Source organism: Blennius ocellaris (assembly GCF_963422515.1).
Source record: "Blennius ocellaris genome assembly, chromosome: 16".
Taxonomy (NCBI): domain Eukaryota; kingdom Metazoa; phylum Chordata; class Actinopteri; order Blenniiformes; family Blenniidae; genus Blennius; species Blennius ocellaris.
Genome location: NC_137665.1, coordinates 5,232,689 through 5,356,795, shown reverse-complemented (window position 1 = coordinate 5,356,795; position 124,107 = coordinate 5,232,689). Strand labels below are relative to the sequence as shown.

Sequence of the window (124,107 nt, the reverse complement as noted above, 5' to 3'; positions counted from 1 at the left end):
TGACAGGGCAAATATGTCTCAACACAGTTTATTGCTTGACTTTCAAGTTACCATCCAACAATAGCTGTAGGCTCTGAATGAAAGACTCTCCGGTATAAACAGGCTAAAAAGTCATAGTGGGGCGCAGAGTGAAACATTGGTCACACAAGTTTGAGTCGCGGAATAAAGGGTGTGTGAGTTTTTGAGTGGGACATAAAAGCACATACCAGGAGGAATGGGGCGACTTAGAAAATAATGACTCTATATGTGTGTGCCTGTGTGGGTACGTGCGTGCGTGCGTGTGCGTGTGTGTGCGTGTGTGTGTTTGAGTGGGCTATTATTCATGCGGGTTACTCATTGATCCAGACGACTTGAGGGAGTGGTGTGCAAGGCAGGGATCAGCTCCGACGGCGGGGTTCAGCGGTGAGGGGTTGCGTGAGTGAACACAGGCACAAACACACACATCAGCACATCAGAAGGCATAAACAACTAACCGTCCATCCCAATGTGCTACGTACACATTTCTGTACACGAAGCTTAGACTTCAAGAGAGTCAAATGCAATGCCTGCTTGTTTGTGTGTGTGTGTGTGTGTGTGTGTGTGTGTGTGTGTGTGTGTGTGTGTGTGTGTGTGTGTGTGTGTGTGTGTGTGTGTGTGTGTGTGTGTGTGTGTGTGTGTGTGTGTGTGTGTGTGTGTGTGTGCCTGCAATGACATTCGCATACTATATTCATGGCCACACACACACACACACACACACGCATACACACACACATGCTGATACAAGTGTCGACCTTCCTCTGTGAGAGTCACCCCTCCACATCTCTGATGCTTGTCCAAACACCCCTACGCCTTTGAGAGGAAGGCCTTTCACAACGCACACATACATCAGACGACATACACACTTTGTTATTAGACTATTCCAAAAGTGGAAGCGCTGACAAAGAATGTGACAGCTCGCACATACACACACATACACACACACACACGCAGGAAGAGAGCGGCGGCATGACCTGACATGTGCTTGGCTCTAATGGAAAACCAGCGGACGCTCCATCGCACAAAAGACTCTGGGAAGAGGAGCCGGGAAAGCCGGCATTCCGGTGGGATAGGGTTGTGTACACTGGGGTGAGCCCAGAGCTTAGAGAGAGGGAGAGACGGAGGGGAAGGAGGTTTTCCAGGAGGATGCAGATGATAGTGAGCAGAGATGGAAAAACCAATATGGTGGACATGAAAGAGGGCAAAATGACAAGGGAAAGAATAAAAATGACAGCAGGAAGAGGAGATACGGTGATGTCACATGGACACGTCCACAGTAGAGTGGGGATTGCGTACTTCAGACAAACAACCTTGGTTGTAACCTGAATTGCTGAGGAGTTGTTTTTAGTGAAGGAAACAACAATTGTCATCATAATGCAGACATGCCAATTCAATTTTGCCAAATTTAATTGTACAATTTCAATGGAACAACAATCGTTCAACAGGATAAAATGGTATAAAAGATGAATGACTTCGCTGATTTTTTTAAGCACAACAAGCAGTCCCATTACTCGATCGCCTCTACACCAGCATACACTCATCTGGCATCCCGAATCAAATCCAGCTCCTTTCTGTGGTGATGTAAATCAGGTCATTATTTAAGTATGTGTCGGACAAACTGGAGCAACTGCAAATCTGTCAATCTCCACTGATTTAGAAGCTTACTGTCTTCTACTGTGACACAAATATTTGCAGATACTTTTTCAATTTGAAAACAGAAATGAGAAGACCTGATGGCAATATTTTGGCTTTATTCTCACAATAAAAGAAAGAAGCTCAGTTTTTAGTGGCCACTTTCTGTCATGATGTCAGAGTCAATGAGTAATGCTTTGGTCAGGGAGTCCAAACCTGAGACCAAAAAAAATAAAAAAAAGTTTCTCAACCACACCCACTGATCCATGAGTTGTCTGCATATCTGAATAAGGGGATTTTAATAAAATGCCAATTTAAAAATGTTGTTGTTAAATAAAAACGTAATTGATCATGGTATAAAATCCTTTAATTTTTCAGATTAGAACAACAATATTACACTTTCCAAGATTGCGCAAGCTCAGTCATATCCATATTCTCTCAGAGTAACTGCGACTTACCTGTATATGAAGACTTCTTCATGGCTTTTGCTGTCGTTTCCTCCTTGCAGTGAAGTGGGACTTGACTTTGGAAGTGTAAACTCTGGATGATACGCTCTTATTTTTTTTTTCTCAAGTGCGCGCGCGTGATTGTGTGTCAAACTGACGTTTGTATCCGTGACTTTTCCAGCGTATATTTCTCTTGACGCGCCTTTCCTCTTTTTTGCACTTCTGGGCTATTCACGTTCAAAACGTACCTGGCAAAGGTCAACACACTGTCTTATTTGATCTTCCTGAGTAGAATCTCCTCTTTTATCCCGAGTTGGAACTACTTGAGGAGACTCTCCGCTGGAAATGGAAACAATCACACCTGCGCTCCTTACGCACGCCCAATCCAGGAGGAGCGGGAGTGGTTTACAGTAACAGTGGTGGGGGTTCACCTATTAAAGCTCAGGAATGGATTTAAGTCTTTGAGTGATATTTAATGTGCACTTAGTGGATAATCTTTTTTTTTTTTTTTTAAGAAAAATTGATCTATTCTGAAGCTGGGTGATCTTAGAGTTCAGTTTCTGCGCTTTGCTCTGTTGCACAACGTTTAAAGGAGGTTTTTGCACGCATGTGTCCTATTCACTGTCAGTGCCTTGGTGGAACCACGTACAGAGTGAGGCCACATCTATCCAGCTATTCTATCATAACGTTGCCCACAGCCTTTAATGTTTCAAAGGTCTCCAATGTCAACTGTGGCGAGCGGCTTCATGTTTACACGAACCAAATCCCACATATTGCCACAGAGGTGCAGTTCAGTGACTCCTGTGGCTGCTGCCTGAGCTCCTTCTGTCTCCTCCTCCTCCTCCTCCTCCTCGTCCTCATCCTCACTCCACACTGCTCTGATGCAACATCAGCTTTGACAAACAGATAGGAGATGTTTGAGAACTCAGAGCAAAGTGCTTTCTGCCAAAACAACAGGCGCAGCAGATCACGCGAAGTTCTCTGAGCAGGTTCTGTTTTACATAATAAGAGTATAATGCATTATTCAAAGTAACAATCAGTGACTTATTATCCCAGATCTACGTTTCCTGTCTAACTAATGTTACGGTTTGAGATTTATTTCCTGAATATTGCTGGGAACTTTTCGTAATGATTGACCTCACTTAACTGTTGACAACTGGGTCAGCACAGAGAGTGGCCAATCATATTGTATGGGGGGTGGGGGGCACCATTCTAGGACAGAGCATGTAAGCAGTACAAAATTGTAACTGGGAAGAGTCTTGTCTTTGCCATTTTCTGTTTTCCTTCATGACACAACCAGGAGTCGAAGCCATGTCCTCTGACCTCAAGGTGACCAGCCAATGGTTATAGACGCACAACAATGGGTTTAATTAAATTCATGTCTGTACAACCTTGGATTGATTGAATTACAAGTGCTTATGTTTCAAAAAATATTTCTGGCCCAAGAAACATAATCCCCTCGTGCCATAAAGCATTCTGTATATCCAGGCTACATGTACAGTATATTTAAAAGGATTCTCGACAAAAGAAACTAAAGGATATGGTACATCTTCAATAAATGTATACATATTTGCAACATGAAATGATAAATAACAAAATACCAAATTAAAAAAATGTTGATGTTTGTTTGTTTTTGTTATTTTGTTTTTGCAAATCAAGCAAAATTCGCTTGTCTACAAGCTGCATCATTTCCTGAGGTTTAGCAGCAGCAGCAGCAGCAGCAGCCTGCTGACACCTCACATTATGTTGACTCTAAAAGTTGACTGAAGCACATCGGGGACGTCATCTGTGGGTAGAACTGCAAGCTGCATGACCCAGAAAAACATAAGGGAGAAGCTGAATCAGATATATTATCAACTGAATGTATGAGCTGTGTTGACACAATTTCAGAGACAAATACAGATCATTCTCAGAAGTTCTAAATCTACCCAGACACAGATGCGGGTTAATGCCACACCAAGTCAGGCTATGATGATTAAAGATAAATGATCCATTGATAGATTATAAATATGTGCTGATGTTTAATACATGCATGTGTGTGGAGCATGGATCACATACAGTACATTGAGCATTTTAAAGTTTCTAAAATGAGGCCAAAGCATTGTAAAGCATTTGTTTTTCATGTATTATATCACGGTGACCCCCTAATCGCATCCTTTTTAATCTAATTGCCGCAACCATTGTGAGACATGATGCGAGAGTGGGTCGATAACTGAACCTGGACTCCTTTTCACAGCTCAGCTGTTTCTATTTTCTGTGCATCACTCCTTCCAGCCAGCAGAGGTCCTCAAGTCTTTCAGTCTGCATCCAGCATATCTGCATAATCAACTTTTGTCCTGCTGTTTCCTTTGCCAGCCTCAAAAGTTACAATGCTTCTGTATTTATACATATTTTAACCAGGGCAGCTGGCAACATGATGGTAAATTTACACAGTTATTCCCATTTGTGACAAATTCATAATGGAAAGTTGCAGCAAGGCACAAGTTAAGATAGATGGTTAGGATCACTGCAATTTGTAATATCATGATCATGCATGGCTATTTTACTGGGGAATACATATCAAATTACACACATAATTATATTCATCATGCAGCTTCTTGATTTTCCAAAAACAAAATCAATTTAAAGTGACCGACCCATCATTGTAAACATTGCCATACATGTTAGGATAGTGGCGTCTGGTATAGGATACCCTGGATATAGTTACAGTACAATAACTACACAACATCTCCACCACATTACCCATGCTAATATACTAATATGGTTTGGTGGTTTCTCTGCAGCGGAACAGAAGTCACAAACATCAGGAGTTTAAACACCCACAAGTTATCGGTCCTGATTTTTGAATATATTCCCTTTTTTTTCTTAGATATAATACAAGTTTACACTGCTGTGGAAAAATCTTCTGTTTACAAGCATTAAAATGATAATCAAGATTAGAAACTCCCCAAAACTTACAATATTTACCTTTGTATTTGTGCATTGCAACGAGCTTCAACCACATCCTGAAACGTCAGCCTTATGAATGCTAATCAGAACAGAGGAAAAAACAATGTGCACAAGACAGCGACAGCTGCTGAAAGTCATTTATAACATGATTCAGATAGTAGCTGTGAAAGCAGAAAGCAAACCTCTCACCTGACAACTGCCCGCACTTCTGAAAAACAAGTGTGTGTCACTTTTTTTTTTCTTCCCACTAACAGTGTTAAACAAACATCCCCCCAAAAAACTTTTTGATCTTTCATCAACTATTAGTATGAATTGTCAAGGCTGATTGTCAGAGGTCGTGTTACACAGACATAGAAGGGCCTCATCAGAATTACTAGCTGTGTAAAACTACAGCAGATTATTACCTCTTACTGTTACACACTACATTTGTTGCTCAGGTTCTTAACCACATATGATTTGATGTTTCCTGCAACACGTTTCAACATGTTTAGAAACTGCTGCAGTCAAGTGTTTTTCTCTGCGTTTATCCGCTCCTTGCAAAGGTGCAGTTTGTTTTCTTGAAGGAAGGAGGGCGAGGGTCTTTGTTTTCCGTTCCATGCGACCACTCGCCTCGATACCTGGTTTCGACTCGATGCTGGACTTTTAAGACGCGCAGACAACCACACGAAAAACAATTCACACCACACCACAGCTTTTACCAGCAGGATTCTCACACTTGCTGCACCTCATCGGGTCTGAGATGCTTAGTGAAGGAAAGACGTCTTCGCAGTTTATGACCACATGCGTCTTGGTTGTACACTCACCTCACATGCATGCAAGAAGCAGATGTGGCCTTGTTTTGTTTTTTTTTCTTCAAAATCCTGATGTTGACTCAAGCTATGTTTCTCTCTGCTGTGCTTAACCGCAACTTGTCTTGGCTTATAGAGTTTGAACTGATGCTCAATCAACAGTGTTTATATGTGAGTGTTTGCATTAGTCAGTACATGTACTGGCTTGACTCTGCATGGGTGATAAATTATTGCGCTGGGAGTTTTTTGTATGCTTGCACATGTGTGGTTCAACTAGTGAAAGTGTGTCATGGGTCCTATTGTTGTAAAAAAAAAAAAGCAACAGACGCACAGACAAATGGCTTATTATGATAAAAGACATTAAATGTTCATATAATAAGAGAAATCCCCAAAACTGCTTTATTGCTAAACGTTTACTTTTGTTGTTGTTGTGGATCACAGATTATGAATTGTGGTTAATCACATCCGTCATTCCTATGGACACAACTAATAGTTGCATTCTGTAGTCCAATAAAAATGACACACTGTCACATAATGAGTGAAAGTCACTCTGTGAAGTAACACATATAATGTCATTCTATGTAGCAACGTTTAGTTTATGTCAGATCTAATATAGAAAATCACATGAAAATATCTAGTTGGTGGGATTCACAGGTAATAAATTAGACCCCTGTTGCACCTGATACACTTTATAATATTTATTTGGCTTAGAATTACATTAAATAAAATTCAACAACTGTATTTTCTTTGTTCTGTAATGTGTGTGTGTGCGTGTGTGTGTGAAATCTCAAATGCTGTGGACGTTATAGCATAAAAAATTGAAAATTTGAATTATATTCTTGTTGTATTTACCTGAAAGTTTGAGACACTTCTTAGAATTTTCCCTTCATTATTATAATCTACAATGAGTGAAAATATTCTGTCCAATAAATCTGACTTCTATTTTTACAATATGGCAATGCATTTGTTGGGAAATAAACATTGCACCATTATTTGCTGTGAACAAAATAAAAAAAAAAGTAGCTGCCACTTTACACAAGTAAACACCTATCTTCTTGTTTATTGTTTATTTTTCTCATTATGATGTAAGAAACAGGATGAGATACAGAAGTTACCATACATGGTCACTTGCCTGATAAAGTGAATGAATCATTTGGAACTACATTTATTCCTTTTTTTTGTCATGATGTCATGTAGAAAATAATAATATCAGTGTAAGTGTAGATTTTAACAATGTAAATACAACAGTAGAGTACAACATAACAGTTAGATTTTTTTTAAGTAATACTTTCTATTTCCCATTTCATATATGTTCTTAAGTTCAATCTTCTAAAACTGGAGTTTCAAGTGTGGTTTTCTGAAAATAAATGTAATATGGGTAAAAATGTCAACTGCAATAGAAAAAAAAGAGGTAAATATCTTAAAAATGGATCCGAGTTTACAAATGTATTGGCTCGATTTTGTGAAAAGGCAGATTACAGCGACATAGAACACAGAACGTAGTATGATATCTTACATAGCATCAAAATGAAATTTGAGTCCATATTTACAATCGCATAAATGTAAGAAAATACATTTCCACATTGGATGGCCATTATGATGCAATCCAGCAGAAACGTTTGTGCTTAAATGAAGACTTCTGCCGAAGCTTTTCCCTCATGGTCCTCGAGTCGGTGTCATCATGAACCTCACGGCTTTGCGCCGACGTGCCAACCAGGCCTGGAGAGATTGTGTTTGGCTGAGTTCGTGGAAGAACATGCTGAGTTCGCACGTCGCTTCACATGCAACACTCTGGCGCTTCGTCGTTGCCGAGCCTCGTGCCGGCTGCTCGCTGCCCTTCAGTGTCTGTGGTTTCCTCGCATGTCCTCATAAACTTCATTGGTGGCGACGCGTCTGGGTTTCTTTGGTGTGCGCCTTGACCTGTTCTGCTCCCCCGCAGAGTGGAATGTCAACACGTTAGACGTTGGTTTCGGCTTTAGTTTTTGTAATGACAACTTGGATACAACACGTTTCAAACTGACATTTACACGTCCTTTGTGTCAGATCAGATTTACATGAAGATGCTGAATGCAGATTGAGGAAAACACTCCTATATAGGTCTACAGCCCAAGTAAAGGTGCACGCTAACAGAGTTTTATTTTGGAAGTTACCCTTACTGTATACGATTTGCTATACCAATAATACCCCCCCTTTTTTAAAGCAGCTTAAACAAAATTAAACAATCCAGAGATGATCATTTAAATTTTCAGCTCATCAGATTTGTCAAATCTAAAACCTTTAAATAAACAGTTGAGTTGAGAAGAATGATTGAGAATGATTGTGATGATAAAACTCTTCTTTTTTTTTTTTTTAAGAAATGCAATAAACTGTATGCATCTTAGTTCATATGGAGTTTTTCTACACTTCTGTAAACTTTGTCATGTTTGTTTGGTTACCATGTATTAAATCAGCTTAACAATAAGTGCACATATTGCATATTTATGTGTTTTCTTGTATATTCTGTGGTTCAGTTTGTAGAACAAGTATTTTTCCAAAACCAGAGTCATTGGTTCCGTTGACAGGGATCAAAAACTCAAAATTAATCAGTTTGAGCTATTGTTGTTGTTGTTGTTGTTGTTGTTGTTGTTGTTGTTGTTGGATCAATTACCACTTTTTATTTGAAATATCCTATCTTAATACCACATATCCAAAAGTAAATCCCTGGTTTGTCTGCAGTTTGCTGTGCAGGTGAACTGTATTGAATTACATCAACGTAATGAAACATTCTATCAATTCAATATCAATAAAACACAACTAGTATTGTCACACGACAAGCCAAAACTATCTCAACTGTTTTCACTGTGTTTCATGAAAACGGTCAAAGTGGTAATGGCAGTAATTTGCCATAAGTATGTTTGTCAGATGACTTCTGCTGAACATAACAGGAAAATGCACCTTCGAGAATAACAGGAACATGGAAACGGCCCCCAAGAATTCCAGCAGGTCTTTGTGAGTCAAGGCAATATACATTCAAAACATGCACTCGGTCACCGACAAACACCCACACGCTCACACCCAGAGAGACTGCAGCTACCTTGTGAACGATCCACACGAGGAAGCCCGTGATGATGAGGAGGAGCATGGCACCAATGACAACAACACACACCAAGATCACGTCCTGGCTCGAAGCGCCGCACTCCTTTTGCACATCTTTTCCGGCGGGTTTGTCTTGATGGTGCACATCAACAGATTACGTCCTCAGCAAATGATCATTGTCTGCAGCCTGACAGGTCCTTGATTTTTCTTAATTTGACTTGCACGTTTTGAGATTCTCACAAGTGCTGCATCTCACAACATCAGCTATCACAAAGCAGAAACATCCACTTACTGCAGCGGCTTCAAGTCTAAGGTGTTTAGTCGTATAATATGTCCAATTAATAAAGCGATTATATCTTTGATTTAATTTAAATGAAGCATAAATGAACATTCCATAAGCACTTGGATTATTTTATCAACTTCCATTCAGTGACAAGAGTAACTTCTTGCTCGGTGTTTCAAATGGATTATGCTGAATTAAAATAAAGCAATGAAAAATGTTCAGAAGAATGTGTTGTGAAAATTCTGTGAGGGTAGAAAAAATGTCTCACCTTTTACCACCAGAAGCACAGAGCCGTTACCATTTGAAGTTACATCTTGATAAGACGAAGTGTCATACTTTTTGTATCGACACCAGTAAGGCCCTGTGTCATTTGGAGACAAGTTATTGATGATAATATCAATGTTGGGAAATGTTCCTTTTGACTGAAGTCGTCCGGTGAATTTGCTGGCAATGACCTCTTTGCCTGATAGTCTGTCTCTGTGAAAGATCTGAAAATCATCATTGAGACCCAATCTCAAGTCAAGAGAGTCTTGGCCGGCAGAATATCTGCACTGGAGAGTGATGGTGCCTCCAGACTCCCTCCATTGCACTCCTCTAATTTCTAAAAAAAAAAAAGAGAGAGAGAGAGAGATAAAAGGCTTACATCAACACTTTAATTTAAGTTTTACAGATGGAGCTGTCAAGGATTCCTGACACAAGCCTTTAACGTGTGTTGACCTTACCTGCATTAGCCAGGGCTGGCCACACAAGACAGAGGATGATGGGAATCTTCAGGCAGACAGCAGACATGATGGCAGTGGGTGTCTCACAAGGTTCACATGAAATCTATGTCTTCGGGAGGAAATATGCAGTTGTTTTCACTCACACAACCCGACAGAACTGCAGACAGCAACATGTGACCACATCTATCTGACGAAGGTGGAAAGATAACAGCGTCATCCGTTTCCATTTGTTCTCATCCGTCTTCGACTGAGCATTAAAATCAACTTTATTTCAACTTTGGAACTTTTTTAGTGGAAATAACCTTGCATATATAACTGATTTATGAGGTTTCAATCAGGAAATCATCAGAGTTTGATATATTCTTAGGAGTTTGCATGAGAGAAGGAGGAGTGATACATTTTTTGTATATTTTCGATCCCACTATAAACCTGCCCCTGTGTTATCTTTAGAAAATGTTGACAGATAACTGTGTATCTGGGCAATAATAGCTTAATACACATTTTTTTTAAATAAACAAACAAACAAACAAACAAACAAACAAATAAATAAACATATACACATATATCCATATATATAATTTTAAAGAAAAGAAAATAGGTTTCTAACAGAGTTAACAAGAGAGAAATATATGTGTGCCTGAAGTTACACTGTCAAATCTATGAAAAAAAGACAACAATGTGGAACAGGTAAGGAAATTATACACAATGAATATAAAATGACCCTATGCCTCCATGATAGTTTATGGTGAAATCTCAATAGAAAAGTATGCATCAGGTTTCATCCAGTTTGATATTAAATGAAACACAAGGAGTTAATCTGTGTAGTATTAATATCACAAACTATTAGCAGATGTCGTGAAGTATTTGTACTTTGTTTCCCTGGTTGCAGCAAAAGTGCCCTGTTGTGGCAGGGAATTCAACTATTTTTCTCGATTGACATGATTTCAGAAAGTTTTTGATAATCAAGCCAGCTGAAACCATATTGGATCACATTCAGGGGGTGAAAGAAACTTGTGACATGAATGATGTCAGGGAAATAAATACCACGGTGAGACCATCTCAACCTTTAAGAGTCAACAAAGCAGAAGAAAAGCTTGTGAGCAGATAATACAAAGACAGCGTTCAACTCTGAACGGTTGCAGACACAAACACTGACTGCAATCCAAAGCTTTCAATGCCATTACAAACCATAAACGACTTGTGGGGGGGAAAAAAGTAGGCTGATCATAGGCCACAGATAGTGTGTGCATAACTCCAGTGGAAAGTAGGTCAAAAGTTTAGTGGTAGCAAGGCCTGTTTTACTCCATCTGCACTGCCCTCTAGCGGCGAGAGAGAGCAAAGGTGTGGCTGTTTCAGAGTGAAAGACTTGACTGTAAATTCAAAATGTCACCCTGGAGTAGGAACTAGCTTGCATATATAATTAAATAAAATTATTTTACAGTATGTACTCACTGGGCAGCACAACGGTGTTTAGCACCATAACTTTACAGCAGGTATCTTCCTGGGGTGATGTTCCTTTGGAGTTTGTATGTTGTGCCTGGATTTTATCTGGGTGCTTCGTTTTCTTTCATAATCTAAAATGTACCGCTTTCGCAGTTAATTGGTGATTCTATAATCACACAGAGGTGCAAATGTGTGTGGTTGTTTCTCTGTCGCCCAGTGCACAGGAGGGGAAATGAGCTATCGAAGATGGATGGATGCATGTCTGATTACTGCAGATAATGCAATTGATTTGATTTGATTTTCAAGGTATCTTTATTTTTCCATCTTACAAAATGTGTCCTATTACTGTGTTAGCCAGTTAATGATCAACCGCCCAACAAGACAGTGATCAATGCAGAATAGACAGATGAATAAAACAAACGTATTTATTCACTGAGGTCAAAGTTAGTAAATAACTCATTCTATTAAAATAATACCAATTGAATTGCCATTATTAAATTAAAACAATAATCTTAGTGATTCAATGAATAAACAACAACATATTGATTTTTAATGAGAGATATTTTCATATCGGCATCAGTAAAAATGTGTATTGAGGCCTCGTGAGTCAATATAGGACACACTCCTGGATTATACAGTAAATTGTGATCCTATTTAAATGCTGGGTCAAGAAAGTGTGACTGAGCTGGGATCAGTTAGACTACATGGATAAAACCAAGTCAAACAGTGATCACCATAAAGAAAATGACAGATGAGGCAACATTTAAAGGGAGATTAATAGAACCGAATGAGGTGCTTGTTTCTCACAGAAAAGACACTATGTGAAAGTATCCCATTTCTGGACTTTTCTTTTTAATCACTTTTGATCTGTCTATGTAGTAAAAAGTCACTTCAATTCAACAATAGCTTAAATTGTTTCATAATTAGCAAAGATCACAAAAAAAATGTCTGAAAATGATGGGATGTGAGTTGAATTAACAGTGCGCAGTAGAGGTGTGAGATACATGGCAAGAAACGTGTTGGTATTTGAGGTCACGCGAGAAACACGACAGAATAAAACTCCTGGGATGCCCAGAGACAGAGCAAAGACCCAGCAGGATAATCCCGATACACTGGTCAAAGGATGTGGTGGAAAATTTGACTTAACCAGTCCTTCACTTGCACTTTTAGAAATGTTCTTCGCGTATCAATCGTATTGCTTCAAAGCACACGGTGAATGACTTTGCCGAGCACGCGGAGGGAACGTTGATCTCATTATATCCAACACAGTTCAATGAAGTGAAAACTGTAACAATGTTGAGCTGAAACGAAACCCATCTCTCTTTCGAGTGCGGCGCTGACGAGGCTTTTCAAATCTTTAATGACCTCGACGAACCACGTTAAGTCGTCACTGCCCTCAGAGACTTGTAAACTCAAGCCAATCAACCAGCCGCTGCACGATGCACTGGGTGAAAGTCTTCGGAGACGATTTCATGCAGCGTCCTCTCCCTCTGGGGCAGGATAAGAGAACGTCCCCACTGCACTCTCCTCTATCAGTTCACTTCCTGCAGTCTCATCCAGTTAAGGAGGTGCAGTGTGAGTCGGAGCAGGATGGCTTTTATGCTCCCTTTGTCGCTACGGAAACAGCCCCCCCCCCCCCCCCCCCCCCCCTGTACATTTGCCAACCAGTGCTTCCTGTTTTGGGCTCCTAATGGGTGGGCCGTGTTTCGTTTTAGAGTCTGCAAGATAATCAGGACGATTTGTCCAGGGAGGGAGCAAAGGCCACAGAAATGCTGGACATAAACAAAAAAAAAAAACAACTCAGCTTTTTTTTTTGGACAAAATAATACATTTAAGCTGCTGAGAAAAGTTGCTGAGTCATAGAAGGCAGGTATTGACTAACTGATTGCTGCCATGTCACTCAGACTCATGACTCATGATGCATCCTTTCCCTCTCCTCTGGGACACGGACGGCCTCATCTGGAGCGCACATGGTCCGCTGGCCTCATCAATACGCCGCCGCAAATGAGCTGGGGTGCTTCAACATTCATCACAGGCATCGGTTAAATAACTCAGCATATGGCTGCGGGGGAGGAAAATGGTAATCTCCCGTCTCTTCTAGAAAGATTAGTAGGATGATCAAGGGGGATATAGACAAGAGAGTCTGTTTCCAAAGCAGTTTTGCTGATTAGCTCCCGACCAGGACAACAGAGCAACCTGCAGTGCCCCTCGTTGTCTGCCAAAATCAGACAATGCAATAGTGTGTGAAGCATATTTAACTCAAACCTGGTGCGCAGTACCGCTGCTCAGCTCTTTTTTTTTTCTCCCATTCTAATATTTGAGCATTTTTACAAGTCAAAGGCAATGGAGAAAGGAATGCTCGTTCAATTTACTTCAATAAAAGATTCTTGACCTGCAATTGGAATTTAATTGAAAACAGCCTTTACTACACCTAGGGAGACTGTGCAAATAAAAAAAAATAAAATTATATATATATATATATATATATTTTATTTTTTTTTATTTGCACAGTCTCCCTCCCTATATATATATATATATATATATATATATATATATATATATATATATATATAAAACAACAAACAAGTATAATATTAATGGATAAACAAGTTTGAAGTATAAAATATTATTTATGGGATTATTATGATTGGTGCTAGTATAAGCACTGATGATGGAACATGCATGGTAGCAAGCTGCAATCTCCTTTTTCAGAATGATAATATGATTACCGCCAAAAGTAATTAAATGACTGAAATATATTTGTTTTCTTCAAACCAAAGCTTGAACATGTAACAAAAACGAACTAATAGAACCTCGGTCATATGTGCATGTAGAGCAGACTGAGGGAAGGACAAGAACACTAAACCCAGTCTGTGTCTTAGTGGTATAATAAAACACAGGATTTTCCCAGTTGATGCAGCATTTACAGAAAACAAGGCTTCATTGAGTACACTCCAACATCCTGGCATTTTTCCAGGGCAGGAAGTTCTTTTCCTGGTGCTGGTTGACCTGCGCATGCCTTTTTTTGACGACAAGTGAGGGCTGAGGCATACCGATGTGCCGCAGGACTCCCTCCTCACTGCTCACGGTTCACCTCTCAAGGTGTAGAACTCACAAGACGGCTGAAAATACTCCTCCTTTTGTCTGATGCTTGCTGCGTGAAGCTCTTACGTGCCCCAACATGAGCAAAAAACATACAACGGTAGTCATTTAACCTGCAAGGGGGAAAAAAAAGTCACCTTGGGTGTTTTGGATTTGTTCGTAAAACCGGAAAAGCATGTATTAATGCAAATAAAGCACTATAACAGCTCTGCTAAAAAACTGAGACAGTGAAGATAAGATTTATGGTGGCTGATCCGTACAATATCTGCTTCTTAGACTCGTCCAGATTCACATTAAGAGGCTTACAAAGGCTCATCGAGTCAACAACGCACCGCCATTCAAATCAAAGACAAACTCAACTGAAGCAAAGAATTCAAGCAGCGGCTGTGGGTGTAGATGTGGTCATTGGGACTGGACATGCACGTATTCTGAAGTGCTTCTCGAGTCAGAGAAGAGCGGGAGATACCCGAGTGAATATGCCAGATGCTCCAGAGAAAATATGACTTTTCCCTATGTTCTGTGATTTAAAGAATACACTGGAGTTACAGCTCAGCAGCCCACAAAATGGGCCCTTAAATCACCTTCGACCTCCTCGGTCATATTAACCATCACAAATCATAGGGAAATAAATCAATATATGCTACTTACACAGGGCTTGACCCCCTGTAAGTGTTGAACATGTGCAGCACCATAGATAATGAATGTACCACCCTTATTTGAACAAGCAAATATTTTCTGTCAGCGCTGCTGTTTTCCAGAATCCAACCACACATTTCATATCTAAAAAGAATTATAACCCACGACCGATTAACAACCCAAGTATGTGAAATGTTCACTTCAGGGAGTAGAACTGAACACAGAGCAGACAGTCACATAATAAAATGTCTTCTCACATACTTATCACGGAATCCGTTCTTCTGAGCATTTACACTTTCTCATCCTGCTTCATCGCAACTGAATTTGATGAATCATTAAGCCATAATGTTGAATCTTACAATCTGTGTTGGACCAGTGAGAGGACGAAAAACCCTTAAGGTTAAGGATTTGAAGAGACTTTAAATAAAAAAAAAACAGCATGTTTTAAGATAGAAGGACTCATTGTGCTTTAACATTTAAAACAAGCACATGCCTTCCATTAAAAGCCATCCAGCTGGTACACGGTTACCCTGCAGCGTAGGAAATTGCCCTCAAAGGTGCATTAGATTGTATTTTTAAAAGGACACAAATGGATTCCTACTTAATCCCACAGCGCCTGACACGTCCAACAAAATTCAAATACAACAGGTGTTTGTGGAGAATTACTGCAGCCTCTGTGTGTTCTTAAAAAGGTGAAGTGCTCAGACTCAGGCCAAATAAAGACTTCTTTGTGCACGGCCATTTAAGGTAACAAATCATACCGTTACATCTTGAATTGATTTGTTTGCACCTTTTGAATCTGACTTGTTTCGGCCCCGAACAAAACACAGCCAGTATCTAAAAACAAAGCTTTGAGAGCAACATTTCTGGCTCGTGATGTCATGAAAAGCTAGCGCAGTTTCTCTTTTGACAGAGTTGGCTGCGTCTATTGCGATTAGTTTTTCTGGGCAGAGCTCCAGTGATGGGAGACTTTCTGCTCTCTGCCGTCTTCGGGCTCCATTTTACTGTACGCAGACATCCAGCTCTTCACTTTCAATATGTTTACGCCCAACAAAATTACATTTAACAAAACCTTTCACTGCTACTATTGGGAAAACAAAAAAAAACAGCCAGAATAATTTCATATGAATCTTTATTGTATTTAGAAATCCACGCATCAAATCTTTTTTTTTTTTTCCTTTTACCATTTACAACAGGGAAGAATGAGGGACAGGCTGAACGTCATGCCTTTCCCAGCAGGCGCAATGCTCTACAGGATGGGCTGAAATGGAAGAGGGCGGGGGGGTGGGGGGGGTACATAAAGTGCTTTTGTCAACAGTTTTATTTATTTTTTTAATAGAAAAAAAGGATCAAAACAAAAGGTTTACAGGTGGAGGGACACGACATGGGGAGGGGGGGGGTCCGCAGACGGGACGGCATGAGTGCATGTGCGGGGGGGGGGGGGGGGGGGGGGGGTGAGATGTCAATGAAGAGGAAGGGAGTGGTATGGGGGTATTTATTTTCAAAAAATAAAAAAGCGGTTCGAAATGAAAAAAAAAAAAAAAAGTGGTCTCAACCCAGGATAAGGCTGGACTTGCCGCCAGGAGGGTTTCTTCGGCCACCTGAGCCGTTGTTGGCCACCGCCGACGGGGCAGAGGGCTGCGACGAGTCCTCCTTCTGGTCCTGCTCCTCGTGCTCCGCCTCCACTCCATCAGGACAGTCTACACACACACACACACACACACACACACACACACACACCACATTGAGACAAGTGGTTACTACAAAAGAAATCTAAAACCGAGCTTTGAAAATGCAAAAACAGAATTAAAAGTAGCACATCGCTGCTAACTTGCAACATCGCTTTTGAAGTTAATGAAGTCAATAGCTGTTTTAGACGAGTTTTAGTGTATTTTGGAGGTTTTTAAGAGTTTGATTCTCCTTCCACGGGGCAGCAGGGAGAAAAGGTGATGAGTTAAGTTTGTCTATGATGTGCTCTCCCTCTCACCACCGGCTGCAGGACCTTCCTGTTCTCGAATGCACTGCTGGCGAGGCTGGCGTCAAATAACCACGCGATGTTCATCTGACTCGGCAATGGAGAGACGTTTAAAGTCATGGAGACAAAAATGGGTCGTCCCCATCAGACAAACTGATCACAGCGGGTGCCGACAAGCAGGCCACGAGGCTGGAGCCAAATAACTAAGACTCAATAGTGAGTGCAAAATAAAGATTTTTACATTGTTAGGGACGCACAATAATAGAAATTAGCATAAATGATAAAATGCAACTCGTGCTGAAAAATAGCTCACCGTGGCTATATCACCACTCCTGAGTTTAGTATCCTTGTTTTTTTGTTTTTGTGGAGGGGAGGGGTGGTTTGTTTGTTGCAATATGTTTGGTCGTAACTGCAAATTAATACCCAACGCTCTGTGATAAAAAAAAAAAAAATGAAAATAAAATTCCTGGGTTTCGCCTTGAAGTCTTGGGCTATTTTTGGAACTTCCAGAGGAAACATACCACAAATAGCTTTACAACTGTAGGTCCACATTAAGAAGCTTGGGTTCTGTGGATACGGGGCATGCTGCCGTCAAATTGGAGGCAGCTGGACACATTTTAGCTGCAGCTACAGTCCAGCGAGGTTTAAACAACTGGTCTTAACGAAATTCTGACAATTTTAGCTCTGCAGCCCAGGCCAAAGTAGCTGAGGTTAGCCAGTCGGATCATAAAATCCACTTTGTCCATTAGCAGTATTTGTGCAGTGCTTTTAAACCTTCATATCGCAAATGATGGCAACACCTATGTTAACATTCTTTTTTTAAATAGAATTTTTGAAAGTGGAAAATGGACATTTATTCACACAAGAGCGAGTTGAGGTGCTGCTGTGATAACTCCCAAAAAATTGTTTGTATCAGATCGTGCGAGTGCAGTAATTCTATCATACATAGAGAGCACACTTCAAAGTGTTCAGGTACATTGTAATCACACACTCACAGGACATACAGAAAGTGAGCTTTCATTTTAATTTTTTCTTTCAATGAGCAGCGCAGTCAAACCCTCTATTATCCGAGGAGCCAGCCACTCGGTGGCGAACGCGCACCTGGAGGTTAATAAAAAGCTTTTCATACTAAGTGAAGCCTGCCATGAAAGAACAGCTGCTTGACTACACACCATCATGACAGGAAAAACCCCTGCATCAAAGAGATTGTGTGGTGTTGACATGTGTACTGCATAAGGAGGGGTGAAGAAAAAAAAAAAAAAAGTCATGGGATGTCGGGAAAAATAAGGGTCGAGAGGAATCGCATTGATGTGATTTTCCAGAGGTACGGACGGCGGTGACCCGTTTCAGCATGACATGAAGTGTCACTCTGACTAATGGAAGTCATGCACTCTTGTTTAGACGCAGTCGGAGTGTGACACAAGCTTGAAAGCCGTTCTTATAAACAGCTGAAGAATTCAAGATACTCACCGTCGTTTGCCTGTTCTTGGCCATTCTCCCCCTGCAATAAAAAGGAGAATGTCGGATCACACGGTGAACCAGACCCTCTGCTGAGCTTTCTCAGCCCGAGGAGTCCAAACACAAATGAAACGCGCTATATGGAGGATTACTGCTTTAAAACATGCTTCTGTGACACTTCCCAGTAAAAGGTTTTCAGACCTTTGTTGCGTCTCTGGGAGGTAAGCAACGCATTTGTTTTCCCCAAGTCAAACCGCATGTTCTCTTGGTTCAAATTGCCCAATTACAAAAGTCTACCTTTGTCAGACACATGAGAAACGGCTGAGTCACCGAATATAACCTTCCCACACTGATGTTTGTAATCCCTGCCACACCCAGGCACGGATTACAAACATCAGTGTGGGATAGTTAACAAACGACATCCTGGGCCAGTTTCAAAAAGACCCAGTCATCCTTCCAAGTGGTGGAGGATTTTTCACGGAACTCTTCACAATAATTCTTTCATCTACGACTCGAATAGGGCCGCGGCTCTATTTTGGAAACGCCGGGGGTGTCGGGTGGAGCGACGGGTACCTCTCGTCTCTGGTTCCACACCATGGCGGCTCCAGAGTTGTGGATGGTGGTCAGTTCTGGCTGGGGGTTCTTGGGAAAGAGGAGGGGCTGCTGGCAACGCCTCAGAGGGGCTGAGGGCTCACCGCACAGGGTTCCCGAGGGGGATCCGGCTGGGAGGCAGAAAGACACACAGGAAAAACATTTTAGTCAAGAAGTTGTATTTCTCTGCGACGAGCAGATTACAGTGGGGGGGGGCAGGAAATACAACTGATGAAACATGAGTAGAGCTTCAAAGCAGCAGAGTCATCCCATATGGACACTAATCCAATTAGTCACAAAAAACCACCCCGGGCCTCAATGTTTGTAACCCACAAGGCGGGTGACCCATCTTCGCCACAAAACTCATTGTCTTGCAAAGTTGTGTCAAATAAAAAAAAACAACACTGGGGACCGACAGGAAACGTCACCAAATCCGCCCGGGCATCTGCAACAGACCCAGAAACACGTGGAATAATCCAGGCAGACAACCTCGATGCCAAAACTCACAAAAACCCTGTCGTGCCCACGTTTCCCCTTTAGCAGAAAGAGCATTAAAAACCCGGCGCTGGCCACAGTGGGGTGGCAAGCTGTGCTGCCCAAAGCCACAGAAGGGAACAGTTCCAGGCCAGAGGGCTTGGGAGGAGACAGGCCGTCTTTGTCATGGGCGGAACAACAGTCTGTGAAGGAGTGGCCATTGTACGTTAATGGAGTGAATGGATTTCAGGACTGCAGAGCATCTCCATCAGTCAACAAGAGCTCCTTTATTACCACCTTCTCATTTCTAAGTCTGATCAATTCGCTGGAGGAGGAAACGACAAATGCGAAATGGAAGAGGATTAAACTGGATTGATGATTGACACAGAGATGCATTATGTGGTTATCGCTGGAATACACAGGCTTCTACTTAACCTTATAGATCTCCTGAGTCCGGGGCATAAAAGCTCCATTCATTTCAGGCCTCGCTGGTCGACACAGCTTTGAGACAGAAACGGCAATCATGTGGCTGCTGGTAGTCTTGGCTTGCACTGTTTCTTTTTTTTTTATAAAGTGCTTATCATGCGGCCTAGAGCTGAGGGTGCTTGAACAAACCAACAGCTCTGGTATCTGAAAACCCTTAAATCCCCACCAAACGACCTGCCAATGACTCAGGTTGAATAACAGCCAGCTTATATGCCAGCATACACATGATAGAGAATCAATCCAGCAGCAGAACTAATGTGTTCGAATGGAGTTGTAGGAGGACAGCAGCAAGAGACAGTAATTCTGTAAATGCGACATAACTCTGAAAATACAAATTATCCCACGACGAAATGTTGGACAGCAATTGTTTTGTTCTATCGTCAACGTGAAGCTACAAATATAGTAGAAATGCTGTGAAAATATCATACCAGATTCATCATGATGAAAAACTTTCAGTATTAAGGCTGTTAAAATGTGATTTATTAATGGAAAAAAATACAGAAACTAAAGCATTTTAGTTAAAAGAATTTGCATATGTTGGCCTTTTACACTAAGAACGTTAACTCCTACACAGTTGAATTTATTATAATCTTTTAGCACATCATAGTTGACTTCAAGCTGCACATCTTTCCACATAGTTCAGTATCGGGTTTGCAGTTTCTACCTGTGCATGCGTGGCGTCTCTCTCTCTGGCTCCTCCGGTTTCCTCCCTCAGCAAAGAGACATGACTTTCATATCGACCGCCAAATCCAAATCCAAATAAATTAAACCGCGAATGTTTTATCACCAATGTTTGATCACTTAATTCAGTAGCGCTGCACATGCTGGAGAGATTCTCCCTCCGTGACGACAAAGATACAGACTCTTGTACGGACATACTTGAAAAACAGAAACATGGTCATTCCAATGGTTCCGACACGTCTGAACCCCACAAAAGTGTATCTGACCATTTAGAGACGAGTCGACGCACAGCTGCTTGCCGACGCAAACAAACCTGTTCACTCGCAGCCGGAGTTCATAACGCCGGCCACACGCAGAGCACAATGCTTCCAATGTTTGCCATTGTAATAAACCTTGGTGGTTCCAGCTGAAATTAATAACCTCGTCCAGTTGTGTCCGATAAATTTGGACAACTATGACAACTTCCCTGCACCTGACCGAGACCCAAAGCGAAACAATGCAGGCAGGAAGCGGCTTTCGCTGTAAGCAGCTGCTGGCTGCAGAGGTCACGGACTGAAACGCAGATTCAGGCCAAATTCTTCATTGTTCACACATCCACTAAACTTGATGCACCGTGTCGTCCGGTATGACGTGGTCAAGAGTGCACGCATGTGGTCCGCGGCTTTTTCGCAACTCTGACAACCAAGTCTTCACATACTTTGAAAGATGCGTAAAAATGAGCGCAAGTGAAGGTTAAAAGTTTGTCTTAAACTTAACCTGCATGACGATTAAAGATTAGAAATTCCCTCCAGCCAATATGTTTGAAGTGACCTTGAACGGTCAGAACTGCTAACAGGCCTCGCGGCCCCTGCTGAATTTGCCCGTTTCTCTTTGTGCACTCAAAATAAAACCTCCTCGTGCCTGTTCGGGGCCATACGTTACGCTAATTGACCCATAATTTTATTGACCTATTTCTCTCTGTTGAGAACTGATCTGCCATTTAATAAAGCGGAGCTTCGAATTACCCTGATCCTCGGACTCCCGGTTTTGTGTGTGTTTTTTTTTTGCACTTGTGGGATATACTTTCTGTAAACCCACATGGAAAACTCTAAATAACACCCACTCGGCATCTTTCCAGGCTCAAGTCAAGTGGGAGGATTTAATTCCACAAAGCTATTTGCTTAGTTCAGGCTTCTACAAGATTGAAACTACCCTGTATTTGTGCTAATATGGCCTCCTTGATGCAAACCCCAACCATAGTTAATAATATGCTGTAAATCCAGCCAGACAGCTTTTGATTTATTAAAGTCTAATAATGCCACAAGGGAAAAAAAAAAAGAAATAAGTTCATGAATGAATCTCAGGTTGAGTTACCAGGTGGATTGTTCCTCCGATGAGCATGAGGGTCGTCGGGTTCTGCAAAGATGGCCGACACCATCTTGTTCTTGCGTTGGGGGGTTGTGTTCTCGTCCGAGCCGAGGACGAAGTTCGAATCCCCGCCTGGTGGTCGAAGCACCCTACAGAGCAACAAATGACAAATCACAACTGTCATCTGATTGACACCGAGACCACTGTGCTCCCCATCCCCTCTCTTCGCCCCACACTAATACACAAGGCCTTCAATAATTAACAGCACTGAGCTAAAACAGTGAAAAAAAAGAAAAGAAAAATCAATAGTGAGATACAACACGATAATTCCTCAGGCTACTTGCAGCCTTCTCACTTCTCCACCCTGGCGATTTCAAACACATACCACACACACATACGCACAAAAGACACCAGCAAGGTCTTCACTCTTTAAGCCCCGGCTGTCAGGCTGTCAGACAGACAGTCACAATCTCTGCCCTGCAGCTGACTCCAGTCGCATATAATCACAGAGTTAGCTGGCTCGCTGCTGCCTCTCCTCGGCAGCAGATTCCTTTGCGGTGACACACAAGGGGCTGGCGTCCGGTTGTAATCGAAACGCTATCCACAATCGGGTGAATAAACTGGACTCGATGGTCGTTCTGGGTGGATTTGTCTTATACGGCAGAGGGAAATGGTGAGAAGTTAACGGTTAAAATAGGTCATCTGATATTCAGACTGCTCGAGAAGACGATAGAAAGACTGCATGCAAAACAAAAGCCCACTTTCTACAGACATTCCTTCCACCACGAGCCGAACAAAGGAGACACACAGTAATGAGTGGGGAAACCCTTTTCCTTGCTGCGCTGAAGGACAGTTGGGGTGGACGGCTGACGATGCGTTTGCAGAGCCCCTGCCGGACCCCTCCCTCTTTTTTTTTTTTTTACAGCAAGCTCTCCTCTCGACAGAGTCCCCGAAGCCACCAGCTGACGCACTGAGCAGCTGCCAGGAGCCAGGCGGGCAGATGGGAGTCAAAAAAGCAACCATGGGAAGAAAAAGCCATGCTTGCATGGACTGCGTTGGCAATAATAAAAAAAAAAATTCTCAATCGATGCTGGTGCGCACAGCAGTGTCTGTCACACACTTGGCTGTGACAGTAATGCCTAAACCAGACTTCACCTCCCGGCCAGAGAGGATGATCTCATGCTTCCACATGGATTTTGAGGGAGAGAGCTTTTTCAGCTGGCTGGCAGCAGACCCCACCCTAGAATGAAACTACAAAAAAATATCAATAAAACTAGCACCACCGTTTTGGGATTGGAGGCATGTTTCATGGAAGGTGAGGAGGATTCAGACACAGCTGAGCTCCAAAAGCCAAAGATGGCATGTGCGATAAGGCAGGGCGAGAGGCCTCTGATGGCCTACTAAAGATTCTAGCCTGATTCTGTACAACTCCCCCCCCCCCCCCCCCCCCCCCCCCTCCTCTGGAAGGATCTCTCTGGTCAGCCAGCAGCAGAAAATGACAAGCAGCCCGTAAAAGGGGCTTTAAGGAGCAAAAGCTAAGAGCTAAGGGAAGATTTACACAGGCTTAGCTCACAGCCCCCACCCAAAGCCCCCACATCATCCCAAAACAGCATGGCACTTCAAGACGCCTGATGACTGACCGACATTTGACTTGCTCACTCAACAACGACCAACTCTACTAGTCTCTCTTGAAATCTGTTTAAAAGACTGAAGCAGCCATAAATTAGACTTTTTCTTTTTTCAGTGCAAAAAAAAAAAAAAAAAAAAAGGGGGGGGGGGGGGGGGGGGTTGCATCCAGACGATATGCATCATTACCAGGAAAAGGAGTGAATGCTTGGAGGATGACTCTTTAGGTGTTTGGTGACTTAAAAGTGGTGACTAACCACACAATGTGCTTCAACACACAGGGCAGATCTGCCATCTGAAACCACATTAAATTGAGCTTAAAGTCGACCAGGCCAAACAATGAACCAATTGCAGAGATAATGACATACACAGACCCAAGGCTGGTCTGGGATCTTTCCTGTGATCAGCCACATGCAGAAGCAAGTCAGATGGTCTTTTATTAATACAGAAACGTTGCCGTTAAAGCTCAACTTGTGACTTGAGCTTTAATAAAAACAAAACAAAAAAAAAAAAGTTAAAAAGTTAGGAAAAGAAAAAAAAAAAACATTTTAAAAAGATCCGGGTAGACACTTCTTCCTCTCTTTTCTACCCAACTTGTCCAAAGCCAGGCAGGCTAACCTCACCAACGTTAAGGATATGGATGCACCGGGCAGTCAATAAGATTAACTCAATTAGCAAGACTATATGTGACAGTTTAGCTAAATCCCGAAAAATCCCCCTCCAGCCAGCAGCGGGGTGACGTTAGTTAGCAGGCTGAAGCCGAGAAAGAGTCGTCTGTTAGCAGAGGGACTCGCCCGCATCCTTCTTCTTTTGTTCCCCCGAAGAAAAACGTCTGGGTTTTTTTTGTTTTTTGTTTTGTTTTTTTTACCTGGAACTGCTCTTAGCACCAGGGTCCATTCCTTGAAAGGTGGTTGTCGTCGTCATCTTCTCGGAGAACTTCGCTGTCTCGGTGAGCTGCAAACAGTCAGTGAAAAAGTAGCACGTTTAAAAAAAAAAAAAAAAGCAGAATTCCTCCTCCTTTGCCCACAGGGATGCGACGGGATGTCGACTCCACCCGACACTGAAAAACATATCGAGAGAGCAGAGCCGCTTGGTTCTGCGGTGCCAGCCCACCAGACCCAGCCCACCAGCACACGGTCCGCTCTGATTGGACGGAACCACGTAGAATCCTTCTCTGATTGGACGGGAGGTGACAGGACTCCTCTCTGATTGGACAGAACCTCAGCGGCGGAAGCTCTTGTTGGTGGCAGGTCTGAGATCAGAGTCCACATCCCCCAGGGCGTCTTTTCTGCCTTTTGATTTATCTGATTGTTTCTTCACAATGTTTTGAACTACAACGCATATTTACATTTATATAAAAAAAGACATAGCGTCATAATTTTAAAAGCAATTACTATAATTAGGCAATTATTTTTTATAATGCTTCAAAACAAAATAAAACTAATTTAATAGACAGTTTGGGTTAGTCATGTTGTGAAACGTAAAGAACAAGTTCTATGTTTAATAATGACATAAACAGTAACTCCTCTAACAATTTAAGCTGTGATTTAATCACCGTTAGTTTTAAGGAAATGTCAATAAAAGTAGATGTTTCTAAATATAGTCTTTTATACCATAAAGAGGTTTGGTATACTGTAAATTTATGCACAATATTTTACAGAAAAAAAATACTTTTTAGGCTCTATTGTTATTCCCGAGCTTGGAGCTGGTGTGGATATCTATTAGATTTGTTTGTTTTTGGTAGTAGAGGCTTTGTGGGAAAATCATCAAGGAGAAGAACCATTAGATTGAAACCTAAAGACAGCTTCAGGAATGCAGGAAAGGCACGTTATAACATCGCCAATGGAGTAACATTACAGTAAGCACGGTGACAGATTATGAAAAGTCAAGGGAATCATGGAAAATTTCAGGGAGCGTACCATTTCAGAAAACGTTGAGCTTTCCAAGTACCAACACTGTGAGATACATGAGCCTGCAGTAGTGGAGACTGAGCACTTCACAAATAAGACATGTCACTTCCTAATATGAGGATACATTTTATACTTTCCTTTTTCCTACGAGATTCCTTCAAGTACCACTCGAAGGAATTCATGAATCTGTGGCGATAGACACGCCAGTTTGAGAATCAATGTGTCAAAGGGTGTCGAGTATACATAACATAAACCAAGTTACAGGGTGATTTTGTATGGTGACAAAAACACCAAGACAAAAGTGAGTCACTGATACAACAATCAGTAATTGTAGTTGATGTAACAAAACACTGAAACCCAAAACTAAGCTGAAGATGGCACCAATGCCTGTGAAGCCGTGAAAGCTATCTTGTTTTCAAAAAGCTTTACATCGAGGGTGTAGTGGTGAAAATATGCAAAAGGCAGCAGAAATCATGCAGCCGAGGAGATGACAGGGGAACATTACTGTGGCGAACACTGTTAGATTGGATTTCAGAGTGTACAAAAAAAAAAAAAAATCACATTTACATCACCTTTGTGCAAAAACAATCCTTTCATTCACCTGGGTTTTTTTTTTTTGCACTAAAAATGAGTTGAAAATGTAGTTATTGGCAAGTTGTTTGTATTTATAGATTATTATGCCATTTTATTTTACCGCTACAAATTGGGTTGTATGTAGCACCAAAACTGAATTGGGTTTGAAACCTCAGCATTAGGCAAAAGACAGGTTGAAAGTCTGTGTATATCCCTGACAACAACATTGTTCACCTAAATGTGCAATTTTTTTTTTTAAAGCAATGAAAATTCATAAGTTTCTCTGTGGGTTCATTGTATGATTTCAATTTTTATTTTACATTTTTGCATTGTTTTAATGGCCATTTGAGTTATTTTGCAATATTAGAAATGTAGTGCACCATATGTGTTCATGGAATCGTGGTGTGGAAGCAGACAGAATAAGTGAATGTTTGGAAAAAGACAATAGTTTTATTTTAACAGGCATCTTAATAGACAATACAGATGTTTATTTAACGGAAACATCTTTTCAGGCCTCCGAAAATTTGAAGTGGCGTAGTAAAATGATTAATCAAAACTTTCTTCTACACATCCAATACCATATAAAAAAGAATGTATAAAGTCGAACATTTTTTTTTTTTTCTGAGCATAAAAGAATTCAGATGACAACCCAGCTCCCTTCCCTAAGTAGGTATACGGTTCACCAAGTGCTAGCCCGTCCCAAAATTGTACACTTTAAGAACAGTGTTGCTGGACACTGAACAAACCGAGCCGGAGGATATGTGACAAGTAAAGTCGGTTTAAATAAGTCTTACCAGTCCTAACCGTCTGCATCTTTATAACAAACTCTTCAAAGCGAGAGGGGAAGTCCTTAAACATAGACTATAATAATAACATGAAAAAAACAAAACCTGAAGTCAGAGTGATGTCCGTGTGGTTTATGTACAAAGACAGAAAAGTAACAGGGGCAAGAATGAAAATACTATACAGCAGTTTTTGTGTAACAGAGAAATGGAATCTTATTCTGACTGGAATTCTGCTGAGACAAATGGACGAGTTGTGAAGAAGCAGCCGCCGTGTGTCACAGGCCGGGAGTCGTTTGTGTTGAGGTGGAGAACGGTCATGTTGATCAAATCAGTCCTCCCGTCTGCTGTTGAAACACGTCAATTGTATCCTCGTCCTCCATTTCCAACTGTTAACAGAAAACACATTTAAGTCACTTTTTTTCTTTAATACATGCTGTGGGACAAAGTGGTAGAATTCACTCCAAAACTGATAGAAGCACAATCAGTTTGTATAATATTTGGACTTGGATTAAAAGAAAAAGAAAAAATACATATGGTATGTAGAAGCAAAAACTTACATAGTGCACACAATGTTCGTCCTGCAATTGTCACTCATTCCAAAGAGACAATGGCTGCATTTGGAGCCATGAGTACGTAATCATTCACTCTATTATTTAACATTTTTTTAAAAATACAATCCATTTACATTACAGATATGTAATGGAACAAATCAAAGACCTTATAATCAAAAATGCTGATAAATTATACCATATACACACTTGTATATATTTGGTCTAAATTAGTATTGTTGAGGGGCTTTAGGCTTACCTGTGCTGGTGTGTCAGTCTCATTTATTGGCTGTCCATCAAATCTGAACCTGATTTGCCTCATCGACAGTCCCTGGAAAGACACAAATTGTTGTCGTCAATTATTAACAATGCCAAAGACTGGGAATAGCTCACAGCATTTCATATACATAAATAAATAAGTATTTCTATTCTATACTCAACTACCAACTTTCAACTTCAGATTTTGTTAGAATTAACCGATACTGTTTAAAAAGGGTGGACACAACTACAAGTTGTAAGTGTACCATTAACTCCCACAAAGGCAGGGGTGGAGTGGACAGCTCACCAGTCCATCACAGGATAAACACACAGAGACTGTCACAATTGTGGCAATTTAGAGACATCAGTTAACCTCAAACACATGTTTTTAGACTTTTGGAAAACCCCCAAACCCAAGCAGACACATATTATTAGTTGTTATTAAATTACTGCAACTATATAGGCAAATGAGACCAAAAACAACCACATTTCGAGGAACACATAACAATCTAAATTATGTTGAAATAAATCAGATTTTTGTTTGGGACCCTTTGCATTAGCTTCCCTCACACACTGCAAATGCAGCCATTTTCATGGAAAGCAAAAGCCCTGCACACACACGCACGTCTTCTTTGAGATACGGCTGCTGAAATCTGAGAGCCGAAGAAAAATAATGTGTCTTTCAGTTGAATAATGAAGAACATCTGCTTTTGGCTATATGTTTTAAAATGAGCTGCATGACAAGGCGCCCGGTGCCTCGCTGGTGGGCCGAGGAACAGACAATATCAGGTTTCTTGTCTTCCACAGAGCTGAATCCATTGAATCCTTATTTGACTTTCAGATAAGAAGGAATGCCAAATACCAACTTTTGTCGGAACATTTTGTGTTTTAAACAAGAACGTCAAACCTTTTAGGACTCCTCTGTAACAATGCTATTTCTGCATGTTATCAAAGCAAACAGTCTGACAAAAACACATCTTTATAAGTGAATTAATTAAAAACTGCTCAAGAAAGGACAATAAAGTTTTGTGACTTAGGTAACATTACAGATCAGTATAGAAAAGAAAAGCTGGATGTAAATATGTGAGAAAGATGCGAGGCCTCAAGCTGTTCTGACTAATGAATGAGAGAAGATGTGCAATGACTACATTTCAGCAGGAAGAGAAAAGCTGGACCAGTGCCAGACAACAAAAACTCTCTCAGGGAAGAAACGACTGAAAACATGACCATGATGAATTACTGTGTAATAAGGGCCATCTGGTTTTGATTTCATGTTTGACCCTCCAGCCTCTTACTGTACCTTTCCATGCTCTGTGTTAGATGTGTCTGATAGAGATGTCTACAGTATTTAGACCTCCAGAAGACCTTTGATTCTACAACATGTGTCACTGCAGCCTACCACTAAATACTTTACAACATACAGGTTTTCACCACTGTAAGTATTCACTGGTATCAATAGTTGTTTATAAACTGTTAACTGAGAATGCACATTGAAAAGAGATGCAAAAAAATATATTTTTACCAGAGGATTTTATTTTTTCAATAAAACAAGTGCACACTCTATTTTTTTCCCCCCACAAGTAATTCCCCAAAATATTTTAAAGCCACATAATTGAGCAAATCATTTCTTAATCCAGCTATCTACACCAACTTAAAGTAAGGTGAATTTCTAAATAAAGATTAAGCTCCATGCCAAAAATATTTGCAGTTTTTATGTTCTTTTAATAAGATATGTTGTAAAGGCAGGAAGACTTAGGGGTAATTAACTTTAATGACAATGTGTCAGTTCTCAGGCTCAAGCTGGCTGAGTTTACCAGGACAATGAGCCTTTATGGTCAAAAACAGACACTTCAAAAAATGTAAAAAAAAAAAAAAAGGTTTCCATCTGCACAACATACTTCTGAGGGCACAAAAGGTCTAAATTAGACTCTCAACTTAACTGGCTGCCACACTTTCTAGCTGCAAATAGCTCCGAGTGTTACTCAATGCAGCAGATGAATCTGCACGCCAAAATTTAAAGGTTAAACTGTTACCATAGCTGCAACCTAAGTTGGTTAATATGCCAACTGTGTTTATAAGAGGCCATTACATACAAATTATTGTCGATTCTCTCATATCCTCAATAATGTAAACAGTCAACATATGTTAATAAGGTATTAACAGTTTCCTGAACATTCTGTGCCTGCATACATAAAAAAGAATGATGTCCCATTAAAACTTGTGTTAGAAAACATTTAGATAAAAAGCAGATGACAGGACAAAACTGAGAGAAAAATGCCAGTTTTGCACACAATATCGGTTTATTGATTAGACATTTCACTGACTGCATGTGAGCACTGGAGGACAAACATGTTAAATAGTCAATGGTGTTGATCAAGTCATACGTGGAGTCAAAGGGGTGCATGTGGTGCAAGCTGTAATAAACTAATTGTGTGACTTCTTAAACCAGACATTGAGGAGTTAAAAAGCCTATTATGACTCTTCCATTGCAGCTGATTCAATACAGATTGCAAACCACCACTGTTGTTCATGCTTGGAGGGTGTAGCAGTGACAAGAGAGTGCATACCTGTCTCTCACAGTAGGCCTTCATGAGTTTGATGAGCGGTGTGTGTCTTTTGATCTTGAACTGCACGACAGATCCATCCTGACCAGCAACCTTCAGGTTTATGTGTTCATTGCTTTCGGTCTTCACTCCTTCCTGAGTGAGAGAAAATCCCAAATCAAAACCAACATTGAATAATGTTGGATGGTTTATCGACCAAAAAAGTCTTCGGCATGTGTTTTGCACATGATAAATAACCTCGGTATGTGTTTTGCACATGATAAATAACCTTGTACACAGATGACAAAACTGCACATTAAAAACCACTTTCCAAAACTGTCAGATATGCCCAAACGGCATGTAACTGTTTAAAAGCTCGAAATGTCATTAACCTGAAAAATGAAAAGTGAATTAAAAGCAATCCCATGACTACATTTCTGATGCATACCTTTTCTGTAGTTTTTAGTGTTTACATTTCAGTGATTGCAAAATATTTGCATGCCATGGATCGATATCAACAGAGATTCTTGTTATAAATAAAAATCTGTGATAAATTTGTGTTTTCGGGGGTGAAAGCCTTTGGATTTTTATATAAACGAAGACAACAGGGATGCAAACGTCTCCATCCACGCTGCTGGATGGAGGCATGAACCGAGGAGGACACCAGCTGGTTGGAAAGCGATGTGCGCGCCTGTCTGTGCGCGTTCACAAACCTTCCGGTCTCTCAAACTAGGTAATAGCCAGTAGTTGAATTCAAGCTCGCAACTTTGAGAAGGCTTAATCACAACATGCACAAATGTCATTTTTTCTAGGTGCTACTATGTTATGAATTCAGTGAAAAAAATAGTCATTTTAATCCACTGTGGAGAGGCTCACCTTTGGTTTTTCATCAGCCATGGTCACTCTTTTGGCGCTTCTCTACACTGCCACACAAAGAATACGAGTGCGCGCACGTACGCGTTCGTGTTTAAATTATTCGAACCCGACGTGCGCGGTCACGTCTGCGTGCGCGTCCACCACACCGGGCGTTGAATGGCTGTGGCTGGTCACGTGGGTGAATGCGCAGTCTGGACATGGGCGGGAGATACCCAATGCGCGCGAAGGAGGCACTCCATCGACACATGCACGCGCACGGCGATGTTTTGCCTTTTGTTTTCAGAGTAAGGAGGGAGATTATTGTACAATAACACTCTTTATCACCCTGCAAAGAAAGCCCCGGAGTCAACGCCTTCTTTTAGCATCAGCATTACTCTGAACTACTCCTATAAAAGAGCGAACATGTGCACGTTTTGTTTTGCTTTCCAGCTTAACCCTTTGATTCCCAGCGGCCATCTTGTTTTTTTTCCTCCAAGCTGAAGAGGATATTCAAAAAATATATTTATATATTTCCACACATACAAACGTCAGAGCGACTAAAGTCACACAAGACGTGATAAGTGATCGATTACACTTAAACTATTCCTGTAATTGTTCTGTTGCGGAAAGGAGGAGAAATAAAACATTTCCACTGTGTGGTTATTAATTTCTTCCATCTCTTGTGTGAGTCACACTCAGATCCAAGTTTATAGTAATCAATTATTCGTGTTTCAGTGGAATATCGCGAATTGACACCAAATCAAGGAATTATTAAAGCACGGACTGATGGAAAAACAGGCAATAGAAAAGGGCACCACTTTCAGCGCGTCATGATGTGCGCTGCTGGGGCCTTCCACTGAAAGACTGAGGCGCGTAAAGCAGCCTCGCGCATGGGGCGGTAGTTTCATGTTTAAACTTCAAAACTCGCTGTTTTAATTGATTATTGTCCCGATATCAGTGTTCCCCGATGGAGGAGGTAGACGTTGAGCCAGCAATTACTGTAAGTGACCATTGTTTAGTTACAAGTCATTTATCCGCATTGCTCACAAGCTAACTGTAGCATGCTCCATATAAACTATGGGGCTTGTAGCTCCTACATGACCGGATAAAAAGATTAAAAACTACTCCAAAACACATTAGCCGTATCACAGTAGCTGTCATTATTTGTCAATTTAAGTAACAGTATGTATATTTCAGCATAACTTAACGTGTTAAGTATTACAGCCACTTAAGTATATAAAACTTTGTATTAATAGTTTAGATACCAAGGTTGACGTCATTGATTGACTGGGTTGTTAATTTATCACATTAAATGCTGCTGATTTAACTTTTTTTATACACTAACCTCCCAATGTCATTAGAAGATCATTCTTATTCACCTTCATGTTCATTTCTATATATAGATCCTGGTGTTTGACAATGCAGATGTGTAGTATTCTTTGAATTGAAAATGCAACAAAGCTTTAGCGACTGATTTTTTTTTTTTTTTTTTTAACACAATCATGTGTTTGGTTGTTTGGCTTTTTAGTTGGCTTGACTTCGTAAGAATTTTTAAATCCATCCCCAAAACGCGCAAACTAACTTTAACACATTGTATCATGTCTATGAACATGCAAAGAAGGAAAAAAAAAAAAAAGACAGTTTTACCTTGTTCCGTTTTTTTTATTTGTGGAGGCTTTTATTCTTTTTGTGTGAAATGAGGCAAAGAGTCTGTGAAAGGCCTGACAGTGTTTCTCTTGTGATTGGCATGTGTGAGATTTGGCGGATATACTGACATTTTAGATTTGTGATTTTGAGTCAAAATGTCCTCACTTGGGATACAGAGTAGAATCTTGGAATACAGAGTAGAATCTGTGTCATCGTGATGTTGTTTTTCAACAGAATATTCCTGCTACCGATGATAGGAAGCATATGGGATTTGCATGGGGTCCCGGTGATATTCTTGTCTATGAGACGTGGTACAAAACATCAGGTATGTGGATAATGTCTATATGTTTCCTTTGGTTTGTGTTTTTTTGTCACTTACTGAATGCACTTTTCTTACTGTCCTCTGTTGTGTGCCCCAGGTGCCTTAGGACCAGGTTCCTCTCTCATTCATGAGGTCAGGAAAGATGAGGACATATATTCCCCCATTTTACGTAAGCTCTTCAACGAGTCCCACCACATCTTTGTTGGTCTTCAGACGATTAGAGAGGACCTCCCCAGCAAGAGCAAAAAACCCCAGTAAGTCCCCCTTTACTGTGCATACACCTTAACAATACAGTTAATGCACCCACTTTATAAATTAGTATATTGCACACAAACTCACACATTTCTCTTTTTTGCTCCTTAGATTTGTCAGCATCAGTAAAAACTACAGGTCTGTGCTTCGAGCCTGTATGGAGGAGCTTCAACAAGCTGCAGGTAAGTATTTGAAGATTTCAGTGTGTGCTGTGTGTGATAACTTAGTTGTAATTGAACTATTATTTTTTTCTTCCTGCAGTTTCTACAAGAGATGAAGTGTCTAAGCAGTATGGAAATCAGGCATGTATGACCACTGCATTTCTGTTTGTGCCATAGCCTACAGACAATATATGTTCTAATTTAACATTCATATAAAAAATTAAATAGTGTACACATAGGAGATTCCAAATAGAGGCAGTGGTAGAGTATTTAGACTTGTGCACTTTTAGTTTAGATTAGATTTATGATCCATTATTTACAGTTTATGAAAAGCAAAACATCTTTATCTGACTTTTGGTATTGTACCTGTTTACAGGAATAACAATAAGACTTTCCACTATTTAAATGTATGGCACTATTGTAACCTCAATGACTCCTGTCTTGTCACAGGTGTCCATTCTCTTGGCCATTGAACTCATCTGGAATCTCTGTGAAGTGCTCTTCATTGACGCCGCTCCCGGTTAGAGTCTTGACTGTGTGGTTAAGTCATGCATATTTGATTAAAGTCTTAACAATCCAAACACTGAAACTGATCCCCTGCTCTGTGTTGCCAGCTGGCTCCCTGTTGCTCCACCTCTTGGACTGGGTAAGACTACACAAGGCAGAGGTGGACGAGAAAGCCAGAGAGGTGCTGCAAAGTGAAAGCCCAGCTGAGCACCGTGACTACTGGGATGTGGCAAGTGCAGCTTTATCACACAATTGTTTTATTTTTTTATGTCCTAAACTGATTTTTTTAAAAGGTGATTAGAAATATTCATTGTCCTAAAGGCTGGATTTCTCCGTTTATTTACCATTTTGTTGAATGAAGTGTGAAGAGTCAAGTGGTCACATGTTTTGTGTCTTTGCCGGGCAGGTGGTGAGCTATGTGCTGCAGGGCAGGTTGGAAGAAGCCAGACAGATGCTTATAAAGCAAGCCAGCCTGCAGCCTGCTGCCAGGAGCATGTACAAGCTGATGGATACACTGCTTGGCAAGATGCCCTTCTACAATGTAAGATAAAGTTACAATTGTCGAGAATTACTTTTCTTTTTTTTCTTTTTTTTTTTTTTTAGAACTTTTTATTTTTGTCATTAACACACAAACATTAACAAATCAAATAGCCACCTAATCCCACCCCATGGCCATGGGGAAAAAATACACAGAGAAAAATACATATCTTACATATCTACAGCTGCATGTTTAAGGTCACGAGCACTTGTAATCAGAAAACCACATCCAGCTGTGAGGTTATTGTGTTGCAGTCTCCTGTGTAACTTGTTACTATCATGCGCATTGACTAGTCTGCTTGGAAGCCTTGTATTTTACCGGCGGTGAAAAAACTCCAACATAACACCAATGTTCACCCAGCATGCAGATTTAAAGGTCATTTCAGCTCCAACAACCTTCTTATCCTAATATTTCTGTAATTGTCGCTCAGCCTGGTGGCACGCAGACACTGACGGAGTTCGATGTGAAGTGGAGATACTGGCATGAGGAAGTGGACCGCTGCCTGCAGGACAACTCGTTTGCCAGCAACCAACACCTGGAGCTCATCTGCAAGGTCAGCGACCCTCTGAAAAAAAGATTAATTGTATTTAAAATGCAGTAGGTTTGGTGGGTGTCCACACCTTTAGAGATTTTATTTTGAGACAGATCTTGACCGAATCGTGTATTCCATCATTATATTAATCAGTTTAGGATATTTTTGACTCTCGTTCATATAAGTCTCATAAACATGACTAAAGTAGTTTTGGAAATTAAACAAATACAGTCTGTTTCTCCATCTATCTATTGTAGACGTTTTTTCTACATGAGATCACAAACTGCACAACTATTGACTTGAGCCATAAAAAGGTGGAATGGCATCTGTGAGAATGACTGTACTTTTCTTTTTTTTTTTTAGCCTGTTACAATACAATTCAAACTATCAAATGATTCTAAAGATGTTTTATCAGAATCTGGTCCCAAAAATTCAGATCAAGGGGATTAGAGAGCCGTTACTGTACTGAGCTGCTATACAAGCATATACAATTTGTATCCTGCATTTGGTATACTTGGTATTTTTCAACAAATCAATGAGTCCATCATCTATTTTAATACATTTTAGATCCTACTGGGGGATGAAGACTCTCTGTTAGAGTGCAAGAATCTGCTGAGCACCTGGTACCACTTCCTCGTCACTCGACTGCTGTTTTGCCACCCGACAGTCAAACCCACTGAGTTGCACTACTACGCACAGGTAAAGGACATTTGACTCCATTTCGACTTGACATTCACTGCTGCAACATTCCTTTTGTTTACTTTGTTTGTGTGTGGGCTGCAGTCATGCATGACCATGTTTCTGGACTCGAGGAGCGTCCCGGAGCCACTGGACAGCATCTTACTCGCTGCTTTCGAGTTTGACATCCACCAGGTCATCAAGGACTGCAGGTACGGCCAAATCCGAAAGTAGCGGCACACGCAAACTACACGCATCGACACACTGCTTGGCACTGCGTATAAATGTGGTTTAAAACATGCTCTTTCTGATCTCTTATTTCAGCATTGCTCTCAACAACTGGTGGTTTGTGGCCCATTTGACCGATTTGCTGGATCACTGCAAACTCCTCCAGTCTCACAATCTACAGTAAGAATATCACATACGAGTTTTTATATAGAAAGTACATGCTTCATTAACTAACACATTTCCTATGGGTATTTAGTTTCGGCTCCAACTTGAGAGAGTTTCTGCTGTTGGAATACGCATCTGGGCTTTTCACCCACCACAGGTATACTTGTCTTGTAGTTCAGTACAAAAACTAAACAATACAGTCATATTGCAATGTTGTAATTGATATTCAATGTAAATAAGTTAATAGGTTGTCGTGTGTGTGTGTGTGTGTCTGTGAAGTCTTTGGCAGCTGGCTGTGGATTACTTCGACCACTGCCCAGAGTTTGGCCGCGTCTACTTGGAGCTGCAGATCGAACGAGTCCCATTGGAGACGGAGCGCAAAGCTCTCAAAGTGCTCAGGATCTGTGAGCAGAGGCAGATGTCAGAGCAAGGTATCCCCGTCTCTTTAACGTCCTTGGTTCGTCTCAAATTTGTGCGAACCTGTGTTGCACAAACGCTGTGAATTAAGGCTGTGGATTTCTCTGTTTCTTCCTTATGTTATTTTCTTGTCGTTCTAGTGCGAAGTATCTGCAAGATCATGGCTATGCGAGCTCTGAGGAACAACAGGCTGGGCTCTGCCCTCTCCTGGAGCATCCGGGCCAAAGATGCTGCCTTTGCGACACTCATTTCAGAAAAGTCAGTTCTATAAACACCTTACTGTCTATAACTTCTCATCTTCAAGCATTTTGTGTTGTATTTTCTGAGCTTTTAGTTAAATCACAGCATTCCCCTGCCGTCAGGTTCTTGGAGGATTACAGTGCCAGAGGGGCCTTCTCTGATCTGGATCTGATTGATAACTTGGGTCCATCGATGCTGCTCAGTGACAGGCTCACATTCCTCGGTATAAACAGAACACACGCACTCACGTTTATTTTCTTCTCTCTGCTTGTGACTCAGCTGCTGTTCAGTCTGCACATAAAGCAAGAAGACATTCAGACGGATCAGATTGTGTCTCATGCAGCTTCCTCCTCTCTCGACTTTTTTTGTGGCTGTCACATGAGCCTCAGACAGAGAAACATGTGGACAGAGTGGCATAAATAAAGCTGTGTGCTGCTGCTTAATGCAACAGCATGTGACAGTATGGGAGAAGAGATAAGTCTTTCAGAAAAGACTTTGACTTTGTAGAGAACATCCACTTCTCTGAAAAGTATCCTTATCTACTGTAGGTCAAAGTTCGCAAGTTTGAAGTATTCATCTATTTTAAGTACAGAAGTGAATGGATGTGTTGGATGTTATAAAGTCAGAACTTGGTAGTAAAGTAGCAGAGGATGCTTTTTGACTCCTGTCTTTCATGCTGCAGGGAAATATCGTGAGTTCCATAAGCTGTACGGAGAGAAACGCTTCACCGAAGCGGCCAGGCTCCTTCTCTCCCTCATGACGGCAAAGATCGCCCCCCGGAGTTTCTGGATGACTCTGCTGACCGACGCCCTGCCACTGCTGGAGCAGAAAGAGGTTACGTATAGAGAGGGACTGTTAAATCTCTTCTCTGAGCTCACTATTCAGGATATAAAACCAGTCAAAACACAACCCCCAAGGTTCTTCCATAGAAGATAAAGACAAGCTAAAGCAGAGGATCAGTTTAGGTGCCTTCAATATTTAGCTTCTGACTTGTAATCACTAACAGGTGAGTGTTTCTTCTTCTTCAGGTGATCTTCTCGGTGGCTCAAACATACGAGTTGATGTTCTGTTTAGAGGAGCTCACCTCCTCACTGGCTACCGCACCTCCTGGCTCAGATCAGCCCTTGCAGGTGAGCACGATTCCCACTTCACGTTACATGTTTCACTCCTGAAGATTGAAACCCCACAATGTATTTCTATAAATCACGTGTCATCATCATTTCAGGAGGAAGACATCGAGGTGACCAAAGTGGAGCTCCTGAGACTTGCTCTCGCCCGGAATCTGGCGATGGCTATAGTGAAGGAGGGAACAGTGAACACATGAAGAGCAATACTGAAATAGCTCTTCTTTTTTTTGCATTTTTGTACTGTATATAAAAATTAAGTAATTAAACTGTGTTCTTTGATAATAAAACATTCTTAATATTCATTGAAATTTGGTATTTCGGCATCCTTGCAAATGCAATCATGACTGATCAAACATACATGAACGGCTGTTTTTATTTATTTCATGCAGCAGACAAACAGTACAGCATACACTATGTACAGACCTAACACTCTCTCAAAATGTACACGTCACATGTTCACATAAACTTGTCATACAACTAATAGCAGGTACAGTACAGTACATTACATACTCTGTAAAGAACAAACATATGCGCCTCTGTACACCCAGTATGACCGGGAGTTAAGGAATATGGAGAAGGGGCCTATGACTGATTTACTTTCACTTATTTGATGATTTCATGACATTTTAGGTCCACGGTAATGGGTTTGGGGGGGGGGGGGTGGTAGACATGTTGTTGACCTTTAAATCACCAAATTTTCCTCCAGTTTTCTTGAAATGCTTGATCAATTATAGAATAAGAATAGAGACGAGCGCCAACGTGGTGTGCAAAAAGCGAACACTTCTGGTATCTTTGTGAGTCCATTGTGCGATCTGACTTATGACAAATTATCCAACACCGTCTTGCACCCTGGAAAGTCACCTGCCTGGTGACAGGTTTCTATTCAAGTTGATAAGTTCACATTTTGAAGGAGTGAGTGACGCACAGAAACGATATGAAACAAAACTATGACAAGAAACACTCCCAACACTGACACTTGTAGGATAATAAAGCATCCTAAAATACTGAACAAAACTGAATTCCTTCTCTGCAGAAACTGCTGACAATTTGGACAAATCAAAGTTCATTTACTCCGAAAGGAGAAAAAACAATAACACGTTAAATAAAAGCAGTGTTGGACTACAGTCATGTTAACTTCTGCAAACAGACACATCTGTGCTGTTGCCTAAAATGCATTTTATCACATTGAAGTATTGAGCCACTAATCAAACAAGGCTACTTTAGTTAAACATTATTTACTTAAGCATGTATAAAGTCCTCATGGATACAATTTTAAAGTACTCAAATCTTTGTTTATTCAGTAGTAAAGATTCAGGACTGAAATCTGCAGTGAAACTGCATTTGAAGACATGTTATAAAAGAAACGGACATATTCAAGTATATTTTTCATATGTTGTTCCAGTATTACGCCAGAGGAATTATTAAAAGCAGATGTGGTGCTTTCAAGTGTAAATTCTTCTAAAATATGTGCTGGTCACAGTTTGAGGTGGGGCTCATATCTATTAGATTTATTCACCTGTAAACACTTTGGCTATCTTTCTTACCAGTGTATTCTTTTGCTCTGTTCGGTATATGCAGTATAATACAGGCATGGTATAAATAAAAGCTTTAGTGTTTGCTGTTACCACCTTACTGATGGTAACAAAAGCCAAAATATGAACAATTACAAGGAATGTCAAGCTGAAAGAGAAATGCGCGAGTAGAGCTGAATATCCCCAAGTCGCCCTCCGTTCTCTCTGGGATGGATGTGAACACAGACACACGCACGCATACACACATTGCATACACACGTTGCATACACACATTCATCCCTTCATGGAGCCTGAGCCAGCCTGTCCCCGCTGAGTAGTGGCAGGTCCTGCACCCTGCTATAGGTGGCCCCATGCCTCTGGTGGGGGAAACTGGTCGACCTCTCCGACCTCGTTGCACAGGCGGTCTCCGAGCGTGAACGCCAGCTTGTACCGCAGACGTACTTTATCCTGCGGAGATCCACAAGCGACAGACTCACTCAACCTTTCTGAGCTGCTGAAGGACGTTGTTTTCAGCCGGAGATGTCTCCGAAGTGTTTTTACGTCACCCACCTTTGTCGGGTTGGCCAGGAGCATGATCTGCGTGATGGAGGCCGGAGGTTGGATGGGGTTGAAAGGGGCCAGTTCTATGCCTGATGGGGGCTGCAGCTTCACCTTCATCGACTGTTGGAAGATGACGAAAACGGTTAATGGTGTGTTTCCTTGTTTATTTCAATTACAGGCTCTGGACCATTTTGCGTGGAATTTTCATGTTTTCCCTGATACTGGATGGGGTTTGTCTGTGTTTGCTATGTTAAGCCCCAATGTCCCATCAACCGTTCTGTGAACAAGATGTGTTTCATTTATGACGACAAGAGAAAAGCTGTATTCCTCATTATTTCTTGGGACAGAGAAACATTTGGCATGTCATGTCCGACTTTTTGTCATTTGGATTCTTTTTCACCATGGCTTTATGAGTCACTGTGCTTTGTGAAGTTTCATTTGCTCCGCCAGTGTCTGCAGGACAGACAGCTGCAACACGTCTTAACAGCTTTTTTCTTTTTGATTTTAATGATCTAAATATGGATATTCCTTGGCACCTTCACAACTGATGAGGAAGCCAAAACATGCCCAAATACAGTAACTCATCCAGGGAAGGTTTACAAAAACTAGCAGGTGAGGAACTACATTCCAATTCTTCTCGGAAATCAACTTCAGAAACAGTTAAATGACATCACCTTGGGCACAGCAGCTTGCAGGACCACGTTGTGAACTGGGAGGGGTGCCGTGTTGAGCATGGACACAACCATCACCAGAACATCGGGTCTGGCAGGAGGACAGTCTGACGCAAAGTTGAGGAGGACGCGAACACCGTCCTTATCATAGGCAGTCACAGGTAAGACTTTACCTGGGGACAGACGGAGTGCAACCGATAAGTACCAAGGAGACAGAAAAATAAACGTATCCAATCAAGCCCATCAGGTTTTGCTTTTGTCGTTCTTACTCGGTCTGATGGCTTCCAGAGGGACAAACACGTTGCTCAGGGAGATGTCTGTGGCTCTGGCCGGGCTGCCATGGAGGGGAGGGTGGCAAGGGGATAAGGAGTGGAACAGGGGGCTACCCGGTGCTGAGCCCAGGCTCTGAGCCTTGGCGTGCGACAAAGCAGGCGAGCCAGGCATCGTGCCCTGGAGAAGAGAAGCCGAAGAAGGGGAGCCCTGCCCGGGGACAAGGGGAGGTGCTGCGGCCCCTGCAGACATCCCAAAACTACTTCCTCTGGCTGTCATCTGGCTGGACAGGCTGAAAAATCACATTGATGTCACATCATTTCCTCAATCAGTCATGCCAATAAGAGCAAAACAATGAAATATGAGCACTGTAGATAAATGTGTACTTCTTCTGGTCTGTAAAGCCCATCATGGCTAAGTCCTGCAGGTTCTGCAGACTGTGGGGAGCAGCTGGCTCTGCAGGAGGCCCCGCTGGGCCTGAAAAGACTCCACTTCCAAACAAATCCACAGCAGCTGCTGAGGGGGCCTGCAGAGATCCCCACAGGAGAATAGTTACCCTTCCCCATTACACACACACACACACACACACATACACACAAACAATCGGCGACTGAATATCAAAGCTGTACCTGCAATGAAGTCCATTGACTGGAGAATTCCTCTAACTTGGGTTTTGATTGGCTGCTGAGAGAGGTAGGCGGGTCATTCAGACCTGAAACAAGATTTGAATATTACCAGATATAATCGGTGTTTGACACTTCTGATTTAGAGTCTCAGTTCACTTTGTTCTTCTCACAAACACAACAAATTGTTTTGGTGCATTAAGGAAATCTCTGGGAATGTGAGAAACATATGCAGGAGCTATTAGTTGGCTGGTAATTGAGAAGTTTGACGGACTACCTGATTGAACCTTATATAATTTGACTTTGTCAGAAGACAACAAATGTGCCTCCCAAAACATTATTTAGGACTGTACATACAAGACATTTTCTGACAATGAATCTACGTATTATCTGTTTGAAAATGTGATGGAAAATCCAAAAACTCAGATAATGATGTTTTGTACAGTCCAAAATTAACAAATCTTTAATTTATTGTCATATAGGACTAAAAGGAGCACCAGTGGAAAGCAAACGTTATTGCCCCACATGTTGCATGAATGTGGGGAACCTTGAATGTATTGGTAAACCTGCTGTACCTGTTTTCTCCTGGGTTTAACTCTTTTTACTAAGCAGACCCTCTTTTTATGAAATCATCCATTCCAAAAGTCACAATGAAGATATCGTTTCTATTACCAAGAGACAGCAGCTCATCATCCAGGAGTGAGAGTGCAGTGGAGGCCTGACTGAGTGGGGGGTGACTGGGGCTGCTGTTCTGACTGCCATGGGAGCCGACCAGGTGTTTAGGAGGAGGAGGAAGCAGGACGGGGATGGGCAACGCTGTGGGATTGACCAGGACAGGGTGTGAGGCGAGGGAGGGGGGGATGACGGGCTGAGGAGGGCTCGGAGTATCGAGGCCAGCGAGGTCAATCAGCGTGTCTGTGGCCTCTGTTGAAGCAGAAAGTCGCATGAGATGTAACAATGACTAGCTAACACCAAACACAGAGCATCGACGTGGCTGCAGAAAGTCTCTCACCACTCTCACTGTGGTCTGCTGTGGATCGAGGCTCCTCACTGTCACCATTGAGAGGCTGCCCCTCAACGATCTTCTTGTAGGAGTTGATGACCCTGGAGAGGTCGTCGCTAGCCTGGAGTATGTCGCCTGAGGAGACCGGGACAGATTTGACATTGTTTCGTGATGAATACGTCTTTAAAATCAGCTGATTTAGGTAGAGGAAATGCGAAAGTCTTGCAAACCTAAAGTGGCGTCATTGTCTTCCGTCTCGGTGGCCATTTTGAAAGCAGCACGCCTCAGCTTGTCACAACGCTCAAAGAGCTCCTGGCGGGAGACACAAGCCATGGTGCAGAGCAGTGTGAAAACAGCAAAGATAAGACTTGTCCAAAGATGTGTAATTTTGTGGAGTATTGTTCGTGTTTCGGCTGTGAAAGGAAACTATTCCAGTTTTCTTCTTTGACATGAAGATGGTTTCCATGTTGTGTTTGCGTTGCGTGTGCAGTCACCTTGATGATCTCTTTGTCTGAGTCTGTGGAGCTGTCCTTGTTGTAGTGGGTCAACATCTCAGTCAGCAGCTTCACGTTGATGTTCACCTCCTCCAGTGTGTGCATGCGCTTTGTCACCTTGTGCACCCGGGCCTCGTCCTGACAGCACGCCGCGGCACGACAGAAACAAGTGCGAGAGCAGCACATCGGGAGAGCGGTGAATAATCGGCAGGGCAGGATCAGTCGGACAGGACGAGCTCGGACGCGTCTCACCTCCTTCACCATGTTTTTGATTAATCTGTTGGCTTCTTGAAGGTCCTCTGGATTTTTACTCCGGAGCAGTTCAGCAAGAAGCTGGAAGCACACATATAGAGACGCATTATTTACTAATAATCAACCTGCCCACATCAATTTAGACAGCAGCTACATGCTGTTGCAAACTAGTGTCTATCTGATCAAATTAGTCCAGTTTAGTTAAGATTTTTTTCCACAATTAAAAGTCACTAAAATTAAATAAAATAAATAGATGCACACAATGAATGAACAAAAATCTTAACATGGATAATCACAACAATAATAATAATAATAATAATACATGAGGAAAACCTACTGCAAAACACTGTAAAAAAAAATGTCAGGCATATTTTGTCATCATTTTTGCAGGTGGAAAAAGTATTGCTATAGTTATGTTCGAAACAATCACTGCAACTATAATATTTAGAAGGAGGATGAGATAATAATTTCCAGATTGAGTGTGAATGTAAATGTAAATTCTCTTCATTTAATTTTAACAGGCTAGAATGAAGTATGTGACTCTAAAAGGGTTGCATACTTCATAAATACTTTCTGCAAGACAAGAATTTTATGGAAAGAAGATAGAAAAGTCATAAAATGACTAATTACTTTTCCCATCAACACCTCACCTTGCCCATGTCTTCATTGTCAAATACTGGATGCTTCGGTCGTGTAGGAGGAGAAGGAATCAGAGTTCGGTCCAGTGGTAACTCTGGATCATGTGTCACGAGGCCTGGTGAAAAGAGATGGTGATTACTTTCTTAGGATTGGTAGCATTCGATGGTTTAATAATCTGATCCATCCAATCATCCACACACCCTGTCTCCTCAGTGTCTGGTAGGCTTCATTGATCTTTATTTCATTGGGAAAAGCAACCGTCCAGCTGTACAACATCTCCACAATCTTCTGCTTCACTTTCTGGGGTGCACTGTCGCCCATATACTGAAATTATACAACACTACTGTTAAGACACTGGCTCGTCTTTATGGACATGTTTTTTTTCTTTTTGTGTAAATTAAGTCTCCAACCCGGTGCGCTAGCATACCTTTGGGGAAACAACTTTAATCAGCTCATTCAAAAATCGATATTTCGCAACTTCATTGTGAAACCTTCTGCCACAGTTCTTCATACACGCCTCCAGCACCTGTGCAAAAGACATTCATGTGAACTGGTGGTTGAAGAACGAATGGTACTTGTGGACAATATTAAGCGGTATTTCTTACTGTCAAAGCCTGGAGTGCTTCCCATTCTTGAGGAGAATGGATTTTGTGCACAAGCAGAGGTACAGCTATCTGAGGACTGAGACAAAAAAAAAGGAAAATATAACTAAGAAAAACTAAACCTTCTCAGCTTATTAGTGTTTCATTTCCACGTACCCTTCCAATTCCTTGTTGATCTGATCACAGAAGCCAATGATGTACTCCCAGTCTTCTTGTCTATTTGTTGGATGGGTGGCTTTATCTATTAGAGAAACATTTTCATTCAGCTTGTATATTTGGAAAGAAAAAACATTATGAAGCAAACAATTTATTATCTATCATGAGTGAATAACCACTGCAACACGATGTTTATTCTTCCCATTTTAACTATGAGCTCTTTTTGCACATAAAACTTTCACAGACTCTTTCTCGCCTTCTCGTTCTAACTAGAAACCCTGATATTAAATTCCAAATGTGAAAATCATATGAGGAAAAATAAAAGTTAGGATCCTCCTAAGTCTTGTGGTCAACATGACAATGCAGTGTGTGTGTGTGTGTGTGTGTGTGTGTGTGTGTGTAACAACTGTATTGTCCATTGTTTACAGTGCTGCTCGACATCAATCTGTCTTATAAACGCTGCTGTGCTGTCAGAACAATCCGTCCATGCTCTGAGCTATCAGCTGTAAACTTGCCCCCCACAATGTATGTAGAAGCCCCCCTCCCCGGTCTCTCCTCCACCCATCCTGTGCTAATGATGCTCTCACACACCAACACACAGCCTTGCTTTGACAGTCTGGACCTCCACCAGCTGTCAAACTACCGGTCAGCGACGCTGACAGCGTCCCATCTCACGCACCACCGTCCGGAACAATGTGCCTGGCTGATTACTCGCTTCATTTCATTCATAAAAAGGGATTATTCACTCACTGAGCCAGGATTCAAGCGACTCCCCTTCCTGGTACGCCATAGCACTAAAAACATCGCGTGACGTCACCGCCGTGTGCCCGACAGAACACTATCATTGACCGGAAATATTTTCTTTAATATTACCCCATGTGTCGCTTCAAATTATTATTCATTGATTCACTGCTGATATGAAAATCTACGGGCCGAGTGTAACCCAACATTTTTTTTTCTTCTTTCTTACAAGGCATCTGTAGGACGTACTATAGCGGGGTCCTCGCTTTACACTCACGTTTCCAATATGGCGGCCTCCATCTCAGGATTATTAAAACCTTGGACTGCGAGGTAATCTTCGTTTTTTTAATCTTAATAACACCATAAACCTGAGTTTACACCGTCACGGCACCTTTTTGTCTACATATGTGCATGCTATACATCCCCAGGAAACCAATGTTCTTTTTACAGCTGTTGACCGGAAAATTGGTTTCAACGTTATACATGCATTACATACCGATGTCAATGCAATTGTATTTCAAATATATTGACATTCCTAAGAAGTTAGGACAACGTGTAAAATCTAAATGGAGTCACGAATTTATGATATAATTATCCGTATCTCATTGTGGATGGCATATAATTAACGTGCCATAAAATTGTGTTTCGGATTTTATTTTCTCCAAAAAACATCTTACACTTAGGCAAATCCCACCCTCGGGTTTTCTTTCTTTTGTTTTTAGTGTCAATTTATTATCTGAGACACCTCTTTGTTTGCAGAGTGTTTTTGGTGAGATGGAGCAGATACAATCCTTATTACCTGGAGCCAGAGATCAGTAAGGAGGCCTTCAGCCGGCCAGAGTCGGAGCTTACTGCTGAGGAGAAGGAGCTGCGTGATCTCAAAGCAATCAGACCCATTAAAGCGGCTACCAATGAATCAACTAGCTCTGTTTTCAGCGACCCAATCCTCAGGTACAACAAAAATCTAAACTGGTTTCAAACACACCTTTTTTGACCTTTGAGGCATAGTATGTAATAGATAATTGGTATTGTCCTTCCTCTTTTTTGTTCCATTAGTAAATTCATCAATATGATGATGAAACATGGAAACAAAGTTTTAGCCAAAGAGATCATGACACAGGTAAGAGTCGCAGAGTCTTTTGAGTTGAGTCTTTCTGTTTTCCTTGCATGTTCAATTAAACACCACATCTTTTTTTCTCAGACGCTGGAAAACATAAAGAGGAAGCAGGTGGAGAAGTACCACAAATCTCCAGATGGGAATAAGGAGGAAATTGAGTGCAACCCTTACACCATCTTCCACCAGGCCCTCGAGAACTGTAAGCCTGTTGTTGGGTTGGCCAGCATACAGAAAGGTGGAAAGTTCTATCAGGTCAGTAATGGGCCGTGTTGGCGCTTCTCTAAATTGATGACTGAAAGGCTGAGCAACTCCTTTATTACTACTCAATGAAATATTACCTTTCATTAAATTGGAGGTGTCTTTTGTCTTTGTTGTTCAGATACACAAATACCATTGGAACATAAATACAAGTTTCCTCTGCTCTCTCCATTTAAGGTGCCCATCCCACTCACAGACAACAGACGCCGCTTCCTCGCCATGAAATGGTTGATCACAGAGTGCCGAGACAACAAACACAGACGCACGCACATGTACGAAAAACTTTCCCAGGAGCTGCTGGCCGCGTTCCAACGAGAGGGCAACGTCATCAAGAAGAAGCACGAGTTGCACAAGATGGCCGAATCCAACAGAGCCTATGCCCACTACCGCTGGTGGTAGAGGGGAAACCTGTCCGGATGGAATAACTGCTCCTGCAGGTTTACACACTGGACAGACATGTTGGCGGCTTGAAGCGCTGCTGTAAATAGGACTACCCCGAAGAAAGTGCTGTGAGAAAGATTAAATATGTACAGATCATTAACCCTTGACCTCAGTGCTCCTTTTTGTATCATGTATAGTGTGTTGTGTACAATAAACAGCAATTTACTGTAATTATTACACAAAATGATAAGAAGAAACACTTTTATTTAAGCAAATGTACAACCTAACCAATAATAAAAAATGTAACAGTGATGGAAAAGAGTTGCAAAGAGTTAAAATATGCATATTACAGCAGTATTTAATCATTTACAATCATTTCCATAGCATTTGAACTTGGTTGTCTTAAGTTCCTCTTTAACTCAATTACAGTTTAATAAACTTATTTGGATTTATTAATGTACTGAGTGTGGCGACAAACCCTAAGACTGTAAATCAAATATTTTGAACATCAACAAATAAAACAAACTTAATGTCAAACTTGAATTTTCTTGACATCAAGAAACGTTTTGACGTCACTAAATGTTGACCTAGAATGATCAAAGAAGCCTTTTAAGCTATTCCTACTCAGTTACTCTGCCATATTTCTTAAAAATATATATACTTGTCATAAATGGTCTCACTTCTGCTGCAGTTGCCCAAATCGTTCACACCAAACTAAAACAGTTCAGGGACACAGTGTTGACAGAAGCACAACAACAGACTCATTGCTGAGCTGCACATGTATTAATGGGTATAAATACTAACTTCTCGAGCACCTTCACTTCAATCAAACAGTTCAGATGTGAAAATGTCTGAGCCGAGTGATGCTGCCAGTGTTATGTTGGAATACAAGGTTCAACTAGCAAAAAATGGAAATTCAATTTATTAAAAATGTGAATCCTTTGTAGAAAAATTGTATGAATATTTTCACCGATTCTTTTGGTCTTTTTTTTAAGTTGTAATGACAGATATAGCTTAAAAGAAGAAAAATAAAAACCTCCCTGAATTAAGACTGTGCGACAAATGGCATAAAACATTAACAGGAATACCACAGGACAAAAAACATCAGAATAGCGAATTAAACTTTAGTCAGGCATGAATTAAAAGCAGTAGTATGGACAATTTAGGGAGATTAGAATGGAGTAAAGGTATGACTTTAATCCATTTTAATCATCTCTTATTAACAATTGTATGTAGTAACCTGTGAATGAGCACATCTGATACACAAGGAGCTCACCTCGTCTCTCCAGGAGCCCGTAATGGACAAACCAAATAGAAAGAAAGGATTTGCCTCCATGATTGGAAGGGGTATTAGTTGCAAAGTAACTGCTCGACAGGACTAAATCTTACACACTGGTCCTTTGAAGCAAATCAGCATCTGACTGGAATGTCGCCTTTGGATTTGATAAATTTAAGCTCTTAAAAAATAACCCAGAATGATTTAAATGAAAAAAATACAAATACAAACTGTGTTAGAGCGCAAAGATAAACCCCTTTGAATCAAAGTGTACCTGAATGTGGCGAAACCTCGTGAACTCAACTTCTCGTAAAACTATTGCACATTCCACATCCACCGCATTACATCTCAGGGTTATTCTCAAAAGCAGGGAGTAATCCAGCACAAACCATAGTCTGTAGAGTTTACAGACTCCATTGGTTTACCTGGGACACTGCATCTGTTCGTCAAAAAAACAAAACTGCTGGTTTCAAAGTCAGAAATGACTAAAGGACAGGAGGTCCAAGATTCCTCAAAGTTCTTCATTACCCTCTGTCCTAGTCAGTGATTTCACTGTAGTAGTACTTGTGGGCAGTGCTGCTGAGCAGCCAGCCTCCGGCCCTGAATTCCAGGATCTCCAGCAGCAGCAGACGGGCCATGGAGGTGGGGCTCTCCTGGAGCAGGAAGCCGTCCCGCAGCAGGAAGAACAGCTCGTCCATCCGCTGGCTGTTCATTTTCTCCAGCTGCTCCCCGATGCGATGCAGCTGCAGCACCAGGCAGTCCACCTGCACAGGAGGAAGGACAAGAGGCGCTCCAGTCAGAGATACATCTATGATATACACACATGCATGAATTAACTCCTTTGCCAGGAAGATTCACTGCATCTTTTTGTTTTTGAGCAGAATCATGTTCACCAAAGATTCATTCATACCAGTGATAAATGTTTTTAATTCTGTTTTCCCGATTTTGCTGCTCTATATCGAAGGAGGCCACCACGCTGGCAGCGACAGATCAAAGGGACAAATAAAACAATAGATAATTGGTTAGTTTCCCGTTTTTACAGTATTTAAACTGACTGTTCTTCTTACCTCTTCCTCATTCATTAGAGCGTCTGGTTGGGCCAACCTCATTAAGCAGTCATATACAGGATGAACCAGGGCCACCATGGGCATGTTGTTCACCTAAAAAAAAAAAAAAAAAAAAAAAAAAAAAAAATTTATAGGGGGTGATTATAACTCTTGCCTTGCCCTAATTCCATTTTCACGCAAATGAACAATGAGTCACAAATACAACAGTTTCGCTGTGTAAAATGAGTCGTCATTATTCAGGATGAAACCAGAGCCAAGCAGCTGATGATGTGAAAAGCATGTGGGCCACACCTAACAGGCTCAGTGCATCGCAGATATATCGAATGGTGACAAAACAAAAGAGTATGCATTGACGAGTAAAGGTCCATGACACAAAGGGTTTGTGGTTCGGTGAAGTTTCAAGAGATTTAGAGCTTCTGATCCAACACTAAATGATATGGAACATATCACAAGATGACACCAACATAATGACTTAAAAAGGTCTTTAAATCATACTTTGACATTGTCAGGCGAGTTATTCTAGTCAAACGCACACTGCTGATTTTTTTTTACAACCAATAGTTGTACATTTAAATGCATGCAACCCTCTCTACTCCAAGTATTTAGTTGTGAGAATCGGCCATTGTCAACACTGAAGCAAAACCCTGAAGCCAATAAATTCAAGTTGATTTCGAGATTTGGAGAATTCAACAAAGCTGCAGAACAATCTAATAAAGTCGGCATACATATTCATGGTCATGAACTCTTACTTTAAGGTAGTCGAAAATGTTACAGATGAACGTGACGTAGCACACCCACTCCTGCATCGAGCGCGCCCGGGTCTCCTCGCGGCCCTTGAACTCCTGCTGCAGCCGGTTCAGTAAGTTCCTCCTGAAGATGTTTCCGTTGGTCTGCTTTGCCTCGGCCTGCACAAAGTGACACGGAGCCACGGCAGGTTAAATAAAAGTGGACCATGTACAAAGGGTCAGCATATGCAGTGGTGGAGATAAGCTGATTTAAGAGCTTCCTGTTGCTCGAGTGTAAACACCCAGTGGAGGAATTAATGGGCAAAGTGGATTAAGAATTTGTTTAAAGACAATCAGAGGTTTAAATCCTCCTTCAGTCTTCTCACTCGCTGTCTTTAGTCTCCCAAAAAACAAACAGTTCAGCTGAGCAGCAAGCACAAGTACTGACCTGCACAATGGTGTAGCAGATACGTCCAGCCTCTTTACTGAAAACCTGGTCCTTCAAGGACTGATCCATGATGATACTGGAGACCTTCTCCAAGTTTACAGAACTTGGATCTAGAAGAGAGAAAAGAGAAATGATCTTACATACGACGAGAGGTTTCATGTGATTTTAAATTCCTGAATGGCAGTAATCGAAAGTTCAAAACTGACCTTTCAGGGCTGTTTTCAGTAGGATCTGTGTGTCCAAATCAAAGGACTGGATCTTGTAGTCATCGGACGAGTGTTCCATTTTGGATGGGCGCATAAAGCTTACGCCTGATAGTCGTCCCGCCACAAAACCTTTTATTCTGTAATATTAAAGCAAAATCAAAACATTGATTGCCGTTTGGTTAAATCCAACAGGTGTTTTCAAACTGAATGCAAACATTCAGACAAGGGTTTTGCTTCAAGCTGTGACAATGAGTGCGTCAACCTTGTGGACCAGGACCTCAGGACAAATGGTGTGACAACAATGACCCCCCAAAAAATCCAGCAGTCATCAGATTGGCTGCTTTCCACAGCTCATTCACGGAGGGAGAGTGAGGATTACATGGACTAATTCAGGCTCACGAAAGGCTCATGCTTTTGCTATATGATCAACTGAAAATACAACTAAGTTAAAATGAATGTTCATTTTGGGCTGACTCTACAGCAACATGGATGAAGATGCTTGGGATTAATGCCACGTTATCCAAAGATAGTAGACACATTTGGATACAAATAATGCTTAATTCAATTGTTTGTAAATGATATATAAGTATATATGCATATATAGTTGGCCGATCATGTGTTTCTATAATTGAAATCTAACCATAAGCCAATACTCATACTACTGTAAATCCGAGTCGCATTAAGTTGAATGCCTTGCGGTCATTTATGCAACAACCTATTGCTAAAATAAAGATGCCTTAACAAAATTACGCAGATGGAAAAGTTAGATGAAATAGACTGCTCATATTAAGAAACTAATAGGCGGAAATGTACCTTTAAAACGGAAAAAATCTCCGTATCGACGCTGTTTACACCACCTGGGTGAACGATCCTCCTCGACACCCGTCAGAAGACGAAACATCCGGGTCAAGATGATTCCTGCCTCAATTGTTTTCACCCACAAATAACGTAAACGACCATATAACCTTTTTTTTCCCGTTAGTGCTTGTATCCGCCTTTATGGCAAGGGACAAATACTACTATCTAGGGCGGCCGTTTATTTTTTACTGTTATTAACGATTTGGCTAACCGTTTTGTAAATAAATCCCGAAAAGCTACGCAAAAATGTCCCATATAAAATGAATGCGAGGCACCTCGTTGAAGACATCAAATGAGAAGCAGGAACATACAATTGTCTCTGTTGTTTTCTAATGTACACATTTCATCTACAAACAGGACGTGGCGCGTTAAGTGGAGAGGTACGTTATGTTTTCCACGTTGCAGGGACTTATCTTGTCACGATACTTTACTCTTTGTTAGGTGGAGCCGCTCAACCCGGAAGTTAATGTGTTAGTTCAGGGCGAACAGTACAAACCTCTTCTTATCATAAACCGTTTTTAGAGGGAGTGCAGGAGGTGGAGTTTTATTTATGAAGAACATTTTAACAAAAGGTAAATTTTGAGAACTATGTATATATATATATTTTTTTCCCATCCTGGTAGATCTATTGATGTTTCGGTTAGCTTGTCCCAAGGTCCCTCCGCATGTCCTCTCATGTGGTTGTTATGTGTTGATTTATTTTGTACACAAACCGGCTCCTTCATTATTTTGTACATCGACACACCTAAAACAAAGTATACTTCAACTCGGTTTGTTAACATTTCCATCAAGGAAGTGGCGTTGTGCGAGTAGTAATGTCTTACATGATTTAAAAAGGCGTCAACAATTTTTTTCATCCATGTATGTAAAGTATTGGCCAAAGTATTAGAAACTTGTTTGCCTGTCACTAAAATCCACAATCCTACTTTAAATATACTTAGTTTGATCATGTTTATTAGTTTCTTGCTAAATTCAACACCATTACCTTTATTAAAGAAAGGGTTTACATTGGATTGTGCAAGTGTACTGAATGGGCTGGTGAGGCAATATGAAGTAATGTGTAATTATCCTATCTTTTCTCAGAAGGAATCTGAGGCTGTGGAGACATGGTAGGCTATGATGGGGGTGCTCAGTCTGCAGCCCTCTCCCCATATGAAGCAGCCCTTGCAGGTTCAGCGGCTGGGATGGTCACCAGAGCCCTCTGCAGCCCCTTCGATGTCCTCAAAATCAGATTTCAGGTAATAATGGGACAGTGTGGCATGCCACTGTGTCCAGGAGCACCACATCTCTCTGGCCGTGTTGTCATGGCAATTAGTGTTGCAGAAGTAGAGATAATGCAGTCTGCATCCAGTTTGTTTATCAGTATTTCGGTGTTTCCACAGCTCCAGATAGAGCGGGTCTCTTCAACAACGCCAGAGGGGAAGTACAGGGGATTATTTCAGGCAACTCGCTGCATTCATTCAGAGGAGGGACTCCGTGCTTTCTGGAAAGGCCACATCCCAGCGCAGCTCCTCTCCATCTGCTTCGGCGCTGTCCAGGTGAAGCCCATCCGCTGCATATCGACTGAACGTGCCTCTCAAAACGATCACATCCACCAATCATTTACGCATTTGTGTCTGTGCGATTTTGCAGTTTACCAGCTTTGAGTTTTTGACCGAGCTGGTCCACAAGTCGACGCCGTATGACAGTCAGACGCCAGGAGTTCACTTCATCTGTGGCGGCTTGGCAGCCTGCTCTGCTACCGTGGCCTGCCAGCCTCTGGACACGCTGCGGACACGCTTTGCAGCTCAGGGAGAGCCCAAGGTGAGACACTCCACTGCTGATGTACTGGAGCTGTCAGAGGGTGACAGATTTTCCCATGTCAGCTCGCAGCATCCACAGGTCTTTTGAATGATTCAGTGAGGTGAGGAATGTTGTAGAAGACGAGCTGAACTGTGCAAACACCAACTGCAGTGTCCACACTAGTGAGAGTACATTATGAGTTTTACAGGGCTCGTGGGGTTTTTCTTCATGTCAATGATAATATTTATGAATGTGTTTTGCAATGGTTAGACCAGAGCTGTCACTCTCAAAGGGGGCGCCAGAGAGCTTCAGAAGGTTGCTGCAGCAACGCAAACCTGGGGCATGGAGATACTTTTCTTTGCATAATTATTCCTATATAATCTTTAAAGGAAGTCGTGATCAAAATGGATAAATAAAGGTTGAATTATTCATTTTGTCATGAAAACACACTTATAAAAATAAGTGGTGAAATCCTGTATTAGACTTTAATTTATTATTTGTGTTTTCAGGTGTACGTGAACATGCGGCACGCTGTATCGACGATGGTGCATTCAGAGGGAGTCCTGACATTTTACCGTGGCTTGGCTCCAACACTAATTGCAGTGTTTCCTTATGCTGGACTTCAGTTTTTCTTCTACAATGTTTTTAAAAAGGTTTTGGCTCCACCACCCAAAGCTGGAAACTCAGGGGGTGAGTTGAGATGAAATGTAGGTCCTTTGCGTGTTTGCATAAATCTCTAACTGGACATGTTTCTATCCTCAAGAAAACATGAGAAACCTCATCAGTGGCAGTGGAGCCGGGATAATCAGTAAAACGGCTACATATCCATTTGACCTGTTTAAGAAGAGGCTGCAGGTGGGAGGCTTTGAGGCGGCCAGAGTTCACTTTGGACAGGTGAGATCCTCTTTATATTCAACATCAATGGACCAAATAACCAGGGGTTGATGTTAATTTCTTTCTCATGTGCAGGTGCGGAGTTACAGAGGCCTTATAGACTGTGCGGTTCAAATAGCCAAAGAGGAAGGGGTGCGGGGCTTCTTCAAAGGCCTTTTGCCCAGCCTGGTAAAAGCTGCACTGTCAACAGGCTTCACCTTCTTTTGGTATGAGTTTTTCCTAAATAGCATCCGAAACTTCAAGCATGGACAGAAAACGGATGGCTTTGGCAAAAAAATAGTCGGAAGATGATCAGGAACCATGTATCCCATTCTCATGCACATATGACACTGAGCAACTCTCTAAACTCTTGTCAGTGTCGGTTGTGGATTCTGTTTTGTTTACATAAAAGGATGGAAAACACAACCCCATTTATTCTATTTTTTTATGTCCTTGCATCTTGTGTTGTACAAACTTTGCCTTGTGTAAATGTTTGTAATGTGGGTTTCAATTGTTTCGTTAACGCTGTGCTGTAAATGATTAATGTAACACATTTGGTTTAATCGGAACTTTGCACATTTTATGCTGACATTTGTTTGCTTAAGTTAACATGTAATCGCCAAAACGAGAGGAAACGTCCAGCAAGTATTAGGATTGGAAATGTTTGAAGTGAAGAGAGGAATATGAGCGCTTCATATTTATTCAAATACTTGCAGTGCTGAACATGTGCTCTGTGAGTGCAGGAGTGAGAAAAAAGGAGTTTATCGTGTGAATTTAAACTTGAAAAGGAATCTTGATCATGAAAAGGAAGATAATGAATGAGCTTTGTGATACACTGACAGTTGTATGTGTGTTTTTCAGTGTGTTACAGTAAACATAGTGCATATTTGGCAATGCACTCATGAAAGGAATACATTTTTAGTGTCCATCCCAGATGTGGACATGACTTTTTGACCTCTTCCAGACACTCGCAAACCTGTTTAAAATGATTACACATTGTAAAAGGATCAAATCAAAACTTGTGATCTGACCAGAAAATTAAACCCCTCATGGAGTCCAGTTTTTGTTTCAGAGTGTGCAATGTTTTTATTGTTAAAGGCTAAGTTAAAAGCACAGGGTTTTTTTTTTTTTTTTTTTTTTTTTTTTTTAAATATGCTGTTGTTGTGTGAGAATGTGTGCAGTTTGAAACCAAAGGAGCTTTTTTTAATAAACTATAAAAATAATTACAACTTGTCTGGTTTTATTACTTAAGTCAAAGCTAGTTTTGAACCAATACAATAGTTCAGGATTATCATTGTGATGAGTCTACATTTAACAGCAGTTTAGTGAAATAGTAACATAGCTGCTGATGACCAGAGACAGCAGTTTTGATGATACTTCAGCTAACAGTAATCGTAACTGTAGTTAGTACTTAGTCATTTTATAATGGTAGAGGGTTATGAATGCCTTTAAAGTAGTGGTACAGTAACACGTGTACCACATAATACTCGTGATTTTTGCTAATATGCAGAAAACATGATTTATCTATTGATTTTACTTAATACCCATCACAAACAAGAAGTTAGTAAAACATCTAGAGCATCTAATATAAGATTAGGAATCATTACAGATACTCTCATCTGAACACATCCACATCTCCCAAGTGGTTGTATGTACTGCCCCTCAAAGAAATGTTAACTTCTCACACAGTTAGATGCACCAGTATTCAATTTTATTCACCAAACACAAAACTCAACAATAGTTTGACTGAAAATGAACACAAGTTGAAGTGAACGTAGCAGCGAAGTGACACCATGCAACAGTCTGTAAAAACTGGCAAAAAAAAACACAACATCAAGTATGAAGCTGAGATAACAAAGAAAACATTTTTTTTTTTGCACAAATATTTAAAAGTTGAACAGTCAAAGTCATGCTCTTACATGAAGACACCGATGCTGACAGAACCCGTTATAAACAAGCATAGACGATGCAGTCTTTTCCTCGCAGCTTCATCACTGGGTTATGTACCAGAAGTACTGGCATTTCATTTGTTAAATATAACAGTATATACAAGAATACACAATCACTTTACAACTGACTGTGAAAATCCAGAATACTCAACTCTTACATTGTTCAAGAAGAATCTTTCAAAAAGTCCCGACCACATAAATCAAACCACAAGCTCCAAGTAACAAAGCCAGAGACTCGGATGTTTCGAAAAGAAGAGAAACAAAGAAATTCTGTACATGTAAGCGTCATGTGCAGTGGCTGGATCTCTACATATCTTGTCAACACACCCTGAGCTTGAATGAGAACGAGGTGAGGCTAAAACACTGTCAGGAATGTTTGCTACACTCAGTCAGGCTGTTTGGACTCTGTGCTGATCGATGCATGGTGCAGACTTGTGGTTTTCTAAGGAGACGAGAAGAACGAGGAGCTTTGAAAAACGGCTTTACTTGGACTCTTTGCTTGGACTATCCTATACTTAAACGCGTCACTGGACCTTGAGCTGTAAAAATCGGGCTGACCGGTCTGTACCTGTGAGGGCGGTCTGAGAGCTGTTGGCGTTGCCGTGACACCGGTGAGTCTGCTGAGGGGCTGGGAATCACCAGGACAGTGAAATGTCGTCTTCACTTCAGCTGGCTTGACGGGGGCATTGTAGGATGCTCTGGGCAGGCAACCTTCACTGAACCACACATTGACGGGAGTTCACGGGTGGGTGCGGGCTCGCCCTCATTCCGGCTGCGGGCTGGAGTTCCAGGAGAAGAAGCTGGGCAGCTTGAAGAGCGAGTCTCGGCGGCCCGGATCTGGCAGGGTCAGCGTCTCCGGGGCGGACTTCTTCCTGGGCCGCTCCTTGGGCACTGACAGGAACTCGGGGGCTTCGGTGGAGAGCGGGGTGGACGGCGCACTGTTGGGTCCGGTGCGGGTGTTGGACGGCAGCGGGGTCTCAGAGATGGAGATAGTGGGCGGGAAGGTTCCGATCTTCAGGTTAGTGGCTTCCTGTGTGGCTCGCTCGTACTCTCTCACTTCCTCCATGGTCATGTCTGTCAGGATGGAGGCGTTAAAGACTCAGAACAATTACCAGACATTTAACTTTGGACCTGGATACAATTATGACATTTATATTCCTTCTGAATTTAAATAGTTTTTGTATTTTAGTATTTAATATTTTCAAATGCAGTGGATTATACATGGGCGTTTACATTGGTTTTTAAGACAATCTATGTATTTCTAAACATTTATACAATTTATTGATTATTAAATAGCTATAGATAATCACTATATATAATCTAGGAGTGTATTAATATATTGACATTTCTATTCATTTAGAAAAATGAAAAATAAGTATATTTTGAATGTATGTGGGTTATTTTGGAATAGATCATTTAATAACATTTTCTCTTTGCTACTCCTTTTTGAGCATATTGATGGTAAAAAAAAAAAAAAATCCCAAAACAAACTAGATTAATATACTTTTTTAATATTAATTCTGTTTGACCACACTACATTAAAAAAAGTAGTGAGTAATTCTGAGTTTGCAAAAAATATAATGAATTAAAGTTTAAATGGCTAAAAATATAAAGTTTGAAGCTAAAATTTGCTGCTCCTAATAAATGAACATGAATCAAACCTGCACCGTACATAAAATGGACAATATGTAAGTGTATTACGAAGCGGTATTCCTGAACTGGAACATGTGATGTTTGTGACGTGGTGTTTGTGAGAGTAGCTCATCTGATGGATGCTGGATCAAACAGAAACGCGTCGGAGGCATGCGCCTAAAAGCACCAGATTAAAGGCAACTGGACCAACCGTGGAGTTTTCGAAGATGTTTTCAGCACTTACCGAAGCAGCATGTCTTATTTTAAACGCGCAGCAGAAACATCCAAAGATCTATTTTTAGGCTCATAATGACACCTCTTCTGAAGTATTTGCACAACCACTACCCCACAACATTTAAAAAATTTTTTTATTCAGATAGTTTTGTTAAAAAACGTTTTGTGAATCTTGAAAAGTAGAAGCGCATAATAGAAGGTTTAAAAACAGTATCTGTAATCTTGTATATGTACCTGTGAAGCTCAAATCCAAACTTTATGACGGGCTGCCTGTGGTTGGAAAGTGAATTAAATAATAATGGCTTAAGAGATGTGGGATGACTCAGCAGCTAAATATAGTAAAGTTTGAAATAAATATGGAAACCTTATCTATGCAGCTATAAAATAAGATGAATGCTGTCTATACTTTTATTCAGTTAATTTCCACATTTTAATACAACGCGCATATAATTAGCTAGCAAGACTGTCGACCTTGTTTCGATTTTGAGCCACAAACCCAACACTGTAGAAGTGGAAATCATAAATAAAGTGCTCATTTACATTCACATACTGTGTTCTCTATCAACATTCCCACAATTATTAGGCTTTGCTGTTGCACAGTGAGAGTGTGTGATGATGCATTGTCCATCTGGGTGGCCACTCTGCTGCAAATTAATATAGCTGTTGTGATGGTCAACACAAGGTATGAGGGCTCCGCCCCCATTATCCCTGCCTAAACATGTTTTATAAACACTGCCACCGCCTTTCCTAATAAAACTTACCAATCCACTCATCCACCCAGGCAAAGGCCTGCCTGTGTCCGAGGAGGAGGACGTCTCGAATGACCTGAGCAGGATTAGAAGAGTGCAAAAACAGAATAAGATGAAAAATTCCAGGGGAAGAGGAGCAGGAAAGCATAGAGTCAAGGGAGAAAGTTCAGGGAGGGTAGATGAGGAAACTCTGAAGGCCACAGAGAAAAACATTGTCAAGTTCTAATCATTTCTGTTCATCCTAAGAGGAATGTGATTAATAGAGAGTCACTCCTGGTGTTGCAGTGTGAATAATGTGTGTGTGTGTGTGTGTGTGTGTGTGTGTGTGTGTGTGTGTGTGTGTGTGTGTGTGTGTGTGTGTGTGTGTGTGTGTGCTTGCGTGTGCCTCTGGCAAGGAGAGGACAGGGGAAGTTCACTACAGGGACAAATGCCATAGAAGGATAAGCAAAATGGAGTTTGGAAAAAAAAAGACAAATATAAAGTTTCAATTTTGCTGTGAAGGGACACGGAGGCAGGTCAAGTGAAAAACGCGAGCTGTAAACAGTGAAGACATTGAAGGAAGCTACAACGGAACAGAGTATCGCTTGTATTTGTTGCAGAAAACGAGACACCCCCTGTACCAACAATCGGCACACGCGGATCGAAACGCTCAAGCAAGGACGAACAGGAACTTTCTGTGCAGGCGCCTCAAAAACAATCCCTCAAAATGTCTTTTTGCGTTCATCCTGACCTTGTGCACAAACTGTTCCACGCGCGTCTGCAGGCCCCAGACTTCAAACTTGACAGTGACCAGTTTATAGGAGCACATGATGGGATCTTGGGTGCCGATCCATCCCTCCGGCAGCAGCCCTCGGTCAGTCTTCTTGGACTTAAAATACCGGAGGTCCTACGATCACACAGAGTGCAGGAAAATGACAAGTTTCTCCTCAGAAAACAAAAATGTCATGCCACGACGTCATGTAGAATTCACAGCAGCGGGCGACCATGATTTTTCCAGTCGTTGCTAAATCGCCATTTCACACACACACACACACACACACACACACACACACACACACACACACACACACACACACACACACACACACACACACACACACACACACACACACACACACACACACACACACACACACACACACACACACACAGATCTTCCCTGTCCACTGCTCACCTGCATTCATTACAGGACACATGCAGAGTGCAGCCAGGCAGCCCAGCGGAATTACCTAATCACAAACTTTATGTGCATTAATCACCGCTCCCTATGGACTAATTATAGTGTGGCGCTCGTTTGTCTAAGGGTCGTGTGTCTTATGGTGACAGAGTGTGTGCGGGCGTGAAGCACAGCTCTCTCCATCCCTGCTGGGAAAGCACTTGTACTGGAGGTGGAGGAGGCCTGTCGTATTTGTCTGCTCAAAAAAAAAAAACGAGTCATCGAGTTTACTGGCAAGGGAAGACGGAGAGATGAGATTCGGTGATTAGAGGTCGGCCTGTTTGAGACAATTTATCCACCTTTTATTGTATTTGAATGTTTATTTGCCCTGTTCTTAATCAATACTTTATAAAAAACATTAATTAGATCAAGTTCTTGTGTTGAACTTGTGCAAAACAGTGGCTTTTCTTTGTGCTTTGTAACTTTCATGATCCCATATTTAAACCACAAACAATGCAATCATATGTATTTTAAAGTATGCTATAGGTGCATCTGTGTTCAGAACGGAATAAAGATGGCCACCATCCAAAATACAGATAATTTGAGGGGTTGTTTTTTTTTCTTGAGAGTATCCGTGTGCTATTATTAGCTCGGTGTGTATAAAAGCAGAAGACCATGAAGCCCAGCAGGAGGTGTGTATGTTTGTGAGTGAGTGTGAGCGAGGGTGTCAATAATAAAATGCCACTGCAGCGCTGTCATGACCTCTCGATTATTAATAGCTCTGCTTTTTATGACCATCCTGCTCTGATGGATGGGTAAACACACGCGCATACAAATGTCAAATCACCACGGTTAATGTCTATCACCTCCCCCCACACATAAGCATGCCTTTCCCTTCTGTCCATCACCAGGAGGAGGCAGATGGACAGCTGGTGGTGGTCAAAAAAAAAAAAAAATGCGAGAAGAAGATAACACTTCTTTTAACTGCTTACGCGACATCCATTATCTCTCATTTGTTGCCTTCTCCTCTCCCCCACTTGTTCTTTGGTTCATTGTCATACTCTCTATTCTCCCTTTTCCCTCTCGCTTCTTTACACTTTCATCTTCGGTAGATGTTTTCAAAGTGGGAGGCAGGCCTCCCAGGGGAGCTCCGAACAGTTTCAATGGCTTAGTGAATCAAAATGAAAAGGAAAAGAGAAACAGCTATTGGAAGACGATCACACAAAACTGACTAAATGTGCATAATTTGTTTACAGAAGCAGTTCAGAGATGCATTTGAATGCTTTTCATTCTTTTTAATAGAAATAAACTAACAAATGTTTCATAAAAAAAAAAAAAAAATCTTGGCTCAGTTGTCTGTGGGATTAAATATCAAGCCATTGATCCCAATTTTCCATGTTTCATTGAAGGGGAGGAAAAACCTCTCATATAGAGTACATAAGGAATATCTATCAGGAATATCACCGCACATAGCAACACTACATCAGTCGCCTCACCTCTGAGTCCTTGTAGTGGCGCTCGGGGATATCATCATAGGCGATGTCCACGACACACACCTCCGTTTCTTCCTCCCTGGGCTCACTTCCAAAGATCTGAGGGACAGGGAAGGGTTGCAGGTCCGAGGACAGCTAAATCAATAATGCACTTTAGTTGTTGACAAATGCTGTAAGGTGAGTTCTCGTCAATCATTTCTCATCTTCGTGCCACTTGATATGACAGTGGAGAGGCAGTTTTGCACAAGCTGGAAGTGTTGAACAAAACGTTTGAGACAGACGAGTGACCAAAATCATGACACTTTGCTAAAAAGCAAAGTTTTGCAAAAGGTTTGAGTTGATGCTTTAGTCATTTCTTTCTGGGTTTAAAAATATGACACATGATGTAATGGGCAACTTCTGTCTTCTTGGCTTTAATCTGCGAGCACGGATGACTCACTCACACCTTGTGATCAGAGATTTCTAATAAAAGATTGAATCTATGAAATATTTGCTTCTTTTTGAGAACAATTTCTCAGCGGCGGTCCTATTCAATCCTTGATCGAACTCAAAATGATACATAAGAGCCAGAGGGGTTTAAGAATGGAGACTGAATAGAAGGAGAAGATGATAAATTTACCTAATTTAAATCTAATACTAATTGTAGTTGTTCCTCGAATACTGGAAAACTGATTGCTATTTAAGGTGGAATTTATAAAATGCATTTAGTCATTCAATGGTTTGATTCCAATTCATTCTGTTGTACTTTTACAATAAATAATAGCTCTCATACATTTTTAAATAATGCAATACAATTAAGCACTCTGGCAGATAAGATTGCATTTCTGTGGTGATGTCATGATCAAACTGGCCATCCTTGCTCAATACTTGACTTTAAACCTTCTGATGACATCTGGGGCTTGTGCAATATGAAAGGATCACTCTATGTACAGTTCTTTTTAGAATTTACAGCCATAAAATCAAATTGATTCCCAGTCCTGAAAAGGTTATGGAACTTTTTTGTTGCACGTTTCCCATAGTCAATTATATATATATGAAAATACAACCGTCTCGAAAAGATGTTGTGTGCAATTCCAGCCCTTCACCAGTGAGAGGCGCTGTGGCCCTCAGTTTTCAGCTGCAACCTGGATCCAAGCAGTATTGTGTAACTGTCAGATTTGCCTCCCCTGCCAATCAAAGTGTTAAGAGGCTCTGAAGGAGAGGCAGACAGCAAAGTGCTTTAAAGCCATGGTGGAAAACGCAACCTAAAGATAATTTTAACATGCTGCTCGTAACTTTTACATTCTAAAGATTCGCTGTGCTGAATAGATGCATTAGCATGTATATTTTATGTTTTGTATATATGCTTTTGCAGGGATACTTCAAAAGCAAATAAATTAAATGGAAAAAACTGAGTGATTCTATTTTCTGTGGAATATATAAAACCAAGGCACTACTTCTCTTGCACTCAGATGAATCCCATCTCTTTTCAAAAACATCTATTTTGTAGTACCAACACTGTGTAAAGACCTCAACTATCAAAGAGGAGTGAGAACATAGCCGAATGAGTGCTAATCCTCTTCATATCCTTCACTCGATAAAATCTCACACTGATGCAATAACCCTCCTACAAAGAGAATTTATTAGTTTTGATTTTAAGGCTTTGGAGCAAGAGCGGGGAAGATGCGCCACGAAGAAAAGAGATGAAACGACAAAAGACAGACAGGTGCGCAATTTTAGGGTGACCTTAGGTAGAATAGAAGACAAAAAAAACAACAAAAAAAAACAACAAACCTAAAGCTATAATTTGTTGAAAAGACATGCTGAGACAGGCTATTTTCTCTTCAGCGCTACATGCACAATTTAATCCAAACCACATGACAAATGGAGCTCTACTTACGTTGTCATTGCTCCCTTTGTTGTCCTCGTACTTGCTTTCTATGTGGATGGAAAACTTGGGCAGGAAGGAGCACTGAGGGGGGGGGGGGGGGGCGATCGAGAAGACAGTGGGAAATCAATGCATATCAGCAGGTTATCTTTATCACCTGGTCATGTCATTCTTTAATGTAGTTTTGACCTATATCACATCACACTGCATGAAATGGGTGACTAAATTGTGTGTTTCTACATCAGAGTTCTATCAAGTACACACGCTCGCACGCACGCACGCACACACACACACACACACACAGACTCTTGCCTTCAGCCAAGTTGCCTGCTATTCATCAACTCTTGACTGCAGCAGTTCCATTTAAATCACAGCTTAAGACTTTCAATTATTATACAACCAAAATGGAGGTGTGCGTGTGTGTGTGTGTGTGTGTGTGTGTGTGTGTGTGTGTGTGTGTGTGTGTGAGACAATACTACCAAGACAACAGGCGAGATCAAATTTGCACCTCAGAAAAGAATAAACTATAGGGCACGATGCGCAGAGCTCGTGGTAAATGCACCGGTGTGTGTGTTTTGTGTGTGAAAAAGACTATCATTACTCCGTCTGCAAGGCAGGATGACCGACCTTGTGTATCATCCAAGGAGATAACTTGAAAAGTACAGCTTGTGTGAGCTTTTTTTTTGTTTTGCAATAGTAAATTTCAAGGATAAACATTTGCCTTCATTATTACAGAGCATGATGTACAAATCATTAACAGCTGGTCACAATATCTAGCAAAAAACCAATGGAAGCACTTTAACTACTGCTTTAGGGTTTAAGCCCATTATCTTATGATATTTTTCACTGCAACTGACAGTCGAATGCCTCACTTGTTAACTAAACTTTCTTCTACTCTGCAATCAGTGTATGACACTGTAAGAGGACAAACTATTTTTAATCCCAGAGTCGTTCTCACCGCCACAACCGATCATTATCTTCATCTTCTGCATCATAGCCGCCCACCTCGAGCAGATAGTGAGAAAACGCCCAAGTTGAATCAGTTTCAATTTGCCCTACGAGAGCATCATCTGTCAACACTATATTTCTTTACCCAACCAGAGCAGCTCAGTGTCATCTCAAAATGAGCGCGATTTCAGTAATGAGCATCTTCACAGCCATTCAGAAAGCAAGCCTTGTTTTCGGAAAAAGTTTCGTTTTTATCAAGGTTAAGGTAGAAGTAATTATTGACTTCCACATGATGTGGCATGAGACTCCTCGTCCACACAGATGCTGGAAGTAGCTGCACAATTTCAGGGGAAGAGGATTTGCCTTCTGCTCACTTTATTCACGCTTCATTGATTTCTCCTCACTGCTTCAGACGTGCGCCGGAGAAGTGTTTGCAGGTATTACTCCTGTAATGGGGACTTAGATCCTTTTCACACATTTTCTATTGTGAGGATATTTGCGTCCCACACTGTCTCTTTCATCAAAATTGTTGAATTATAAATTGAAGACTATCTTTATGTTTGGATACATGTTTTGGTTTAATCAGTAAAGTAGTATTGATGTGGTGAGGGACATAAGACTTGTAGGATCTTACTTACCTTATGGGGTCCAGAATACATGTAATTCCAGCGTAAAGATGAGGTGTTTTTGGGATTTAATTAGGTTCGGGTGAATGTTCAGTTTGGTTAAAGGGCTTGGGAATACATTGTATTAATGGGAAGGGCCCACAAATATATATCGTTTGTCTCTGTGTGTTTGTGTTGGTTGGTTGGCTGCAAGGCTTGTCTTTCTAATGTACCATGGTAAATCATTAATGATTAACGGATATTGACGTGGGCAACGAGGATGCAGATGTTGCTGAATCGGGAATCTGTGTTTTAAGATGAAGCTCTAAAAAGTTGTTTTACAATTCATCCTTCAATAGTGGCCATGAAATAAAGCAACCTGATATGAGAATTTAGGAGGGTAGCAAAATTAGTTTCCTGAGCAGATTTTGAGTTCATTGGTAAGGAGAGTTGGGAAATCGCCTCAAGGAAATGCAACATTGGAGAGCTTTTAATATTAAATATGAATAGCAACTCAACTCAACTTCTGTCTTTTTCCTGAGATTTCAAGAGTAGTTTTTCCCCCCCAAGTGTGTTTACTTATGTTTTATTATGTTTCTCATCATGTTGCCATAACACTGGTTCTTCCATGTCTGTGATGTATTGCATGTCGGCCCTAAAGCATCTTGTTGCCTTACAATGTGTCTGCTGTGCCTCATTGTCTCCCCTCTCACTATGTGTATTCATGTGCTTGTTTTTAGTTTGGTCAGTTGCCAGTTTGTTTTTATATCTCTTGAGCACTGAGCTTGTAGTCAGTCCAGCTTGGTCTCGGTCTTTCCTTCACTTCCCTTGCTTAGTATCTTGCTTGGATCTTATTTTTTTCTTTCTTAAAACTTGCCTTATTGTTGGACTTCTTACCTTCAGTTTTAATTGATATTCTATGTGTCTGATGACTTGCATGATTACAAATACACTGCCAAAACCAAAAGTTATCATTTTCAATTGCGTTACCTCATAACAAATGCATATCCAAAGCATGCTTTCAACTATATAGTGAGGTTTAGTTAGAGAAGTGAGATCCCTGAAGTATGAAAATGCTTTATTTTGATACAAAGATAACTTGACAATTATGTGAGTGTGAACTACTTCTACAGTACATTCTGGACTTTGTCAAAGTACGGTCCGTACTAATGGGTGAAAAGTTATGATTTATGTAACTTTTTGTTCTTTTTTTAAATTATTGCAGCACTCATTCTCTGCAGACCAAAATCCACATTTAAACCCTCCATATCCAAGAAACTCCATGAAAGTTTTATTGAACGTTTCGAGTAAATCAGTCAGCATCAGCTCATCTGATGAGGATGGAAGGACCCACATATTTTCCTTCAACATCTGTCAGACAATTTAATGCCACAGTGGCTTCACTCACCTCTAACCTAAACAACAAGAGATTTATGTGCCAGCTGTCTGAGCAATGTGTTTCTTTTGTGCAGGCCCGTGCATCAGGGTGGACATGTAGCAACTACTCACCGTGTACTCTGACCGAGCCAGAAGAACGGGAGGTGAACAGGTGGAAGAGAGGGAGGCAAAGAAAAAGACAACAGACAAAATAGAACAAGTTTAAAATAGATCAAACAAAATTGAAGAAAAAAAAAAAAGGATCATTAAGCCTCAGTGATGGCACTTTTGTTCCAGTGAAGGAGCGTGACAGGAATTCATTATCTTACATTTTTATTAGGATTGATTTTTTTTTCTTCCAGATTGAGAAAATAGATTCTCTCTTTTATATGAGCACAGAATTAAGTTCAGGTTTTTATGAATCAAAAATACTGCATGAAGCTTCATGATGAAGAACTGATTGAATCAAAACTTCTATTACTTTGTTTTCTGAAGTTTGCTTATAGACCTTAACAATGACACTTGAAATGATAAACCTCATCAACTTCACTAAACAGTTTTCAAACTACATAAATGCTCGCACACTCACAAATACTGACATAGCCTTGGCTCCGTGGTTGTTGTGTACCATTCGGGAGGATATTGCAATGCAGTGTCACCGCATGATGAACAACAGTAATTACATTGTCAGGTATACTCAGAGTGTGCGCACTATAGACTAACAGCCGCTTATGTGATGCGCCAAGAAAGCGTTTGAACAGACAACCTTCAGAAACCTGAGGTGGCTGTTGAAAAATATAAATAGCGCAAATGCAAATAAGAAACTCATTTTTATGCACAGGCTTTTGCGCATATTGATTGTAAGGTGCTCGGGGTTAAGGTGTTTGTCTTGTATTGTGTTTTGGCATTTCATTGTCAAAACACAATCAGAAAGCCCACGGAAGGGTTTATTAAACTTGTGTTCAATTCCAGTCTCATACTTCAGTCTTTATCTTGACTCTATTAGTGTTGGACAGAATTGCTTCCATATCCCTTTGTCCTTCCAGTGAGCCGTGTTTGTTGAGGAAAATGGAAATTTTTGACATTAGAATTCTATTGAAGAGAGTAGCTACTATTATTATTATTACTACTACTATTAACTCGATGCTGGGGTGCATCCTGTAAATACATTCATATTTCCATATTGGACCAAGGATGATGGATGGAGGCGTTACCTGTGATGGTGTATGGATAATAATTCCAAGCCTTCTCTGTGACGTAGAAAATTTTCGGGACAACGGCTCGGGCCCAACTGGGAAGCTTGCTGAAACACGCAGAAAGAGGAGTGGGAAGGTTATTAAGCCTGAAGACATAGAGTGAAATAAAAAGAAGGACACTCATGAGACATATTGGTCGTATGCTGCACATTCAAAGTCGGCTCAGCTTGAAGTTTCTCTGCTCAAGACACACAGAATAGGCAACGAGAAGCATCCAGCTGGGTGGAACTGTAATGGAGGCTGCGCAAGGCAGCCAGGATGGTCCCCGATTGGCTGATTACACTGATTAGGCCCTACTACACCCTGCAGGGGAGTTTAACCTGCGTTTACAGCATGGCGGATATAGAGAAGGTTGAGGAGTGGGGAGGAAAAATAAGTAGATACTTTATGCTGATAGTTGCCACTGAGTAACTGGACACCTTTTTTTGTTTAAGGTCCAATCAAAATGCAGACTATGTGGGAAACGAGCAGCTTTGATCGGGTGATGAAAACTTCAAAGCCAAAAGTTTGAACATTTGATAGGAAAAAAAAAATGCATTTTTAAAACCAGCCACGGTGTTTGTTTTTTTTTCCTTCCTCCGACATCCACACATTATTTTAATATAGTATTTGTCTAAAATATATAACCAACTGTGGAAATCACTCCAGTTTGACAGTAAATGTCTGTAGAGGCTACTGGGGCCTCAGACAGACGGTTCCCCTCAGGTCCTCTTGCCAGTGCGCTGTCAGGCAGCCCGGGGAGTGTCCACACACAGCAGACTGGTCACATGTCCTCACGCTGCCTTATTTACAAGCTACGCACACACTCGTGCGCACAAACACACACACAGACACACACACACACGCGCACACACACATGCACAGGATGCAGCTTTAACATGGTAACAGGTGGTTTGTGGGTGGACAGGGGCAGGCTCTGTGTCCAACGGCGACTGCTTAAATTACCCGTCACTTACACTGACCTCATCTTTCTCTACCCACGCACACACACACTTGCATACAGTAACACTTATGGAAGCGTACAACACCTTCCTCTCCTCTGAGTTTGTCAATGACACTTCACATTTCCCTGAGGCCCACTTTACTTGTCACTTCTGACCGCAGCGCTTCACCCCACCCTTCTTAGTATTCTCCATGTGGCTCCATTTCCCTCCTTGTCTTGTTTTCGTACTTTTGCCAAATGGTTTCGGAACAAAATCTGATTGCATTTATTCATTTCATCTCACCAAAATAGAGTGTGAAAAACGGTGGACAATGGCATAGATACTATGGACATATGGACCCATTTTTGCTGGTGTGTCTGTCAACAAAGTAACAATTTCAGTAGGATAAACAAGAGTAAAAACAAAAACAAGCCCGGCAAACAAAAAAGGTGCTCAAAATAAAAGCTGCAACAAATTAATGCAGTACAAATGGGACAACGGTCACCATTATCCAGTAATACATTGAGTGCGTAAGCTTTGCCAACAGTAATCCTGTTTTCTAGTAATTAGCACTTGACAGTATTATATTGGTTCCCCAATTACCTTGTGGCGATGACTATAATTTATACCTAGATTTAGAGGGGCTGTTTCTCATAAACACAGAAAGGTATCAGGGTGGGTAGCCATTTATTGTGCAAGGTTGTAATCAGGGCTTTTTTTTTTATGTTTACGCACTAAGAACACATTGATGACATTTGGAGAAAGATTGTGCATGTCGTAATATAAACACACACCACAATCTGAAATAGTTCTACAATGTGTTACTGATTCAATCGATTGGCAAGATACCTTCAAATGCATGTTTTTGTGACCTTGAGGAAACTCACAAACAAGGAAAACATGCAAGTTCCACCCAGAAAAGCCTCTGGTCAGACTTGATTTCGGGTTATTGTTGCTGTGAAGCGAGATACCTTCTGGACAACCTAACCTGATGTTACGATATAGTCCCTATAAGCTGAGACGGCCTTTGCACTGAAAGTAAACAAGGTGCAAATAGTTTTCCACTGCACATCTGTCTTACCTGTTATACTGAAAGTTCTCCATTAGCCACGGTTCATTTTACAGCCATTAACTTGCCCTGGTTTGATTCATTATATTATCTTTTAATTGAAACTCTGTTATAAACTGTTGTAGCAATGACGACAAACTCTATTTCACCAACAACAGGTATATGCTCACCCACCATCCTTTTCCTTGATTTTATAAAAGAAAAGATAATTTTTCTATCATTGCATAATCTCGACATGGACTTTAAGGCACTGCTGTTGTTGGGTTTACTCTCCGAAACAAACCTGTGAAGTAAATTAGTGACGACAGTTACTTTGAACTTGGCATCTCACTTACTGAAATAACGGTGTTACTATGTGCTCTGCAGGATTAAACTGTCGTCCGTGTCCCAGCCTGGTTCAGTTGTCCGTGTCAGCATACGCTTGAGTAATTCATAGCAACTCCGAACGCACGGCCGCTGACCTCTTGCTTCGATTTCTCTATTGAAATCAATAGCTTCAAATTGCATTACTTTGATAGAGGTTGGCTATGGTGATGGATTTGTGCTCCTGCCAAGCTTTGACATGGATTTATTGACTTTGTTGACCAGGCAAGAATAAACAACCACAGTCAAAAGGCCAGAACAAGAAAGCCAGTAGGCTGCAGATGATGTTTATTTACAATTCGCTTTTCAAGCATAAAATAAGAACCATAAATACCAGTTTAATCCACCTTGCAATTTTGTCAATGCATTAATATTCTCTTCCATCACACTAATATAGTTTTCTTAATATAATCTTTTATCATTGGTTCAACAAAGGAAATCAATGAGGTGTTCAGAGACGCTTTGGACTAGATTAATCTCATCAGTTTACTCAATAGAAAATCTGAGTTGTTCCACATCTGCTGCAATGCCTCACACGAAATAGCCCTAAAATAACCTGTTAACAGGTGGTTATAAGAGGTCACATTACGAGCAAATCCACAAATGACAGTGAAGAGATTGCACACAGCAGCTAATTCAATTGCAATCTACATAATAGAAAATCAAATGCTCAATTTCACGCTTATCATGTCTCACAAAGCGGTGGGCCCGACTTGGAGCTGGGAAATAGGCTTGAGCAGAGATTTAGCGGTTAAACCGTTTATTTTTCCCTCATTTCATTGCTCACACACACCAGCTGAGATTACTGCAGCTTGTAAAGTATCTTCGTTACAAAATGATTACTTGCTCTTATATATATATATATTTTTTTTTTTTTTATTTCAGTCCGAAAGCTTACAGAAGTTAACATCATGGATGGCTCATTCGACATCCTATCACTGACTAATCATGTGTTAAAACCGAGGACTGCTGAAAGGCTGTCAACGACAGCTACACAGTCAAAGGAGTCACATTGTCTTTTCTTTGTCACATCTCTTCTGACAGCTTTATCAGCAGCAGCAGCGGCTTCACACACAGCGAGTCGTGCTTGAAAGCCGAGGACTATTAATGTGAGATGTAATATGTGAAGAATTTGAAGCCCCCTCATGAGGGATCTGACATTTCTGCGGAGGTGCCCAATCAAACAGCCCCCCCCCCCCCACACACACACACACACACACACACACACACACCTACCACAAACATTATCAAAGCACTTCCATAAAAACAAAAATGTCAAAGAGAGTAGATTTTATTTGGAATGAAAAATGCCACAGATATGCTCATAATGTAACAAAAAAACAAACAAAAAAACAAACAAAACAGGTTTTAAATTAAAAGCAATTAAAGTTTATTTTAAGATACAGACACAGTGAAACGGTTCCTTCATTAAATATTTCTGTTTCAATGTGTTCACATACAATTTGGTCAATTCTTCTTATGCGGTTTTTTTCAAGAGACACAACAAAAAGAAAACTGCATTTTGTTTTTGTTTTTTAATCTATAATGGCTGTATTTAGTGATTTTCCTCTCAGTTCACACAGGTGACCTTCTGCAGACTAAATCACATTCAATCTGCAAAGGAAATGGAAAATGCTTCAAACAAAGCTATTTTTGGATGATGTTAGCTGTGCTTGCACTTCCAAATTTATGCACATCAACCTTTTTTTTGGATGCAAAAAACATAGAAAGTACTGTAAACGCTGCTTATTTTAGTTTTTTTTAATGCTTTTTTTATGCTTAAATTATTGGTTAACAGCAAAAATAAAGCCAAAGCAATGGTCAGTCAGAATACAGATCACCATTTTTGTCCCATTATAATATTTTTTTTTTAACCAGGAAGAGAGTAGAGGAGAGTCAGTGATGGATTCATGACTGGATTTAGGCACTCACTTATTGAGGTAGATTCGTTTCTCGGTGAACTGGCCCGATCCGTGCTCCGGGTCCTCGTAGGGCTCATTCTGCACCACCTCCACACCTTCACCACGCTCACTCTGCTCGTGACTGTGTTTACTGATCATGTACAGCTGGCCAATCCGGTACTGATCGACAGAAAGGAGAGACAGAAGCAAAGTTTTCCATGAGTTTGACACTCAAGGCAGGCCTCGGAGGTGACACATTAACATCAACATTAACACAATTGCTTGCAGGAGTGACTTTCAACGGAAACAATATATTCCGGTTCAGGTATGTGACACAAATGTTGAAATGTACAGTAAGCATAGGGATTAATGCTTGTGCCTGGCCCTGACACCTGGGCCGGTGTAAAGAAAACTGAAGGATTAGGGGCTGACTGCAGCATAGCGACAAAGACATATCAGGTCAGGGTGGAACAACACAACAATAGTAACAGCAGTGGGAGCCAACTGGGTGATTCTATCCCACGGCCCCTTGTGACACGACACATAGCCCCCCAAAATCTTTCCCTCAACACTGGCTGACCCACTTGGCCCGGTGACAATGTCACTTTTGGCCACCTTGACGAGCTGGAGTGGGTGGTCACATGGAAAATATTTTCCATACATTTGGAAAACACCTATTTCCGGGCTGGGTGAAACCGATCCGACCCCCCGATGGCGCACTCCTGGAATGCTCAGGGGTCACGTAGGACACTGACACACATACACATGTATGCACACACTCGTGCTGCTTCAACGCATCGCCGCGTTAGGCTCATGGAAAAGAGAAAAAAAAAAAAAGAAAGAAAGAGCCGCCTGTGATGTTGACTTGTGAGTCTACATGCAGTTCCAAGAAGCAGAGTGTGATAGCAGTGGTGGAAAATAAATAAATAACAGCACGAGTTTATAGCAGTCAACAAGCACAAAGTGCAAGTTCTTATATCACAATGCCAAATTTTTTCCATCTGCTGACTGTGAGGGGAGAGCAATGAGCTGTGACAGTGAATTCCCAGCTGGAGTGTTGATGGCGGTTTGCTTCTCCACTGCACAGCTGCTGGAGTTTGGCATCATTTTTTTTTTTCCGCCACAATGACACAAGCCACAGGCCAGGCATGATAAAGGAGGAACCTCCATGTAGTCGCGAACAAAGACAATTATGTGCTCGTGTTCAGAGCTGATTGATGAGGTAAACAATCAAAGATGCCAAACTTTCTGAGAAAGCAGTTTTTCTTCCTTTCCTGTTGGATTGAATGAGATTTTTTTGTGTCTTAAATTAGGACAATTGAACAACCCTATCTTGTGTTTTAGCGCTGTTCTTCTTAAGCAATTCAGTCATTCCTGAATTAATTAATGTATGGATACATTCATTGATTCATTGACTCATTGATTCATTGATTCATTCATGGCAGTGTGTCCAATGCCAAGTTTAAATTGAGCCAAATGAAAAACAGGTGAAACAGACAGTTATGCAATTGGGTCAGACTGATGAATTCAAGCGTGACTGATAAACCACCTCGGTACAAAAAAAAAAGAGAAGAGGTTAATGTTCCATTTAGGACATTTAAGATCTGTCAATAAATTCATAATAATCCAATTTGAATCTAGCTGTATGTAACTCCATTGAAAGTTTGATCCTCTATTAAGGCAATCAATGAGTTGCACTTTGCTTCAGTGCTACTTCGAGCAGTAAAAATCAATAGTGAATAAAATTCAGAATCACTGAATATATATTCATTTTAATATTGGATACTTTGTAATTGAAATATTCTGCACATCATGCATGAATGACGGGCTCTGGAACGGTAACAAAGATGTTCCCAACACTGCTTCAAATTGACTCATTCACATGTTTTTGCAGCAGACAGTGAATTAAATGGCTATTAGGTAATATATAATTAACATAAAATTCATTAAACTCGAACACCCTCTAGAGTGATATGAAATTGAATGCTTGCACTAATGAAGTCACATAGGATATATATATATATATATATATATATATATATATGCATATGCATATGCATATGCATATGCATATTTGCATTCTTGATCTCTTGGCTCTCTGTCATCTCTTTATACCGTCATGAATCAGTGGGTGAGCATATTAACAAGTAAATCAATCAGTGGGGATCAAATATGGCGCTAAAGCGGAAGTGAATTCTGATAAACAGAAACTCAGTCTTCAGTACTGTCCTTTAAGTTAGTGAGTGAGAAAAGTGAGACATAATCAAGAGAAATTGCACAGGTTAACACTTTCACTTCACAGTAGTTCAGTTAACACTCTGGTTTCTTCTGTGTAGATTTTGCATGTTCTCCCTGTGCATGTGCATGACTCCCTCCAACAATCCATTTGTTTAAAATCATTTTAGCAATTTCTCTTGCGGATTATTGGTTTTGTGATGCCATTATTTATTTTAGTTTTGTCTTGTGGAATTCTGGTTATGCCATCACAGTTTCTTGATATCCTTGGACATGGGTTTAATTTAAAATTTGTATTGCCCAAAAGTAGTATCATTCTTGATGTGTACACACATTTCATAAGCAGCATCATCAGACAGGCATGCCCCAATTACCATTAATGACCCATAACAACTAGTAATGCCCACCTTTATCTGAAGTGCTTGCAAAAATGAGGGGGGCTTTATCCTTATATGATATATAGTTTTTTGTAGTGCAGAAATATGATATTAGGAAGGAAGCTTATTGCACAGCTCAGGAGACTGTTGTTTGAGCTAAAAACACACACAACAAAACAAACAAAGAAGCGAGCTGAGGACACACATAAATCTCCCTGCTGGATGAAAAGCATCAAGGCAGAGTGCCCACTTGAGAGCACCACTCTGATCTCACTGATGGCGAGCAGCAGAGTATTAACATTAAGCGCCTGCCCCCCCCCCAAACCTCTGGCTAATTCAGATTTGGGACACAGTGTGTAAACAACCCGGCCGTTGTGCTGTTCCTCCTCCCCGTTATTGTATCACTGGCTATCTGAAAGCTGCGGCTGATAAATGAGAGGCTGTTTTCATTGTTGTCTTTGAAAATGTTGCTCTAATGACGAGCAGAGAGAAGTGGCCCTTGCTCAACAAAGACTGGCCCCTGAGCAATCTCTTATTATCTTTCTTTCTCTCCCGCTGAAGAAATTAGAGCCACTGGGCAGGATCAAGGACTGGCGGCAAAGAAAAACATGCACACTTGTGGGCTCAGATGTATTCTCTTTCCTGGACGTCTCATCCACGCGTCATTTGATTTATCCGCCTTCTGCTCTTTTCTCCATTCCCAACCGTCTTATTCGTCTTCATAGTCACTTTGCACTCTGAATTTCAAACTTTCTCGTCTTCAAACTTTGCACTCAGCTCGTACTTTCGTAATCATAAAAGCCACACGCTGTGGGGTCACCTATAACATTACAGCACAGGATAGCTTGAAAGTGAAGTATATTTGAGTACTGTATCATTACACGTGGAGCCACCAATAGTGCTCATGACAGGAGTTGGACAGCTAAAGGGCCACTTAGAGGGAAAATGGCAGTGGGAACACATGCTAAAACATGAAACGAGGTATGTTGACATACAGAGACTGAAAACCAACAAATCAGGATACACTTTGTGAATAAAGTGTTTGATGGATGGTGAATACATACATTCTTTTTTTTTTTGAGGAAAAAACTATATATACACTTTTTCCATAATATCAATCTGGTAAATGGACACATTATAATCATAAACTAAACCAAAGGATAATAACAAGTGCAGCAACAGCAATTTATACATACATACTTCAAAGTAAGTAAATGACTGAAGTATTTTATTGGTAAATACAGCAATAAGTTTGCCACTCAATCAAAGACTACTTTGTGTGTGATGCGACAGTGTGTGAAGAGTTAATTGTATAATTGATTCTCAATTGGTAAGTGTTTCCAAAAGTTCTTTATTTGATCTATAAAACCTGTATATAAAATCTGCATATAGAGTACTGGTTTTCGTACATTTAACCCTGATAGAGGCTAATATATTAGTTTCCCTCCTGTAATAAAATTATGGTGATATTTTGATGGCGAAAGACAAAGACCCCCAGAGTAAAACTGCAGCCATCTGTGAAGTAAATGCATGCAAATTTCCATTTAAATGCAAATACTGCTGGAGTGGGCCACAACTATTATATCTTGAGAGTTGGGGTTAGACTGGAAAGTAGAAGACACTGATGCAAAATTCTCATTTTGAGTTTATTTCGCTACAACTGTTGAAAAACATAATGCCAATATGACTTGAGTACCAAGTTACAAAGGGAGGGAACACTGTCTTTTCCAACATGCAATTTTACATCTAATGGACTGATTTGGAAGTGGTTGATTCTCCCAATTTAACGCTACACTACTTGGTAATTAAGGGCACTTCATCATACTATTGCTTTAATGAGTAAATGACAAATGAAGCAACATTAGAAGATATTTAAATGCAGTTCAGAACGAATGAACTGCATCCCCTATCTTTAGTTCTCAAAACGTGAAAAATATCATTCAGACGTTGTTGAGGCAAGCTTATGATGCATATGTACAATGTGGAAAAAAGCACATTTAAGATGAAAGAATGAAGGCTTTACTGTGATGAAACTCTCATTCTTTTTGCTTTTTTTGGCTCTCTGTGTGTGCGCAACAGCAGGTGGTGGAGAACTGTGGTCATTGTGTTACTGCCAAGGAGTGTGTTACTGTGAGTGTAAGATAAGAATCCTGACAGCGCGCGCGCACACACACACACACACACACACACACACACACACACACACACACACACACACACACACACACACACACACACACACACACACACACACTAGAGCCCAATGGTAATATGTAATTAAAATTCAACCAAAGACATACTAATTACTGCTGTAAATGCTATGTATTCTTGGAGAAAGTATTGGCACCCCTATTTGTCTCAATGGAGGGTGCACTGTATGTGCTTTGCTCTCTCTATGTGTGTGTGTGTGTGTGCGTAAACATAGAAAGTGCTCCAAAATAACAAATTGTCCTTTATCTAAACAAAACTCGTAAAAATAAAGTCTCCTGTTTTTATATGTATGCAGTGTATAGTTTATGCAAAAATCATTGGATCATTTTATATGATAAATATTTTCAATCAAAATCTTGAAAATCATTTGAGGTGTTTTAATTCACAGTGCGCAATAATCCCAGGTTTTATTGCAAGTTCAATTTACAGGCAAACCGAAATATCGTCATAATTTTTCATAACTGTGAAATCCATCCATATCGTCATATCTCATCTGCCCATATGGTAGAAGAATTATTTCAGCATCAGTGGCTGTGTACAGATATAAACACGCAGAGATTCACAGCAGATGCACACAAACAGAGGCCAAATGAAAATGTCTGAAATCTAATACAAGACAAATTGACTCTGGCAAAGGCCAATCCTGATAAATTAAACCAGATGTTTTTTTTTTTTCCCTCCACAACTTGGACAATTGCCCCCGGGAAAGTATATTACCGCAGTGTGTTAATAAACACATTCACTAATTAAGGCCAAAGCAACATTCATTTCCACACTGGGCTACTACGTTGTTCTGGTTCAGATGCATGGAAAAAAAAAAGAAGAAAGAAGAAGAAATAAAGCCCCATCTAAATATTTTGCCAGATGAAGTACAGATGAAGCACACATTGCATTGTGCCTTTAGGGTGTGAGAAAGTGCAACTGCCATTACTACCTTCATCTCATGGAAACATGCCAGTATTGTGGTGAACTGAGATCTGTTCAAAAAAAAAAAACCAGCCACATCATTGAACTCCATTAAAAAAACCATCAGGAGGCCTGTCGCAGAGCTGAAAGTGTTCATGCACCGAGGCAAATGGCTTTCTTCTCAGTGAAGAAGAAGAAGAAAAAAAAAAAAAAAACTATGGCAGGCTTCTCGTAACTCTGTAGCGGACCATCCAGGCATGAATAGACCATAAAGATGCATAAACAACAGTTTATGTCAATGACAGAGGGGAGTTAAAAGTTAATGAGATGATGAAGAGCATGAAAAACTCGAGGAAGGGAGAAATGTGTGGATCAGATAAAGCATATCTTGGGAAACATCACACTGTAAATTGTTCATGCAGACAATGGAAAGACCCGAAGGTTGCGTTTGAAGCTACGATATGCAGGAATACATAGAAGTCTCATTCAGAGAGTGGAGTTGAAGAGAGATCAATGGAGGACTACTGAGCTCATTAAGGTGCACAATGGGAGAGCTGTCTCAAATCTGCACAGATGAGCCGACGATTAATGTTATTTTTTAATGCTGCCGTCGGAGCATTTGCACTTCAGACCGCATCAGTGTTTTTAAGGTTCGCCCAAATCTGTCGAGAGACAGTCAATGTTTTGTGACTGAGCTGAGCCATATGACGAAGTTGACTGCTCAAAAAGGAAAATCGCTTCATTTACATCCTGATTCCAACAGTCAGACCACACAAAGTTTCTGTCACGGTTCCTAATTTTACACATATTTGGACTCTTAACCTCATGTGAAAGCATCACCAAGACCTCATCATCAAGCACACAAGTCCGAAATCTTGGGTCTGGTATGTCTTGTATGAAACCTCCATGATGATGATACTAGAAACCAAGTCCGATGCGATTGCAACATCTCATCAGGTCTCTCGTCACTGCTTCATCCAATCTTTCTCGTCCGTTTCATCCCGTCTTGTCTGCATTACCTCATCTACTTTTGTCTTGTCCGACCTGGTTTTGAAGCCCAAGCAGTGAGTTTTTGATCATTCCTGTCTACCTCGACATCGATGCCTGACCGCCCATGTATCCCCGCTGCTGTGTTTGTGATTAGCGCTTAGTTTGTGCCTTGATCAGTGGACAACACCTGGAAAAGAAGCAGTTCAAAATCCCTTTGTCATCATTGAGCAAATAAAAAGCAGAGAGAGACAAACTAACTTCTCTGTGGTTCAATGCAAATCGCCATCATTGCTATAACTTTTACATGGCCCTTAAAAAAAAAAAAAAAACAATAAACAAGACTTCAATAGTTTGCAAGATATCTTCCAGCATATCTTGAAAGCTGTATAACTTTAAAAAGATATATATTCATCCGAAAGTACAAGAACACACACACACTGCTATCTCAGCAGAAATGTGCTGCTGAGCGCAATGCACACGCCACCGACCGTACTTTCACCGTTTGTGCTGATTCGGCACAAGTTGAAGGTGAGCGCTCGCTCCCTGTTAAAGGTTTGATAAATTCGCTTGCCAAAGAGACGACATTGGCAGCGTAGGAGGAAGCCGTGGACGGCAGCTGGCGTGGGGAGGCAATGTGTTAAAGTGGCGCGGCGCTGATGAGTTCTGAGCCACACAAGTCGGCGATTGCCTTGCCTAATTTCACGGCCTCGCTCGGCTCCTCAGTCAATGCAGCCGCCGCGGAAAACCGAGAGTGACGGAGCGAGATAACCTCAGGAAGTGTTGATTCGTTGTAAAAATTGCCTGGTGTGCTCTCTGCTTACTTTAAAGTGTTTACGTCCTTTCTATTTTGGCATTATATGGGCAACTTATTAGCCAGAATGTCATATGTTTCAATTATACTTATCTTTTTTTAACTGCCTAGTATTTCTTAAACAAGTCTAATGCAAATATGACTCACATTCTCCAGCACGGGCAAACAGAATCATGTTTTTTCCTAAATTGCTGTACAATAGTAGAAAGTTGGCATTGTTAACCGTTACAAGTTTCGTCTTCTTGTAAATCTCACCTGTCATATATAAGGGGAAAAATGGGCTGAATTGCTCGAGGCACAACTTTTCTCCAAATGCCATTTCTTGCCTGCTACTGGCTTCTGTTTGATAATCTATTGTTCTTCTCACGAGTACAAAAAGGACAAAATGTTAGAGCAGATCAACATGTAAACAACTGTGTGTCAACAGTGAACTCTGACACACAAAATACTAGCGAAACGAGCAGTTGTCATGATAAAAAACAAAGCGATTTTAATACAATCAGTTTTGAGCCAAGCTGTCTACCTACGGTAGATCTCACAGCGCCACAGGAAATGTTACGATGTCACACTGACCAGAAAGGAACGTGAGGATCTCAGGCTTCACACTTCATTTTGAAATATATAATTGGGGCCAGTCAAAAAAATATAAAAAATTGTAAGTTTGTGTTGTCTATCAAACTGCAATTGAAGCAGAGTTGCTGTATTATAATTGAAAATAGGACGATTTAAAATAAAATCAACTCCAGTTATAGTATTTTCAGTTGTGCCTTTTCTTTTGTTTTTTTTGTTTCGTATCAGATCATGTTTCCTGTGCTGGTATTTTGTGTTCTGTTTTAAATGTCTAGTATTCTTTTCCCTGCTGGTGTTTGTGTTTCTTTGTTGCGTACATTGGTTTTGAATCTTTTTTTTGTTAGAAGACTTTGTCTGTTTATTTACCCTTCATTTAAGATATCTTTTTGATTTGAGGCCTGCATATTCTGTCTCTTTTCACATAAAGCCTGACACAGTAGCCCAGCACAGAGCTGCTTAACTGATGTGTGTAATTTTGGAGATACACCATAAATTTTAAAGTTTTTAATTTGTTTGGAATGCGTATTTCTACTCCATTCTTGGGTTGCCAGAGCGAATTTTGTTTTATTTGGCAGGAGCTTTGCATTAGTTGGCCTTCCTGGTGCAACGAGAGCAGCTGGGAGGTTAAAGGCTCGTCTCAGTCACGCACAGTGGTGATTTTTTGGGCTTCTACCAGTAAAGTTTTATTTCATGTGGATTTACCTGAACCGTATTGTCTTACAACTATCAAAATCGGACACGAGGGGATCCGACATCACACCCGACGAGAGGTCATCTTGAAACCACTTGCCCGGAGCATGTTACATAAAGTGTGTCAAAGATGTGTGGCGGAGTGTTACTTATTAATACTGATCAGCGCAAGTGGGAGAGAGCACTCTCCTGTCGTGCCTTTCTCTCTACCCATTTACTCGCTCCCTGTCTCTCTACTCATCCTGCATCTCTGCAGTATCTGAGGTCACTGAACCAAAGATTACGTAACGTCAAGATCACTCACTACAAATCACTCCACGGTGCATCATCTTTACTCCCTGCCTCGCAGCACATTGAGTGGCCGACCGGGGCGATGTGTTTACACTGGCATGCACCAAACCGGAGAGGAAAGGACTGTTTGAGTGTCAAAGAAAAGGCAGAGATGATGAGGGGGAATGAGGGTGAAAAGCACTGCTGAGTAAAACTGACAGGCTGCTGAAACATTACATAAAAATTACTTGATTGAGGGCAGCTGTCTCCTCCCCTGCTTGCTCTATTCCACCTTCCCACTTATATACCCTTCTTCATGCATCACTTTCTCTTCACACTTCTCACCTGACAGTCACTCCTACCACAGTGCTAACTTTTTCGGATGTTTTATTTTATTTTATTTCCCCGGCCTCTTTGGCTCCCGTTTCCTTGAGCTATGTTAGAAAAAAAACAATGTTAAGGGAATGAAAGTCTAAACGTTCAACACCTTTCACCAGAGCACCTAACTTCACACGCATCATTAACATTATGTGATGCACCCCGACCAAGAAACAAAACATTTTGCCAGGACCAAGAAACTGTAGTTGTGATACACTTTCTTATGTCAGTATATGCAGGCACAGAGGCACACGCGTACAATACTTGAAATATACTCATTTTAGTCTTCGTTTTTAGACCAAGATTTTTTACAATATATCAATGCTGATTAGTATAATATTCTGTTGATGGGATTCAGCTCAGTTAGACCAATACAGAGGCGTTGGCATGGCAGAGGATCAATTTCTCCCCAAGAGGCATGTTAATAAATCAAAAGAAACACCTCCAAAACATAATACTTTTGAAGAATTTGTTTAACTGCACACAGCCTGTTATAGTCGAGGCGACTTGATTAGATCCTAAAATGCAGACAGTGTTCAGACTACAGCCTGAAATATGAGGCTGAGTTTTTCATGGTTGTGAGAAAAAAAGATCCAATCTCCAAATCCCAAAAGCCTGAGAGGCTACTCACTCTGAACTCGTAAAGGAGAAAAATGAGCAGCGACGGTGAAATGTGAGCCAGATCCCCGATGAATGAAGGAAGCTAGGTAATCTTGTGGATGAGATATAATGAGGATTTAGTCCACATGTTCAGGTAACTGAAGCAACGTATGACGTGAAAGTGATTCGAGTTAAACAAATAAAAAAGAATTTGTATTTTTTTGTGTCTTTAATTTAACTTTTTTGCAGTGCAAGTGAAGGAAAAGATCAATCCCGGAAGAAAGTGCAGGCGGAAGATTTATTAAAGCAATACAGTTTTTTAATGGATTACTTTTAGAGTTCTACTGATGTGCCCTCGACTGTGATTTAATAATAATTCAGCGATGCACAACATTCACTCTTGATCTGAATCCATCACATTGTTCACCTCTGATCCCCTGGAGCAAAAAGCAGGTAAGTCAACAGAGTTGATTCAGTTGTTTGATAAACAAGCCTTCTCCCATGTTACATAAGGCTCGTGTCCCTTCTGTTCCAGACTGGAGTGTTTTGGTACAACTCGAATTTCAGATTGCTTGGGGAAAACCGGCTCATTTATTATGCATAGAGAGAGCACAGTGTACTTCTGACAGCCCTGCTGAGATATAGAGACCAAGAGAGAGAGAAAAAAAAAAAGTGAGCATGAAATTCAGAGGAAAAGAAGAGCGAATGGGCGATAACGGATGACCATAAGCTTTATCTTGGATTTGGCCTTGCATATGATACGAGCGCTCTTCCATGTACGTCAGAGCTACTACATTGTATTTTCTCTGGCTTTCTCAACGTAGTTCTCACCCTGGCCCCAGCGGTGTCGAGGAGTGTCGTGAGGAATACAAAAGGTTATAGTGGTAACTGATACAGCGCCAGTTTTTCCTGTCAGATCGTTAGGGTAATGAGTGTGAGATGGGCTGAGAGAGTGGAGCATTAATGAAACATGTTTTTCAAGAGCGGTGAGGTGTGGAGGAATTACTATGATCGGCGCAAGCCTCTTAAAAACAATTGTTGTTCGCTCACAAAATCAATGCATTCCTGATGGATGTAAACATAGTAAAAAAAAAAAGAAATAAAAAAAGCGCAGTTTTATGTTTTATAATGAAGGCCAGTGGTGGATTCGATATTTTGCACAACTGAATGTTTGCATGTAATTTCAAAGAGAGAAAAAAAGAGGAGAAAAAAACCCAGATATGTTTTTTAAGACAAAGATATCTTGTTGAGTTTTGGTTAGTTTTACAAAGTAAAAAAGTAACTGGCCAAAACTGATCTTAGTAATACAATGATGATGATGTATTGGGCTTACCAAATGGGAATTTTAGCTTTTCTTTCACACCCTTTTTTACAGGTTTTATTTGATCATATATTTAAAAGCTTTGACTCATTTTGAGTCTGCACACAGCCAGAGAACATCAAGTCGGTCCCTTTTGGTCGCGCTCAAGCAAAAACTGAAAACTGGATGTGACGGTTTTTGCATTGAAAGGAGCTGCCAGAGGACATGAGATTCAGACGTCTTTAAATCGCATCTGAACAAAAACATTTATCGACTTGCTTTCTGTTGATGATGTTATAATTTGTCCTTGGCTCCTCTGCTTTTGTTGTTCACTTTCTATCAGACCATGTCTCTTTGATTTGATTATATCTTGGGAGTTTCTTATTTCAATACATGTAAATATTATTTCAGTTTTTGTAGCCACTTGCAGAAAGACCTGCATTTGAGTGACATTCTCAATTATTTTCCATGACATATTGTGCCTATTCTTCAATATTTTTTTTTTGTACTTGACAGAGATTCTTCATCTCAGTGTGATTTTTCCAGGTTGAATGAAGCTTAAAGAAAATGAAATAGTGTTTGTCATATTTCATGTCTGCTTGGTTTTATTGCACTTTTTTAAGATAAAAAAAAAAGATCAATGTCAGTGGCATTATTAAAGGTTTGGTGTGCCCAAAGACGCTTTCAAACAATGATGCATAAATCCATACTGTCTCTGAGTGACGGGTAAACAGGAAGGAGAAGGGTCATTGGGTCGAGGTGTGATTTCAGGGAAACTATTCAGCCTCTCGTCTAAGTCTCTATCATTCACTCACCAACGATACGTATGACTGGCTCATTTTTTTCTTCAAACCGGAGTGAGTGCAGCAAATTAATTCAATAGACTGTTTTGATTATTATAAATGAAACCGATATGCAGAAATCCATTTTAGCTTATGGTTTTTATTCTAATCCCAATTAAAAATAACGGGGAAAAAAATCAATCCCCAGATGCAGTATTAACAGCAAAAGCATTAATTTGCCATGATCAATTAGTTGTACTGTTTCCAATCAGTGTTCTCTCAATCTTCCGCTTCTCCTCTGGTCGAATATATCCACTAATTCTCCTTATCCCATCCATAAATTCCAACAGCATACAGACCCAGGACACACTGGTGCACTTTACCATGGCTACATGAATTTATGCCTTTTTACACTTTGGTTTTTCTCAGTATTTGTGGTTATTTCTTAATTAATGTCTGTGCTTACTTATTTTGTTTGGGAGGCAATCGAATCTCATTGTTCAATACCACCCTTTTCCAATGGAAATCTCTGCTGCCTCCTACTACCGCCTGTTATCTTATGGCTACTCCAATTTGTTTTGTTGAACCAAACTAAAATAACTACTCCTACTCCAATTTAAGGTATTCGGACTATGCCAGAAGAGTATCCATTGAGCAATTGTATGTTAAACATTCCACCTCATAAAACAAAAGTGGACTAAAATTCTTATTCACATTAGAGTTCACTTCGGAAGGAATAGATGTGTAATAATGAACAGTTATTGCAATTGGTTACTCCTATTGTTGTAAACCACAGACCAGACTAGAGCAGGCATCAGAGGACAGCTGCTGGCATGAGACTGAAGGGTAAAGTATCAGATGTGTTTCAAGTAATCCATTCATCCATCTTCTATACCGCTTATATCCTTTTCAGGGTCACGGCAAGATGGAACCAATCCCAGCTGACTCTGGGAAAGGGCAGGATACACCCTGGACAGGTCATCAGTCTGTCACAGAGTAAACACACAGACACACACCAACAGTGACATCTATGTCACTTAGGGTCATCGATTAACATTTTGGTCTGTGGGAGGAAAGTGGAGCACCTGGAGGAACATGCAGACTCCAGACAGAAAGACCCAGGCAGCATTTGAACAGCCACTGAAAGCAATTCCGATATCAAATAAAGGACTTTCAGGAAGTCGATAAATGAATGACACTGTTGATGTTCTGTCTGTCACATATCTATTTACAAGCACTCTATATATAGGTAAATTTTTTTTATTAGATCAGCGAATGCACTGCTGTATTTAGGCATATTTATTAAGGTTTTCCATTAAAAGCAAGAATCTGCTTTTCTTCTGATCCATTAAGGTAATTGTTGCTTGTATATGCAGTTAAAATATTATATAGGGTGAACGGTATGATCTCCACAGGCAGTCTAACAATATTTTACGGTGGCAGTCTCCATAAACTCTGTGATTCAATGCTTGTTTGGAGCAACATAATCTTTACAAGGACAGAATGATTTCAATACAATGTCACTCTGTGGCAAGTTGTTGCAGATTTGAAAAAATACAAATAGTCAAAAGGTTTTCAGGTAAAAGTTGAGGACCCACTGTTGTGCAGAAGAGGGTACATGATGCTTTCCACCTGCAGCCATGTCACTAACTGGCCGTCCTGAGGCAGACGAACGAGCAGCAATAAATAAACGTGAACGACGCATTTATACACGTGGGGATGTTAGTAGAAGAGTAAACTGGAGCTTACACTGGGAGCAATATGTCATGAATTTCATGTTTTAAGGGATTTGAAAAAAAACAAAACATGTCCAACTCTCATTATTTCCACCATCACATTTTCACCCTCATGAGTCAGTGAAAGGCTGTTCTCCCAGGACGATGTACTCCTCTCTGTTTTCTTTGTTATTCACAAGCACCCGATTCTCTGAGTGATGCTCTTTTGTTGCGGTAGCTCGCTGTCTGTGAATAGGTGACATTTACTGGTTTATGCAGATAAACACAAGAGCTCTCCTTTGTTCCGAATCTATTCTGGTTTGCTGCTGCTTCAGAAACACAGATATTCAAGAATAGTAACAAGCACTTGATGCAGATTTGCACAAGTTGCCAGAAGAGATGATGCTTTATCTGACTATTGTAGCTGGAGGAGTTGTAAATAATGTGGGAACACATTCTGCCGTTCTCTCCAACCTCCGTTCTCCACGGAGAACAGTGCATCCCAACAGTGTGGAAGGAAACGTTTCAGGTAGGAAGACACTTTATCAATTACTAACATGTTGAACAACGGTGTCACTCTTTGTGACATTTATGAATAAGATGGTTCAGACAGAGTTTCCAGACACAGACTTTGTTTTGACATTATTTTGTCGTCAAGTCAGGCTCGTAAAAAGATTAGATCAAAGCATGACGTTAACAAAGGCAAGCCAGGAACTGCATTAGGCAGGAACGACCGTTAGCCGTGGTGCACAAGACACAACGAGGCACAGCCGACAACACTGAATGATAATCAGGGTGAGACACGGGAGGCAGAGCATCACACCACATACAGCGTGTAAGGATAAACACACATACAAACCGTCTTCAGCTCATGCGCATAACTGAAGAGTGGAAGCAACGTGTCCTTACTATAACTCATCGACATTATCCTCTGCCACAGCGCTTCACTAACTACTGCTGCAAGTACCATTGATTAAAACATGACAGATATAAAACACAAGAGACATGTGGGGTCGCTATAAACATGAAAGCTACTCTATTTTACTTGAATCAACTAATTACATACTTAAATTTAAATGTACTATATGGTAAACTATGAGGATATTCAACGTGTGATCCAACCGGATCTGGCTGAACTAATGGGTCGTACCGAAAGGACGTTTAACATAAGACACTTTGTGAAAACAACGTGTGAAAATATACTGCAACACAAAATGTATAAAAGCAGAACTGTGACACATTGTATCAAAAATACTGGCTTGTGAATCAAACCAACAATAACAACGATTTTCATGAACGTTCTGTTTTCTGGTTAAATCTTACATTAAAATAATTCTGCAAAGGTCAAAGACTGTAACCAGTATAAACAACGCCATGGCTGTAAATAAAAATAGTTATTTATATCCATCAAAGGTCAGTTCGTTCTCTTTAGGTACAGGGGTATTTTAGGGGAAGATGCACAATGATCACTTCTTAACAGATTTACTTTACTTTACTAACTAATTAGGAAATGGCAGAGCAGCAACAAAACAACTGAGATAAACCACAAACATCCAGGCACTTGTAAAGCTGCTATGAAACTCAGCATGCTAATGTTTATCCAGCGAGGCACGTACTGAGGACACATCTTATATATTGTTGCTTCTTAATACTTCAATCTTCCTGTAATCTGGGGGTTTCGGTCAACTTCAGGATTCATGATCCCACTACTCTTCCAATGGTAGGATTCTTAATACAATAGAGTGAGTCTTTACTGGGGAGAACAGCTTCAGCATCAGCTAATTGTAATAATCTGCTTGGTGAGCAGAGACAGCAGCTTCACAGCACTCATCTCTCTCAAGCACACTTAAACTTGAGTAATTGTAACTGGGTGACTAATTTCACTCGGCTCAAGGGCGTACTGAAGAAGCTTCTTCTGGCAGAAGCATTTATAGAGGATATATGGATGAAAGATGCCACATGCTCATAGAGTTTTTGCTCTCCTGCCTCACAGTAAGATTATCCCTGATCCAAATACAGGCCAGGAACGCAGGGTTTTCACGTTCTTCCTGTGAGGGGAGTGTGTGAGACCGTTCCTCTGTGTTTGCCCTGAGATGAACCGGCAACCTGACAGGGATTTACAATGCCTTCGCTCTTTGTCATCTGGGACCAGCTCCAGCCTCCCCAATATGGAATATATGGATAACCTGGCATGAACCTCCTTTTTCTATTCAATGAGCCTGGTACTAATATAGCGCAAGTGAAGAGGTGCAAAAAGAAAAAAAAAGAGGAAGAACCATCGATTCATTTCACTGCAGACTTCATGGATCATCGCGTGGTACTGGTGGATGATTTTGTGATGTGGAGTCTGCATTTAGCCCGTTTCTCTGTGAGAAATGGGTTCTGTGCCAAAAAAGAGCTCTCAAACAGTTAAACCTACATACTATAAACCCTGTCAGACATGTGGCCGGTGCTTATTGCCACATTTGATGAGCTGAACTACAAATTAATAAACAATAGAGACAAGATGGGACTTAAGTACAAAGCCAATGCGCAAAGATCTACAAAAATTGCTTAAGTGAATTTTCACATCTGACTTACTGAAAAAAATATAACGCACAAAAAGGAAATGGGAAACATGAAGGAAATCGCAAGACAAGAAACACAAATTACATAAAAAATGGAATAACAGGGATGTTTGGGAAATATGTAAATACAGTCAATGAGGAAACAGAAAAAAAACAAGGTAAAAAGAAACGCATGAACATTACAGTAAGTATTTTCTTACTTTTTTAATTGACGAGTCTCTAGACACTATTTTAGACAGTATGTATTACTGTCCTTCCTGTGGAATAATTGCAGTATTATTACTTGTTTTAAAAAAAGCCTGAATCTTTGATACAGAAAAAAAAAGACTTTTTGTGTCTTCGTTGTGTGACGATTCAAATTTCAGTCTGATAAGTTACAGTGTGAGCTGCCTGTTCGTTACATCCAGAAAACACAAACCCACAGCGGGAATAACGTAGTCATGGTACACACACACACACACACACACACACACACTGACCATCTGCTGTGCTGGATGAGTTTCCACTGCAGCGGCTGGACTTTTCAGCGAGACTGTCAATGCCCTATTTTCAACATCTGTTCCCCAGATTTTCAGCCGTTTAAAAAAGTTACCATAAACATTTTAATTACAAATCTGAATATCGAATCCACTGTGTTAACGGTCGGTCTTTTTTGCAAAAGGTAGGACTCTGCTTTGATTGTGTTCAAATCGACGTGCACACCCTGACCTATGTGTGCTCACTGCATACATGCAGAGAGCAGCTTTATCATAAAAGACATTTCTAATGACTTTTCAGCAGTTGCCCGTAGCAACCAGGGACACCTGTATCTGTGACTCCTATATGCACATCATTGTTTCATCCATACGCCCACACAACGTGGTTGAGTTCAGACATATGTGGATCTTATAGTTAGATATGTGGGATCTACTTTAAATACTCGCTTTGAACCAGCTCCGTGATGTGCGATTTCCCATCTACAGAGCCTCCGCGGGAAGGTTAATAGCCCGTGTGGAGAAAGCCATAAGTTAGACATTTTAATTGCGTTTGTGGTGATGACCAACTTGGGGGAGCTGATTGGGTTTATGCCAATGGGCTATGAAGCAAATGGCTCCTAGTTACCCTTTGAAAGCCTTTCAAAGGATCAAATGATGATTATGCAGCTCATTGACTAAATCGGTCAAATGACCCACTTTGATTTGCCAAAGGAAACATTCTGATTAGTGGCACACACATTGGTCGCCCCCACCCGGAAAGTAGAGCGAGCTGCCAACAACCTGCATCACTGTAAACTCATGAAGAAGGCAAATGTAGAGCTCATGAGCCAATATTATATCTTTTCTCGCATCCTTTTTTTTTTTTTTCCAGTTTTAAAAATAGTTTGTTGCTTTAATACTGGTTTTCATTCAAAATATATAGAAAGTGACTGAAGTAAAGTACACGCTAATAAATGGAAATGGGTGTTAACTTTCATGCGCTGCGAATTTGGTGCAAACTTGAAGTAACTGAGCCTTTGAGCGAGAACGAACCTGCAGAAGCACGGTGGGAATAACGTACTTACTCAACGTTAGCGAGTATAATTATAAAATAAAAAAAAAAAGGAAAATGACTGATCAATGTGACTTCCCATTATCATAAGAAGACAATGCTTTCCGATACACTTTGATTACATTAGAGCCCGGCATGCACAGCTGCTCCCTGCCCATGCTGCGTCTCACCCAGCACCTGTCCCATAACTCTGCTGACACATTCACAGGGTGTCAGGGCAGCTTCTATTCTCAGTAGCTATTGTTCCTCCTTGTTTAGACAGCCTGTTGACAGTAAGTGAGCTTTAAGGCAACAGGAAGAGCCACACAGATGGAGCGACCGGCGATTAGGAGTTTCCTGCTCTAATAGGAAAAGCTATAAACTGGCAGGTGTGTGGCTTCACTGAAGTCGCATAAAGACTCAAACACACTAATCGATTGGCGTTAACGCGACCGCAGCTTGTTTTCACCAAGCTGCTTTTTTTTGTGAATGAAATTCTTTACCTCTGAATGCTACTATACAACCTCAAGGAAAGCTCTCTGACATCAAGGTCAGAGTGAACGTCAGTATTGCGACGGGCATTTTGTTGTACAGCCATCAGTAAAATATGTATAAAAGAAAACATTCATACAATACACGCATTGACACACTATTTCCAGCTATTGAAAAGAGAAATGTCCGTTGAATAAAAGGTCTTTTGCCCGTTGGATCCCCTTGTACGTACAACAAGAGGATGGCTGCAGTCAAGTCAAGACTACATGAGCCTTTTTTTCAAGGTTTTTGTTTTAGATAAATCATAATGTGTGATTTTGCTGCAGCTTTTCACTCCACTCTGTTTGAGTGAACCGTACCAACAAAAGCGTAAAAAAAAAGGATATTCAATAAAAGAATAAAATGTTCTCATGAAAATTCAAAAGTCAAACTTCCTAAAAATTAACAAGTGGCAGCTGGCTTTTTTTTTTTTTTTTTTCCTCAAGAAAGTGCATCGACACGGTGTTCTGTTACACCAGACAGATGGAGGACTCTTTAGTTGCAGCAGCAAAAAAAAAACCCAAAACTAAAAAAGATTTTGCTCAACAGCAGCGCTAAACTCACAAATGGACAACTAGTCCTCTCACAGCCTCTGCACAGCCTCTGCAAAGGCAGAAGAAAAGTCTTTTCCCCAAGCAGTTGTCCCTTTTATACCCCGTGCTCCCGATTGGCCAACGAGGAAGAACTCTGATCAACTCCCTGCCAATGCAGCTGAAAAAGAATCAAAACATCCCAGCAACATCCTTTTTTTCCCCCACTCCTCTTTAACTAATCTTTAAATGTCAACATTGATGTGATTGTCAGAGGAACGTGCACCTTTTTATCACGTTAACATCAACACTGATCCGAAATGAACCTATCCTGTGCTGATGGAGTCAAAGGGTTAGGTTGAGTCGGATGTATTTATAATTTTGCACCACTTCTACAACCTGCAGAAAAAAATATTTATTTATTTATTTGTTTTTAGCACATGTACATGTACTGAGGGAGGACTCGGTACAGCACAGGCCGAAGTCTTCACTTAAAACATCTTCACTTAAAAGCAACACAATAACTGTGCCGCTGATAGAACGTTTTTCAAAACAATTCAAAGCTTAGAGAAAAACTGAACCCATCACATTATATAGATTCTTTTTTTTTTTTTTTTCATCCAAACAATCACACTTACTGACAGGTCTGTAAATTCAAAACAACAGAATCTCAGGTCATGTGGGCCAGCTTCAACATTCACCTTAAAACACAGATTCATACAAGTAACAGCAAAGTGAGCAGTGGATTATTCAAGAGGAGTCCAGTTTACCAGATCCAGCAAAAATAAATAATACATTGGAGTTGCTGCTATTTCTTTAGAATCTCAAGAATTAAAACCATGTATGCAGGTTCTTAGGGAAGTGTGTGTGTGTGTGTGTGTGTGTGTGTGTGGTATGTGAGTGTCTATACAGGGAGCCATTTTAGAGTGTGTTGCTATGGGTTTTTTTTTTTTCTTTTCTAACCCCAGAGGATCTCACCTCTGTTTGAAGCATGAAACTGCCAGAGGAAGCAGCAGTCTGTGCCATGACTGTTACAGACATCACACTTTGGCAAAATACAGCCATCTGCAGGCACAGAATGCCATTTTCAAATACATAAATCACACATTTGCTGAACGTGCAATAGAAAGTCCTTTGTTAGCTCCTAGCAGTTTCTTTTTCATTAAAAAAAACTTCTGACTGAAGTTATGTTGATCTTTTGGTTATATAATTGTCAAAAAAATCTGCAATTTCTGAGTGCCTTTCCCTCTTTTTCCAAGATGATTTTCCAAAATCTGACATGTATTCCATGATACTATTAAGAATGCAAAGCTATTTTTTTTTTTTTTTTTTTTTTTGGGGGGGGGGGGGGTGTTGAGTTTTAGAATTTTCTAAATATCAAAATGGTATCATATTAGATTGAAGTATGATTATGTGAAATATGTTTGCCAATACCTGTCAGAAGCAACAGAATAAGAGAAAAATGGTTAAAAGATGCACCAGAAAATGACAAGTAATTGTCAGACTGTAGTTGTATTTTTTTTTTTTTTAATTTGGTGTATCATTTTTTAAGACATTGTCTCTAAATGTTGATTCATAATTCATATTTCTGATCAAGCTCTAGTTTTGTGTGTTTCTAACACACAGTAACATTTGTTTATGTATTCATCCCCTGTTTGATAACCCATCTGAGCCTTTTTAATGTGTACTTTCTTCAAAACACATTTTAAAATGATCAGAATAGATCGCTGAACACTTGCACAATTCTTTGGGATTACATTTTCACATCTGACCCCCTTCATTAAGCCCTAATTTCTTTATTGAAGAACAAGCATGCGTGTATGGATAGAGACAAAAATCCCACTGCCTATTTGTTATAGTCTCTTTTTTTTACACTTCCTTTTTGTATTTACGTTTCTAAAGTTGCTTTTGCACTGCTTCAGTGAACTGATTGCGCTGATGGGTTCCACCTGCACTCTGGAGGTCGACTGGTGGAACAAACCAAGCTGATGGAGCGAATTTAAAATGGACAATAATGGTAATTAATGTTTAAATGGGTCTTTATTTTCAGAAAATAAATACAAATCGTGCACATATAATATTAAACGTGGAAACAAAGAGTGACCTTGACTCAAACACATAGCTTTTGTGAAATTAACATGGACTGTGCCAGTGGGCGGGGTTAGAAAGTATAAAACCAGTGAACAGGCTTCACCAACTCATTGATTCTTGCTATAGAGGAGCTGTGAGTCGCTCCAGCCGCCTTGTTCGGAAGGCAATCCAGGGTCTGACCCCTATTTTGCAGCTTTTGATGAGAATATCTCATCCTGCCCCTTACCTGATCGAGTGCTTGTTATCCTTTGACCTCTGAACAGTCTGCTTCCAATTTTGGTCACACGTCATAGGTGTGGTCTTGATCCGAAAATGTATCACAAAGCTAAATAACCCTGTTAACCTGTGATACGTAATACATGGTTGGTGCAAACTACCAACTGGATAGAAGATCTAGATCCGGTTGTGTGAAATGTATAGTTTGTGGGCCAAAACTGCACCATAGGAAACACCAATTAGAAGTGACTTTAACTATTATTAAAAAAACAACAACATCCACTACGATTGTGATAAAACTGTTTAATTTGTCCACTGTTTTAGTGAGAGTAATTCTAATCACAATACTGTGATTTGACCTGAAACATCAGTGATGCAGGTGTGAATGTTGGCTGTGCAGAATTGGCATTAAAAGCCACACTGTGGGATTGGTGGAAACATGCTGACGGCTGCACAAATTGTGTGAGAAGAAGCTCCTAGAGAAGACAACTAAAGCACAAAATCAATTTATTGCAGTTTTGAATGTAAAAATTGTGAAACAAATTTAATAGCTAAAAATGTCCATCAAAGAGAAAACATGTTTTTAGTTTAGTTTTTAAATTTTCTTGCCTTTTGCACCAGGAGGCATAATTGAAAAATGACATTATGTTGAAATTGTAGTTCTTTTTCTTGGAAAATCTTCACTATCAGGTTTTTGTGTAAATATATTTGAATAATTTGCACAAAGAAACAATGGGGCATTTTATAATTGTCATTATTTAATGGTTGTTGTGCTTTCAGTTGATTTTGACATCTTGATTTAGATAAACACAAACATATTAAACACATTTGTGCAAACATTTCTCCTTTAACTTTGGATGAATTATCAACTTTCAAAGCCTTTTTCTATTCAATCTCTTTGGCAAGTGCCATTCCCACTGTCTCTGCATCGCACCGACTTTTTTTCTTCTGGTTGCACAATGTTCATCACTTTGTGTGCCTGAAGCTCCTGATTGATCTTTTTGAAACGCTTCTCTCCCTCGTCTTTACTGGACTGTTATCCCTCAGAAATCACCTGCTTCTCTTTTTCTTTTTTTCTTCCCCTTTATCGACCGTGTGCCTTTTAATTAACACATGCGCTCTCAGCGTTCAGACCTTTCGTCAATAACGAAGGCTACTTCAAACCAAGTTAATGCATAAACCACCTGGCAAAACAACAAGAGTTCACCCAAGTGCTGTTGAATATATGAAGAGGTCTAATCACACGGCGATGGGGGGGGCCTCAGGCTCTCTTCACGACTCGTGTTTTCATCTTGATTTCATTTCTCACTTGCTCATTAGTTATGCTGTTCCTACAACCTCTTGTCCTCCAGTCACCTGACCCAATGTTACTGAGCAACTGCTCTTAATTTAGTCCTCAGCTCCACGCTATAAATAGAAAACCGTTGACCCTCCATGTTTACGGGATCATTAATGTTGCTATGTAGCTGTTGCAGTTGGGCCATTTCTGTCTAGCTTGTCTTTTTCCACTTTGTAACCTTGACATATCAACATACCAACATTGTTGATATTTCTTACTGCTTTCTCCCCCCTCTTTTTCATGTCTCATCTCAGCATGAGTGCTATAGATGAAATTCTTTGATTAAAGGCAAATCCATTCAGCCTTACACTGAATCTGAAGGTCTTTCTGTTCACTTTTCACTGTGTGTATAGGATGTGGACGCTGCTACTTGCAAGCACTTAAGAAATGAGCATTTAGCACTCTGTATCATGTGGCTGGTTCACATGAGCCAACACCAAAGAACGATGAATAAAAAAAAGACAACTTAATGGCTGAATGACACCCATGACAAGAGCATTTGAAAAAAAATAACTGAACTTATTTATTTTAATATGAAATGAATCCAGTCAAATGTAAAGATTTCCAGTTCTTATTCATAAAGTGCTCATTGGTATCCTTGAAATTTAAAAGGAAAATCTCAGCTGAGAACAAGCAGGTCCTTTAATGTCACCTTCTCATTAATAAATCAGCTCTTCCAAGGTGTGGCACATTTTCCACAAACTATAGTGTTACAGAGAAAAAATATACATGCTTTTCACTTTGTGACAGATTTGGGTGGAGTCCTTAAAAAATAGTCAAGTACAAGTTTTGTTATTTAAGCATTATATTAATGTGATAAAAGTGATAAGCAGGCAATCAAACAATTACTGATTGAAGTCAATGAGCAGCATTAAGTGCAGTGTAACTCGTAAAAGTAAAAAAAAAAAATGTTCACAGTTGTACTCAAGTCAAAGTACAAAGTATATTGCATGGGAACTACTCTAATGATTACATTGTATCCAAAGAGTTACTCAAGTTAATGCAACAGAGTTGAAATTATACTGTGTTACTGCTTATTGACCAACAAGGTTCTCTTTGCTTATGTAGCTACAAATCTTGTGCACTAAACGAATAGTTCAGACATGAGTGCAAATAGAAGAAGAAGTAAACACATTACATAAGAGTCATACAGGAGAAAACCACAAGCCTCTCCACGCATCAAGTACATGCATATGTAATGGACTCGCATGTACAGTACGTTCTTGCTACTGCTTCACCGGTTGACTGCAGAAAATCTAAAACTCCATTTAAAAGTCCATCAGCATATCAAAGGATCATAAAACAGACAAACACAGTGCAGCCCAAGGCTGTAAAACCCATTTTAGTTCAGTCGCCTCTTATAGCCCAGTTTCATCTAAATGAAGCTGGCAGACTTAATTCTCTTTAAAAAACTCCATATTTCCATCTACCTTTTAGTGCAAAGAATTGCATTTTTTGTTTGATTCTGCCTACAGCATGCATATTTCACCCAAAAAACCTCCCTTTCATATTATAGCTGTCTTGTTCATAATGTTCTACTATTCCAAGCTTTTTCGGCTGGGTCTGGTCTCCAACATGGTTACCATCTGTTGTGTTACATTATGTCCACTGCCTTTCTGAAACCAGGCGAGCCCACTGGACAATTAAACAGTTATTTTTGTGTAAAAAAGAAACAGAAAAGTCAGTTATCTCTTCTTTGTTGTTTTTACACTTTGCAAAGTCATCCTGTGATGCACTGCTGGTGTTTGCCTGCAGGCCATATGTTCCCCACCCCCGGTGTAGCCCACAAAAATTACTATTATATAAGGAGGCGCTGCATTAATCCCCAGCAATTGTTTCCCCAGAAGATTATCCCTGCCAGTCATGATTGAGCGCACTGAATCCATTGTAAGGCCAGTGTTACAGGATCCCAAAACAAGGGAAGAGCAGCCAGCTGAACTCTGCAAGAAGCATTCTCAGCTGAAGAAAATTAGCTTCGACGGAGTCGCCACAATCGGAAACAAAGACCAGCACAACCTCCAAAATACCACCGGGGGTTTCAATTATCCTCGCAGCGGGGACTCACTCATTGCCGTCCCGCAAGCTCGCGGGCTGGCAGCTGGAAAACCACGCAAGATTTAATGGGAGAAATTCAAGTAACGATGTGCAGATAAATAAGCCAGACAGTCGGCAGGTGGACAGCGGCTGATCACGGTGGCAGCCTGTGAAGAAATGTAACCAAGTCACGCAGAGGTGACAGTTTTTTTTGTTGTTGTTTTTTTTTTTAAGCACTAAAACACCACTCAGAACACAAGTGATTCAATTTGTTAAGATATAATCTGAAACCTTGAAAGAGGAAAACAGGACAACCTTGTGCTCTGCATCAGTACTCACTGAGCCAGACACTCATTTGGCCCTTCAGAATAAACATCATGATGAGACTACTGGTTTGACATGGAGGCCGCAGCAGAAGTGCTCCTTTGCACCACCACTTAACAAAAACACTCAAAGACAATCTGAAAACCTACTCACACTGGTCTCCAGTCCAACTCCTTAATTTAGATGGTTGATTTTATTAAATGACGATTTAACCTGATAAACATTCTGTTTGTGTATAAACTCTTCAGTCAGAAGCTGATCGAGCTTCAGACGATTTCAACTGCGACTGTGTGGAAACCTTGATCTCTTAAATGCAGACGACTTTGCTCGGTAATTTACAAGGCTGTTGAGTGCACCTTTTTTTTTTTTTTTATATATGGCGTGTCAAAATGAATCTGATGTATCCAGTGATATATCACAATGAAAAATGAGATTGCAACACACAAGCTTTGAACCACGCTGGAGGAAATGATACATCCAATAAAAACACTTAACCTCGTCACCTTGTTCTTCAAGTGTTTTGCTACAACACAGACATAATGTGAAGTATATAATGATTCCCCAGGTTTTTGCCACTTGACATGACAGAAAATGTGATTTTTTTTTAATGTTGGGACCTTATTTACAGAGAAGTGAAAGCTCCCGCCGCTACAGAAATAGCATCTTCTCTTTCAAACCACAGAATGCACAATGACATTCAGTAAGGTCTCAAGCCCTCAATCTATATATATGTTTATTGATTTGATCAAAGTATAGGTTAAGGGGAGAGCTGGAGTCTATCCTTGCTCTCATAAGATGAAGGGCAGAAGCATAAAGAGCTGCACACAATTGGAGCCAGCACGGGGAGCACCACTTCAACTAACAAGCATGTCATTAAGAGTTGGAGTACCTTGAGAAAACCGAACGGCAACAAAGCAAACCACTGCACCACACTGACACCTGATTCATAATACACAGCAAATTAGCAATTACTTGGAAATAAAGCTCACAAAACCAGCTGCTGTTTCTATCTTAATATCTTGTACATAATACAGAACCACTGATCAATCACTCCCTACACACACCAGCTCTCTCCCTCGGTGGATCGTGTTTTGACGTCTGGCAGATTGTCTGGCCGAGCAGGTTTCTCTCCATCTGGTATGTGCGGCGGGTCACTTTCTGGCCAAGCGACAAGCTCCTCGGGGGAAGGACGACGATTCCGGCCGCAGGTTAGTCAGAGCACAGCGTCTCCACGCTGGGGACTTAAATAAGTTCTTGGGGCCCGAGCTGCTGGGTCGTAATGCAGGGCAAGCCTCCGTGTGCAGGCGACGCAAACAAACATACGGAAACCCCCAGAGACTGACCTTGCACTGACTGGATGATCTCACCGTTGTTAAAACAGGTGTCTGATCCCTGTGCTGCAAGAAGGAGAGACACTGATCCCTGAGAAAAATAAACCTCACGACTTTGGGGTGGATAGCCAGACACCCAGAATGAAATGGCAATAAAACGTTTTTATATTTGAACTCTTTTTGTCTCAAAACATTTTGTTTAAATATGTCGTGCATTTGATCCTCAGTCCACTGTGATAGTTTTCACACCATATTCAGGAAGCACCAGTTTGACTGCAGCCAATTGACGACCGCTCTCGGAGCAGCTGCTTTTGTGCCGCGTAGAGTTCAATTTTACTTTCACACGGAGTAAAAGCACCTCACAGAGACACAACTGCCCCATGGACATTCGTGTATACTGGCAAACTTTAGAAATCAATCGACTTAAAATGGTTTCGGACTGTGGGAGAAAACTGGCGTACCAAAAGAAAACACACGCACATGGAAAACATGCAAACTCCACACAGGAAGACACAAGGATTGTAAAACTAGGATATTCTCACTGTGTGGTGAAACAACATCACCATGTGGCCCACCACACATGGAACAATTTAAATCAGTGTTCACAAAGCAAGAGGATTCAATCCAGATTACTTCAGTTTTTTTCATGACAGATCTGAGTTTCTCTCAATGTGACAAAATGTGCAAATTAACAAAGGTTTTCACATGGCTGTTGCACAAACAAATTGCACACAATTGCCACATGTAAAGAATTTTTTTTTTTGCTAGTTTTGTATGAATGTCTTTGCAAAAATCATAGTTTTGTGATGAAAAATTGAGAATTCTGGAACTCTCCAATGCTTTTGTGATCACACAACATTCATAAAGACAAGAGTCGGGCTGAATTTGAGATGTTTACTGATGCTATTGTTGATGTGTCATTTGCACACGATGGTGAGGTTGATGGGGGGGGGGGGGGGGAGTTAATTCAGTTGAATTCAGAATCATGAATATTGTCAATATTTTGGTGAAGAATTGTGCCCTTGTCTACATTAAGCCGAATATGTGGAAATATTTCCCAATCAAAGAAATGCAGTTTCTAACTGGGATAGATAATGTGAGGAAAGATAATGTAGCTCTCACTATTGATATTTCAAGACTATGACAATTACTCACAACGGTCTTCACTGACCTAGAAACACACACTTCACTGAAATGGAACAAATTAAAGGAGAAGCCTCAAATAATCTGTCTAAATTTTAAATGACTCAAAAGTGCAAAATAAAATCCGCCCATCACCACCTGCTTTTATGCACATTTTCAATTTCAGCCTACAAAACTTAATGAAAGCAGAAGAGACTGAACTTCTGAGAAAGTTTCTTTTGCGAGTTACTGACAGAAGGGAATCACTCTTCGCCAGACTATTTGGAGAACACAAAGCTCACACACTGAGGAGCTCAAGGCCGAGCCGATAGAGATGGTTCGGGCATCTGGGAGGAAAACTCCCCTGGTCACTTCCTGTTGTACAATGGTCAACTAGAATGAAGCTCTGGGCTTGAAGACAGGAGCCACTGCTGGGAATAATATCATGGTTGGTGTAGGAGAGGCTTGGGGAAATGATCAAATATGCAGAAGGAAAAACAGAAATGGAAGTGGAAAGAGAGTTTGGTGTGTCTGAGAAACACGTGAGAGAGAAAAGCAGAGGAAATGTTACAGTGATGACCAAAAAAAAGAAAAAAAAATCTTGACAGCCAAATCTGGAGGAAGAAATTCAGAGATTTGTTCTCCAATAGCTTATGGCTGAGGCTTATTCACAGTGCAGTTATGTCTGGGCATGAGAAAATGAATGCATCTTCATTTTCACCACTGAAGATATTTTGTATTCATTTTTTTCACTTATGTACTCCAGATAATATGTTACATGTTTACCACAATATTCTCACAATTAAATACTGTGAGGTTTTTTTTCCCCCTCCAGCTTTTTTAAAATGAAAAAAATAAGGAACTAAAATATGTTTGGGCCTTTTTCTTAGTTGGATATTTTAAGATAATTGTGCAGGCATCAACATTATGCTATGGGTGGATGGATGGATATTTACTGTTGGTCCAAGATGCCAAACATGCATTAGTGAGAATAAACGACTGAATAACACTGATGACTATGAGTGCATCTCTTCATTTTTGTTCCTCAGCATTGATTTACCATTATTATAATTTGAAGTGAAGTGTCTGGTGTAGAAGTGTGTTTTAGATTGTGGATGTAGAAAAATCTTTAGCTCTGCGTTTGTGTTCTTGCCACTTGTTTATTTTTATTTGAAGAGGAGCTGAGTGCTTTCATGCTGCATAGCCTCAATTGGTGTATGTTATGGTGTGTTGTGTAAGTGATGCATAATCCTGGGAAAAATAAATCAGTACACTGACTCCTGAAGAAGCTGCATTTCATTAAGCATTCAGTTTACACATGAACCTGTAGAAGGACATTATGTAATTTACACCACTCAAGATTGCTTCAGGAAAAAAAGATTCTGACGAGCTGTAAAACTCACTGATCGCTGCCACACAGTGCTATCGTATAAAAATATATGTCCTTTCACTTTATGCTGACATTAAAACAATTATAATAAAAGGAGATGTCAGTTGTGTTGTAATGGCTAATTGTGAAAATGGTTGATACAGCACATGCACACAATGAGCAATTGTGTGTATGTGCTTATATATACAATGTGCAAAAAATTTATACATTACAAATGATAATTTATTGAGTTATTGATGGATAGATGGATGGATAGATAGGCAACATCAACTGCTCTTGCAATTGATATGTGGGCATAGAGTACAACTATGTTTTTCACCAACACTGAAGCAAAACAAAGCAAGAGAACTTACCAGCCTGAGCACAAGATGTGATAAAGCAGCATACTGGTAATTACAAATATGAAAATCTCAAAAAGCACAGAGATCAATAAACCTGAGGAAAGACTGAGGAAAACTCACATGCTTCACTCACACTACTGTTTTTGTCTTTACTCATGCAAGATAGGTGGAGAAATATAGAATTATCATACCAAAAGTTCAAAATTATCATAACATGATTTGGAAATTAGAATACACCCTTCATAACAGAAATACCAAGCCTACTGCTGTGCAATAGCCAAATATTGCCACTCTGTATTTTGTTCTTGGAGTATGAAATGGAGTCGGCAGACCTGACAGGTGACAACCACACAGTCACAAAATCCACGACAAACTATCAAGCGAATACAATATTTGTCAAAAACCGGCAATGATGCATCCAAGAAGCACAGCAACACGCTTTGCTTCACAACAATGAGACCGTGCACTCAAAACAGCATTAAAATGCTCGGGCATGAACTTTGAAGTGTGAGTCGCTGTGCTTGTGTACCTTTAAACTCTACACATTTACATAGAATGTTACAATAAGTCCCCTGCACATAATCTGGATTGATTAATATGAAGACGCTAAACTTGCATCATAATGACAATGACAAATTAAATAGTTACTCTTGTATGTGTACGATTGATGATAACATTTTCTGTATATAACTTCTCAGATTATTTAAAAAAGTGATGTGCTTTGGCTCGTTGCTTTTTCAAACTACCTTTCTTTCAAATCTGATCTTTGCTTTTGACGGAAAATAATGTGTCAAAAGGAAAAACAAAGTCACACCATATTTGATATGATACACTTTGCAAAAAAAAAGAAGAAAAGCTGCAATACATAAATGCCTTTCAAATGTTTACCCTATGCTTCCAGTATGTCTTATTTTGGAATGAAAACAACACATTAAGTTGGACACAACAACATAAGACTCAGTGGTGTATTTGATATGACAATAAGATTTTATAACCGCTTCAAATAATAATTATCTGACACATGTGTTGAATGTCGGTAAATTTGAAATTCTGCATCTGTTTTTATCTCTGACGCATCGCATAACTTTAAAACAGTGGATCTGAGTCTTAAGCTTCCTCTAAACAACAGCTTGCACTTTGCATTTTTCATTTCCAAGTATTTCTAAAGGTGCAGCAGAGGGTTAACAGAAGGAAATGAGTAAACACAGCACTGCATACAAATGTATAACACAATGCAACCACTTGTAGCCACTGGTTGAGATTGCATTTGATGGAGGTGCCCATTTATGTAATTGCTGTCTCTCAACAAAAAGCTCATGCATGCAGATACGCATTACAGCAACAGGCATGGCACTCGACAATAAATAAATGTAATACACAAACAACAAAACATAATGACAAAATGTAAAACTGTAACCATGGTATTATCAGATTTGGAAGAAGAGAAAGACGGGGATCTGTTGGAGGGAAGAAGCACACAATGACCAACCACACGTTCCAAGTAGTACAGACAACAGAGGAATAAATTGTCCTTCACTGCCATTAATAAACACACGACTGCCTCTGCTGCTGTGAACAATCTCTTAAATCACACGACTTCTCTTCAACATAAACCGGGAGGAATAAAAGGGAGATAACAACAGCAGCTCCACCATGCGGCGGCTTCCGGGACGCAACTCGACAGCTTTGGTGCAATAAACACGCACAAATACGCGCGCATCGCAACCAACTTCGCAACTCAAAAGAAAAAAAAAAATCTAAGAAAGCGTGCAAATATGTAACTCTGCACTCACAGATTCGGGAGATGGAACGAGAAGCCGATTATTACACAGAGGTTGGATGCAAAAAAAGAGAAAACTTCACCCACCTCCTCCACGGTGAGGGGCATACAGATGCGGTACTCCTTCATCAACATAGTCCGTGCGCAGTGGAGCTGGGGACACGGCGGAAGATGTGGGTCGTCCAAGTTCTGTCACACCTGCAGAAACGACTTGCTCGCAGCCTCCGATGGGACCAAAATATTCACCAAACCCAGTCTCACCTCTGCATTTAGTGACACCCCCTGCTCCTGCAGCCGTTCCGCGATGCGTACGTGTGAATATACACACGGCAGGTCTTCAGTAAACAAGAGCTTCTCCCTGCAAGCAGTTTACTAAACTACTCCAGAGACGACGGCTCCTTTTTATCAGGGGGAGAAAAAAAAAAACCCCCAACGTCAGACGGGTTAAAAGTGTGAACAAATCTGAACAAACTCCACAAACAAGTCGCCTCCTATAATAAGAGCCGCAGCTCCGAGCGGCTTTCTTCTGGCCGCTTCGGGTCCTTGAGATGAACTCAGTGTGTCGTTGTTTTCCTGTAAACTCTCCACACACATGAACTCTCCTCCTCGAAACGTTCCTATCCTCTCACATCGATCGGTGTGTCCGGCGCGTTTGAGTTTTGTCCTGGCAGCTTTGTCCGAACGGGAGATGCGCGGACGTGCGGACCCGCTGCGTCAAGCGGCAGATGGAGATGCAACAACTGCGGATCGTTCCGGAAACCTCGGGATTAAGTCCTCACAGCAAAAGCATCACCTTATTCAACGATGAAGCTACGATTCGACATATAGCAAACACTGATAATGATCAATGTACGTATTTTATCATTATTTCCATTAGATTCGAGCAATTTCACCGACTGAAGTTGAGGCAAATATTAAATACTCCTATTTTTTTAGAAAAGCCATGACCAGGATGTTGTTTCCTTTTCTCATGCAGCTTGACGCAGAGGTGCCCTCTACACTACAGAGCCTGATGTCAAAGATTTCACTCAACAGAATGATAAACACTCCAACCAGAAAACCCTGTAAAGATCATTGGTCATAAATGTGTATTACTGCACATATCGGTGTATTTTATATCCACTAAAACTGGGATTTATGTTTTCTTTGTCTGGTGTTGTCATAAATACCTGTACACGGCATATATTGTAGTGTCGCAGTTCAGATAGACATGTTGTTCTTTATAAAGCATAACCAGTTTATGCCATGACTGCTTCAGGTTTATACGGACTGACCCCGGTTATGGAGCTGACCTTGGTTCTGACCTGCAGCTGACCATGGTTCTGAAATTTAAACCGAGGGATTAAATGCTCTTCACACCGTTTATTGAAAGGAAATAATTGAAAGTAAGTGTAATTGTATAGTTTCAGGGACTAAACCAAATATAATGGTTGAGATCTATTTAATTTTCTCTCAAAATGTCCATTTATTATGATGATCCCTCAAGGGTAACTATTCAGTTTAATGGTATTTTAACACATCGAGTGACGGAGAAATGTTTTCTATTGTTGTCAAATAGTCTTTTATGCACTTTATATAAATTAAATTGATCTGTAAATGATAGGACATTACATTATTTTCGCTGTATCAGAAATGTCACATTACATATTTTATGTTGAATTGATTGACTAAATTCTATTACCATAGCAATGGATGAAGTTGTGTTTGATTCTTCACACCTACTGATGCCCCTTGAAATTCTTCAGTGTGTGGATAGGTACAGAGGAGGGAACACACGCTTGGGGGAAAATGCTTCAATTTTAATTGAATATTATTCAATTTGATACTTACGTCTGTTGTGGTTCATTAATAAAAGTTGTGGTCCCCACATTTTTAAGACAAACACTATATAGGTATTTTCGAGAAAACTGCAAAACCTACCCTCTCAATTGTAAAATAGCAATCTTTTACAAAACTCTATTATTGTTTATCATAGCTTTCCAAACGTCTTTTATTTCGTGAACAACTCAGAAAGTGTGTTGTGCAAAACTCAATTTGTCCAGAAGATGTCACTGGAGCTCTTTATTGAAAAGGAAGTACAAAGCCGTGTAAAAAAATACTGTACACGCACACATGTACAGAAATTCCCAGGTTTGAACTGAAGAGGGTGCAATGTACCTACAAGAGTGTTTTTTTTTTGTTTTTTTAACATTCATTGGAGTCAAAGAGCAGGATTGGACAAGAATAATTAACGACAGACGACACATAAACATTGAAGCCTGCCTCCTATGTCAGCACATCATCATTAAAACAAAACAGCATGCACATGTTAAAAAAATTATAATAATAATAATCACGACTGCATTCATGAAATATTTTGGATTATTTCTGACTTTCTGCTGTAAATATATTGTAAACAAAACTGGACTGCATTTTATATAGGCTCATCTTACTGAGCATATGTCGCCAAAAATAAGAAGTCTCCTTCTTTCATAAAAGCACAAATCTCACGACACATGAAAAGTGCAGTTCACATCACATCATCACATTTAGAGTTGCGTTCTGACAAAACTGCAAAGAAGTCAGAATGTGTCAGGGAAAATGTTGGCTGTTGAACAACGCAGCCATTATTAAATCTCTGGATCAGGTGATTCACAGCAGATCAAATGTAAATACATAAATAAGCTGCTGTATATTTTATATATTTCTTTCATAACTGCTGCTTAATGTGATAATAAGTTTACCCCCAGGGCTAAGTGACAGTTCAGAGAGGGAATGTCTGCATTGTGTATTCATAGCATGCTCTCACTTAATCACGTATGCCATACCTGCACACACACACACACACACACACACACACACACACACACACACACACACACACACACACACACACACACACACACACACACACACACACACACACACACACACACACACACATACGTCGAAGCTTTGCCAAACGGTTAACAACTAATAGATAATGCTCTCTAATAAACTCACCAAGTGATATCTCTTAATTTTTTCTGTGCTATTACCCCCCCCCCCAAGAGACATACACACACACACAGCAAAAAAAGAGAATAAAACTTCAAGTGAGCCATGCTTTGGGTTGAGTTGTCACAGGGAAACAACAGAGCCATTTATCACCCCTAATTTAATTTTAAAGGAAAATAATATGACATTTTGCTTAGCTGTTTGTTGTGGCAAACCAAAGACACCTGCTACAATTAGGCAGGCATGCATGTTCACACACACACACACACACACACACACACACACACACACACACACACACACACACACACACACACACACACACACACACACACTGAACTGTATTTATTCCAGCCGATATCACGGTGTTGGCAGAAAGGAGAAACTGTTGCTAAGAGACCTGGCTTCCTCGCCTCTTGCCGCTCAACATCATTAGCTGGCCTTTACTGTCACTTTCCTAACCACTCAGCCTGGTCGGTCCACTGTTACTCAGGGGGGGGGGGGCAGCTTGTATCTTGGCTTGTTCAGTTGTGTAGGCTGTGATGGGGCCAAAATTAATAAGCGGGTTTGCTGGAGCTGCTTGGTCTTGGAAGGCAAACACTGGTGTTAGGTGGGCGTAGCAGGCAGCTAAATGATCGCATTGCACCCAGGTGAACAGGCTGCGGGGGGTTTGGGGATGGGAGAAGGATGTATTTTATGCTTCATTTGTGTTGTTATAAGTGGATTTCATTTATTTATTTATTTATTTATTTATTTGTTTATTTGCTTTTGTGGTTGGGCACAGCTTAATCCATGTCGGGTCCAAAATGGAGCTGCTGCTTTTTAAAGTACTGATTGTGCACGCCAGGGATTTCAACTTAAAACTGTGACACTTTTGATCCTCCTAATACCAATGGATTCTTTCATTTGACATTTTCTTGTCTTAATTAAAACATGGCATTATTACAGGACACTGACTATAGTGGCACTGGTTGGTTTTCCACATTAAAATGTCCCAAAGTACAAGTTATAGATCAGTTCATAATTAAACAGGGGAAATAATGAAAAAAGGCACAAGAAAATTGATTTTAGGTTTCCTTCCTTTTGCGTGTATAATTTTGCCTGTTCTTTATTGCTTTGATTTCTTCTCATAATCCAAACACCTGCTTGTTAAGGGAAATTATTACTCTGAATGACCCCATGGGTGTGTGTTGGATTGTTTTTTGTTTCTGTCCTGTGGTGGAGGGGCCACAGGTCTGAAGTGTTTCCATGTCCAATGTCATCTGGAACGAGCTCCCTGCAACCATAAAAGGTCATATGCTTGCTCATGTAGAACAGTTGGATTTTTTTTTTTTCGCTCTTTAAAATAGCATCGGAATTCTGTTGCTATTGGTGCATGAAATTGAACTGAGATGAATTGAAAGGAAGATAATGTACAGTAAGGGGTCATCTATTGTAACCCAGGTATTTGTTAACATTTGAATGTCGTCATGATACAAAAAGACTAACATATACTGAAAACTCCTAAACTATATTTAGGTGATCAATTCACCCCTAGATAGTGATTTAAGCACATTTATTTTCCACTTCTAGGGCATGACCCATCATCTTTAAATGACAGTTTAATGTAAAAATGAGTAGGAAAGTCGAACATTTACCAAAGTTACACACAATTTACCATTTCTAGATGGAAATAAATGCAAATGTGTTTGTAAAAGATTGGCAGCACTCAACCAAGTCTTATTAGCATGGACTATAATGTGCGATTTTCAACAAATGAGCCGAAATACCACTTACGAGATGCATTTTGATATTTAAAAGCAGGTAAACTGCCCTTTATAGTAGAAAGTACCAAATATGATCATTTGGAGGAGTATGTGGTAAAAAAAAAAAAAAATGTCTTTAGACAACTGAGTTGTGGGTCCTGTAGCTTGAGTGGACTATTATCATTTACCTACCGTACTAAAAAGAAGTGGACATATACATTTTGTTTAGTCTGAGAGTGAATGGTGGCCAGTTCATTAGTGAGAGAGGGTGGATGACGAAGTGGCTGAAGGGTGTTAAGTAATTATTTCACAAACTTTGGAAATCGCAGAGGGTGCTGCTCTCAGCTGTTCGCGCGCGTGTGCGTGTGTGTGTGTGCATCGAGGGAATTCACACATGCATTAACACATCACACACACACACACACACACACACACACACACACACACACACACACACACACACACACACACACACACACACACACACACACACACACACACACACACACACACACACACACACACACACACACACACACACACACACACACACACACACAGAGTAAAGGTGTCTTTTGAGAGTTGAGATATAACATTAAGGGTGACACTGACAGCAATTTGAGGCGCAGGACACCTTTAAGGAATGTTATGAGGTGAGGTGACACAGTTTGTCTGGAGATAAATTGCAGTCTGTCTCTGTTGCTACTTTGAGAAATTCACAACAGCACTTTCAGCAGCATCACCTGTCCAAGACTTGCTCGAGCTCAGTGTCTTCACGTGCCTTCACGGACTCAACCTTGGCTGTTTTCTTTAAATACGTACAGTCTGATTAATGCATGAGTCAGAGATGTGTGAGGAGAAGCGCAACAGGCCTCATGATATAGTGAATGCAAGCTGTGTTGATTTATCTCTAACCACAAGATTACAGTTTGAAAGGGACCGTAGAGCGCTTACTCACGACGAGGAGGAGAGACACAAACTGGAGAAAAAACATTGAGAACTATGCAGAAGGCTGTATTAACAGGAAGTGAAGTTTTACTGACGCATTTGCTGATGTGACACCTACAAGAGAATAGTCACATTTCATACATCAGTCAGTTCTTCTTTTCCAAGAAAGTGGGCACATTTCAATGTCATAGATCTAATGTTTGGTTTTTTTACCTGCTATTTAATATTGTTCAAAGTCTGGCTCGTTCTTTTATTATTTCCAAGGGCTTTTATAAAGTTATGTAGGGTTTAAAAAAAGTGTGTTTGAATGCAATGTGGCTTTGATTGGTGCTATTTCTTTGACACTGTACAAGTTATTTCAGGTTTAAGGGGCAAAAGTGGCCAAGAGGTGAGAGAAGCATAACTATGAGTTCGCTGGTTTTAACAGTGTTACACTGTTTTTGGAAAAGGTAAAGTTGTATTTGGTTTCTGGCCTCAGGGTTTCTATTTCAGGCAGCGAACCAGCTGCTTAAAGACAAAGGATCACCCTCACCATTTCCCTTTGTGCCACCATAAAACAGGTTAGTGGTGTCATTAACTTTAAACGCACTTGAGGAACACGGTGATAATGTATGTTTAATTGTAGAAACAGTATTATATCTCCTGTCACATTTTATTAGCTCCTTTATGATATTCTTTATGGTATAAACTGTTGTGCTCATGATCTCCGATAAGGTCACTTAATTACCCTGCGAAAAACTGGACGAATGTGCACATTCAGCATATCAGATAGATACTACAGAGAAGATTGTGCACCAAAAGATAACTATTACTCAGCTAATTACAGCTAATGCGTGAGAATGAAACGCATTGTATCATGATTGCAGCAATTTAATTAGGCAATGCTGAGGTGAATCGAGTGTTTACATTTAGAATTGGATAAGTGAGGAACAAAAGCAAATTATTAAAGCTTGACCTGCTAAAGGACGACAATCTCTGTGTAAAACAGGCCATGCGGTGTTAAACAGGTGACCCAGTTGATCCCTGTTACACTAACAGTTGCTAGAATCCGTCACCAACATCCTCACTCATCCTCATCAATCATGCAGATGCAACCTTTTAGAGCAGTGGTTAATGCTTCAATGTCAAGACTGTTTCCATGGATACACTCACACTCAATCCACTTCTGTTAGCTTTTCCTATCACTTGGTCCAAAACCCAAACATTGATAAAGGAAAATGTTAATCTAATAAAAGAGGCGACCATTATGTGACTCTTTATCCAGGTAATTTCAGTACCGCACTTTTCCAATCCTGCGGGTCAGACAGACATCAAGGTGCCATGCACATTTCATTTAGAGAGGAAGATTGTCTCTTGCATAATGTACAATGAAATCTGAACTTATTGCCGGCAGGGCGATATTGCTGTGAGAGATGTGGCGTCTTTTCTCATTGAGGGACTCGGGTTGCATTTCTCCTCCAAGATTAAACGACAGCTGCTCAATATCGCAGCTATCATGGTGTGATATTTGAAGGGTGGGGAGTGATTTGAGCAGTGCACCTGTAGAATCTGCATACAGACGGTGCCAACTTCACCTTAACACCATTGGGCTGGGCATTAAACATCTTAAAAAAAATAGTTTTTGATGAAGTCATGTTGGGAAATAATTATGTTGGTAGTAAAACCTTATTGAAATACACACTTCTATGACTATATATATATATATATATATAAGTATAGATAGATAGATAGATAGAGGTCCTAAAATTCAACAACAAGATGGCTGTTTGGTGTGAGACAAGAAAAGCGTGTGTCAAATACCGATTTGAATGGGTAATGACCTCACTGTCTTACTGGCAGTGGCACAAATAACACATGTGTCAATACATAATGAGTAACTCCAGTAATTACTGTTTGCATGTTTCATCTGGCTTGGTTATGCACATGTGTTGAATGACGATCAGCTTGTCAACAAATCTGCTGCCTCTGAAATGTTAACCAGATATTCCTTACAGTGACAGGCAGCGGTGGGAAAGGGGCGAGGACGAGGCAGCAAAGCCTTACACTCGTAAAAAGATCTCGTTTTGTTGTGTGATTCCAAGAAATATGGGCTGGTTTTTCTTTCATGAAATGCTCTTCCATGTCAAACTGATGACGGCTCATCAGTGACCGCCAGAACGATATGTGTGTGTTTCCTCCCTTGTCTTTTCTTCCTCGTCTTTCTTGCCTGGGCTTCTGTGCCGGCTGCGCAGGTTTTCACAGATCAAATGTTTTTCCTCCGTCACGGTGGCTGCAGAGATTTTTAGGCCCGCTGATCATCTTCTGCTCGCAGTCAAACTGCTGCTTCTGTGTCACTATGGAAACACTGGTTGCTATACATCAGCCAATCAGAGCGGAGCGAAGCAGAGCAGGGAATGTAAAAAAAAAAAGAAAGAAAGAAAAGAAAGTAGTAATTTTAAAGATGCTCTGTGTTTGTTTGTGTTTTGTGAAGTTTGTTTCTGTCTGCATCAGCTTGTTTGTGCTTTTTCTTCTCATGGACTGGATTTATTGTTATGCTTCAAAACATGAAAAAAAAACAAAAGAACTGAAGGCACAAGACAAATATCTACACACCTTTCTCAGTTTATTCTTAACACTGTTTTATTCATGTTCACTGTTGTGCAAGTTAAAGTAATTAATCTCAGTAACTCATGAGACATTTCAAAAACACTGACAACTGTGCTGGTGGGGGGACTGAGCTATACAATAAATGATGTGCTTCTCCTCTTTTAACTGGAGTATATGGTGAATGGATTTCACTGATATAGTTGCTTTTACATTAGATCACATTCACACAGTCGTACACCAATTGAAGGCGGCATCCAAAGTTTAGTGAAATAGTAATAGAGCTGCTCTTTACCGGAAACAACCACTCTGAAAAATGCCAAGGCTAAAGCCAACAAATTACTCAGAAAGCAGGACAAAAAAGGGAGCAGCTCTATAATAGTATTTAGTTTCCTAGAAAGAAAATGTTTCAACAGAAAAAAAAATGCATTAAAAAAATCCTGTCTATTCATTAATTTATTTGGATAATTCCAGGACTTATTGCATTTTCTGGGTATTTTTAGCACCTAAAATAGTGTCAGACTTGGGCTTTAAATTGTTAAAACACCTCCACTTCTCCAAGGTCCTTGGCAGACAGGCGGTTTCCAGCATCTTGGAGAACTTTTCACAGCTCCTCTGTGGATTTAGTATCTTCTGCTGTGTCTTCATGTGATCCCAGACTGACTCCACGATGGTGAGACGAGTGGCTCGGCGGGGGCTACGCCATCTGCTGTGTGAATCCCTGATCTTGGGAGAGTGTTGGCCTTTGTGTCTTAATGTGTACGCTCATGGTGAATATGAAGATGAAGAAGAAATGTGTCCCTGTGTCAAGACTGTGACTGGAAAGCATATTTGCTTCATGGGTTTTCTTCATATTCTTTCACATTATATAATAGTATCACTGACTGTTGAGCTTGTTGGCCGATCAAAAAAAAAAAAAAAAGGTATGATTCCTTTACTGCAAGTTTGTTTGAAATACTCTGTGTTGGGATTTATGGTTGGTAATTAGCATAAATAATTACTGTAAGTAATGGATTACTGAAAGTAATAGATTACTGAAAGTAATTTAGGAAAAATTGGAATTACTAATAAAGTAAATGGTTAGTTGCTCATCAGCAACTCCTAGAGTAATTGAGTAATTACTCAAAAGTTAATAAATTATCAAAAATAATTTATTAATCAAAATTATTAATTTGCATAAATTGGTTATTTATCAAATAATAATTAAATCGGGGCACCACCAGCTAAGCTGGAAATAGCTAATACCAAATTTCAGTCTCGTTTGTCAAAAAGGGTTATTTAAGTAAAGTTAATATTTCTGTGTAAATATAACAATATTAAATAACAAGGAAGGTGTGAGATTCGAGCACAGACTGTTACAAACCAGTGAATTGTCAACAATAAATACACAATGATAACCAAGAATCGATCAATTCAGTTAAAATGCGTTTATTAACAAAAAGTATTTATTCAAAAATAATTCATAAATCATTTATTAAAACAACACAATTAAGTAATAAACAATCGAACACGAAGATCTAATCTATTAAACAGCAAACACTATGTACAACGAAAGAGGGTGTGTGTGTGTGTGTGTGTGTGTAAGAGTGTGTATGAGTGAGTGTGTGGAAGCCTGAGTGGGGTGTAATGACCACGAACGTCCACCAGGTGGCGGCAGGCGTTGGAGGGTCAATGTGTGTGGGTGTAATGACCTCGAACGGACACTAGATGGCGGCAGGCGTCTAGTTCGAGGTAGTAACCGGAACGACCACTAGGGGCGCGGCGGCGCACGGAGGGAGAATGCAATGACTCGACTTGTCCACCGAGTGGCGGTCTTTCAAGAGATTGCAATCACCAACGCGGCCACCAGAGGCGCTTAGTGCACTCTTTCTGGACAGCGTGACGTCACTGTGCTCGTGCACGGCTCGTGAGCCTGCTCGGAGCGCGCCTGGGGGCTCGTGGCTGAGAAATCCCAGGGACAGTGAACTACACACGGTCACAGAAGCGGGTGCAGCAGCGCGCGGCTGCTTTTACGCGATCGTTTATGAGGAGGAGAGGAAAAATGAAAAGGAGGGAGGGAGAAGGGCAGTGGACAGAATATGTTCAGCTCTGCACACTGTCTTGGACTCCACAGTCTGGGAATGGTCTGTGCAAGTTGAGAGAGCGAGCGAGCGAGAGAGAGAGAGAGAGAGAGGAGGTTCGCGTGGATGTAAATCCAACGCGCAGACACAGATTGGTTGGAAACAGGGATCGGCGTCCCTGACTTCAACACAATAATAAACACACAGCAATATTACAGTCACGTTATTCTCATTGCCTGCCCAGACTCTAAGCCTTACTCAGTTTGATGAGGGTGAACGTGCTGCCGGCGGCCGGGGAAGTGCGTTGATTTCCCGGCTGGAAATTGTTTTTCTCTCTGGCGTCCCAGGTAAAACAAGCTAAAACTGGTCTGTGGACAAGGAAAAAGTCCACAGGATGATCAAGCGCTTCTTTTGAGGAGGGGGAGAAGAAGCGGCTTCAGGTCTGCATGCGGGAGGAGGGTGCGCTGGCAGCTGCACACTCGGACTCCGGTGAAGAAAAAAAAAAAGGAAAAAGGGAAAAGTAGAAGTAGTTCCACGGTGGTTGTCGGCTCGTCCGGCCGGGTGTGGAACTCCGGCCCGGTCAGCGGGCACACGTGGCACTTCGTCTCCGTGCGAAACGGATGCGTCCGTCTTTACGCAGGTTTCAACATTGGAGAGGCAGAAATCACGTCTGCGGGGGTATTTTATACCTCTTGTTGTGGTTTCGTGTTACCAGCCGGCTCTGGGTCATGTGGACCAATCCTGACGGAGGGCCCGCCCTGGACATTCCAGCTGGTGAGGGGGAGCTCTCGTGCGCCCCCTGCCGTTGGCCTCTAGTATTGCACCTTGGAAGGGGGGGTCCAGGGGGTGATCACGTGACCAATGGCAGACTTTTTCAGTTGTAGGCATGTGGTCCTTTGTTCTCAAAACGTGGTCTCCCCTCCCCCTTCCATGATGTTGAGTGGCCCCAACATCCCCCCTTTGGTCCGAAGAGTGGGATGCGGATCTCAGGCTTTGGAGCAAACCTGGGCCGAAACGTCTATGAGTCTGTGAATGTCCCAATGTCCTGTGGAACACAAGGTCATTTTCTGTCCAACAGTTCATACATGAGGTTATTGTCCGAGCAGGGCAAGGCTAGTCTGGGCAGGGTAAGGCTAGTCTGGGCAGACCTACTATTCCTGTTCTAACTATCTAAGCCTTCATACATTTCATTTCTTACAAGTGCATCACCAGTGAACATGAAAGAGGTAGGAAAGTTGAAGAACAGGAGGGAGATGGGTTAGTAGGCAGCTCGAGGACAAGTTTACAAAAGCGGAGGTACCGGATACAAGGAGTAGAGTCTGATCTGTAAACTGTGGATGTGGTTGCACCAGTGAGCAAGTGTCCAAAAGCCACCAGCCGTCTGGGGCTTTTGGTGCACCTGCTCCGGTGAGGAGTGAGAGTGAAGTGTGGTGTGTGGAGGTGCACGTGTGTGTTCCCTTCCAAAACCCAACTTTCACTACAGAGGCTTCAAACTGTACACATTATTTCTGTTAATAATGGCTAAGTTTTGAAGAAATCACAACTCTTGGCTCTGTGGTTTCACAGAGGTTAAAATAGCACTGCCGAGACTGTCAGATGTATCTGTGAAGGTTGTATAACCGTGGTGGTGTTAGTCTTGAGAAATTGCTCAACCCGGGTTAGTGGAGCTAAGTAAGGTGGTTCTACCTGTACTGAAGCTGCTAACGGAGGAGCTAGTCTCCCTTCGATCTCGTGTGAGATTTCTGACTATACACAGGGGTTATTTCTCCTAAACAATACTTGACTGGTCTAAGGCATGCTAAGTGGTGTTAACAGAGCTGGATATGAGTTTACAGTGACTATATTTCCCTGAATGGTTCGACTCGAGCTTTGTAACTGCTCATGTTGTCTAAGGAGGCAGGGTTAGATTTCTGATGGTGGCAGGGGTTAGTACATGCACCTGATGGGAATTGAGCATGCTGGCACTAAACCCTACTGATTAAAATCTGTTCTGCTCCTGGAATGGAGGTTCTCCCCCCTCGCTAGGGGAGGAGTTGACCTTACTCCGAGGGAGTAAATTGATTGAGTGGCTCTGCAGTGCAGGCCGTGACAACACTGACCTCTTCTGGCTGGTCCAGAAGGTGCAGTGTAAGGTCATTTCTCTACCAGTCATTCTTTGGAGGGAGTGGAACCTGTGGAGTGGTGTATGGTGGACCGATTGGTCACCAACACCCGTTGGAGGCTCACGTCTCCATCTGCACCACCGCTGTTGCCATACCGGAGTATGTGTGTGGTGCTGTGGTTGACTCGGTCAACCTGGGAGAATGACTAGGAGTGGTTTGGTGAATGGAGGTTGGCCTCCATTACCAAAATGTCGTACAGGGCAGCCATGACACTGGGTGTGGCATGTGTGCCTGTCTGAGTCGACCAAAGATGGGAAGCTCCAGTGGCTGAACGCTTGGTTCAGAAGGAGGGCAGCAGCTGGAATGGCTGTGTCAAGATGGAGGCTCCCAAGTTATGACACGTTAGTCGGGCTCTGAGGTTTTGACTGGCGTGAACTCTCCCTGCTGGGGGTTCAGTCCCATCAGCGCCACCTATGAGCCCAATGAATTCAGCTTTGGTGCGGCCTCCCAAACTATGCTGAGAGCAAGTTTGGTTCACGCTACCAGAAGTTGATAAAGGACGTGTCGTGTCTCGGCTAAATGTTCCTCACAGGTGCAGTGACGCATGAGGAAGTCATCCACATAGATGAGGGTTGCCGTGAGCAGCAATGTTACTCATCATGGTGTGGAGAAGGATGGTAGACACCGATGGTGGGTCTAAGTAGCTGAAGTGGCACCGGTTCCAGGCGAACTGGCGGTTGCCAAAGGAAGAAACTAGCTGCTACTGGTTAGCGGGGACCACCTTCGTGGTCCAGCACCGCTTTACCGCGTATCCAGCTAGAAAGAGTATGTACTGGTGTACACAAGATGGCGGTGCCTCGAGGTCAGTGGGGACGCACGCCAGGTGGAGGTCTGTGACCCCCCTTTCGTGCGAGACCCGCGCGAAGATCGTGTGATAATCGCGGAAGACCTCAATGAATGCATCTCCTCGTTTCTGCTGTGTAAAGCGCTAGCTTTAGCAGGGTGTGGCTCGGTCTTTGACTCGAAACCTGAATAAGGTTCTTCTGGTACAGACGCGGTCTGTTTACCTGAAGTGTCTGTATTCTCTGGTTGAGTCATCGGAGCGTGCACAACCAGGTCACCTTCAGTGCTCGGTTTTGTTCCATGGAGAACCTGTTTGAGGTTGACATGGTGAGCGCTGGTGATGGTTTTGGTTGTGGGAATGAGGAGAGCGGTGTCATGCGTGTCGTCACTGGTGGGGGACGACCACAGGTTGTCAGTGAGAGGCACCATCAGTTCAAGATTGTGAAATGGACTGTCAGTTGACATCTCTAAAGGTGGGAATGCGGTCACTTTAATCTGACCGTGTGTCAGATTGTGGACCCGCGGGTTGGCTGAACGATTGTTCAGCTCCAGAAGAGATGTGTCACAGATCACCGGGTCGGGATCTGGACAGCGAGTCGAGGAGGCACATGAACCAGGGACCTTGGTTAAGGTCTGAAGTGACCGTGCTGAAAGTGAGCGGTGGCTCGGAACTTTAAGCAGGCCGGCGTCGGTGGCCGATCTCTCGGACCAGCGCGCCAAAGGTGCCTCCGGAACCGAGGTTCCATCCATGTGTGCACCCCCCACGGTGTGGTGGGCGTGCAAAGAAGTACTCATGTACAAAGAAGAACTCACGTCCTTCAGTGACAAGAGTAAAGAGTGGTGTGCTTGAACTGGGTCTTGGCTCGTCACCTGCGGCGGATGCTGACTGTCAGGGAGCCTTGAAGTGGATTGGCTGGGGTCAAACTCTGGGAGAGACCCAAGTATTGGTAGGGGACCTCTGGACTGGATGGCATCGACTCTGCTGTTGAAAGCTTGGTGGCCTGGTTCAGGGCCAAGGGGAGTCGGGCTGGTGACTTGGGACCAAAGGCGCCATTGGTTGCAGTCCATCAGCACAGCCAGTCGGTTTAAGAGGTCCTGACCAATAAGCAGTTCCTCTGTGTTCAGGTCAGTGACATAGATGGGATGTGTCACCGACATGTCCTGGAAAGTTATGTCGACCCAGACACGTTTAGTGATGGGAGACACGTCCTGAGTGAAGCTTCTGATGGTTATGCTACACTCTTCCACCTGAAGTGGCTTTCCTAGGGCACGCATGGTTCTAGCAACCTGCGTGAAGGTGGCTGAACACATGAGGGTGATTTCTGACCCAGAATCAAGCAGGGCGAGGGTGTCTACACCCCCTACCATCACTGAAGTGTATACGCGGTTGGCAGTGCCATTGCGTACAAGATCACCCAAGAATGTCAAAGGGGGCTCCTCTATTGGTTCTGAGGGCCTCTTTGACCTCCTGGATCTCCTCCTCCTCCTCCTGACAAAGCAAACTTTGTGTGCGGAGGGGAGAGGCGACCGGCCTAGTCATGCGGTCAGGGGCCGGGAGTCCGGTTCCTCAGGGGAGCCGGGTTCCTTCTGACCAGGCGGGTTCAGGTCCTGCATCACCTCCTTGAGGCAGGTTTTGATCCACTGTGGGACGTCTGCGTCCCAGTGGTTTTGGGTCTGACCTCGGCCGTGAGACTTACCTCTCCGCTGGGAGTGGTGAGGTCTCGGTCTGCCTGATCTCTTACCTCTGTGCCGTTGTCCAACTCGTGGTCGAGGCTGTGGACATCTAACGGGTCCCCCATCCACAGCAGGTGTGGGGGAGGGGACCTCGTGACCTACAGGTGACAGGTTCGTGTTTCCGGTCGCCTGCGTTCTCAGGACGCCTGCGTCACCATCATGGTTTTCACCTGAACTGTGACGCAGCTCCCACACCATCTGCGCGTGTTTGCGGAGGTCTTTCATGGTGGGGTTTGTAGTCCTGCAGAACAGAGCGACATCAAACCGCACACTGTTGTGGAGGTTGTTAATGAAGAGCGACTTTAAAGTCTGGTCTTCATCCAACCCCGGTGCGCTGCGGCCTTGGAAGTAGGCGGCCCTAAGGCGCCTATAGTACTCTCTGGGAGGCTCCGCCTCCTTCTGAGTAATGGCAAGTGCACCAAAGGTTGAAGAGGCAGGATCATTGTACAGAGAATACTCTTCCCTAAGTGCATGACAGAGGGATGAGTAATGGTCTCTGACGGCAGGTGGGAGGGATTCCATGTAAACATGGACGCTCCTGGACGTCGTCTTCCAGAGAAGCTTCAGCTTCTCACGTGACGAAGGATGAGGCAGGTCGAGGAGGCAGCGTTCAACCTCCCGGAGGTAGTCCTCTATACTAACCTCCCGGTTGTTTGGGTTGAACTGCTCTATGTCCTCTGCAAGGGACTCAAGCTGGCGGGTCCGAAGACCACGTTCCCTTGGGGGACCGGAATGGTCCGAGTCATCTGAGCTGGACCCCCCTGGTTCTCTCCGGTGGAGAGAGTGAGGGTCATGATGACCAAGAGGGTCTCCAGTGAGTGGAGGACCAAAGCTGACAGCACGGTGAGGTGCTGCAGAATAACTCTTTTCATTCTCCTGGACAGGAGTGAAAGAGCTGTGAGAGCGCATTGAGGTGCGGCTAATCACCGATGGATGTGTGTCATAGCACACCGGGACCCTGCGGTCCTTAAAGTGAAAAGCTGGGGGGACTGGGTGTCGGTTCAGTGGGATGCAGTCAACTCCCACAACACTGGGCAGGTGTCTTATGCCACGCCCCCCTGGCTGTGTGTCAAGCCCCCCCCTCGCCATGGCTGCGGGGAAGCTTGATGCAGTCTGTCCCCCTGACGGGACAGCTCCAAGTCTACACTCACCTGTGGTGGTCGGTCCACCTGACTGGACCACCTCAGGATTGTAGAGACCTGGAGGGGGCTGTCCACCTGACTGGACAGCTTCAAGAATGCGCATAACTGGGGTAATTTGTCCATCTGACTGGACATTTTCCAGACTGCGGAGATGTGCTGCGTCTCTGCTGAGAGCTGCACCAGGTTTTACCCCAGTGTGGTTTGGCTCATTGTGCTGAGAGCCATAACCTGACTCATCGTCTGATGAATCATCAGATGATGTGTTTGTTTTGACTTCTTTCGCAGAAGTTCGGGTTAGTAACCCAATAGGTTCCGTATAAGGAGCCTGATTGTCCCTGGCCTGGATCTCCTGTCGCAGGCGGGAGTTCTCCAGCTTCAGCTGGGCAGTGTTAATCCTCAGCTGCCAACTGTAAAGTTGCAGCTGGGAGAGCTGCTCTTGAGCTTCCAGAGCTTGCAGCTCGGCCTTGCGCTGGTAGAGCAGTGCAATGTGGCCTAACACATCCGGAATGGTGAGCTCTACCTGACCAACCGGGTTCCTCACATAGCTTAACAGCTGCCTGATCTCTGCTTCACAGGTCTCTAAGCTGTAGCTGTTGAGGTTTCTTCTCTCCTGTGTGGAGAGGCATAGGAGACCAGCGACCACAGTCTGCAGGGCTGGGTCATGTGGCTCCCGAGGAGTCTCTGCTCCGAGCACGCAGTGTCTCTGACTACTCATGGTAGGAGTCACGCGAAAGCTGTGTTTTGAAAAGTGCCAAAATGTTGTTAATGCACAGGTGATGGTTACACCTGTAGCTTACAACTCTAAAGGTTGCTAATTGCTCTAACTGTAACCTCTCTCAAGTTAACAGGGTGGAGTTAGCACCTTGGGTGAGCAATAGCGGGTTAGTGTACATTTATCTCTGACAGAAATAAAAGAATGCATGAAAATGCAAGAAAAAGAAGGCTTTACCACTTCACAAACACAATTGACTTTGCTTAGCAGTGCTGTAACGTGTTCTTCGAAAAACTAAGTTCTGAGAAAAACAAAGTTATCGGTTGTAAAACTAAACAGACAATTCTGGATAAATTATGCAGATATTGTGACAATACTGGTTTTAAAACAGCCTCACACGGGCAGCACCATTATGTTGGGATTTATGGTTGGTAATTAGCATAAATAATTACTGTAAGTAATGGATTACTGAAAGTAATAGATTACTGAAAGTAATTTAGGAAAAATTGGAATTACTAATAAAGTAAATGGTTAGTTGCTCATCAGCAACTCCTAGAGTAATTGAGTAATTACTCAAAAGTTAATAAATTATCAAAAATAATTTATTAATCAAAATTATTAATTTGCATAAATTGGTTATTTATCAAATAATAATTAAATCGGGGCACCACCAGCTAAGCTGGAAATAGCTAATACCAAATTTCAGTCTCGTTTGTCAAAAAGGGTTATTTAAGTAAAGTTAATATTTCTGTGTAAATATAACAATATTAAATAACAAGGAAGGTGTGAGATTCGAGCACAGACTGTTACAAACCAGTGAATTGTCAACAATAAATACACAATGATAACCAAGAATCGATCAATTCAGTTAAAATGCGTTTATTAACAAAAAGTATTTATTCAAAAATAATTCATAAATCATTTATTAAAACAACACAATTAAGTAATAAACAATCGAACACGAAGATCTAATCTATTAAACAGCAAACACTATGTACAACGAAAGAGGGTGTGTGTGTGTGTGTGTGTGTGTAAGAGTGTGTATGAGTGAGTGTGTGGAAGCCTGAGTGGGGTGTAATGACCACGAACGTCCACCAGGTGGCGGCAGGCGTTGGAGGGTCAATGTGTGTGGGTGTAATGACCTCGAACGGACACTAGATGGCGGCAGGCGTCTAGTTCGAGGTAGTAACCGGAACGACCACTAGGGGCGCGGCGGCGCACGGAGGGAGAATGCAATGACTCGACTTGTCCACCGAGTGGCGGTCTTTCAAGAGATTGCAATCACCAACGCGGCCACCAGAGGCGCTTAGTGCACTCTTTCTGGACAGCGTGACGTCACTGTGCTCGTGCACGGCTCGTGAGCCTGCTCGGAGCGCGCCTGGGGGCTCGTGGCTGAGAAATCCCAGGGACAGTGAACTACACACGGTCACAGAAGCGGGTGCAGCAGCGCGCGGCTGCTTTTACGCGATCGTTTATGAGGAGGAGAGGAAAAATGAAAAGGAGGGAGGGAGAAGGGCAGTGGACAGAATATGTTCAGCTCTGCACACTGTCTTGGACTCCACAGTCTGGGAATGGTCTGTGCAAGTTGAGAGAGCGAGCGAGCGAGAGAGAGAGAGAGAGAGAGGAGGTTCGCGTGGATGTAAATCCAACGCGCAGACACAGATTGGTTGGAAACAGGGATCGGCGTCCCTGACTTCAACACAATAATAAACACACAGCAATATTACAGTCACGTTATTCTCATTGCCTGCCCAGACTCTAAGCCTTACTCAGTTTGATGAGGGTGAACGTGCTGCCGGCGGCCGGGGAAGTGCGTTGATTTCCCGGCTGGAAATTGTTTTTCTCTCTGGCGTCCCAGGTAAAACAAGCTAAAACTGGTCTGTGGACAAGGAAAAAGTCCACAGGATGATCAAGCGCTTCTTTTGAGGAGGGGGAGAAGAAGCGGCTTCAGGTCTGCATGCGGGAGGAGGGTGCGCTGGCAGCTGCACACTCGGACTCCGGTGAAGAAAAAAAAAAAGGAAAAAGGGAAAAGTAGAAGTAGTTCCACGGTGGTTGTCGGCTCGTCCGGCCGGGTGTGGAACTCCGGCCCGGTCAGCGGGCACACGTGGCACTTCGTCTCCGTGCGAAACGGATGCGTCCGTCTTTACGCAGGTTTCAACATTGGAGAGGCAGAAATCACGTCTGCGGGGGTATTTTATACCTCTTGTTGTGGTTTCGTGTTACCAGCCGGCTCTGGGTCATGTGGACCAATCCTGACGGAGGGCCCGCCCTGGACATTCCAGCTGGTGAGGGGGAGCTCTCGTGCGCCCCCTGCCGTTGGCCTCTAGTATTGCACCTTGGAAGGGGGGGTCCAGGGGGTGATCACGTGACCAATGGCAGACTTTTTCAGTTGTAGGCATGTGGTCCTTTGTTCTCAAAACGTGGTCTCCCCTCCCCCTTCCATGATGTTGAGTGGCCCCAACATCTGCATACTTTAGATTTACTCCGCAACTGTTTCACCTGCTACGTTTAAGGTTTTGCAACAGTCATATCCTATTACACTGGTTCTAAAATTGTGTATGAAAGTAAAAGATCATACAGGGAAAGGGCATCAGCTGAAGCCCAGGCTTTCTGACTCTTGTCTCTCTTTGAAAAACTACACGCATGTTGATAATTTTTTTTCTCCAACTTCATTTATAGAAGATTTTGAACCGTCTTGACAGTGTGAAATACAAATGTAAAAAAAAAAAATAGAAAATTAAGTAAACATAGATATAGTCACATCTGAATGTCAACCCCCACCTGCCAAATACCTCGGAAAAAAGGATGGATAGATAGATGAATAAATAAATAAATAAGGGGGGGTACTAATTGCACATTTCAATCTTCCAACTCAGAGGAAAGGTCCAGAGAAAAGTGTATATAGTTTAGAAAAGAATCCCAAGAAGCATGAAAGTTGATCATTTTGATGTGGGGTTGTTCTGATAGTTTCGACTTATAATACTCTCATCTTGACTCTTGCTGTACTTTAGTGACATTGTATAGTTTCCTGATTCCATTGAGTAACTTTTGTTATTGTAATTATAGTTTTCAGCGCCAAAATTGACTTACTGATAATTATGATACTGACAAAATTAAAGAAAAAAAGGAGGAAGTGTTTTAGCAAGTGAGGGTGTGAGACAAAGAAAAAAAAATGGGAAAGTTAAGTTAATGATCTTTCAGATGGAGGCTAATGAGTTCATCTGAGGTGCTGTCTAACTGTGACACACACACGCACACACACACACACACGCACCCCTTTTCCCGCCCTCCTCCTTCTCACCTGTGGAGTGGGAACAAAGACACACCATGAATTGATGAGTTCCTTCCCTCAGTATTACTGATGTTAACAGCTCGCCTCTAGCTGTTCTGCTCAGGCACAGAGGACTATCATTCCTTGTTAACAGAATTCCTCTTTGTTTCTAGTCTTCAACCACATTTTAAAAAAAGATTTTGGCGGAGAAATTAATTAATTGATATTCACATTGAAAACTCCACAACCTTAAAATGTTTTTTTTTCCCTTCTTTTCCTCTGCTTTATTTTTTTCTATCTTTGACCTATTAGAGCTTTGCATTCTGCATGACTGTTAGTAGCTTTATCCTGACTTAATTTCCACAATGTAATTGATTTATAATGAAACCCTGAGAGCATAATACATTCTAAAGGACTAGAAATAAAACATGAGGAATTTTGATAACTTTCTGCTTTCCCTTTGCAATTTCATTTGGCTTTATGAAATTGTAGGAGCAGGGCAGTGGAGGCTGTCATCTCGTCATTGTGTGTTTGTTGTCAAGTCTCACTCACCTGCGCCAGACCCAAATGCGAGAGGATTAATAATGTAGGCTCCCTGGAGGAACGCCATTGATTGAATGGAAATCAGCTCCGGCCCTCAAACACATTTACTCACAGACAGGCATGTATGCATAAGTGGGAAAGTATAGAGATGTGGAGAAGCCAATGCACACGTTGCCTAGACACATGCGAATGTCACCGTCTCTGACATGTGTTTGTTTCCTCATGGATGTGCTCATCGTTTGTCTGCTTCCATCCAGTGGAAATAACAGGCCATCAGTCTGATAACAAGGCATAGCAGAACTGAGAAGGGCTCATTTGTTACACAATGCCTGCCTGACCCTTTAATTTGATTTTGGAGAAAGTGGTGATAGTGGATAATTGTTGGTCACGCCAGAGAACCTCAACAGATGCATGTAATAACCCTCCTTGAGAGAATGTGCATATCAGCATCTTCGTCAGT

The 124,107-nt window shown here is 41.3% G+C and overlaps 9 protein-coding genes and 1 long non-coding RNA gene across 10 annotated transcripts in view; 3 read left to right on the top strand and 7 right to left on the bottom strand.

Annotated features, from left to right (window-relative positions):
* The window catches only part of septin9a (septin 9a), a 60,662-nt gene extending 58,349 nt beyond the window's left edge, over nucleotides 1-2,313 (bottom strand). Inside the window, exon 1 of the mRNA XM_080511011.1 lies at nucleotides 2,106-2,313. Coding sequence (XP_080367137.1) covers nucleotides 2,106-2,127 — 22 coding nt within the window. The 5' untranslated portion in view covers nucleotides 2,128-2,313. The remainder of the gene's footprint in view (nucleotides 1-2,105) is intronic.
* A 4,666-nt stretch (nucleotides 2,314-6,979) lies between these two features.
* Nucleotides 6,980-9,736, bottom strand: LOC308141509. The gene is made up of 3 exons (XR_013936979.1): nucleotides 9,457-9,736; nucleotides 8,904-9,037; nucleotides 6,980-7,755 (listed from the first exon to the last, which is right to left on the bottom strand). It is a non-coding gene; the product is annotated as an uncharacterized lncRNA (long non-coding RNA).
* A 6,479-nt stretch (nucleotides 9,737-16,215) lies between these two features.
* Nucleotides 16,216-24,779, bottom strand: LOC308141328 (jupiter microtubule associated homolog 1-like). Its single transcript, XM_080511431.1, has 5 exons — nucleotides 24,598-24,779; nucleotides 22,110-22,252; nucleotides 19,098-19,246; nucleotides 18,537-18,567; nucleotides 16,216-16,791 (listed from the first exon to the last, which is right to left on the bottom strand). Exons 1-5 carry the CDS (start codon nucleotides 24,651-24,653, stop codon nucleotides 16,643-16,645), a joined length of 528 nt encoding a protein of 175 aa, XP_080367557.1. The 5' UTR covers nucleotides 24,654-24,779; the 3' UTR covers nucleotides 16,216-16,642.
* Nucleotides 24,780-26,650: 1,871 nt separating this feature from the next.
* Nucleotides 26,651-31,282, bottom strand: LOC308141832 (small ubiquitin-related modifier 2-like). The gene is made up of 4 exons (XM_080512060.1): nucleotides 31,223-31,282; nucleotides 30,371-30,502; nucleotides 27,805-27,876; nucleotides 26,651-27,383 (listed from the first exon to the last, which is right to left on the bottom strand). The coding sequence occupies exons 1-4, from the start codon at nucleotides 31,241-31,243 to the stop codon at nucleotides 27,321-27,323; spliced, it is 288 nt and encodes a 95-aa protein (XP_080368186.1). The 5' UTR covers nucleotides 31,244-31,282; the 3' UTR covers nucleotides 26,651-27,320.
* Nucleotides 31,283-32,064: 782 nt separating this feature from the next.
* On the top strand, nucleotides 32,065-38,253 carry nup85 (nucleoporin 85). Its single transcript, XM_080511579.1, has 19 exons — nucleotides 32,065-32,201; nucleotides 33,083-33,173; nucleotides 33,268-33,424; nucleotides 33,534-33,604; nucleotides 33,684-33,724; nucleotides 34,034-34,103; nucleotides 34,198-34,319; nucleotides 34,497-34,631; nucleotides 35,059-35,181; nucleotides 35,728-35,859; nucleotides 35,944-36,050; nucleotides 36,163-36,246; nucleotides 36,323-36,388; nucleotides 36,511-36,662; nucleotides 36,789-36,906; nucleotides 37,011-37,111; nucleotides 37,571-37,722; nucleotides 37,917-38,018; nucleotides 38,114-38,253. The coding sequence occupies exons 1-19, from the start codon at nucleotides 32,169-32,171 to the stop codon at nucleotides 38,210-38,212; spliced, it is 1,956 nt and encodes a 651-aa protein (XP_080367705.1). The 5' UTR covers nucleotides 32,065-32,168; the 3' UTR covers nucleotides 38,213-38,253.
* A 156-nt stretch (nucleotides 38,254-38,409) lies between these two features.
* gga3b (golgi associated, gamma adaptin ear containing, ARF binding protein 3b) lies at nucleotides 38,410-45,617 on the bottom strand. The gene is made up of 17 exons (XM_080511412.1): nucleotides 45,548-45,617; nucleotides 44,798-44,882; nucleotides 44,645-44,720; nucleotides 44,467-44,565; nucleotides 44,240-44,363; nucleotides 44,051-44,154; nucleotides 43,401-43,481; nucleotides 43,149-43,286; nucleotides 42,885-42,966; nucleotides 42,664-42,789; nucleotides 42,324-42,575; nucleotides 41,658-41,740; nucleotides 41,415-41,554; nucleotides 41,028-41,320; nucleotides 40,762-40,931; nucleotides 40,097-40,207; nucleotides 38,410-39,994 (listed from the first exon to the last, which is right to left on the bottom strand). Exons 1-17 carry the CDS (start codon nucleotides 45,585-45,587, stop codon nucleotides 39,884-39,886), a joined length of 2,115 nt encoding a protein of 704 aa, XP_080367538.1. The 5' UTR covers nucleotides 45,588-45,617; the 3' UTR covers nucleotides 38,410-39,883.
* Nucleotides 45,618-45,824: 207 nt separating this feature from the next.
* mrps7 (mitochondrial ribosomal protein S7) lies at nucleotides 45,825-47,465 on the top strand (the record flags this gene model as incomplete). The annotated part of the gene is made up of 5 exons (XM_080512245.1): nucleotides 45,825-45,868; nucleotides 46,298-46,489; nucleotides 46,595-46,658; nucleotides 46,740-46,907; nucleotides 47,091-47,465. The coding sequence occupies 5 exons, from the start codon at nucleotides 45,825-45,827 to the stop codon at nucleotides 47,310-47,312; spliced, it is 690 nt and encodes a 229-aa protein (XP_080368371.1). The 3' UTR covers nucleotides 47,313-47,465.
* Nucleotides 47,466-47,584: 119 nt separating this feature from the next.
* Nucleotides 47,585-51,095, bottom strand: LOC308141537 (MIF4G domain-containing protein B-like; the record flags this gene model as incomplete). The annotated part of the gene is made up of 5 exons (XM_080511727.1): nucleotides 47,585-49,334; nucleotides 49,638-49,730; nucleotides 50,387-50,542; nucleotides 50,811-50,920; nucleotides 51,017-51,095. 5 exons carry the CDS (start codon nucleotides 51,093-51,095, stop codon nucleotides 49,107-49,109), a joined length of 666 nt encoding a protein of 221 aa, XP_080367853.1. The 3' UTR covers nucleotides 47,585-49,106.
* Nucleotides 51,096-52,336: 1,241 nt separating this feature from the next.
* On the top strand, nucleotides 52,337-55,211 carry slc25a19 (solute carrier family 25 member 19). The gene is made up of 7 exons (XM_080510869.1): nucleotides 52,337-52,446; nucleotides 52,958-53,112; nucleotides 53,257-53,412; nucleotides 53,507-53,677; nucleotides 54,166-54,346; nucleotides 54,420-54,550; nucleotides 54,626-55,211. Exons 2-7 carry the CDS (start codon nucleotides 52,981-52,983, stop codon nucleotides 54,839-54,841), a joined length of 987 nt encoding a protein of 328 aa, XP_080366995.1. The 5' UTR covers nucleotides 52,337-52,446; nucleotides 52,958-52,980; the 3' UTR covers nucleotides 54,842-55,211.
* Nucleotides 55,212-56,320: 1,109 nt separating this feature from the next.
* On the bottom strand, nucleotides 56,321-103,560 carry pitpnc1a (phosphatidylinositol transfer protein cytoplasmic 1a). The gene is made up of 9 exons (XM_080512061.1): nucleotides 103,076-103,560; nucleotides 72,083-72,231; nucleotides 67,754-67,842; nucleotides 66,672-66,679; nucleotides 63,622-63,693; nucleotides 61,746-61,841; nucleotides 59,824-59,979; nucleotides 59,106-59,169; nucleotides 56,321-57,552 (listed from the first exon to the last, which is right to left on the bottom strand). The coding sequence occupies exons 1-9, from the start codon at nucleotides 103,121-103,123 to the stop codon at nucleotides 57,242-57,244; spliced, it is 993 nt and encodes a 330-aa protein (XP_080368187.1). The 5' UTR covers nucleotides 103,124-103,560; the 3' UTR covers nucleotides 56,321-57,241.
* Between the last annotated feature and the right edge of the window lie 20,547 nt (nucleotides 103,561-124,107).

Bases quoted from the DNA above. Each gene is read 5' to 3' on its own strand.
- LOC308141328 (XM_080511431.1), bottom strand. From the start codon at position 24,653: ATGACGACGACAACCACCTTTCAAGGAATGGACCCTGGTGCTAAGAGC. The intron at 22,253-24,597 runs GTAAAAAAAACA...GTTGCTCTGTAG, and splicing joins GGTGCTAAGAGCAGTTCCAG to GGTGCTTCGACCACCAGGCG. The intron at 19,247-22,109 runs GTAACTCAACCT...TCTGCCTCCCAG, and splicing joins TCGGAGGAACAATCCACCTG to CCGGATCCCCCTCGGGAACC.
- LOC308141832 (XM_080512060.1), bottom strand. From the start codon at position 31,243: ATGGCTGATGAAAAACCAAAG. The intron at 30,503-31,222 runs GTGAGCCTCTCC...TCTCTCACTCAG, and splicing joins TGGCTGATGAAAAACCAAAG to GAAGGAGTGAAGACCGAAAG. The intron at 27,384-27,804 runs GTAAGCCTAAAG...TTCTGTTAACAG, and splicing joins AGACTGACACACCAGCACAG to TTGGAAATGGAGGACGAGGA.
- nup85 (XM_080511579.1), top strand. From the start codon at position 32,169: ATGGAGGAGGTAGACGTTGAGCCAGCAATTACT. The intron at 36,247-36,322 runs GTAAGAATATCA...ATGGGTATTTAG, and splicing joins CTCCAGTCTCACAATCTACA to TTTCGGCTCCAACTTGAGAG. The intron at 38,019-38,113 runs GTGAGCACGATT...TCATCATTTCAG, and splicing joins GCTCAGATCAGCCCTTGCAG to GAGGAAGACATCGAGGTGAC.
- gga3b (XM_080511412.1), bottom strand. From the start codon at position 45,587: ATGGCGTACCAGGAAGGGGAGTCGCTTGAATCCTGGCTCA. The intron at 42,576-42,663 runs GTGAGAGACTTT...CTGCTTCAACAG, and splicing joins AGCAGACCACAGTGAGAGTG to AGGCCACAGACACGCTGATT. The intron at 40,208-40,761 runs GTGATGTCATTT...ATCTTCCAACAG, and splicing joins TGCAAGCTGCTGTGCCCAAG to TCGATGAAGGTGAAGCTGCA.
- slc25a19 (XM_080510869.1), top strand. From the start codon at position 52,981: ATGGTAGGCTATGATGGGGGTGCTCAGTCTGCAGCCCTCTCCCCATAT. The intron at 53,413-53,506 runs GTGAAGCCCATC...GCGATTTTGCAG, and splicing joins TCTGCTTCGGCGCTGTCCAG to TTTACCAGCTTTGAGTTTTT. The intron at 54,551-54,625 runs GTGAGATCCTCT...TCTCATGTGCAG, and splicing joins CCAGAGTTCACTTTGGACAG to GTGCGGAGTTACAGAGGCCT.
- pitpnc1a (XM_080512061.1), bottom strand. From the start codon at position 103,123: ATGTTGATGAAGGAGTACCGCATCTGTATGCCCCTCACCGTGGAGGAG. The intron at 67,843-72,082 runs GTGAGTGCCTAA...TGCGTGTTTCAG, and splicing joins AAACGAATCTACCTCAATAA to CAAGCTTCCCAGTTGGGCCC. The intron at 59,980-61,745 runs GTGAGGCGACTG...GTGTGATCGTAG, and splicing joins GCCACTACAAGGACTCAGAG to GACCTCCGGTATTTTAAGTC.